The sequence below is a fragment of the Plectropomus leopardus genome, chromosome 8 (assembly GCF_026936395.1).
Source record: "Plectropomus leopardus strain MGB_pleo_1.0 chromosome 8, ASM2693639v1, whole genome shotgun sequence".
NCBI lineage: Eukaryota > Metazoa > Chordata > Actinopteri > Perciformes > Serranidae > Plectropomus > Plectropomus leopardus.
The window spans coordinates 19,564,635-19,684,470 of NC_142183.1; the positions used below are offsets into that span (position 1 = coordinate 19,564,635).

Sequence of the window (119,836 nt, forward strand, 5' to 3'; positions counted from 1 at the left end):
TGCCACTTTAGCATGGCAGCAATTATTTAGTTTGTGTAGTATGCAACCGAAACTGGGAAAAGGATTGCTTGCAACTAGTCAAAAAATGGGAAAAAAAAGAGAGATTGAAAGCATCAGCACAGCAGACAGCTCATAGCATGAAAAGCACAGGTGTAATCAATAACCTTAAATAACCTTTGATTTTATTAGTTACACCTGTGCTTTTTTTGCAATGAGTCAACATGTCTGCTATGGAAAATCCCTGGGACATAAAGCTGCAGTGAATACAATTCTTCACCAGCCCCTGGAGATGGAAAGGCAACATAGAAAAGTCTGCATGTGTCAGAGTAAGTCACTGGTTTTAAAAGGTGGAAAGAAGGTGGCAGGGAGGGGGAGAGAGACAGACTAAAGTGTGTCTGAGTGCCTGAGAGTTAGACGATGTGTCGGGAGGGGATCAAAGAATGACATTGGGGTGAACAGAAAATGTGAAAGGCAGGTGGCAAAGTCTGTGTGAGACAGAGAGAGAAACTGTGAACAAAATACATGAAGTTTCAGAGAGAAAATGTGTGTCCTGGCTGAAGTGGAGCCACAACCAGACAGAGAGATAAAGACAATGAGTGTGTGTGTGCGTGTGTGTGTGCGGTAAAAAGAAGAGTAACAGCGTGGCAGGACATCGACTTCTTTGAAAGCAATTATCCTTGGAGCAGGTGTCGTCAGATTGGTGACAAGATTTGCCAGCCCCTGCCAGCACATCTCAGGAACAGGGGATCAAATCTGTGATCTGGCAATACACTTCAATTTCAGGCCCCAATAAATAAAATAATACTACTACCACAAAATATGAATAAGGCGGCCAGTATCAGGAGAAATAGGAGCAGGTGGTGAAGTGCCCTCCGGTCATCCAGAAGGAAAGCAGGAGAGCAGAAAGCTTTCCAAGCAGCAGTCAAGACAAGGTGAAAGATGGAAACCCCACAGTGAATGAACCGTGAATCTGTAGAGTAGGCCTTGTTAAAGGGAAGTCATGTTAAGATTTATAACTCTCCAAGTCTAAAAAAAAAAGAGACTGGTGATAGCACAGACATATACCATAGGCTACAATATATAGCCTGCATGTATTTTCTATGAGATGTTTAAAAAAGTTCAGTAATTTTGAATTGTGGGACTAGACTGTAATGGTAGATATTTCTTTTGAATGGAGCAAGTAGTTTATTAAACAGTTCAGGGCAGAGGTGTGGATGCAAGGAAAATGACTTAGACTAAAATCAGACTTGAGATTTGATGCAAATTTGCAAATTTGATGAGTTAAGAATCGACTTGACAAAATCAAAAAAGACTTGCAACTTGACTTGCACTTTAACACCGGTGAGTTGTGACTACACTTGAACTTGAGCCTTGTGATTTGAAAATACTTGATTCTTTCACCTAAACCCAAAGATTAAAAGTCATGTGTGCCATGAATCAGTTAATTCCCCAACACTTCCTCAGTCATCTATAATTAACACTATTTATTCTCAGGAAGTTGACACCTAGTTTCCTCGATCCACTTTGAACCAATTTGACAGCACCTTAATTAAGTTTCAAAACAACCATGAAGAACTAACATTATGTTACTGAGCAGCAATTAGGAAAAAAAGTCCTACCAAAGACATTTGTTTGTGTAGCAACAAAAACTATGCTGTTGTCAACAAAAACTGATTTGCAGGGTATATTTATATAGTGCATGCTAATGTTACATTAGATAAGACCAGAAAGTCTTTATTGTCCCTACTGTTGGTTTGCAACAGTAGTCAACTCACCAATTCACACCATACCAAATAAATAACAAAAATAACGTGGGTACAATAAGTTCAATGTTAACGCTACTTTTTTATGATTAAGTTCAGTTGCACTTGTTTAAACAAATATATTTACACATTTTATCAAGTATTCATGAATTTTGTACAGTAGCCTACAGTGTCACAGTGAAATTCAGCTTGTGTCTTATGTAAATAAATTAAATAAAAGATAAGTTAAATAGGCATTAATCTGAACTAACCCTTTAAAAGACCAAGCCATAGATAATGGCTCCACTTCACTTTCTGAAATGGCTGTGTGACCTCAAGGTAAAGTGTTTAAAATATTCTTAATATAGGCCAGCATACACTTAAACTGATTTACCAGTTGGTCTTTTTTTTAGGTATTAAAAACAATTGACTGGCCACTGCCCTCTCCACAGCAGGACATTGCTTAGCTTCTTTGGTGGTACTCCTGCATGCTTCTCCAAACAGGGTGCGTGCAGACTGCCACCTGCTGCATGCACACGGACCATGGCAGAGCACCTCATACAACATCACTTCAGAACAGTCCCAGTAGGCTCAGTCTGTATACACTATAGCCTGTATATAAAGAATATATCTTATATATCTGTATATCTTTATATTCAGTCTGTGGTACACACCAGCATGCTCCAGAACAGAGGCCGAATCAGCCCACATGAAATCACCTGTGCAGGTATTCCCTAAAAGTGTGACTGTTGCTTTAAGAGATTTTTTTTTTTTTTTTTTTAGTTTTCGGGTTGTTTGAAGCTTTGCTAACGTTGCTTTAGTCAAGCAAGTTTGCTTTCCATCTGCAGTGTGTCTGCTGGAGCTGGTCTGTGCAGGAAGTGTTTAGGTAGCCCAGTGTTTAACCTGGCTGGTGTCACTGGTTTTTCTGCAGCAGTGAAGGTGAAGTGGCGACTGAAACGTGACATGGACGCGAGGGAATCTTCACGAGGAAAACAAACATGGCGTCACAGACTGTCAGATGATGGTGAGTCCAAAACACAGAAACTTTAACTGGAAGATAAGCAGGCTACATGAATTCATAACAGACAGGGCTTTTTGTTAAGCGTTGTTTAGTGTTTTTCCTTTCTTTTTTCTTTTTTTTTTTGCTATAACATCACAGCTGAATTTACTTTCACATAGCGAGAGACGGTTTTTAAAACTGTAAAATGAAAATAAAAACGACTTTTTTTGCAACAATTTATTTTTATTAACAGATGTTCAAATTATAGTACAATTACAGTTTCATATCAGATTACCATTTGTGCATTTGAAAATAATTAGTTTAAAAAGGAAAAGAAAAAATTAAAGAAAATAGGCAAGACAAAAGAAAAACTAACAAACAAAAAACACCACCAAAAAGAAGAACATTAACTTCAGGGACATTTGGAAACAGAAGGCTATTAACTTTTTTTTATTTATTTATTTAATGTGATAATTTCTGGTGGTGATTTAGTTTTAAGCAACTCTGTTTATATTCAAATGTTGCTCATAGCCTCACATGATATCACATTATTCAAGTGTTTCATAAGTTCAGTCTTTATCCAAAATGTTGCAATGCTTTTTAAAAGGTGGGGGTGATGAGGGAAACTTAAATAATATCTAGAGTAGGCTGTATTTATGTTTCATAGTCAGTCACTTTTGTAAAGTCCAACACTTTCTCATGCCAACTGGTCAAATATCGCTGCTTGGCCAGCGCCTTTCACATCTGTGCTAGTTATCGTCCTGTTGTTTGTTGTCTGTTGTTGACGTTTTGGGAGGGCATGTCAGTTTTCTCCTGCATCTCCATGCATTGTGTCTCTTCAAAATGCATTTCCATTTTCACAGGAAATGTGCAGTTTCTGCCTGTCAGATATTTCAAAATAAACTTTTAGTGTTGGTAAAACACCTCTTATTTATATTTATTTACTGCATCAACGCAATCACGTGGTTAGATTTGAAAAAAGAATAAAAAGAAAAACCATCATGGTTTGGCTCAACGTTCATATTGGAAGCGAACAGCGAGTTTCTCGGACCAGCCCACCATATAGGCACTTTCCAGCTCCTTATATTACTTTGTTACCTGCAGCCTTTCATATCATACCGCTCTGCAACAGGTGCTGTCCATCGGGCCGGCGGCGTGTTATACCGCCGCAAAAAGTTGAAAGTTGGCTTGTTGAAAGGTGGCTTTTTGTGCTCATGCCCGATGCTGAAATCACTGACCAAGCAGCAGCAGTATTTGACAAGTTGGTAATGAGAGTGAGTTGTTGTTATAAGTGTTTGAACTTTGTTAAATATTTCACCATTAAGTTTCTAATTTTTGAAAACATTCAGTTCAGATCCTGTAATGGCAGAATGAAGTCAATTAATATCAAGCATATGGGTTAGTTGTGCAGCCTACAGAAATGAAAATAATACGAATGAATGCGTTTTCATAGAAGATTTTGATTTTGTGCGTTTTTCTTGCAAAATGCATCTTGTAAGCTGTTCCACACAAAACGGTGTGCTTCTTAGGAGATAGATAGGATCAATACTTGAAAAGTGGTTGAATATATCAGTGTTATAAGATCAATAACTAATTAGGTATGGAGCAGCACATCCCAGCCTTTATATGCAAGCAGTGTGTCCTTAACATGCCCATAGGAATAATACGTAAGTGGAAAACCATTAAATGTATTTTGATTAGGTTTCATGCACCCTGAGGGTATAAAACAACCTCAAAATGAATTAGTTCATACATTTAATCTAAATTAAAAGATCAACCATACCTGGAACATTTAACCTGTTAAACCCTTAAAAGAAGGTCTCCTGGCTACCATGACCATCTTCACCAAATATTTCATCTTTCATTATTAGAAATACTCGGAATAAGCAAGAGAATATTATCAGCCTCTGTAGATGAGAGGCTGCATCCTCTGTAGATCAGAGATACGCGCCATGCTGTACCGCACATCAATAGAGCTGACGTTCATATCCAATAGTAGATCAGAACTGCTGCGACAGTGGGAGGAGATGGAGACAGATTGCATCGTTCCCTCTCCCAGCTCCTTATCACAACAGCCACACTTATCTACTCCCAGTGCAATGATGTTATTAGAAGCCTGAGTGAGCGGCAGGAAGGGAGACTGGAAAAATGACTGGAAATGCAGAAAAAGAAAACTACAAGAGCTGAAAAGATAAAAGTTTCGAGCCAAAGTCATGAATCAGGGATTAAGTGCTGACGGTGGGAGAGAATACAGTAAACCATTGTTACTACAAATAAAGCACATGCAGGATACTATTCTCCAGGAATTGACTGTATTGTCAGTTTGTCAGCGCCAACAATAGCATTTCTGTGAAGTACCTTGGAGACAAAAGGGGGACATACTGAAAATCCCACCAGCATAATTGCAAATGTGCCTTAGGGGGTCATGACCCCGTGCCCTTGCGTTCACCTTTGTTCTTTCTAACATGTTCCCTCAATAGTCCATTAGCCCATCTAGAAGAAAGTCATTGAAAGCACACGTATAACAAATCTTAAACAAAGAGTCTGAGGCTTAGACAAGGCTGTATCCATGGAGACAACGTGTGGTTGGGGGGTGAATCTGTGGGGGACAGTCGGCGAGGTTGATTGATTAGCACTTGCAAATCAGCTGATTTCTGTCTGTTGCTGCTGTGACAGGTTAGACGCAGCGCTGAGGGATTCTGGGCCTGCGAACAGTCAGGGTTAGAAATGAATTGTTTTGTCTCCCTGCCTCTGTGGCTGGAGGATTCCAAAATCTACCAGCCACTCAACAGAGAACTTTTTTTTTGGCTTGTTCGTGAAGCAAATTTAGCAGCCTCTTGCATATTTTAACTGCACTTGGCTGGTGGCTGGTGCTAATTTCCAATCCTGGTTCAGCGTCTGCCCAGTTGGCAGGGGTTACCACAGTGGCAGCTGTTTAACTGTCCTTACAAACTCACACCGTCACCAAAATGCCAGACTTGTTAATAACCATTATGTAGAAATTAGCTGTTTGCTGCTAATAGTTAGCCTTGTCACTGTGTGTGTGAACTCTCACCAACCGTCCCCAAGCGGAGCTCATACTGCCACCGTAGTATTCTCCTCGTGCTTCGGAGGTCGACGGGGTGCGCTTGTCTCATGATAAGCAGAGAGTGTGGAGAGTGTGCACAGCTCTGCAAGAAATACGATTTTATCCATTTTAAATATTAACGGTGCACACAGCACAACAACCCTGCTGCAGCAACGCATTTGGTCAAACAGAAATGATGTACGTACATGTTTATTTACATACAGAACAGGCAAGTGAGATCTGATCTAATCACGAGTGGTCACTTAAGATGCACATCAAGGCATAACGCAAGGTGTAAACACAAAGACTTGGTGTTGTCTATGTGAAATTGGATATCCCAGGATGCATGTTAATACCCGGGTACTGAGAAAAGTACCAAGTAAGCTAAAGTTAAGTTTGTGCATGTTTGTGTGAAACTGTGTGTATGTGAGAGTGTTAACAGAGGAGCACAACATCCCTGTTGGTGATGCAAATTAAATGAATCCTTTGTGTTTTACAAAGGGAAGCAAAAATAAAGTAAAACAACAGTGGAACTGCACTGCAGCTGCCAAGTCGAATTTAAAGTGTGTGTTTGTGTGTGTGTATTAAAGATGTGTGCACTTGGGGACCGCGTTTACCTCAAACTGCTTTAGTCCTGCTGATGCCGAAGGCTTGTCAGCCATGATTCAGCTTACAACAGATGAGTACGTTTCTGTTTCTCACTGTCAGGTTGTTAACAGAGTAACAATCCCCTTTGCAATATCTTATTAATCCCCACAAATGCATGCACCGTACAGTGTGTCCTGAAGCGGTGTTTGTGTTTCTGTATAGGTCAGAAAGATGAAAAAACTACCTCAAGATTTTTTGCAGATTTATTTCAGATTATAATTATTTGTTGGATCACAGAATAAGAACATCCAAATAACATGCTCACCTACACACATCCTCCCTCTGTTAAATCATTACTGTTGTTTTGCATCATGACTGCAGCAGTTGTTTCCAATTCCTGCTTTGATCAGGGCTGCATTACTGCAATACGTTTTTTGGCACTTATCAAAATGTTTCTGTAACACAGAATAACTTTGGAAACTGATTATTGGCATTGAAAGTGCAGCCAGATTCATAATTTGTCCTCTTATTGTTTGCACAGAGCCAGGTTCTCTTTCTAGTCCAACTTCTAGTCTTTATGCTAATTATGCAATGTTAAATTAACATAGTGGCAGCTACACCACCAAACAAGCATGAAACTGGTATCACTGCTGTAATCTAACTCGCGGCAAGAGAGCATATTTATGTATTTCTCAAAATGCCGCACTAGTAGTTAAGCTTATGAGAAGGTTGGCTTTCTTTATTGAGAGTAGAATAAGGTTTTATAGAAAAAAAAAGAATTCATATTCCTTGATGCAATTTCCAAAAATAGTATTATGTTGGTATCGTTATTCAAACCCAGGCATCATGTTTGCAATAGTTTTCAAAGATTTTGTAAGATACCTAACCCTATTTTTGATAAAGCAGTTTTTTCAGTGTCACACAAGATCAGCTATGAATGAGATTAACAGTATTGAGACTGCCTTTGTATTTTAGCTGCTTGGAATTATGTACAAAAGTGTACATGTTTTTCAAAGCTGCTGCAATGATAAGGTCAACATAGTATTTATTGCTCTATGCTTTGAAATCACTCTGCAGGTTAATAAACAGCATAAATCACCTCAAATCTTTGAGAGTGAATTTGTACTACTTCTACTTCCTATTTGTTAAAAAGCTGACACTAATATACTGTAGTAGTAGTTTATGTTTGTGTTTGCTTTATTAAACTAATATTAGTAGGACAGAGTGAGGGCACAAGTGTGTGTCTGTGTGTGTCTGTGTCAGTGTTGGCTACCTGACTGTGATAATGGCTGTCATAATTTACCGGTAGGTCTTCATAGGATCTGATAGCTGTTTAATCAGCTGTTATATCAACCCCCAGGGGGGTTATGAGCACTTGCAAATTGTTTTTACTCTATGTGTGTGTGTGTGTGTGTGTGTGTGTGTGTGTGTGTATGTGTGTATGCACAGCCTGGGTAACTTTTTATAATGCATGCTAATGACTGCGATATGTTTCTAAATAAGTGCGCACTACCTGTTAACCTTTATGTCCTGCAGTTTATATCATGTCTCAGTTTCTTAATGTCCTGTTAATTAACTTTGGATGCATTTCCTTACATTCGGCTATGTTCCTTCCATTTTCCTGCAAGTGAATGACAGAGTTATTAATTCAATCACTTGAGGCTGTTTTTACGTTACTTATTTAAGACGAGCCATCTGCAGTATAACACATCAGTGAGCCAGAAGGGTTCAGTATTTGATGTTAGGTATTGTGTAATCAAGGTCCATTCTCCACATCCAGTAAGCAATGAAATCTAATTTGCTGTGCTCATTGATCCACTTGTCTCTTCCTGTTAGTATATGTACATGCATGTATATAACATCATTTTGTATGATCATAATCACACCTTTGTCTTCTCTTCTCTTGCCGAGCCTATTGTTATTGTATGCCTGTAGGTTTAGTGTACTCCTGTTAGAAAATACATGTTTATATTATCTGTGTGCACTCTATGCAGTCCTCCCTCTCCCCATCATTTGTGTGTTTATCTCCTTTTTCTTGCCATTTGCACCTCATGAATGCAGTGGCACCACCAAGGGGTGGCAAGATGGGGCCATAGCCACAATCGCTGCTCCCCCTTGTGAAAATAATCGCAAATAATCAGAGGCTTTTGTATGGTGTTTTTAAACATTATTAGGCTTTTTTTCCCCAATTAATAAATTCCAAATTTAAATTAAAGCTGAATATTTGTCTTTTTAAGGAAAAGGACAACCAACCTATCACAAAACATATGTAAATACAGATATATTATACATTAAAAGAGGACCTGTTTAAGCTCATCGCGTCAGTGGCTACTTGCTTGAGCTTCTTTCTACTTAGAACGCACAGAAAAATATAAGTGTTCAAACTTTTATCAATATAGACATGCTACACATCTTAGCTCAGTTACATACTTCAGTTTAATCGTTCAGGTCATTTTACGGAAATCATGAGCACCCAAGAATAATTAATTAATATTTATCGGCAAGGTAAACAAGAGAGATAGAAAAAAAAGTGGTGACTCCCTAACGTGAAATTTGTCCATTTCTCAGTTTGTTTTGTTTCCTTTTGTCCGCAGGGTCCACGATCAAAAGAATTGAAACATTTTTTCATGAAAATGAATCTAAGTTGTGAAAACTGTCTTGTGAAGTCGCTCCTTCTCAGTGCCCGAGGTTGGTTCAGATGCAGTGTCTCAAAATTTGATCTAATGAATGATTTGTTAGTAATATGTTATTCGCAAGCCCTGATACTTACGTATGTGTATAAACAATTTGATGTTGTTTCCAATCTTTTCTTAGCCAGGAAAAAAAAATGTACAAAAGGACGCCCCCATAGACACCCATCCCATAACAATTATATGGTAGCAATCAAGACAATTCACTGTTATGCACAAGCTCCAAACTACCTCAGCGGCACACTGCCAGCGACTGCCAGCATACCTGTGGGAAATATAAATACAGGGAGAGAACAAAAATAAACAAGTGAGTGTTGAAAAGAGTGTTATGGGGCAATATCTAAACAGAGAAAGAGAAAGTAGCTGAGATGGTTACAAATACATTCAGTAGTTCTAATTATTTATTCAATATGCAGGAGTTTGAATTTCTAAATTTCACATATTTTCAGTGTGCGCACAGACAGAGTCACAGAGTCACAGAGCCACAGCAGGTTTTGTGTGTACACTAATGAGCAGTCAACACGCAGCCGCCACAGCACTCTGACTGCAGAGCTGAGCTGACATTTTGTTGTTTTTGTTTTTTAATCAGTTGATAGCGTACCAGTACTTAGCTTTCATATTTCTCCCTTAGGGGTAATAACTCATTAAGGCATGTTACCAGTTGGAAATGCAACTTGTAGTTTATGATGAATGCTGCTTTCTAATGCAGAACAGTTACATCAGTATGCACACTGAAATTATTAAATATTATACACACAGAGACATACTGCAGATGGAGTGTGCAGGTAAATATGTCACAAAATGATAATGACATGCAAAGACACTGACACATGCAAACACATTCATATTTGTGTGTATATAGATATCATTTATAGGAGTGAGCACTTGCAAATACTCCCACTCATTAAACAAAAAAGTATGTGACACACACACACACACACACACACACACACGCACACACACACACACAGGCTACATGTTAATCTTCATTAGAGCTGTGATTAGGAAAAGAGACCTGGGGGTGTTATTGGTTATGCTGATGCTTCTCTCTGATGTATTTCACTTTGTCTCTTTCAAATCAGGCAAGATGGCCCTTTCATCTTCTCTGCTAAACTGTGTCTGCTGCTTGTGTCTCATGTCTAAGTAATACTAAAATCACATTAAACCCAGCTGACATTACATCAGACAGACCAGGGCTCTGAGTTTCACTGTTAGAGTTCGGTGAGGCCCATTCATCTCAGGAAAACGCTTCCTGTTGCATCTTATGCTGATGTACTGCAGACAGCTAAAACTGAAATCAGTATGTTTCTTTACATTGCTGCTCATTACAGCTGTTAATGATACCGGTGAGGTTAGAATCAGGTGGATTACAGGAAGTTTGGTGCATCAGTTTCGGGGCTGATTGCTGTGGATAATATGCAGCCTGTCTGCAGCCTAAGCTGATAGATCTCTCTCAAATGAACATAAATAACTACACGCACACACTTGTGTTTTTACACTTTATGTATAGTTCTTTGCTTTCTTGCAGAGAGTGATATGAGAAGATCCATATGATATATGATACTCATATTAGTATGCCAACTGTGTCACAAACACGAAAACAGCTCGCCAGCTCTGTCCAAACATAAAATAAAACTGCTTACTAGCACCCCTAAAGTTAACTTTTTAACATGTTAGACTATTTCTTTTCTGCTGAGTGTAATAACTTCCGGTTCCCAAAACAGTTTCAACACTCACTGCTCACTAAAAGAGCAGCAGTGACAACACCGGCATATTTCTGAAAAGTCCAGGTATTTTCAACTTGAACTACTTAGAGCAGGAGCACAAAAACGCCGGAGCGCTCTGAAAAAGGACATCAGCCAAGGCGCCTTTTCTCTGGGTGGCCACAAACGCTCTTTGCTCATTCAGAAAAGCTAAAAAAAAAAAAAAGAACCTGGTACTAAGGAAAAAAACATACGTGGATGGGGGCCCTTACACAATTTGAGTTGCAATGGTAGAGTGGTGCTGTTCCCTTGGGCTATCCACTCAGGCTCGTGGACTTTAGGGAACTGAAGAAGAGTTTGGATGCAATGTTAGTACATCCATCATCCAGTTACCTCAGCCCCGCTCCTACTGCTACACAGTTTGCTGATTGCTTGTTTATTCAAAGTTTTTTTTTTAAATGTATTGCATTTTTAAATTGCACCAAATACAATACTGCATGTCTGTCGGTCCCCAGGAATACACCCGCCAAGTGTGAAGCAGATTGGATGAACAGTTCTCGAGATATGCAAAGGACACACATACTGTTTACATGCAAACATACATACAGAGATTCCTTGCTTTAGAGTGAAATTAGAGTGGATGTGTATTTCAAAATAGTTAAACTATTCCAATTCTATAGTAGCGGGTGAATTAATGACCTTTTTTCCCAAAGTGCTTCAGTCCTGCCTTTAGGTTACACGGTGAGGATTATTGTGGTCAGGAGTGGCTGTACTCTATATGCGCTTTCTTTTGCAAAGCAGTGAGGACACTAAATATCTAACTGTTGTCAGTTTCATAGTTGGTGTTTTTTCAGTTACTCCTTCTGGATGTTGAAGAAAATGTTGAGTCTTTTTAATGAGAAAGGGTTGGAAAAAAATGAAATAATGTATTTGTGAGTGAAGTTTTAATCATGTTTTGGTTATCCATGTCTGTCTATGGAGGCACTGTCTCAAAGGAAGCGTGCGTTTGGCTCACAGGGTACCCATGGAGATTTGGGCAACATATTTAATTTGGTGCAGACATGTGTTTTAATGGTCTGGCAGGCTTACTCATCTATTATCAAGTTCATGAGAATCCCATATGCATAATAAAGCACATAGAGTAACTATGGCCACCAGTTTTACTGCACATGGTGATTTCCCCCCCTTGTTAATCTCACTCTCTCTCGCTCGCTCTCATCGGGCTGCCTCACCATCTATAAACATGTTTTCAATATGAGCACACTCTTGCTTTGTTTATACACCCCTACCCAATTTCCCATCCATATTTGATCACTCTTCATGCTTAAATGATAAAGGTAATTGTGGCTGCCAGCTATCTTTGGCCGCGGTTCAGCAGCACAACTAGAGCTGCCTGTGGTAAACACTTCTCGACCAATCAGAAATGTGATTTAAAGCATGTTCTTCCCATTGTTGCTGGGTCATTTTTGCTCTGTTGGCTTTTGAAGTTTGCCTCATCATATTATGTTTGTAGAAAATGAAATTCTGAGGGAAATATGTTCATATGCGCATTTCTTACAAATTCCCCAGATATCAAGGTCTCTTCAGGATGTAGTTCAAGGCCTACTGTACTGTACATCCCTGTATATGCTCGCTGATTATAAAAAGGGTAGCAGACAGGCAGTCGCAGTTGCTCCCAATGTTGCTATGTTACCGTGTGTGCTGGTCATGTTTGCATGCATCAGTGTATCCACATGGGGTTGTGGATTCAACAGGGTGGAATACAGTAAAACGTGTTGAAATGATAGGTCTTAATTTATTAGAATCTGCTCACATTAGTCTATTAATGCATTTTCTTTAATGGCATTTCATATCTATCCATGTTGATGTATGCTTTTCATTTGTTTAATTTAGCATGGTTTGATGTTTGATTTGAAAAATTGTTAAAAAAGCTCACACTCTGAATTAAAGCAAATCAAAAAGAATGTCTTTAATGTCAATGAATGCCATGCACTTATAATTTTGATTAAGCTTAAATAGATGATGTGAGCTAAATAAAGAGATATTAAAATACAATAATGAATAAAACATAATGGCTTAATTCTTTTTCTATTTGCTGGACTAAATTAAAAAGAAATCAAGGATCAAGTGTAATTGGCACACAAAGATTCACTAAAGATTTTATCATTACATGCTCACTGTATCATTAGGAAACTCAAGCAGATAATCAGTTACCAATGAAAACATGTATGATCGAGTCTTACGCCAAGAAGAGCCTCAGTGCTTTTCACGATCAATATTCACCTTGAGCTCTGTGGTTGGAACAAATCTGATTTATGCTGACCTAAAGAGTGATGGAAGAAGTATTCAGATCCTTTACTAAAGTAAACTTACAATTACAGCACTGTTAATATACTCAACAACAAGTAAAAGTCCTGCATTCAAAGCCTTATATAAAAGTGTGTCAGTATTATCAGTTTTAAGTATGTAAAGTATAAAAGGTAAATGTACACACACTGCAGTAAAATATTCCAGTGTTTTAGTATTTTACATAATGTTTTTGTTGTGTCATTAGTGAATTTGTTGCATTTTACATAGATGTTGAAGGTTGACTTAGTTTTCTCCTTTATTAGGTAGTTTAATCTACAGTAATGTGTCATATTCTATAAGATCATCAGATGTTTGTAGCATCACTTTCCTGTGAGAACGATGTTTTCTTACCAACTGTACTTTTTCTAAACCAAACAATGATGTTCTTTTAATAAACTCTACCATTGACTTTTGTTGCCTAAACCTAAAGAAATAAACCTGGAACAGTGTTTTACAGGCATGAGAATATTTTGAAAAAGACTATTTGCATATGAAGAGCAGATTTCCTGTAAAAATGTAATTGTATTTTGAAAAGACACAATGCATGTAACAAGTGTAATTTTACATTGTGTCCCTCAACCTCCCAAACTGATACAGGAGGGTACCTGGCGTGTCTTATTTTGATGTGTAGGTCCAGTGATAAAGTGACCATATTTGAAGAATTGGGATGAGAACAAGTTGTCTGCATGGTTTTCACTGTATAAGAAAATAGTAAAAAAAAAAAGAAAAAGTACTCTGAAAAGTAACTAGAGCTGTCAGACGCATTTAGTGGAGTAAAAAGTATATCTCTCTGAGATGTAGTAGAGTAGAAATAAAAATTGTATAAAACAGACTCATCTATATTATAAGTACCTTGAATTACCTAAATACAGTGAAAAAGTAAATGTACTTAGGTACTTTCCACCACTGTACTCACGTGTTTGTCCTCTGCAGGTAGTAACATTGAAAGTTTTTTGTTTATTTGAAATTTACTAATGGATTTGATCCACTGAATGCTGTGAGGTGAAGATGTATATAGAAACTGAGGTGCAGTGCGGTTCTGTAAAAGCAGTGTTTTGTTGTCTGTGAAGTGAAACACAGGCAAGACTGCTTTCAGGGACAATTTACTTGCCATTATGTTTGTTACCTCGCACCACTTTAGTCTTTTTTCCCCAAAACACAAACACATGAAAAAGGTAGAATCATTTAGAGACATTTTTTTTCCTCCTTTTGATACCTTTATTTCTTTGGAGTGCATTGTATTTGCCATTAAAGTGTCAGAAAGAGTGTCAGAAATAGAAAAATGGGATGGTTTTTTAATGATAAGGTGCAAGGGTTGTGCAACTCGATTATTGCACTTATATATAGTGCCATTTATCAGCGTGGAAGGCTGTGATGGGGTTCCAGGATTCTTGGCCTCTGATGTGTTTCCTGTCTCACTTATTTAGATGGTTTCCCAATGACTCTCTCTCAGAGTGATGGTGCTACATAACCACTGCAGCCACTTGACTCTTGTCCATTTTCACCTGTGATGTTCTTGAGTGCCAACACAGGCTAGAAACTGACACGTCTCTTTCTAAAGGGCTGTTTGTGTTTATTTTCCCATGGGAAGGTTTGTACTTTTTCACTAGTTAATTAAAATTGGCTGCTCTTGAAAAGAGGAGAGAGAGAAGGACAAGAGTGTGTGTGTGTGTGTGTGTGTGTGTGTGTGTGTGTGTGTGTGTGTGTGTGTGTGTGTGTGTGTGTGTGCGTGCGTGCGTGTGTGTGCGCGCATGCGCCTGTGTGCGCGTGGAAAAGAGGGAAGGACAGGGTGTGAGCGGCTGCGAGTCATAAGTCTGTGATGAGCGCTAATGAAAAATAATTCTGGCTGAAAATAAGATTGAATGGGAAATCAGACACTACCAGCCCCGTCTTATCCTCTCCCTCTTTTGTCATTCCTCCCTCGTTCTCCTCTCACTCCCCTTCCTCCCATTATCATGACGTCCTTCCAGTCCTGTCTTCCTCTCTCTCTTGTTCTCTTTCAAGGCCAGAGACAGATAAAGGGCAAAGTAGAGGCAAGCAACAAATGAGGGTTTCCCAATCCCCCCGAATGTGCTATTACATTTATCAGTCCTGGAGACCAAGTTTGACGAATTTAATTAGCTGTGAGGAAAGACCTTTTCATTTCTCCGTATAACTACCTTGAAAACATTTTTTCTCTGTTTGCAAAAGGAGCAGCACTCATCTTCCTCCTTTGATGTATTTTAAAATCTTCTCTGTCTAAATGGAACATCTACATTGTTGCAATATTGTGTAAAGGAACAAGTGATAATTCAAAATGAAAACGTAATGTGCGTTAATGACTCTCAGGAGTGGAGGGATAGTGTGGGAAATAAGTGACTTTGCTATCCCCACATTTTAACACTTAAATGCCATTAACATCTAATGTACAGCAGACACTTTGTATGTTTTTGGCAGTGGTCAGGTATAATTCCGAAAGCAGTTTTACAGCTTTCATATTCATTATTTTGGCTTATTATTGCTCTTTTTGAATGCTGCACGAATGAGTCCTACAACCTGGAAATGCATCGTTGCTCTCCTGGATCCCTTGTATTGAAGTCAATGGCTTTTTTGAATGGATTTTTGGTTAGATTTGGTTTGTTATACAACATAAAATACTTAAGTAAATACTCACTTGAGAATTTTTAAGCTTGTACATGTCTCACAAAGGATGGTTGCTAAAAGTGGCTAAATGAGACTACAGAACATCATCATGCCAAAAACGGCTTTACAACCATGTGGAGTCGATAAGTCATGTGACCATTGTGTAGTTGGTTTGTAGCCTTATGTTAGTGTTTTGTTTCTGGCGACTGCATTTCTGCTTCAAGGATCATAGAAGTGGTGTTAATTTTTGAAGATTGTCAGGCTGAACAAAACATTTAAGTATCATAAATGCGTGTTTGCCACAGAGCTTCTTTACTGCAATAATTCAATGGAATACAATGGAAAAAGCTCATTGGTTTTTTGGATGAGGGAACCAGGGTGATGTTAACCTCATCTTCAGCCTACAAACAAAAAAACGTAATTCCTGCAGCTCTCTATTTCCTTACTAACAACTGTGACTCTGGTAGCAAGAAGCATTGGACATCAATCTACCAGCTACACATGATCGATTTTGTGTGTGTGTGTGTGTGTGTGTGTGTGTGTGTGTGTGTGTGTAATCTGTCCTTTTTCAGGTCTCCAAAGAAATAGGGAAATTGACTTGATTTTCTGTGTGTGTGTGTGTGTGTGTGTGTGAGTGTGAGCGAGTAAATGGGTAAATTGATCAATTAGCCCAATTAGTTTTCTCAGTTGTGTTATTTCTTAAACAGTAGTAGAAGCAGCTTGTATTATGGCGAACACAGACCTCCACCAAAGACAACAGTTAAGTCTTTTATGATATGCAAATCCACAAGTGTAACAACTATAAATATCCTATTTGGGACATACTCTTAATACTTAATATGTAACTGTAAGGCTGTATATTACATATAAATTCAAATACTAAGACTAAAATAACATCATGAACATGGCAGCTTGTTGTTACAAACAGTTACGGAAAGCAGTAAGTTCACAAGGAAGAAATTCTCACTTGAATCAAACATTAATATCTCTGGTGGAGTTTATTGTTGTATTGAGTTTATTATTTGCATCTGGATATGAGTAAATCATACATGATTCCATGTAACAAATAAATTGAATTGTGATATGTATGTATTGAAGTTTCCTTAGCCAGAGAAAAAAGTGCGGTCACATTATGACGATATTACAGTTATACAGGTTCTCCTGTAAAACCTCGGCCCTCAAGTGCTCCATAACAACACGTTTCTGCGTAAAGTTGGAGAATGTGCATGTGTAGGCAGCCCCAGAGGATTACTGGTATCAGTGAATGTCGATTGCGATCATCAGATTTTAAGATTGGCTGTGTTTTGTTAGTATTAACTGTTGCGGTAAGTGAGTGACATCAGTACACGACGGATTGACGAAAGTTACATAATGTAATGTTGAAACACGCCAAGGAGTGTGACAAAATGTCGGTATTGGATGAGCTGGGAATGGGAAGTGTGCAGCGTTAACAAAAGTGAAAAGACACCGTGATTCTAATCTGAACATGAGGCCAGGAGTTTTTCTGTAATCTTGTCGACATACTGACAGACAAGCCATCTCTGTGGGGGTAGTGATGGTAATCAAGCTAACATTATATATCAGAAAGGTTCATGTTATGTATATCGTGTGTGCCAACAGACTGGATCTTCTTGCAAAAAGCAGAGAAAGAGAAGAAAAAGTCACAGGGATGCATCTGGAAACTGATTGATGTCCACATCACATGCCAGTCTACATGATGGAGCGGTGAGTGATTAATGGCCTGTCTAAATGATTTTGGAAGCATAACAAAACTTTTGAAACTTTTCAACACATCAGATGGTTTTGCTCAGTTAAAATGGGTGTTTGTGTATACTATATACCTGCTATTACATGACCATACTTCCATATTTGGCCACATGATAAGAAGTGAGCAAATGTAATATGCAGATAGAGGGAAAGGCAGGTGCGTGGACTTTATGTCAGAAAACTTCTGTTTCAAAGGTCAAAGGTCAAAGGACAGAAGTGACAGTACCGGCTCAATATGTTTGTTTTTAGCTTTTTGCAATTAGGTGCCTTTTGCCATGTAATGTAACAAAACATTATTGGGTTGTATTCCATTTTCAATCAAGTAAAGTGCAAATTTTATTACATTTCCAGGTGTTATTACATTGTCAAGAAGTTATTACATAATTGGGTGCTACGACCTTGTCTAAAGCCTGCAGTCCCTGTGCAAAGAATTACACTCTGGATGACACATGTGGCTGTTCTCCTGCTGTATTTCCAGGAGAGGCTAACTCAGGTTGGGTAGTTCCCAGTGTTTTAAGTACATAGAGATAAGAGACAATTCATTATTTTTTATGTATTTTGTGATTATGTATCACTTGGTTTACCTGTTTACACCATGAATCCAATTCAAGGCAGATCCGATAAGTGAAGTTTAATTTTCACACATGCTTCCTTCTAGCTTTTGATTGAGATCATAAAGATAACGGACATCTGTTGATCCTCCTGCCAGATTAGGTCCTTTTTATATGCCCCGGGGCTTTTTATGTAACTTCAAACTGCAGCGAGTTAATTTCTGTGCTGTGTAGAGCGAGAAACGAGATGTAGAGGATTAGCGATTGTATTCACTCTGTGTCTTGTCCCTATGTTGGGCCCGGCTGAGACACTGAGTAATATAATGTGTGAGCTTGACGTAGAGGACACAAAAGAGGAAGTGGTAAAAGAGTTTAATTTCCAGCTCGGCAGGGGCAGCCCAAGTTAATTAAAGTTTGCGTCTTGTTTAACACGGTTTAAATAATTTATTAAGACCATTAGCGAGAGAGAAAAAAAGGAAGAGGAGGGGTGGAAGAAAAAACTACTCTTTCATTTTATCATCCTGGGAGTCGTTTGTTTTCTTTTTCATTGCTGACAATCAAGAACAAAGCCTGTAAATGGAATAAGGATCAAGTGAGGGATCCTCTGAACTCACAGCCAAATTTAATAACGCTTTGGGGTTGGTGCACGATCAATTTGTCTTTAGCAGATACTGGGGAACCTACTCATTTAGTTTGAGGCTCAGTGCTGTATTTCATATGGAAATATACCTTTAATCACGAAAAGAGCTGTTTTATTTTGACATTTGTTACCAGTACTTCAGTATGTAAATTATAGTTTTTGCTCCAAATTATTTATAGGTGCATGATTCAAATAACTTTTTATAAGTTAAGTTGAATATGTTTTTGCTTTAACTTATCATTATGAAGTGAATTGATTGCACAATATAATGGCTATAAAGTAATAACACTATCAGCGTAAAAGGTAGCCTGTAAAGGAGGATAGTGGTTTTGTTTTTCTCATAGACTGTATGAAAATAATGTACTTAGTCACTGTGTTGTTACCTAATCGGTTTGTAAAGTCACGTTTTGAAGCCTCAAGTTTTGTATTTTTGGCGTAGACTTTTGGAGCCATAAATGACTAAATCTGGACAAGAGGGTAGACCTGACTCATAGACTGTGGTGATGCCTTGCAGACAGCCTGTCAGTCAAAGTGTTTAGTTCTTAGTTATATGTAACGTGATAAAGTTCTCCGTACCCGGCTGTAAAAATGTTTAGTTCTGCTGTCAATTGTTTTGCCTTGGCTAGTGCACGTAAATTATTGGATTCATTAGGCTGATTTATCTAATGCTGATAATATGTTGAATTAATGTTTGTGTTTATTTTTAGACACGTTAATATAAATAAATAAAAAAATAAAAAATTGCAGTAACTCTTAGGACCCCTTTGGGGTTGCAGACCCCCTTTTGAAGACCCAGGTCGTAGAAGTCAGTGGCTGCAGCTTGCATAGCAGACATTGCATGGCAACTTGCCGCAGGCAACATTTCAACACTGCTTGATGTGTTTTGGCATAACTGTGGAAAAAATGCAGTGTATCCTGTGTTGTTGGTAGTTGTGAGGTTTTAAATGTGACCTGAAATTGTTCTAAATGTCTTATTAATTACGGAGTGAATCTTTTGCGCTTTAAAAAGGCAGGAACAGTGTGTTCTTTGTAAACGCAGCCTGTCTCTTCTCTCAGATCAAAGACAGCCTGCGTGCCTGACTGTGTGTTTTGTTCACACTCTGTTCATCTGAGAACTACGCTTTTCTCTCCTAAAATGTCAGAAGTTTGACGCCCTACGGAGCCAACCTCTACAGTCATTATTACTTAGCTACAGCCTTCTCTGTCAATCAATACAACCTTGGGAATATCACATCCAGTGTGTGGGGTGGGGGGTGGGTGTGTGTGTGTGCACGCAACTTTGTGTGGTTGTCAAACAAATGTATATTTTTTTAACCTTCAGCCGTGTTGCCCTCCTGCTCAGCTCCTTTCACCTCCTGTCTCTCTCTGACAGGGCGTTGCTTGTGCTGACTGTCTGTTGATGGGGGGTGAAAAATTGAATTTGAAGGTTAGTTTGAGGTCAAAATGTGCAATTTGTCACCATTATGTGACACAATCCTGTCAGTTTAAAGAATAGGGCTTTGTTTTGGTGCAATTATGTTTTGTTGTGTAGGAAAAATTGATGTAAGCCCTTGCAGTGGTGTTGGTTATATTTTAGATGCTGTGTGTGTGTGTGTGTGTGTGTGTGTGTGTGTGTGTGTTAGGCTGTATAATAATGGCAGCCATGTTTATTGAAAATATGCTGACTCCCTGGTGATGCTAAGTAACATGGCGAAAATAATTAGTTTGAGCAATAACTGTTCGGAGCCTCACAAACTATCAGACAATACTATACACACACACCCCCCCCACCCCTCCCCACCCCAACCCTTCCTCCTCAGCTGTTCAATTTGCAAATGAGGTGAAGTGTCATTGCAAGATAAGAGACAGTAGGATGCATCCAGTAGAAGACAGACAGTGAGACACTGAGACACACAAGTGACTGCTCTGCACCATGATAGATAAGCCAGGCAATTCTCTGGCAGCTCCTCATATCTCCTCTTATGCTTGATTGTGGGGACAGAATAACCTTTCAGGAACACCCTCCCACCCGCCCCTCCGTCCCCATCTTTATTTTCAGCCTCTGATTTAAACTTGAATATTGAATGTTTCAATACACTGGAGAGGTATCTGGATTTTAATCCTGGGCCTTGGCCCTGCTCTTTGATACTATTCCCAGTCAGCCTTTCTTCTTCTATTGAATTCGCTGTAAATGTTTTAAAACCAAATTGCTAAGAATATGTGAGGCGATCTCGTTGTCAGGAACCTCGGGGAGATGTGATTGTGGCAGTGAGGGGGTGGAAGTGGTGGTGGCGTGACAGTGAGAGACAACAGAAATGAGAAGATGAGTTTTTGTAATTCATCACGGAATACTTTTCTCCCATGAGTAAGTTGGCGCAGTTTGCTCCCCCTCTGTTGCCATATAGAGGAAATAAGATTGAGTGGAGGCAGCAGATGAACTGAGGAAAATAGATTAGATGTGATGTCATGTGGGAAAACACCTCCCTGCTTCCATTACCTCTGAATTAAATGTTAAGTTACTATGTTTCTGGAGATTAACGGTTATCAATTCAATCAACATGGCTTTCATTCTTATTATCTCGTCTGTCTGTACAACAGGGGAGTTTTGCTTCTGTTTGTGCACCAGGCTGTTCTCATGCACTGTTACGCACCAAAATGTGGACATGTCCCACATAATGATGAGCCGGTAATTCTCGCATAAACCATGTATTTTGGGAGGCTGGGATCACATGACAAACTAGCTGACGTTTGTAAAAGGGAAGCTGTCACAGGTGGTCCACATAGGAGGCACTTTGGGCTGGTGGATGCATCACAAGAAACGGGACGTTCCCAAAGAGACAAGTGTTCAAAATCGTGTCAACTTTGACTGAACTTTGAGTTAGGGCTTGGCAATATGACTGAACATGTTATTACCATAAAACTTTTCATTATGATAATTATTTCCCAAACAAGTCAAATCATTATTTCTTTCCAGTTTAAAGGCTGTTTTTTGCTTTACTTTTGGTTTAAACCAGGGTTGTCAAAGTAATTGACAACTGACAATTGATTTTGATTAATTAATCACAGAAAAAATAACGCATTGAAAAAATGTACCCTTTTAATCGCATTCAGTGGTGCCCTTTGACCCCGTGTGTCATGGATGCATTGATGCACATTAACTTATCGATACCACTTTACACTATAGTATAAAGTCTGTCTGTCACTGAGATGAGGAAATACAGAGATGTTTGTTTTACCTAAACTTCGTTGCTTCCAAAACAAAAGCTATCTGATTGTGTCTCTGTGGACAGAATGCCATTAGTTGCTGAGACAATGCATTTTATTTTGAAACATTTAAAGGATGGGGTTGCCAGGTGTGCAGGAGCTTGTATAACTTCATAAATGAGTGGAATATGTGCTTATAAAAATAAAAAATACAGCGCTCATATCAGCAGGCAGCGATATGTCTTAAGGCCCAGTTAAGGCTGGACTATTTTGATGCAGAAAAGATTTACTATAATTATTTATGTTAGAGAAAAGTTATAGTGTTATTCAAATTGCACTAATTTTACTGTAATATGTTTTGTTGGACTGCTAGATTTGAGGTTTATTACTGTAACAAAGAGTATGTGTTTTGTTACTCCTCCTCAAAGTGACCTGTATTTTACATTGTTTTATCTATTTTGCTTTTGGATTGTTAAATGTAGATTGCACTACATTCCTTTTACTTGAGTGGAACAAGCTCTTGCATTAATTTTTTCTTGGAGAGACTTTATATCAGACAATAAAACACAAATTACCAGTTAGGACTAGGCTATTTTCTATTGGGGAATAATGCCCTGCAGTGTATGACAAGTTTTAAAATGTTATTTTCAGTAAATTTGTTGTTATATTAATCGAGTAATAATAAAATAATAGTTAGATCAGTTGATAAAAAAATAATCGTTAGGTGCAACCCTAAAAATTAATTAAATGCAGATGCTGAAAGTTGTTCAAACATCGTAATATTGCCATGGTCATTGAAAGGTGTGTGGTCTCTTCTTCTTTGTCTTATTTTTCGTCTTCCTCTTCTCTTCTTCTTCTTCTTCTTCTTCTGCTTGTACTTGTACTTGTGCTTCTTCTTCTTCTTCTTCTACTTCTTCTTCTTCCACTTCTTCTGGTTAATGTTCGGTGTTAACAGTTGTTTGAGGTACACTTCCACGCCCCTCTATGGGTGAGCTGTTTAATTAAATGGAGGATTTAGAGATCATTTATTACAGCTAGAAAAATTTGATTGAAATAATTATTATTATCACTTTGTTGCCCAGACCTGCTTAAAGTACTTTCAAGGTACGTCCTCACCGTGTTTCTTTTCCTGAACGTAACCATAGTAACTTGCCTAAACATAACCTCTGAAACTATGTTAAGAACCTAACGTCATTTGTAAGGCGCTTCTTTGTCCAAAATCATACAAACTTTTTAGTTTGCATTTTTGTAGGATATTATATGAACCATTATATGAGGATATGTTGTCGTGCACCTCTGTTATTTTCTTCTTTTCCTTATTTCTGTTTTTGTTTTCCTATCCTCCGTTTCTCTCTGTAACCCTGCTTTCACTGCCCGGCTCTGACTGAGTCAAAAGACTCCTATAGATAACAGTATGTGCTTTCTGCTGCGAAACGTAAGTCCCTCATAGGTTGTTATTTTCCCCTGCTCTCGCTCCTTCCAAACCTACCTCCTTGTCTTATGTCAGAGCACAGGTAGTCTGAACCCTCAGATCTCATCCATATTTTACACAAAACATTGCCTTTGTCCACTGCTGTCTTTTTCACTCTCCAAACTCTCCTTTCAGTCTGGGGGCACATTGAGGAGAAAGATGGGGAGAAAGTACAGACCTTATGGCTTGTGAATGTGATGGAAAGAGGAGGCTTAAGCGAGAAGCACAATTGAAGCTGGAGAAAGACGAAAAAGTGATTTAGAAAAGGGGCAGAGGCGGGAGAGCTGAAAGACATGAAAGCTAAATTCAAAGCGTGCGTGTTTCTGTGTGTTTGTCTCTGTGTGTACATGTGTGTAGAGAGAAAAAGCAGACCCCAGTCTTTGGATGAACACCTGAGCCCAATTACTTGCAAAATCTGCTATTTCCTACTTGCCTCTGAGGGGAAACTTGCACACACGCACATCTGTCTTTCTTTCTTTGCTGTCTGAGAGCCTGAAGAGTAGCTGGGAATATCCATAAAATTAAAACTGCATTCCTTTAACTGTAAAAAAACAACAAGAACAGACTGCGTCAAAAGCATTTGAATAAGCTTTGTGTAAGATAACGTGAGGCTATTAGTGTGGCACAATGCTCCTGCACCCTGCTGTGACTGAATTAATGCAACTGATGGTAAAAAGTATGGAGTTTTTTGAACCACAGTGACAGAGAACCTGTAATTAAAAGTCCAATGTGTAGGATTCAGGGGTATTATATGGGCAGAAATGGGATTTACCGATCTTTTCATTAGTTTATACTCACCTAAAAAAAGAATTCATGTTTTCGTTACCTTTTGAATTAGTCGTTTATGTCTACGTTCAGAGCAGTAGCCAAGAAAATACAAACTAAACACTGGCTCAACATATGGCCGTTTGCTAGATGCTACTTTATTGGTTGAGAAAACTCTTGTAATCTAAAAAATGCATTGTTACTAGAGGTGTAATGATGCTTTAACAATGATACGATGTGTGTTACAATACATGGTTGGCGATATGAGCTCATTTACAGCAACGATATGATACAATTCAGTAACTAGAAATCTACAGGGTAACATTTTTTTCCCAAAAATAGAGGAAAAGAAAATGCCATTTTCCATGCAGTGGAAGTGGAGGTTAAACCGTGATACTCTGAAGTACACAGACATCCATTGCAAGGCCTGTATTCAGTGTGTGTGAAATAAATACCTGGATACTGGATAGTAGAGGTCAGGATTCAGCATTTTTTTTGCAAGAGAATTAGAGATAAATCTACATAATAAGTTAAACAACAATTAGCAAATTGCCACTGTATTTGATCTCATATCTGCATATTTTGCAAACAGCAAGCGTTTTATCATGAATGTTTTTACAAAAGCCAAAATGTGTTGAAACCTTGGACTGTGAATGTCCACTAAAAATCTCTTGCTTTCCTTTGACGTTGTGCCTCCCTGCAATGATTCGCCATTGTCTGAAGTGACGGTACTGAGTGCTGATGCAATAGGACTGCCTCAAACTTCCAATAATGGGAGAATGAACCGGACTAATGCTTACAATTATTTACCATTTATAGGTGTGAAAAATACATCCACATAATATTTGACGTGCTAAATACAAGGCGGAAATTCTCAGTATCGATACAATCGATTTATGCCTTGAAAAATTACTTTTACATTGATAAAAGTCACACTAGATGGACAACTTGCCGCATGATGGCAGAAATATAAATTGATGCATCAATACAATGGACGTACCATTAAACCCCTAATTGTTACTGAGCTTTTTTAAATTCCAGAAAGTTGATAGATCTAGGGTTTTCATCTGACATACAGATTTGTTAGCTGGTGTCAGCTTCCGTCTTTGCTCCACTGGTACACCTACAGTACAGAAACACAAACACATACACACACACACACACACACACGCACCATCCTGTTTAACGAGCAGGAACCTCGACCGAGCAGCATGTTGGCAGGATAAACGATGCTGGTGCTTCATGGGGGAAATGTTTACTTTGGTAAAACATGATGAACACAGTGTGCGGATAGTGTGCCGTCCCTCTGCCTCTGACATTCTTCATCATTAACTCTCACACTGTTCTCACAAAAAAAGGTGTACAGTCCCGCTTTCTCCCTGTCTTTTCCTGCCGCTCACATTGTAGATGTCTTCAAATCCATTGCAGTCATACATCCTGACAGCCTTCAGCCCTAAATTCTAAACTGTATCTAGTCAAGGAATACAGCTGTTTCGAAGACGTTATGTGTTCTGCCAGCTTGTTGCTGATACAGAGGCTTCACCCCTTAGCGTCTCCATAGGCCTGGTATTAACATGCGTTTCTGTGATCAGTGATGCCATGTGTCTCCAGCTGACCACGTGTTTTTAGATTCCCTCGCTGCTTATGTCACTTACGCCAGAAGATCAAAGGGTCCCATACACATTTATTACATCCACACTTTAGCTAGTTGTTTGCTATCATTCTTGGTGCAGCTGGAGATAAAGCTGTTAAATGAATTCAAAACATCTCCTTCCATAGAGCAAAGTGATAGATGTTCATGCAACACCCACTGCAACACTGGGTGTTCAACTACAATTTTCACACTTTTGCATCCATTTTCGACACTGAGAGCAACTGACGTTGAACTACCTGAAGTAAGTAGTTTTGTTGCTCAAACCTAAATGCCATCATTACAAAACCTTAACCATGTGTTACAACATGTTTCACCCAGGAGGCCACTGTATGTCAGATTCTAAAGGGTGCCCTGTGCGTCAATATGAGACTCCGAGGGGGCGTGACAAAGCGTCAGTCTTTGACGCTGAGTATGAGAATGGGTTTTCATCTAGCTGCCACCCTAACTACACAGTTTGTCTGCACAGCATTGTTCATGTTAGCTGCTTTGTATAAATGATAAGAAATTTAAAAACATGTAAAGTTGTTAGCACTAACTCCAGGATAATGCTAAGTGTCAAGTGAAAATCTCCATGTCACGTACGGGAATGTAACATGTGATTAACTACAAGAACATGTTTGTCCAAAGAGGATTTAAAGGGTTTATAAAGTTTATTTTAACACATAGCGGAACATGTAGTCCTTTTATTTAAAGCACCCAAAATTTACAGCACATTAATAATTAACAAACTGTAGCTGCAGCATTGTCCTGTATATATGGCGCATTGCATTGAGGCAGAGCACTTAAGTCCTGCTTGCATCAGCTGATTGACATCAGCTGCCTCTTTCATGCTTCACCATCAGCGACTCATACATACATCAGCGTTTATTCATCAGATATTTTGAGAGCTCCCTCAAAGAGCAGCTGTCTTTCTTGCCAAATCTAACTGTGTAAACATTTAGTATACATAGTCTGTTCCAAAAGCATGAATGTCTCTGATTGAGCTATAATCAAACAGTTACAAGACACGGATGCACAGTTAGATTTGTACACTTAAGTTCAGATCAGATGTTTAGATAAGTTTGGCAGAAAAGTCTGTAATCTTTAGCTACACTCTCTTAATCATCCAAGAAGCCAAAAGAGGAGCTCTGCCCCAAACATATACATCTATAAAATACAGGATTCAGGGAAGTTCTTTACATCGTAGCTTAAACCAGACAAATATAGAAATGTTTGAACAAAATACCAGGAGATGAAGTGGTTGACAGAGAGAGCTGCTGCTATCACACCGCTGTTTACAGAAAGATTAGAGGAGTTAAGCTGCAGCCGCACCAAAGAAGCTGAAGTGAACCTTTAAGTCCCGCTCCTGTTAATATGTTTGAATGCTATAGATTTGTCCTAGTCAGCTAATACCAGATGCTGACATGGCACATAATCTTCTGATGCAAGCTGAAGAAGCATCAGCCATCAGCGTTGTGTTGGTTATGTTATGCGAGGTGTTTGGGTGCTCAGGGAAAATGTCCCCTTCATCTCCTCAGGTTTTTCTGATAGTGTGCAGATTCAGAATAATGACCTGTTTTTCTTGAGATGTCCTGTTCAAGAATTAATTCTTGTTCAAGATAGCAAGGCATGAAGTGTTAAAGTCTAAACAACACATGCTCTGAATTTGTCAAATACCGCAGCTTTGTCAGTAGATAATGTCAAAATGCTATACGCTAGGTACCCTCTTGTATCAGTTTTGGAATTTAGGCTCTGTAAATGAATTGTGTCTTTTCAACATAAACTTCTATTTTGACAGGAAAAGTATAGTTTCTGCTCATTGCATGCATACAGTATGTGTCAAAATAAACTTACAGCGTAGGTAAAATACTTTGTTTTAGGTTTGTTTCCTCAAGCTTAGGCAACAAAAGTCCCTGGTTAGGTCTTTAAAAAATCCTGCCATTGTTTGGCTTAAATAAGTACAGCTATTAGTAATGTCTTGTAACATCACATGACATAAATCACTACAGTAGCATGCTCCACATACTAGCAGACTACACTGATATGAAAAATTACTCCATTGACTTTTGGGTTCACATGGGAAACGAACAGCGTGTTCTTGGGTAAACGTCTGGAGATTATTTGACCAATCCACCGCCTCTCCCTCCCACCCTATACAGATTTTCTCATTCTTGCCAGCGCCGTTACAAACGGCTGCTGGCCGGTGTGTTTCATATGCCATGAGGGGTGATTCTGTATGTTGGTATGTGACACTAAAGTCCATTGACGGAGCGGGGGTATTTGACAAGTTGGGTTGTTGTCCACAGTGCCATCATACCATTGCAAATGGTACCTTTGTTCGACAGAGCTGATAAAGCGGTATTCCATGAGTGGGAATGAGAATGGGCTGAGCTGAACCTACAGCACACAGAACATGTTTGTAATGTAATATGCTCCATGGTCTCAGCATGTTCCAGTAGCCCTTCACTCAGTTTCATTAAAATGCCTTGGAGCTACATGGTATGATCATTAGCTGACACTGACAGACAATATTTCACCTCATTTAAATGCTAAGAAAAACTAGACATCTCATTTGAATTTCAGCGGTCACTTCAAGTTATTTTCGCACTCTGCCAGGTAGGCAGTGGAGCATTGGCTGAGGCAGTCGGGCCATTAACTGTGTGTATGTGAAACTGTTATTGAAGCTTGGCATTAATAATGGGGTCCTCTCCTGAAAATAATGGCCCTACAGACTTTTGTCACAGTCTTGATATGTTTAAATTTGACTGTACCAAAAAAATGCATCAAATGTGGAGGTTGAAGTTGAATATTAATTTTAGATTTAAGCCTCTTTGAAGAATGATTTGATTTATTTGTGTATCCATGTATGACTCTTCAGTTATTGCCTTGAGCAAATGATTGACGTGCATGGCTGAGAATTATAGTGCCAGGCTGGACCTGCTTAATGCTCATTAAACAGCTTTAAATTCAAAGTCATAAATGAAAAATAAATTCAAGTTTCACAGAGCCATGCATGCAGTCTTTACATATAAACCATACTGCAGTGAGGTTGGAGATGGAAAAAAAAGCCTCTATTTGTGGTGATAAAAATATTTCTGCTGACGAATAAAATCAGGAGACAGTCATAAGATCAACCTTTTTCATTTTAGAGGGAACTTCTACAATCTAATTTTGTTGAATGATAGTGTTTCATAAGATCCAATTGTGCTGAAGATATTATTCCACTCAACTAGCGAGGGAGCTGGAAACTATTAGAGGAAATGCTCAGTACACACGCACCTGTCAGGAAACAGTCTGTTTGCAGTTCACTTTATAAATTGAAGCCCTCTCATGGGTCAATTTAGGTTAAGTAACTATTTGCGAGCACAGGGCAAAGGTTAGAGAGTCCAGTTTACTTGTTTCCCATTGGGTTTATGTACCAGCTACCAGTGTTATAACATCAGGGCAAGTTGAGTATGATCGTTCAGTTATTGTGAGAAACATAAAAAAACCCAAAACCTCTTTTAGCTAAATGTAGCCCGATGACTACAAGGATCCTTGGTGGTTAAGTAGCTCTGAAGGTACTTATCCGTAGTCAGTTTATTATCAACAGTAGATGGTGGCCAGCCACGCCCCAGTTTGGAGAAGCAGGCAGGAGTATAGCACTGAAGCAAAGCAATGTATTGCTGTGGACGGGGGCAGCAACACAACATATTTTAGCCCTCTAAAAAGCCCATAAAACAATCAACCTTGCCATCAGCCAGCCCTTGAACTGAATTGAAAAATCTGTGCTCTCTTCAAATCCAGACCCCATTGACAAAAACTGTTATTTTACAGAACATAGCTCCTGTGTTCTGTGAGGTATAATTACATGGTTTTGTCAAAGAAGTTTGGCTTTGAGGATAAAAATTTGCTTTCCTAGATTAGTAAAGGACCACCTTACTTTGCTTTACTCTTACTCTGATTGCTTACCCTAATGTTGTTACCCCAACCAATTTCACTCCTCTTGCCTAAACCTAACCAACCCAACAAACAAAGACAACAAGTGTTAGCCAGTTATAGAGAGACTAGTGCAGGTCATTCCTTCGCTATCCTAGGAAATGCAAATTCACTTTGAGGACAGCATAAATACATTTCATTTTCAGTTCATCATTGGAAATGGCTGTCTGAAGCTGTGAAACTATTCTAAATGATCTATTCTATTAACTATTATAAATGTAACATACACTCAAACTGATACTGATTTTTTTTTGTTTAGGTGGGACTTTTTTAAATGGCTAAAATATAATTTAAACTGCTGCGTATATCCACCATGGCTTAGCTTTTGTGGTGAACCGCAATACACTGACTATGGGTACCTCATACAAAATAACCCAAAAAACTATCCCTTTCTTTTTTGTCATTATTGTAATTTAATTGTTATTTATGACATCTATTGCACGTCTGTCTGTCCTGGAAGAGGGATCCCTCCTCAGCCACTCTTCCTGAGGTTTTTACCATTTTTTCCCCCGTTAAGGGTTTTTTGGGGGGAGTTCTTTTGGGACAGAGGGGTGTTGTATGCTGTAAAGCCATCTGAGGCAAACTGTCTTTTGGGATAATGGGCTTTATAAATAACATTGGATTGAAATTGAATTAACAGGTAACTGCAACTGAACTTTTGTTGCATATCATCAATCACCTCTATGTTGCCTGTCTTTCTACTTAAATACCTTAAAATAATTACATTAAACGATTCAGAAAACCAGTTTGAATGGATACTCACCCAGTATTTTCACCATGCTTACTAAGCTTATCAACTGCTGTAACAGTATTACTCTGTCAAATCTTCATGAATTTTCTTGGATCTCCAGGAAAATGAAAATCCATCTTTCTAAAGCCTTATTCTCAACATTGGTGTTTCCTGTCTCAGAGAGGAGAGCTCCACTTGTGCAATTACATTATCACAATGCAGCAAAGTGCAGATTGCAAGCTTTTTGGTTAAGTGGTCCTCTTGCAATTCTCATACTGAAGTGTCACTTGAGTCATTTTCCTAGACCTGACAAAACTCCTCCAGATTCACTGAAGATATTATACAACTGTTTTCACAGGCTGAGTAATACGAACCATGACCACCAACCTGATGTTCATGCGTGAAATCAGGAGGGGAACTCTTGAAAGGATAATACCTGCCTTATTTTATTGTTCTGTCATCTATAAACTGGCAATGTATTGTTAAAAAGATAAAAGTGCATGGCCAATGCATTGATTGGGCTGTTCTCTTTTACAGCACCCCTAGCTGTCATGGGAAAGCACTCACTCCTCACACCACAGCCATGTCTCACTTTCACCTCTTTCTTTAGCAGTGTGAAAAAAGAAAATCTAACCAGCCACTTAATTCTCTCAGGACCCTTTTCAATTTACAGCATGGATTTCCCATGGCTGTCAAAGGCTGGGTGAGACTCAAAAGAAGGGTTTTGGCTAAGAAACCTGAGGTTTAACAAGACAGTTGTGCAGCTTGTGTGGGTTCACCCCAAGGGCTTGAAGCGGCTGTATTGTGGAGTCATTTAGAACTTGGCGTGCTCTATTAAAGTGATACTCAAAATCAATCCTTTTAGGATTAATTGACCCTTTGCTACACCCCGCCCCTTTGTTATTGTCTGTCAAGCTGTTGGAGCTGGCATGGATCCACCGACCACTGTCCAATTGCAGTCCCTGACAAATACTATTAAGAAAAAGTGATTTTAGAGAGAAGCAGACAGAAGAGTCTACAGTATGTTTTTGAAGGATATATCTAGGATGTCCATCTGACTGACGCGACAAAAACAGATTAAAGAGATGAAGATAGAAGATAGAAGCTAAAGCCGAACATACAGATCACAGTATAAAAGTGGACCACAACATCACCTGCTGATTGAGTCAGAAAACACCGAAATTAAAAGGAAACTGCCAATTTTGAACCAGCTCCGTTTCATCCATTGCAGTGTGCGCAAATGAACGATGGAGCCTTGGGGGAAGCCAAACACCAGATTTAAAAAATGTTCCTCATTTTTGAGGTCTCAGGATTTGAAAGTATGAACTAGGCTTCAAACTATGACACTCTCCATTCCCCCTTTAGCGTTAGTTAATAATGTGTCAGTTTCTGCTCGATACATAGTGTCTTTTTAAAATTAGTTTCCTTTTAGACACCAAAACATCTTAGTAGGGTTTAGGGAAAGGTTATGGCTCGTCTTATTATAGGTACATGTGTGATCTAAATTATGTTATTTATGTTACATCAGTTTAGAACCATCAATCCACCCAGATCTCCTCCCAACACACACTTTGCCGCTGTCACCTGACTTTCTCCTTTGCTCTCTTTATAGTTAGTCTGGTCACATAGAGTGTCAATTGTGGAGGTGTCTACCAATTTTCACCCATGTTATAGGCTTTTTTCGGAGGGGGGAGTCGATGTGAGGGTCTAAGGACAGAGGGATGTCGTTTGCTGTAAAGCCCTTTGAGGCAAATTGTGATTTGTGATAATGGGCTTTATAAATAAAATTGACTTGACTTGACTTTAAAGCATAGGGCCCATGACCAAGCCGCCATGTTGGGAGTGAGAATGCCTCGGCTTCTTATAGCATACGCTTATATAGTAAACACACACTCAAGTGTTCCTCTTACTGAAATATTGAAGTGGCACTCAGCTCTCAACTCGAAACAGTGGAGAAAGTGTGGAAAGATGGATCTTTATGATATTGACGTAGGATTTCTTCACAGAATACACCAATAGAATTCTTGATATAATTTTAATGGCCATTGATGAAAGTGATTCATCCAAGGCTGCGTGAGAAAAGTATCAGAATCAGTCTGCTATTTTATTTTTTTATGCCCTGCGATCAGTGTTCATGGTCTACAATGGATTTTTGTTATGTGAGATTTTAATGATGTTGTCAGTCAATCATTTTAACAATAAATATTTTTTTCTTTGAGTTTAGTTAAGTAGTTATTTTTCGTATTTGAATTTTAGGCGATGCACAGCAAACATTGATAGAGGCCTCTCAATCGACATCTCTGTGACTTTAATGTGTTTGTCGCCCATATACATTCAGAGCTCCAGCTGTTTAGCTGTGGGAGCAGCCTCGGTGCCAGTGCTGATCCTCTCAACATAGGCCACTGGTGAGGATAATTGATGGCAGGTATTACTCCAAAGATCCGCTCTGCATGGAGGAGTGAAACTGCATTTCCCGCCTCACATGGGTTGCTTGTTGGAGTCTGTGACAGCTCTCATACCCGGAGTGAAAAAATCAGCCGCGCTCCAAACTGTCAGTGAGTGAAACGCCAATGTGCATTTACTTAAACTGACATTTTAGACTTACCATTTCTTAACTGAATGTCAGCATAGTGAACATCTTAAACATGCAGAATATTTAAATGTATTGAATTTAATCATAGGACTTGTGTCAGTTATCATTTAGTCTTTTGACCTCTGGTCAACCAGAAGTCTGGATGTTACTAAACCGCTTTCTTGTTTATGTTGTTGTAGCAGCATAATCGCTGCCTGGATTATGATCAGAGACTATTTTTCTTCCAGGTAATGAAACAGTACGAAATGCAGGTTCCACGTCCAGTCTGAGGTTTAGGCAACAAAAGAAGTTTTGTTAAGGTTAGGAAAAGAGAATTTTTGGTATGTTAGTTAAAGGTAATTTAAAAATCAATGCTTGAGTCATTATGTGTGCAAACTATTACAAGACTGCCTATTTTAGTGAAAATGTCTCATATATGCCAGTGTTTTTATTTTAAGCCTGATAATGGTAGATCAGAAGTTGCGATATGTCTTTTTGTATGAGATAATTTTTACTTGGATGATAGCTATACTTTCTAAAAGTACATTATCTGCATACTGGTTACTTGTTTCATCTGAAAATTTGACTTAACCGTACTCATTATATTAATCTAAAACATAATTTGCTTTGGTTACATTTCCCTCAAAATCTATTTGCTACATTAGATTAGTTGTGTATATGCATAATTTCTAGGAGTGCTTTGGTGGCAGTATTCACAGGCGCTGAACAAAGTAAAGTCAAATTTACAACAAGCAAGTAACTTTGTCCAAAGGCGTATATCACGTTTCTCCTTTTGTCCTTAAACTGCACATTCAATTTATAACTTTTACTTTTCCTCTTGAATTCTTCCATCTGCTGAATGCGCCTCTTCCAAGGCTGAGTGCAATAACATATGCACGCGCACACACACACACACACACACACACACACACACACACTGCAAAGCTACTGAACAGGAAACACTTGCCATCACTTCCCATAATGACTTAGAGTCATGCGTCAAGGTGGGAATGTATTGAATGCACCGAAGCAAGAAGAAAGCAGTATGGATTTTTTTAATACATTAAGGCATAATATTAGTCATACTTATTAGGTTGTGAATGGATGTATTTGGCAGCCACAGTAGATGTGTTTGGGCTGCATTGGTATTACATACAGTGAGCGTTTATGCTGCACACTCAGTGGGGCACCTGACAGTCTGAGTATGTGTTTGTTTTTAAGTGAAAAATAAATGGAGATGACTGTACACTGTATCGGTAATTTGAACATTTAAAGTAATAGTAAATATAATACTAGTAAATATATTAATGTAAAAAACAGACAGAGGAAGACTTTCGTCTGAGCATTTATTTGCATGAATTTGCATGCTTTTATGCACATCTGTGCATAAAAGCATCAGTGTGGGTCTGTGGATTCAGATACCTGCACACAATTACACACACACACAAACACACACATACACATACAAATACGCACAAAGTGTGTGATATCTTTAATAGCGCCGATTTGGCAGAATACCTCATTAAATACTCTGTCACAAGTCATCTATCAAACCCTGCCAAGCAGACATAATAAAAGTTTTAAACACTTCAGCGCCTCAACCGTTGCCCTGTACCAATAAAATATGCATAGAGTATGTATTGACTCCAATATCTGCCTGTATTTCAGTGTGAGCTATAAAGGATCGTACATGTGGAGTAGGAGAGAGAAAGAGAATGAACAAGAAAACATGCAGAGCAAAGTGAAGAGCAACTCTGTAGGGAAACGTCACAGTCATCTGCTGTCCTCAAGGGACTGCTGTCCCTATTGATGACATTGATCAAGTGACCAATAAAATTACCATGAGGCTGATGATGATGAGGGTGTGAGTGATTGGTTTTCGCGCCCTTCTTCCTCCCACACACATTTTCACTGATTTGGCCGTTGAAGTCAATAGGACAAGAAGTCTGGATGTTCTGTTACCATGTTTACCCCTGACGGGCGGTACCATTGTGTCTCTTTGTAGCACAATACAATCACACAGACGCTGCAGTGAGGTCACATTAAAGTTGAAAAACCCTGATCATTGTTGTTTTTGAACATCTTTTCACCTGAAGAAGCCATCTCACAGCTATATATTTGTCCACCACCCAAATATTTGGATTCATATTAAGATTCTGTCTTTTGTGTCTGTCACATGATTTGAAAACGTCTTGTCTTAGATTAATCCTCAATAAGTGATGTCTCGAAACCTCTGGATTTGCATATTCTGGCTTTCAGAGAATTCAAAAGCGCCTCCAAAATAACAAAACCAGTTTCCATGAAATATACAGTTTTTCTAATCCATACAGGTCATGAAAACAGGGAATGTCAATCTTAAAGTGAAACCATCTATAATCCTATGAAGTATTTTATCTTTTGTGCAGCAAGTGACTGACTCCAGAGCTGATAGGAACTGGGACTGACAAAATGAGCCGAGTGACAAAACGTTTTACAGCAAAGGAATGAATAGAGGACAGCGTGTGAAAAAGAGGGAGACAGATGCAAGTATGAAAAAGAAAAGACGAAAGACACAAGGGCCCATTGGATGATTGATATTTGTCATCCTTGCTACCAGCTGTCATTTCATCTCTGTCATTTGAACTCTCTCTCTGGATCCAAAAATATGTTCATGTACAAAATTTGCATAAGCAAATATGTTTTGCAGGAAATGTAATGCCACCCAGGTTCAATATATTTTTAATCAACACAGGAAAATGTTTGCATTTTTCATACTTGCTGAGGTTTTTGGAAAGATTGGGGTCATGGTTAAATATGGAGGAAGTCAGTGCTGACTCAAAAAACAAGAAGAAGCACCTTAGGTCGTTCAATATTTTACCCAAACCAGCCTCTTCTTAACCTCGACCAGGTGTTTTTGTTTTGTTTTGTTGATGCAAACCCTGCTCTCCAGTGTCCTGTGCTTTGAAACCTTAATATGTGTGCTGTGTTTTTTGTCATAGAGTTACTTGTTTAGGAGTGTTTTGTTTTTACTGTAAAGCTACAGTTTACCCATAAATCAAAAATGTATATTTTTTCTCTTACCTGTTGTGCTATTTATCAGTCTAGACTGTTTTAGTGTGAGTTACAGAGTGTTAATGTATTGGACGTAGAGATGTCTGTCTTCTCTCCAAAATAATGAAACAAGATGGCACTCGGTTTGTGATGCTCAAAGCACAAACAAATACATTTTAAGAACTAAACATTTCTCTGTCCAGAAATCATAAACCGGATACTCAAGATAATTACAGTCCTTGTTGTGTGCAGTTTGATGCCAGAACTATTTTTTTTGTACTAAACAACATGAATCAACAAGCAGAAGAAAGCGTGCATCTACTCGTAGCTCATCTAGCACCACTGAGCGAGCTAACTTTACAGATTAACTGAGAAGGACGCCATTAATGTTAACATGTCTCGCTGTCACCCGCACCGAGCTCTTGTACGGTTGGCGGGTGTAGTTTGGTAGAAAGTACATAGTTTCTACATGTAACTGCTCACAGCAAGTCGGGTTGAGCACCACAAGCCAAGCACCATTTAGTTCCATTATATTGGAGAGAAGGTAGACAGTAGCCGGTAGATCTCTACAGCCAATATCTCCAACGCCAAAAGAATCTAGATTGATAGCACAACATTTTAATGCCTTCCCGACAGTGAAAGCCATGGCTGGAGTCATAATGTTTGAGATACATCCATTCATTCATCCGTCTGTCCATTCATCCCATTCTTTTTGACGCAATATCTCAAGAACACCTTGAGGGAATTTCTTTAAATTTGGCACAGTTGTTTTCTCTGACTTAAAGATGAACTGATTAGATTTTGGTGGTAGATTTTGAATTAATGACACTAATTTTGAAAGATTGAAACTCTGCTGATTGTATAAATCCTCTGTGCTGTCGGAGGTAAAATGTGCATGTGGAATCCACAATTTCACAAACGTGGATGTTGACTGGTGTGTAGAGGCATACAACCACCAGGCAGTCGTTTTGGGGGTGAGCTATCCCTTTAAAGCAGCCCGGTAGATAAATGACAGAGATTGGGCCAGAATAAAGCCGAATAAAGGCCTGTCTGTGGTTAGAATATCAACAGTGCAGGCCTGCTGCCCTCAGCATAGCTGAAGGGGCAGAATTAATGAGGACTGGGTGAACCAGGCCGGCACCATAAAACATCGTAAGGCTTCCTGGACCATGGGCTCTTTCCGATGCCAAGGTTGTGCTGAGGCTTTGAGATGTAGAGCCAGGACTGTGAACCTTCATTTTATGTCTATATTTCCTCCAGTGTAATAGATAGCTGGCATCATTACACTGGCACGTCTGCTGTCTGCTGACACACGAGAGTCGAAACCTCCCAATAGCTTGTTTAACCAACTAGATTGACTCAGCTGCCAGAGGGGCTCATCCGAGAGATGCTGGGTTTTCAGTCAGATGCTGCAAGCAGCTAGCTGGTTGTTGATGCCACAGGTGAGGGAAGACATTGAGTCCTCTCTACGGAGACAGTTGAAATGATGGCTTGGAAGAGAGTGTGCTGTTACAACATAACTTAGCCAAGGTCTATATGAATGGGCAGGATGTGTGTGCATTTTGTAATTGTGTGTTAAGGTCAGATGAATTTACAGCTTGTCCTTTTGTCTGGTCCTTGTGGAGATGTTAAAGGGAATCAGAGATGTCTCTGCAGATCTCAGTGTCTCTGCATGTTTAATTTGTACAGTGAGAGAGGAGTACCTTCATGTTTCGGCTGCCAGAGGGGACTGAAGTGTTTACTTTGATCCTGCTTGACATTTGTTTCATTCAAAGTTGTAATTTAATCAAACCTCCCCATCTCTGTCTACCTGCCTTTCATTTCTGTCTGTGTTTTTTAACCCTTTGAAACCTGAGCAAATTGGTATGATTTGTTTCAAAAACATGGGGAGAAGGCAATTAGCAACTTTACAAGATATGGCTAAACATGAGCCAAAGAATTTGAAAAAGTTATAAGAAAATCACCTGAAAATAAGAAAAAAAAGAGTAAAAATCTAAAACAAACAAGAAAATGTCCTTAAAAAAACGCAGATTTTTAAAAAATATCTATTTTGTTATATTTTTTCTGAAACACAATTTCAAATAAAGAATGATTATAGTGATGATTATAGTTATAAATATATTTATATATATAATATATATATATATATATATATATATAAAATATATTTCCCTTTTTCAGATAATTGTTACCCCTTTCCTGATTTTTTTTTTTTGGGTGGGGGTGGGGGGGTTTAGCTATTTTTAGGTTGTTTTCTTGACACCTTTTACTAATTTATTGCAATGTATTCCATCTGCTCAGGTTTCAAAGGATTGAATAGCTTGTGAAAGACATCTGAACGCAGCACAAGAAAGTCAATGTGTCAAGATGTCAGTCCAGGTTAAAACAGGGTTAAACATACCAGAAGCACAGCAACTCATAGTACTCAATGTGATGCTTGATATGCTAAAAAACCCTAAAATTTAAAGAGGTTGCTATGTTTGTTCTGAAACTGAATTACACAAGACAGAAAATTGCCACTGCGCAGTTCTCTGTTGATTGCAACTTTCAAGAACGCAGCTTTTCTAAACATCCTCAATCAGTGATTTCCCAGCAGGAGTTCTGCCTGTGACAGAAAGCTCCTGCTGTTACACCTGTGATAGGGGTGAGTCCAGACAATCCCAACCCGCAGAGAAACCCTACATTATCCGATATCGATTTACCCTTTAAATAGCCAAATGGGTTATTCCATTCTTTTCAGTGTACTAACATCCGTAAGGGGTCTGATCTGGTCTGCATATCTGCAGTGGCTTATTAGTGTGAAGCAGGAAGATAAATAATGTGACTTGGACAAAAACATAATTTCTACGATACGGGCTCCCCCCCATGAATATTATGCTTCCAACAGTGACACTTTTAATGCAGTACAAGGCTGGTTGGTTGTCAAAAGAAAACAAAAAAGCTTATTGCTGCTCTTAAATCACACACATAGACTTAAAACAGCCCTCTTCCACTTCAAAAGCCTAAAGCTATATAACATAAGAGCTACAATGGCAGATACTTACACAACGCATACACACACACACACACACACACACACACACACACACACAGACGGACAGCCACTTGACATTCACTTGGGACATCATGTTCAGTGGTACACAGTTTGTCCTAGTTCTCATTAATCTCTGCATTAAGTTGGGGTCAGACTTCAGATGGATTAAGGGAGAACTTTAGTTATAATAAATCTCAGCATGTTCTTCCATTCAAGGACACAAGGTCTGAATGTGTGGAGCATACAGATCACTGTGGTATGAAAGCTCAAGGCAGTGTTTTACTAAGTGAACCCACAGTCTTTGAGAGTGGCTTGTACCACCAGTTCTACAGTATCATTAAAATATTCATTTTCATATGTGTAATTAATCCTGCAGGGCTGCTTTGCTGGTTTTTTCATTTGAGTCCTACAACTCTAATATGGGTAAAATGTGAAAATCTGACATTAAAATATTTTATGGGTCCCTTGGTTTCCTAATTTCCCAGAAAAATAATCTTAAAAACATTTCTTGGAAATGACTGTCATTTAGTTGAGCAATTTCAATCCACTAAGAAGTGAAACCCTGAAGCGTATACAGATATACGTAGTTGAACACATAAATCTTTAAAGTTTATAGTTGTGTGCGTTTGTATCTTACAGTTAAGATAATTTAGCTAATATGGAGAATGCATTTTATTTAAGTAGTTTTACATGGGTAATGGCAGCCCAGTCACCAGTAGAAAATGTTGGCATTGTACGTTTCTGCAAAACACATGATACATTTGTATGTTTCATCATCAATGTACCTATCAATGCAGACCAATGCAGAGCATTGTCCGAGACCAACAAACAACAAAACAGGTTATGATTTAGTAACCAACCATTGTTTCTCCAGCAGCTTTTTGAACAACTGATGTTTCCAGCAGCTTTTTAGGCACTAAACATGGGTGTTTTATAGCAACCCAGACATAATTTTTTATCAAGACATGGGTTCTTTTGCTGCTAAAATAGTGGCACCATGAAAGTGGTTGTTTTTTGGCAGTCATTGCTGCTTTTCCAGCTGGGATTTTGCTCCCAAACTATTAATTTTAAGCCAGAATATGATTTTTGTGCCTTAACGTAACCGCATATTAACAGCAACATTAAGTTTAAATCTGTACATGCAAATGTAACATATTTGAGTTTGCGGAAATGTACAGTGCCAACGTTTTAATCAACAAAACTCTAAGGAATTGTCTATTTTGCCAAAAACAAATCTTGTTATTCAGGATAATCTAGAATGTTCTACCCACTTGTAAACACAAGTTAAAACAGTGTGTCATGTGTGATGTGTGTTAATTAGATTTTTTGTGATCTGTGTGTACATGTTGGTTGCATAAATACGAGGATAGATCAAAGCGCTGGGTTAGGACTGGTTATTGTCTGTGGGGGGGTGCAGGAAGTCTCCATCACGACTAATGGGCCTCTGCCTCTAATTACTGGACTACAAGATAGAGTTTACACACATTCAAACACTGTATTATTTTCCTCTTCATATCTAAAGACAGAGAGGTAAAAGGTGTTGTTTTCAGGTTTGTCAAAGAGCAATGACTCAGTGTTTCCTTGGATAAACCTACCACTGAGGTTAGATGTTGGCTACTTTGAGTATTAATTGCTTGTTCTCCGAAGCAATAACAAGATTATGTCAGTACCAGTAATTGGTATAACAGGTGGGCATGTTAACCCCTTCACTCCACAACCTCCAGCTGTCTCCGCTAGATTCTCTCGCTCCTTCTTTTGCTCTCCCACAGTCTCTCTTTCTCTCTACTCTTTGGAAATGAGTTAAAAACAAACAGGCCCAGTCACACTGCAAACAATAAAGGGGGATGTGGTTTGATCTGTAATGATAATAATGATGATGATGATGATGATGATGATGATGATGATTATAATAATTATTATTATTAAAGCTCATATGAAAAACACAACATTCAAGTGACTGCACCTATACAAACAAACTGGAGTGCCATTGGCTCCACAGTCTGAATGAAAACTGTACTGAGCTCAGCTTAGGGTTCTTCAAGGCCTGAATAATACAATTTTCTGAGACAGAAAAAATGTATCAATTATGTGCAGATAGCCTGCACATAATTGATACATAAATTTGTCCGGCACTACACTATCATGGAAGCTTAAGAAGTAGCATCATGCCATCATTATAGGCCACATTAACCCTCTGAAGCAAATGTGATTGATTTCTTTCAAAAACATGGGAAGAGGAAATGAGCACCCTTAGCAGAACCCCTAGTGCAAGAAAATTACCTGAACATCAGACATGCAGGAACATGTTGCAGGGTCATTTGCTCACTGACCCCCATGTTTTCAAAAGTAAGCAAACTGATTTGCTCAGGGTTTGAAGGTTTAAATACTTGTGAAGGCGTCTGATGGCAGCACACGAAAAGCGATGCCAATCCAGGTTTCAAAGGGTTAAGTCTCTGCATGTTGCTTGTTGTTTGATCGGGTCTCTTACCAGATACAAGATAGAAGAAAACTGCTTTGTGTACTTGGTTATCACTGAGAGAGACAATATTTGGCCTCATGTGTTAGTTTGCTTTAAAACCCGTTTTAGAGTTTAAAAAAAAAAGATATTTTTTAACATTCAACAAGGTAAGACTGAAAACTGCCTTTTCTTGATGGGAGAACGTCATGATTTTTGCAGACCAATGTGTAAGTTAAGCTCTTTTTGTGGTGTTGCCACTTACTCGTTTGCTTCCATTTTGTAATAGGCTGTCTCCCTGCGCGCGCACTCTCGGTGCTCTCTAATTAGCGCGCGCACTCTAGTGTAAAGGTGGAGGCTCGGCTGGTCGCTTCCGCGCGGCTCAGGAGAAACTTGTGCGGTTAAAACTTTGACAAACCTCGTTAAATGTCCGCCACATAGCTGGCCACATTTAAAGTATATGCTGCTCAAGAACTCACCCAATGTCTGACGAAGGAGAGGAAACCGACAGCGGCGAGAGAGCCCACCTTTCTGAGTCTCCCTCCCCGCCTGTGTCTGTCTGTCGTCCCCGAGGATCTCCTTCCTCACCGCGGCCCCTGGACATCTTCTCTTCCGCCTCTCCGCTGCTGGGGGACACAGACCCGCCTTACCTCGCCACTCCGGAGTGTATCCACGCCTCACCAGAGAACCGGGAGCCCGGGTTCTCCCCACACTTCACCCCGCCAAAGTTCTGCCAGAGCACCGGGGACACCGGGGGCTCTCCGGTATGTCCGCGGCAGGATGTGCGGATAGATGCGGTGTACGACCGCTGCGATGACTCGTTCCCCAAGTGGAGAGGACGAGGAGCGGCGACCGCTGACCGCTTTCAGCACCGCGGACAGAGAATGCACCGGGCTCCGGAGCCCTCAGACCACGGGAACCACTTCTCTGCTGAGCACATCGACACCGGGTTCAACTCCGAAAGCAGGCAAACGTGAGTCATAATTTTATTTTCAACTTTTGCTCATCTACCCAGAGGCATGATAAATAAGTAAAAGTCATCAGTTTCGTGGCCTTGTGTGGAGTCTCTGTGCCTATTTATAAACTCTGCGTTTTGCAGTTATGCAAAGAGGCTGCTGGGCAATAGTTTAGAAAAGGCTGTTCTGGGTTGAGAGAATTTAATCAACACCAACTAATCCACCTGGGATGTCAACAACCAGAGGACAGGGTTGAAGAGGGCAGAGGAAAGCAGCCAGGATTTTCACTGAGCCAGCTGCATCCACCTGTCTGTGCAGCTTTGGACCAATGATTGACTCTTAGCTGTGCTTTACAGCTCCTTTATGGAACAGCCTTTAGACTGGACTGTAAAATCCAATAGAGCAATATCACCAGAGGGTCATCATGTGAGTTGCTGTCATGCACTGCTTGAATTGCAAACTGATGTTCCTTTCTTACATGGAGCATTTGCAGAGGGTGTATTAAATTTGGTTTAACCGAATCATATTAAAACTTACATGATCTGAGCTTGTGCTTTAATCTAATGTTTTTGAAGGATTTGTGAGTTTGAATGAAGTAGTGGTTTTCCACCACAGCCCTTATGTTGTCCTTGTGTTGAGAGGAAGCATGTTGATTGGTGCACAGATGCATAAGCAGCAGTCAACAGGGATTGTGTGTGTGTGTGTGTGTGTGTGTGTGTGTGTGTGTGTGCGTGCGTGTGTGTGTGTGTTGTGTTAGCCAGAGTACACTGTAAAATCTGACATGTTGATTTTACATTAAAAAGTCTAGAAAACCGATTGCCTTGAAAAATGTAAGTAAATACAACTATAAGTCTTTAAATATATTTACTTTATATCAAATCGTCAAGTTTACTTAAAATTTAGTTACATTTACCTACTGTCGTGAAGTTGTTGGAACTTAAAAATGACAAGTTTAATTAAATCAATCTTTCTAAGTTTTAGCGAATCCAGTAAAGCAAGTTTACTGAGCTATCTCTCTGTATTCTGCTGGTTGCAAACAAGTCAATCATATTGTATTTTCTTAAACATGTTAACAAAACAGAACTTGCAGGTCTCCTAACTTCATCATTGGCAAAATCCTCTTTGTGATGATCAAGTTAAGTCAGACAACTGAGTTTACTGAAATTGCTAACACTCAGAAAGAACAAGGTAATTTCACTTGTCATTTTTAAGTTGCGACAACTTAACAAAATAAAGTAAATACAGCCAAACTTTAAGTAAACCTAATTAGATTTAAAGTAAACATAAATTAAGGTTTGTAGTTCTATTTACTTTACTTTTTCAAGGCAATTAGTTTCCGAGATTATTTTAAGTAAGCTCAACTTGTGATATTTTACAGTGTAAGAGTGAAACAACTGGGCAAAACCATGTGACACTGAGCAGATTACAGAAATTGGCTTGCACAGTACATCCCCACAATGTCACACTCATCACACACACAAAGCGTGCACAGACTCACTCATAAAACCCTGACTGGGTGCCTCTCTGCCATATTGCAAATGGCTGATATGTGCCATATAATTTCCCATAATTGTCCTATATGTTTAAGGACCTCACTCTGAGACAAGTGCTCAAAAGACCATTTGGTCGATGCAGTTCGTTGCTTCTGTGCACAAAACAAAGCACAAATGGGACATAAATGGTGACACTTAATGGATATTCATGTGCTGCCAGCTTAGTTATGACTCTCAGATATTGAGACTGGCAGGCCTCAGTTGGGTCTTTGATCTTTCCTGGTCTGCTCCTTTGAAACACCAGTGTTCAACTTAAAAGGCCCTGCATGGAAAAGAAGCATGTATGCTCTCACAGATGCCTGACAGGGCTAACTGGTGGACACCTTTGTGTGTGTCCGCCTGTGAATAAGAGGGTAAGAGAAGGCGTACATGCCTGTTTCTCATTACCACTGAAATATGGGGAGCAACTCACCTTTGATCTCAAATTTGGTAATTTACTGCTTCAAAGAGTGTCCGTGTGTATCTATTTGATAAAGAGGAGAGATGAGAGGGTAACTCTTCTAAGATATTCTGCTCACATTTGTGTACGGATAAAGCAATATCGCACCTTTTATAAGACTATATATGTCTGGCTTGTTTTAAACCCACTAATAATAACACTTACAGTACTACTGACTGTCAGGCCAAAATAAACCCACATGTTTTAGATGGTTTTACTACAGTGGCCAACAAGGGCATGATGCTACAACAGCCCAAAACATCTCCAGAAGGAGAAACTGGCTGCAGCTTAAGAAATGATGCCGGTTAAAAAACACAAGAATCCAAAACAAATGTACTGCAAATGAAAAAAAAGGTACAGTACAAAGTCAAAACAAATACTTTAGCAAAAATCATGTGCAAATACAGAAATTATGCAAAACACTCAATCCCTGAGAAAAAATGCAACAGAAAAACCCAACATATCCCATCAACACAGAGGAAATTCTCCTGGCCTCTAGGAGGAGAGTGTGTTGATTTTTGAAGTGGGAAGAAAATTGAAGTAATATGATGATTAAGAGTCTTCTCATCATAAAACATGCTTCTTTCGAGCTCAACACAAACAATATAACTCAACAAATCTGTCTTGGTTGGTCTTTTAATTGTTCCAACATTCATTAATTCTGATTTTGTTGAAATAAACCCTTAATTCACCAAGTTATATGCTGGTCCTACCGTTGTTTCCCCCCGCTGTTGCTGTCTGCTGTTGGTTTTTATTAGTCCTGTAACAAACCTCTTCAGATGATCCAGAATGCAGCAGCACGTCTGGTCTTCAACCAGCCCAAAAGAGCACATGTCACCCCGCTGCTAATTTCTCTTCACTGGCTTCCAGTGGCAGCCAGAATCAAATTCAAAGCACTTCTCTTGGCTTACAAAACAATCACAAGAACTGCTCCAGCCTACCTGGAATACCTGATCCAGGTCTACTCTCCTTCTCGCCCACTACGCTCTGCATGCGAAAGACGCCTGGTGCTTCCAGCCCAGCACGGCTCTAAATCTCTAGCCAGACTCTTCTCTTCTGTTGTTCCCAAATGGTGGAACAAACTTCCAAACTCTGTGCGTTCTGCTGAGTCCCTTTCTACTTTTAAGAGACAATTGAAAACTCATTTGTTCCGAGAACACCTAGGCACTTAACCTGACTCTTCTCCGCTTTGCCCTTTGGAGTAAATTAAGTCAGAAGGTCCAAAACCCAGCACCTAATGATTATCTAGCACTGACAAAGTTGTGTGATGTTGTATGTTGACTGTCATCGTAAGTAGTGATACTGAGATTGTTGAATCTCAGATGCTGAGATCGCTACTGGTTATTACTTTGGTTTCCAAAAAAAAAAAAAAGAAGCCGTCTAGTGGCACTTCTTCTGCCACTAGACGGCAATACCTGTGACCAATCACACCTGAAGCACTTTTTGCACTTACTAAGGGTTTTTTCCTTAAGTCTAAATTCTTGCTTGTGTTGTACGTCGCTTTGGATAAAAGCATCTGCTAAATGAAATTGTAGAATTGTAGAGAATTGTAGCATTACTGCCCCCCACTTGCAGTCACAATCTTTCTAAGCTCAGCGGCCTGTTCCACAAGTAGAGACTGACCTCTGGTGGTGTGTGCTCTGCACTACATGCAGTACACAACCTCATTACAGCATCTCTGTATCAGTTTAATAAAAAGAAGAGCATCTGTATTTTTGACAGTATTGAAAATGATACCATCAGGTTCAATATCCTGATAAAACGCAATTCCAGTATGCCGCGCAAGCCTTGAGCCAGATGATTTAGGTTATTTTTGGGTGGGTTACCTATTTCACTTGTAATCAATAATGCTTGTCATTATTATATAACTTAAAAACAGTATCATTAAGAACTCCAGCTTGGCTGGATAAGAGATTTCTAAAACTGTATGTCAGAATATAGCTGGAATCACCAGTGGTGGTGATGCAAGATAGTTTCTCTTGTGTGACAGTTCTGTTGTGAATAGGAGAGGGAGCTGCTCGCTTGGACAGAGACTCTGAGTGATCTGCAGCAGCCTCTGCCTTGGACATAGAATCAAATGAGAGCTGTGTAGACTCAGTAACAGATTGAACTGGTGCAGTGAGTGCAAAATGTTGCCATATAATAATAATGCAGAGTTGCCTCAAACCAGACCATTAACACTAATCAGATTAAAGTGAAACAGATTTTTTGTTAGGTGTTTGTGAACCAAAGCAGGAATCAAAGGTGGTTGGATATTGGACTTATATTCAGCAAGTAGACAGGAAGACGACTGTAGTGGGATGGGAAGATGAACAATGTAGATGTGTTTTCTGTTACGTAAATGGTAGTGGAAACGCTTTACTGTTTACATACTGTAACATGACAGCATGTTCTGCTATAAGGTGGTCTTAGTTACAATGGTGGTAATGTTACAAGTCCTTTAGTCTTATGAACACTATACAATATACAATTACAATCACAAACTATAGGTATATGAGCAGATTATAAACTGTATAAAATAAGGGAAAAAAGTTTGTTTGTAGCCATTGTATTATCACCCACTGGTTTGTGGACCCCTGTTTTGAAGCTTTGAGTTTGATATTTTGGGCATTCTGGCCATCTTGAAATTCGGGGCCAGAAGTGACTACATTTGGAAATGAGGGTGGAGATAACCCTAGCACTCGTCCAGAGGTCCAAGGACTTTATTTTCATTATTTCATTCACTATAGATGGGAGCCCAATGTAAGCAAGAATCATACGATTTTGTTCACTAGCCCCACAACTGTAGTTGATTAAGTTATATTTCTGGTCTTATTAATGTCTAACAACCAAAATCCTTTTCATTTGGAAGTCCCTGAAGCAAAATCTTACCAAATGGTGGTTTGTGACTCAAAGGGAGCTGCGAACCATTACCCTAACACTAGCTGCAAGTTTGGTTAGTATGGTGCATTTATGGTGCATTTACAGTAATTGAAAATAATGTATACCACATACATGTACTTGAAATACTTGAAAAAAATACACTGAAATTGTGCAACTACAGCAACACCTGAGAATCTGGGAGTGGCTCATTGTTACATTAGTGATCCAAGGTTGTGGCTGTGGTAGCGACTTGTCACTGACAGAACCTCACTGTCACTCAAAGTACCCACACCCTTAATTATGCATAACTTTAAGCCTTAAGAACATTTAAACGGGTTAGTTTTATAAAAATACACATAGGCAGGTTGTAGAAATGTTTATTTCTAGTATGAAGTTGGGCATTTTAACATGGTGGTCTATGGGGAATGACTGACTTCTGGAGCAAGCTTCAAGTGGCCAATAGAGGAACTGCAGTTTTTGTTGCATTTGCGTTGGTGTAATTTTTCAGCATCAGAGGTTGCCGCTTAATGTGGACATAAATATACACAATACCTCCTTCACTCACTAATTTTTCTTCTCGTTCATCTTTTTGTCGACCCCTACCATACACAAACACACACACACACACACACACACACACACACACACACACACACACACACACACTTTTCATTCATACATCTCCATTATGTCTGCCTCCTCCTGTCTTTGTGATTGTAATTCAGCGCATAAATGATGCAGGTAAATTCTATTTCACATCAGAAACACAAACAGCCAGAGATGGATGGAGATAAAGATGGTGAGGGATGGAAAATGGTGATTCATTACCTGACTATGAGGTTATCTAAATGGGCTGGCAGCCAGACTGTCCACTCATGTTCGAGGAATCTTCCCAATGCCCACAAATTTATCTGTGTGTGTGTGTGTGTGTGTGTGTGTGTGTGGAGATGGGGGTTGGGAAGGTATGAGGTATACACCCTACAGCATAATGCATGGTAATACATCAACTTAAAGGATGAGCTTAAGAAAAAAATATCATTCCAACACTCAGAGCTCCATTTATTCACTGCATGGCCACTGTGTTGGTTTTCAACATATTTTACAGATGATATATGTTCTGTCCACATTCTATATGAATGCTGATGGTGTCGCACACGTTTGTCCATGGCTGCACCTCATGTCCACATTAGTATTCCTGTGTGTGTTCATGTGTGGTGTACTAGTCTGCGGATGTGCATGTGCGTAAGAGAGAGAGTAAGAGAGAGGGATAGTTTGCCATCTTGATTGGCAGCCTAAGGCATATACAGCTGATTGTGTAAAATGAAAATCAACAGCTGCAGACCTTTTATACCCTTTAATCGCACACTGACACAGTCTCTCTGTATCTTTTTCTCACGCACACACAAACATGCTCACGCTCTCCCACAGCGATTTTCCTTGGTGAGCTCTTTAAATCTTCTCAGTTCCACATCCTTTGACACCCCCAGGGTCTGTTTCCACCATGAACAGGTTCCCATTTTCACTTTTTTCCCCCTCTAAAGTCCAGCCTTCCGTGTACACACACACACACACAATTACAAACCTTAATTTGCAGGTCTTATTGCAAAACTGGACCCGCTGTCGTTTGTAAGGTCAATGCACTATTGTTGCCTGGCTCTGAGACCATAGCAAATAAGGGAAGCACACACAGGAGTTCAACCAAAATAATTTTATCAAACAAATTTAACTTTAAAACCAACAATTAATACTGACTGAAAAACACACTGTTAGATAAAGTAGAATAAAGCAAAAAGAAACTACATAGCAAAGCAAAGGAACTACAAAAGTAACATGAAGGCTGTTTGAATGGAGTGAAGTCTGTCAGCCAGCAGCAGCATCCACGTAATTGTCAGATAACAAACAACTGGGGCTGCCCCTTTGATTGTCAGAGATTCAAATCACCATCTTGAGACTCCTAAGTCGACTGAGATAACTTCAAGTAGAGCAGTCATTTCTTGTTGGGTTTTTTTTGCTAGTCAGTGTGCTGTGCAGTGTATTCTGGGGATGTTTTGGACACCAGATTTTGCTGCAGAGTGAACGCTCTTGACTTTCATGATACTCTTTGGTACAGCCAGTAGCAGGCACACTGCAGCGGCACAGTGAAGGAGTGACCTTGCAATGTTAGGCTCTGAGACAACATTATCTTCCCTCTGTTTAGAAGTGGTGCATTTACAGTTCACAGCTACTTAATATGATACAGCCTCATGGCTTTTGTTTGATATCTACATTTGATCTGTCATTAGCGTCACTAGCTTGTTTGCTATATAAAATGAATGCCGTTGTCACACTGAAAGTCCCACTGAGCCCCGTTCAGACATAAAAACTTTACAACCAATATTTGACAATTTGTTTTTGTTTCTTTTTTCATGTAAACAGCCAAATCTGATTCCACTGACATAACTCTAAGTCAGGTACAGCCCTATAGGAAACAATGTTGGCTTTCCCAGTTGACAAATAATTGTCTGCATGGACAGTAATGTCCACAATGTGATTTTATTTCAGCCTGAATGACATTCATCGGTTCTCTGTCTTATCAATCTTGACTTGACTTGACTTATTTGGATTTATATGAGCCATGTGGTTGTGATGTTGTAAAAGACACTCTCGCCGCTTTAAACCCATTGAAAGCACAAACACAACACAAAGCAACAAATCAACAGACAAAAGCCCTGGAAGAGGCTCGGGGCTGTAACAGCTCTGATTCAGACACCACAAAATGACTTTTGTATGGACAAACACGGTGCACTCAACAAGAATTGTTTAAATTGTCATATTTTGTGAATTAACTATCAAGTCTAAATTAGTTATTTCCCACTGGAGAAACTATTCTGGGTAATCATTTCCCAAAAACAACATTAGTAATTTTCTCTTCCACTTTCCATTTCAGATTTTACCCACATACAGTGTCTCCTCCTCTGCTCCCTCACTGTCACACAGTCTTTCTCCCTCTCGTTTTTTCAGCTTCACATCTTGACATCTTTTTTTCTATATGGGTCAAAGTGTCAGGCCACACAGCAGATTGCAGACGTGGCACATCTTTGTGACTCTAAAACACAATAGGAGAGGAACAACAGTCCCAATGAAATGTGTTTTTCAGTATGATTGCCAGAGTTTCTGTAGTTACATTTGACAAGTTCCTATTGATGAAGGTTATTTTCCCACTTTGTCCTGCTGGGATGTGACAGTATGTCACAGAAAATGGGGCTTCATCTAGGAAGAAAGACATGTTGAATAGAGCAGGAGCTGCATGTTCATGTGTGCATGTGTCCACAGATAACGACAGATTCACCACTGACCAAAGAGTCTCCTTGGATGACCACTGTCACATAGTGTCAATTTGTCATGCTGAAGCCAATTACAGTGACACCTTCATCGCTCTCTTGCCAATCAGAGCTGTTGACCTGAGATGGCCCCACAGTAAGCTTCGACCCTGGTAGCGGTTCATTGATTTGACTGGGGACAGATATATCACAGATGTCTTGGTGGAGTTTCTCTGGGGTTGGTGGAGAAATCTGTGTTAAGCACCTGCTGATTGTGTTTGACCAGTCCATGTGCACGGAGGACGTCCACATGGGTAGACAGTTAAAACTTTGTTTGCCTTGGTACACTAGTACAATAGTCAGCTTGATGTTACTAATAATAGTCTTTTCTTCTTGTCTCCATCATTTGCTTTCATGCCTTCCACATTTCTTTCCCTCTATCACTTCATCATTTGTTCGTTGTTTCTGACCTCCGCTTTCATCATTGCCATTCTTGTTCTTTTGATTGTCCTCACTGTTTGCTCTCCTCTCCACTCTCTTCAGGGTGGAAGCTATGCATCGCCGGCACACCACACTCAGAGAGAAGGGGCGTCGGCAGGCAGTGCGGGGCCCAGCCTACATGTTCAATGAACGCGGTTCAGCCCTCACTCCAGAGGAGGAGCGTTTTCTGGATGCTGCTGAATACGGAAACATTCCTGTGGTCCGAAAAATGCTGGAAGAGTCCAAAACCCTTAACTTCAATTGTGTGGACTACATGGGCCAGAATGCTTTGCAGCTGGCAGTTGGCAATGAGCACCTGGAAGTGACCGAGCTGCTACTAAAGAAGGACGGTTTGGCAAGGATCGGAGATGGCCTACTTTTGGCTATCTCCAAGGGTTATGTCCGGATCGTTGAAGCCATTCTTGCCCACCCTGCTTTTGGCGGAGGTCTCAGACTCACTTTGAGCCCTCTTGAGCAGGAGATGCGTGATGATGACTTTTACGCCTATGATGAGGATGGAACACGTTTTTCGCATGACGTCACGCCAATCATTCTGGCTGCTCACTGCTTGGAGTATGAGATTGTGCACATCCTTTTGACGAAGGGGGCCCGCATAGAAAGGCCACATGACTACTTCTGTAAGTGTTCAGAATGTGTGGAGAAACAGAAGAAAGACTCGTTCAGTCACTCACGCTCCAGGATGAACGCGTACAAAGGCCTGGCGAGTGCAGCTTACCTGTCGCTCAGCAGTGAGGACCCTGTGCTGACCGCCCTCGAGCTCAGCAATGAACTAGCAAGACTGGCCAACATTGAGACAGAGTTTAAGGTAAGATAGTTTTTTTATTTTTTCAACATCAGTTTTTTGTTTAACAGTATTTAATTTTTTTCTATCTTCTCACTTTTTAGAGGTATACAATTCAGGACTGTCAGTTACTGTTCGTAAACATGCTTGCTCGCGAAATGAACATAAAAAGGCATCATCAGATTCACTCTCATTTGGCGTTTTGCCTCGCTTTATTCATTTTTTTCTCGCACTGTGTCTCTTGGATGCATGCTGCTTACAGTCTGGCACCAGGTTGCTACCTTTTATAGAGCCCTACGTCACCTGAGCACTGTGGCGGGACGCGCCGATAAACATCCTGAACACAGGAAATAAGAAGAAAATTTAGAGTGCAGAGTCTCTGCAGAAAATACACCACCACACAGTTCTGATGGGTCATACATAATGATTGAGAGGGATTACTTCTGTCTGAGTTTTTGTTTTTGTGGAAAATTCTAGTATATCTTGAAACATACAAACACAGATGTTTTCATACGGATAGGCAAAGGGTTGACAAAAGATTTAGAAGAGTCGCGGAGAGAAGGTGAGTCACGCGTACACACGCTACATTTAATGTAAAGACTACACATGATTACAGAAGAGGATTAGGGCCACGTGAAAAATTGGAGTTCTGAGTTTAAAGCCAGAATTTTGACATTAAAGTCTTTAATCTGACTATAAGCTCAGAACTCATACGTTTTTCACATGTGGCCCTAATCCTCCTCCATAAATGATTAAACAGCTATACTGTAAATGTAAATTCATCACCTCAAGTATGATTACAGTCCCTGCATTTCCATGTTCCCTGTGACATTTTTCATTTCTTTATTAAAGTTTAGGCAGAATATGGACATAGAGCTGAATAGGAATGTGCAGATTTACCTCTGCCAATGTTTCAGCCCATTCCTGCAGATGATCCAGCGTAGTCACTCTGATATTGAATGGCTTTCCCAGTGCAGTCCCAGCTTTTTAATACTCTTTTGATCTACTCATTACCAGTACAATCACTTCTCAGGCTGTGGTGAAATAAGAACTTTGAAGTTGAACACTGTATTGTTTGATGGAAAAAATGGATGGAAATGGTGGGTTGCCTGGCTCGGGCTGAGTAAAACATGCCCGCATGCTCACACTGTGTGGCAGGTTTGGGCAAGCTTTAAGCAGTGGTTTGAGGTGGAGATGAGTCCCTCCTACTGCGCCAGCTGGTGCACCTGTCGCAAATCAGTTAGTTCAGGATGTTAAGACAAGAAAACACACCAACAAATGAGGGTGACTCTCAGGGAAAAAAGAACACCAACATTTTAGACATACAAATATATAGTTTACTGTCACAAATTGACCAGCAAGGCTGGCCGATACATCAGTAATTATTATTTGTATATTATTAGGGAAAGTTTCTGTTATAAATATATACTGTTTAGCAATATGGCAAATCAGTTAAAAAATGCTGATACAGTTTAATGAGTTGTTCATCACATTACAATTCTGACAGTCAAAAGGCATCTGTATATGGGAATAGGCCTCTTTGGCATTCAGCTAAGTGGCTCAAATAACAAAAAAAACAAGCAAACATGGAAAATAACTTAAAAACCCGACAAGCACAGCATTTTGGTGCAGGTGTCTTCATCAGCATTTTTAGAGAGACCCCCCTCCATTTTGTCTCCAGCTGGCCACAGTGTTTTCTGTTTTCAGTCGGGTAATAATGATATACATTTTGTGAGCAATTTCACTTTGTCTGTTTGCCAGGGAGACCTGTTAAAAAGCCACTTTGTTGGCTCCATGGCATTAGTCATTTTCAACAGTCTTATATTCCACTGTGTGAGGAAAGTGCCCTTTTCTTTCCTTTTTGTACAAAGCCAGCAGAGAGTTTGATTTACGGCAGATCATCGTTTTCTTTCACCTCAAGCCAAATAACATATGGATTTAGCTTGCTGATTAGTTAGTTAAAGGGCAAATATTTATTGTTGGGTTTTTTATATGCGTAGTTTATAGTCCAAATAATATCCACTTTACAGTATACAGTGTATACACATTAGGACCGTGACTCTATTTTAGCAGTTACATGAAAAATGACTCATATTTTTAACTTCATAGTGGACAACATTGTTTAGATGAATTATATTTAAAGTTGAGATCAATAATGTAGAAAACACAATTATCTACTTGAACCACTCAGATTACAGTGGTCTGATAACAATTTCCACTTCTCCGGTTATTTGTCTCCTTTTGTCCGCCCATATGTTGCAGCACCTTTATCCTCCCACTTTCTGTTTATGGATGTCCTTGTTCATCCATTTCTCAATCTTTCTGCACACCTTTGTGTTTGTCAGTCAGCCTTTCAGCTTGTCATTCTGCTCCCAGTCTCCAGACAAGTTAATGAGAGGGGCTCACCTGAGGGACCCGAGTTGTGTTGGAGCTCATCTGTCCTATTAACATCTCATTATCACCCCCCTGTCTTCTCTGTTTATTTGTCTCTCTGCCCCTATTCATATCATCCCCTCATTACGTTAAAATATCAAATGATTTTAAACACTGTGCCAATAGCCTGACACAATCCTGTGTCATATTAGCAAATCAAACACGGAGAATAAAAGATAAGGCACAGATCCCATTTTCTTAATTATGACACCAGTGTTTGGTACTTATGGTCTGACAGAATATTTGGTGAATACAATATTATTACACAGCCAAGAGTTAATTTTAAGAAGTTGAAGATTTTTGTCAGCACAGGAATACATGATGACTGTTAGCCACACCAAGCAACCTCTGGTTTTCTGTTTTTATATATTTTTTTTTCTCCACAACTCCAAGTACCTAATTTCAGTCACTAGTGAATCAGTGACTATGTAGCTTTGCCTCATGTTTTAAGTTTTTAGGTACCTTATTAGAATGAACTCCCATTCCTGCAGCGAGTGGTATCCACCTGCCTGTCACGTACGCCACACATCGACACATTGACTGCCTGCACACGGTGCAAAAGAAGGGGGAGATAGATCACAGTGCGCATTTCAGTAGTCCTTCCAGACTTACTATAAGCTACTTGCATTTCTACTTGGGAGCTCTTTGTACCACTCTGTTGATTGACAGAAAAAGAAAATAACAGAACTGACTTTTTAACATCCTTTTTTCATGCTGTCACTCAGCATTTATGGCCCAAGTTACTCTGCTACCTGGTGGAGATTCTAAATACACTACAAAGCAGTCAAACTAACCTTTTAATAAGCTGCTAACAAATTTAAAAAATAAATAAATAAAATACCAGTCATGTATTGGCTGATATGGCTCACAATAGCTCGAGAATCCACAATATCAGCAAAAAACAATGTTTGGGACTTCTCTAGCCTCCACTGTATTTTGAGATTTATGCAATATAGCATACTAATGCTGCATCTCGGCTGCATGGAACGACATGGTTCTACTCAACTCAACAAGATCTTTTTTATTTTTCCATCAATATCATTTTTGGGTAGTACCTGGCACTATTTTTTGGCTTCGCCTTGGTCAAAGTTCCAAGCAAGCTGAGCTGATATTAAAAGGTGGGGGTAAAACACTGTAGACCACGGACTGCTCAGAGAAAATCGACACAGGACATCTTTCACAAAACCACCATTTTAAATAGCTAAGCTACTTTAAATAGCAACATTTTTTTAATTCACTCACCCTAGATATTTTTTATTTTTAAATTTTTTTAAGGCATGCTGTAAAACTACACTGTACACACAACTGATGAAGCGCAGTCAGACCTCTGTTTGGCAACAGATAAAAAGATTCAGCGAGTGCCACGCTGAATATAATGCCACGCCAGTCTGACCTGGTGACCGGCTGAGAGTCCTGCCTACACTAAAGGGTACTTTTAGCTGTGAAAAACAAAATAGATGAAGGGATCTGGTACCAAAAGTAAGTTGAGCAGTTGTCTAGCATTAGAATGCAGTATGGGACACAGCTTTTGTATCCACTTGTGATTACAAAAGGTAAACACATGTATACACAGCAAACAACACTTTTTCACCCACTGGCACTCTGATGCATCCCGTCAGCGTGCAGAGATCAGAGTGCTGCTGGTGTTACACGTTGGATGCTTATGTGGGAACTGCTAAAGGCATATCAGGACCTCCTTAACAGCCTCACATTTATCTCCCAACATCTTACTTTTTAAGACAACCCATCAATTTTTCATAAGAGCCTCTGGACACACACACACACACACACACACACACACACACACACACACACACACACACACACACACACACACACACACACACACACACACACACACACACACCCTTGGGAGAGTCAGACAGGCAGAGGGATAGAGAGAGAGAGTGAGGCAGAGGAGGTTATCGTTTGATTTTGCGAAAACACATTTTACTCTGTTCTTGTGTCATACCAATTTCGGTTTAATTTAAATTAAGACACATAGCCACAGACAAAGTGAAAAACAGCCAAACCGATGGTAGTCAATGTCCACTGAAGTGCAGACAAATCGCTCTTTCCCTCCCCTCTTCTCATCCCTCTATCTCACATCTCCCTCCCTTCCTCTCTCCACCCCCCCCCCAGTTCACTCATCTGTGACCATTCGCACTTTGCCTCAGATTCCTCTGTCCCCATCTTCAATCTCTCAACATCGTTCCCTTTCCTTTATCTCAAGCCCCCAAGGCACAAACTACATACCCTGAATTGTGATTGGATTTTCACATATATTGCATGCGTGTTTTGTTTGTGTGTGTGTGTGTTTTCTTGATGTTTCTTAAGAAGTCTTATGATTGATTATGAAAACATTTTTGTACATGCACTACCCCGAAGCTTGCTTCTCCCCGCATGAAAACAGATATGAGATTGTTATTGATTTCTTTCACTTAGCAGCCTTAAAGGTGAAATACACCAAATCCCAACCCTCTCCTTCATGTCCCCAGAATAGATGCTTGCTGCCATTTCTTTTTGCCCAGAATTTAGTTTTTAATTTGCAGATAGCGATGAGCCTTTTGACCAGTCTTATCTAACACACTGTTCAATTTGGTTATGTATTTTTCTATGATAAGCCCAAGCCTTAAGAGCCGGATTTTAAAATGCATGATATTTTTCCAAGCTGCTAGCATTTAAGAGTATGGACACGCTGTGGCTTCGCAAAACTGATTACACAATTTTATATTCAAGACAGGCACTGTCCAAGTCATATGAGCACAAAACTCCCTTAATAAGAGGGTCAAACACAGGAGGAATGCAAATGACATTCATGGTCAGTGGGTTCACAAAATTACAGTGCACACTTAATCATACCAGCTTAAAGCAAAAGCATGCCCTTAAAGAAAGTGAGAGTAGAACTAATAATTTAAATTGATTGCTGAATTGATGTTTGTGGTTGGGGGCTCCTGTGTTAAAGTTTGGATGAAAGTGGGCATTATCAAGACACTGTAATGGTATGATTGTACACAGAACAAACACGGCGGTGAAGGCATAATGAGAATTACTCCTTAGGGACTCTAAGCCTGCCAGAAGCTCCAGTCTGCTGACTGCTTACCTGCTCGGCCAAATGTTGCAGAAGAGAACGAGCCAGGAGGGCGATGAGAGGTAGTGAAAGAAAGAGGGGTGAGAAGTGAACTATGGGGGCCACAAAACAAAGGGTGAAGGACTTGTAAATAAACAGGAGGAAAGAAGGTTAAAAAGCTTGGCAGGAATAGTGACTTGTAGGAAAGCACTTATTTATCAGCTGAACATCGGTATCCGTTGATATTTCCCTTGTTGACTTTCATATAAGATGTCAAATAAGATGACAATCACCGATAGCAGTCACAAATGTTATTTTTGTTGTTGCAAGACAAGAAATCAGCGCTCAAGAAAAATGGCCACAAACTTAAAGTAATCAGCAGGTACAGCAAGAATTAAATGACGGTTTCGCAAACAGGCTCTGTGAGCTCACTGTTGAGATGGCAAGTAGCAATCAGCATCCTGAGGAAAACAGAAAATGGGTTTGGGATGAACAGAGATCTTTCCTGGGACACCTTTGGGATGAAAAGACACAGTAAACAAATTATTGTTGCATCACATTATTACTTCCCTGGTAATGCCACATTGTGAACAATAAATCTGTGTTAAAATCGGTCAGAGGAGAGCTAGTTAGTTTCAGCTGTTAGAAGCTGGTGGCTACAACCAACAGTTCGCAGAGTTACATGATGATGTGCTCAAGCTCTATTTGTGCCATGTTGACTGCCTAATTACATGTCCAAGTGAGTCTAAATGTCAGTCAGGTAGCTGCTATGATCCTGAAGACGACTGTGTGCAGAAACGTCAATCTTTATAGTTTGAAATATATGCGTCAGCATTACCAGTGTGCGATGTTCCATTGTCTTTTCCTTTTAATTGGTACACAGTTTTAGGCTACTTTGAAAATGCAAATGGACTACACCACCAGCTCTTCCATTACTCTAAGTCCTTGACATTCCTGTGTTGCTTCCCTTCCTGAAAGACAATCACGTTTATTGAATAAATGGATTGGGCTCCTGTGTTCACACCCTCTTTCCTTCTCTTTGCTCTCATCTTTGTGTTGTATTTTCTGAGTCTCCCCATTTGCTTTTTGGCCTTTTTCTGCTGGAGTGGATACCTTTCAGTATTTGGGATTTTATTCAAATTCAATCCATTTCCATTTATTTTAAGTGCAAATTCAAGCTGTGCATTAAAGCAGGGAATACTAATGTACTAAATGAGCATTAAAAGCAGAGCGGATCCCTTATTCAGCTTTTATGGTGTCTAAGTGCATCCTCTTGTGCCTTAGCTGTTGTATCTGATAATGTATGAAATCTGGGAATGTAACAAAGACATTTTCCAACATGACATTACTGCGAGAATTTATAATTTTATGCTGTGATGTTTGTTGTTATGTCATAATTACATTAAATTTGCTTGGTTGTTAAAATAAAACAAGTCAAGTGGACTCCCTCTGTCGGCAAATACCATTTATAAAGAGAATCTCTGAATTCTCTCTGCTGTTTTTTTGGCCACGTCAAAATGATTTATTTCAAAATGGAAAGGTCATGAACCAAATCACCACATCATCCTTTCAGTCTTTTTACCCTCAAGCCATATTGTAATTACAAATGAGGATATATGTATGTGTGAGGCTGACATTTCTCAAGTCATTAACCCCCCAAAAAAGGTGTCCAGACTCATACAGGTGAGGACCCAAACATGCAGACAAGAAAGGCAAAAGAAGCGGTTTCAAGCTTTAACTGTCAATGGTCAAGAGATTTAAAAACAACATGACAACAGGAAACACAAACGTTTAGTTATTTATCATTTATTCAGTTAAATGTCATTTATTTATTATTTGTTACAGTTTGATCGAGGCAAGGGCATGCATCCTTCGAGATTATTCGGACACATAAAAGACAAAAAGACAGCAAAAGAGGCAGCTGAAGACTCGGTCACAGTTTGATGAGTCTTCTATCTCATCTTATATTTATGCGGTTGAAGAACGCTGCTTTGTCTGAAACTAGGTGTTGACCTGATTCACTCAAAGTTGACGTTTAAATCTCATTTTAAAGTCAATTTAATTTTCCCTCCTGTCCTTTTTTCATCTTTACTCTCTCCCTGTCAGAATGACTACCGTAAGCTGTCCATGCAGTGTAAGGACTTTGTGGTGGGTGTGTTGGACCTTTGTCGGAACACAGAGGAGGTGGAGGCCATACTAAACGGTGACGTGGACCAATGCCCTCCAAGCCCCTACAGCCGACCCTGCCTCAGCCGTGTCATACTGGCAATCAAGTACGAAGTCAAGAAGGTAAGATGATTATAAAGCAACCAGTGAATCAATCTTCTAATATAGGACAAGGGGTAATTTTAGTTGCAGTTTTGATGTTGTTTACATACCATGAACCTACAAAACATGCAAACCCCTGTCGTTGCAAAAATCTATTCTTGATAATACACAAGCGCGGTAGAAAGGATTAAGAAATACAGCAGTGGTGTTGTTCAGTAAACAGTAAAAAGTCCCATTCCATTCAAAAATGTTTTTCTGATGATTATTCTCCCTAAAATATCTGCCCTTCACGATACTCACTTGTATCCATGCAAAATTTCTCAGTAGATAGGTGTTTTTCACATTCCTCTACTGAAGAGGGCAATGTCTGTGCGTTTCCCCAAAATCTGAGATTCAAATGTACCCCAGGCTGCTAGATTAGGTACGTCACTGGTACAAAAGCCAATCACTGTCTAATATGGAAAATCAGTATTCAACAGAGGAACAGACGTTTGACACAATTCAAATAAAAAGTCCTCATGTTGAGTAATGAAAAATACTGTATGTGATATAAAAATCAAATAAAAAGACAGATGAATATATCTTTCTGCAAGCTTTGATTAGACATGTGCACAGTAACAATGTGAACACACTGTAACATCGTAACAGATATATATATATATATATATATATATATATATATATATATATATATATATATATATATATATATATATATATATATATATATATATATATATTTTTTAGATTATTTTTGCAGATTTTCCCTTTATAAGGAGCGAGAGAGGGAATGACATGCAGGGTCGAGGGTGGAATCGAACCCGCGGCCACTGCCGTTTAACATGTTTTGTGGAAAAATCATGTTAAACAAAAAATTAATTATGGCACAGTTCTTTCACATACTTTAAAACATGTCTGGGGGGTAAATTTCTGTTACTGACTTGCCATGAATGAAAAAACAACATACTGTAAATTCCTTTTTTGTTTGTTTAGTATGATTTTGCTTGTGTGTTTTACTGCAGTATTTTACATGTAACATGTACATCATCTTTGTGTGTGTATGCGTGTGTGTGCGTGTGTGTGTGTGTGTGTGTGTGTGTAAGTCATCAACTATCTATGAGCCATTTTGTGCCCGTGTACATACAGTATGCTTGGGTATTTCTGTGCCTGTGGCCCCAGAGGGCCCCTTGTAAACGGCAAACTGGCCTCTCTTTCAGAGCTAATCCCTTCTGAGCAGAGGTGTTCTTTCCAAATGTCAAACCAAATACCTTTTCCCCACTTCTCTCCACCGTACTCTCTCTCTCTCACATATACACGTGCTTGTTTGACCTTCATGTGCTGCATGGTTTCTCTAATCAGGTGAATCCCAAGTGAGTGCATGGTGGTGTGTAAGTGTGTGTGTGGGTGTGGGTGTGTGTGTGTTGGGCAGCACACAGCCTGTTCGAGCTGTTTGTATCCTGTACAGGAGAGTGTGACCAATACTCAGGGAGCTAATTACACAGATTGCATGGGGAAAGGGAGGGTGAGGTTGCTATGGAAACCAGGTGAAGCATGACTGTGTTTATTGCATGTGGCTGGACGGAGGAAGGGTTCGTGTCATGGGTCGTTGGGTTGATAGACTGGTCACCGGACACCGGAGGGAAACTATGTTAAATACGATTGAGTGTGCAGGGGTTGTGTGGTTTCCCTCTCAATGTAGAGATGATTGAGTGCACATATACACACGCTGTACATGTGTGCGTTTCGATCGGCGGGTGGAAGCAGAGGATGTCAATCATCAGCTCAGATAAATGCTCCCTGATAGTGACGGCTGAGACTGATTGGTGAAGGGGTGGGAAGGATGGATGGAGGGAGAACACAAAGGGAGGGCAGGTCTGATCTGATGTAACCTGTTGCTCAGATCCTAAATGTGAACAAAATCACCACAGAGTTTGATTGTTACACTAGTTGACCTCAGACTGAGAATCGATTGCTCTGCAGTCCGCATCCTTCCTCCAACTGGAACAAAAACATCCATCCTCTTCTTCCTCAACAGGCTTGTAGAAGCTATCATTAATCTTTTCTTGGAGTGAAGTCAGCAGCAGATGCTGAAATGCCAGACCAAGTTTTATCTAATAGAGCACATAAGCTTCAGTAATTAATGTAAACACTGCTTCTTGTTTGCTGTCTGCTCCCTTTTTGCATTCATTATATTAAAGGAATACCTCACCCCACAAAAGATAATTTGTATATCAGTTACTCACCTTGTGTTATGTAGATTTCATGAAGAAAACTTGGTTTTTCTCACACGCCTCCACAGTGATCGAAGAATCCAAAAACAGATACCATCTTTGAAGAATTTACAGGGCTGTGTTTCACGGCAAAACAACTCCAATTACAAACTCACTCACAATTCATGCAGAATATTCTAGGTGTCATTTTTTCAGTCATATGCTCAGTGTTCCCCAAAGAGACAGCCCTTTTCTTTCTCTTCAAAGCCAGACTCCATAACAAAAACTTTAACTTCACCTCTCTGAACATGTGAACTACTGTTCTACCACTGCCTCAGTCAGTTTGTATGTGTTTATGTTATTGTGTGACTTTGGTGTTTTAAAGGGTTAGTTTGGATCTGTTAGCCTCACCACACCGTGACCTCCAGCATGCACTGGGGTGGTTTGCAGCCAAGTGTGAAGCAGTTGGAATGAGAGTCAGCACCTCCAAATCTGAGGCCATGGTTGTCTGCTGGAAAATAGTGGATTGCCCCCTCTGGGTTGGGAGAGAGTTGCTGCCCCAATCTATTTGTGCCAAACTGTCATGGTGAAGTAGGAGCTGAGCCGGAAAGAAACTCTTTTGATTTACTTGTCCATGTACGTCCCAACGCTCACCTATGGCTATGAGCTTTGGGGAGTGACTAAATGAATAAGACTGTGGATACAAGAAGCCGGTATGAGTTTTCTTGGGGAGGGTGTCTGAGCTCAGCCTTAGAGATACTGTGAAGAGCTCAGACACCTGGGGGAAGCTCGGAGTAGAGCCGCTGCTCCTTCACGTCGAAAGGGGCCAGTTGAGGAGGTTTGGGCATCTGATCAGGATGCTTCCTGGGCACCTTTCATCAGAGGTTTTGCAGGCTAGTCCAACCGGTAGACTCTGGGGCAGACCCAGAACATGCTGGAGGGATTATATATCTCATTTTGCCGAGAATCGCTCAGGATACCCCAGGAGGAGCTGGAAAGTGTTGCAGGGGAGAGAGACATCTGGAATACTTTGCTTAGCCAGCTGCCCCCGTAATCCGGCCTCTGATAAACAGTGGAAAATGGATAGATGGATGGATGCTATTTATCTACCTTTTTTTTCTATGTTATGTGCTAAATATTGAACCCCAAGATAATTGTTTCTGCAGCTGGTCTGTCGAATAAGCGACTGTCTTTGTTTTTGTGACTACTGGGCCGTTTCAGTGTCGGTGCCGTTGTTGTACTGGTGTGATGTTTGCTCAGTGTGCCACTGCTGGAAAGACTTTACAGATCCCTCAAGCAATCCATGAAACAATAAAAATCAAAATGTTTTACAAAGATGAAAAAAGCAAATTAGTGTTTTTTATTTGAGAATCCCCTTACAGATGGTTGTTGATTGCCCTCCCCTTCCTCTCTCCTTCTTTCCTGTCTTTCTCCTTTCCCGCCCTCTTCTCTACATTGATTTAAATGTCTTCTCCCTGTCTCTGTTTTTCTCCAGTTCGTTGCCCATCCCAACTGTCAGCAGCAGCTGCTGACTATCTGGTACGAGAACCTGCCTGGTCTGAGGCAGCAGTCCGTCGGGGTGAAGTGCTGGACAGTGCTGGGGGTCACCATAGGTCTGCCCTTCCTGGCTATTTCCTACTGGATCATGCCATGTAGCAAGGTATGAACACACATGATGCACACACACACACACACACACACACACACACACACACAAACAAGCAAAAGACACTAACTCCTCCCTGCCCCCTCCTGACCTCTAGTTTCTTGTCTACCTTTCATCCCTGATCTGAAACAGAGTTCATTACACACACAGTGACCGGACACACACACAGTTAACCCCGTCTGTGTGTTCTCTGACATCCCTCTGTACCTCAGGTCTTTAGCGGTGTTGTTTTATTTACTATGCCTTCTGATAGTGTTCTTATTTTATAATACAGAATTTATGGCTATGGCAACACAAGTCCAAGCCCGTGAACAGACCAAGACTGCCCAAATAGTCATTACATCCAGGAGAACAAAATTGTTGGATGGATGAAAAATCACTTGCTTTGTTCTTTGATTCTCCTTGTTAACTAAATGTATCCTCTGTTCAAAGGGCATTTTTGGACATCTCAGAGTCAGCTTGTCAGGCTGAGCTCTACATTTACATTATCTCTCTTAGCAGATGCATATGTGGGCAGAAACTGCGGGCGACGGGACACAATTTTGTATTCACAAGTGTTCTGACTCTTGTTTATAGTGCTGTTATTGTATTGACAAATTGCATTGAACAGCAGGTAAACAGTCTATGTCCAGAGCACATTGGCCAAAATTTAATCTCAGAACCCATTATCTATTGTCTGATTGCAAGGTAGTTATATTATTAGCTTTTTGTCTGCATTTATATTCAAATTTCTGTTCATTAGCCAAAACGACTGGTGCACCAAAGAGGAAGGAATTGCTCGGATATGCGCTAGATATACCAGATCAGCCCGAAATATCTTTATATTTACCCCACACATGGTTCGGTGTTTCTAAGCTGTACTTCACCATCCTCAGATGTATTTTGACTGAGCTGTACTTTAAGCTTTTATTAATACCGTAACCATCCCATTAAGTTTTGGTTACAGTGACCATAAGCATGCTAACAATAGCCATGCTAATGTAACATCAACTGCATCAACTGTGATACTCCATCCAAAACACATTTTGGATCAAAAAGTGGCTTGCAGTTTGTGACTTACCCTCTCATGGGACAGTTTTTGTAAGCTTGGACTCTCCTCAGTTACACTTAGCTGCTTCTCCAGAAGAAATGTTGGCATTGTATGTTTCTGCAAATCACAGATACATTACATTTTCATGTGCATCATATCAATGTTTCCAAAGTGACATAGTTCAGATTACATGCATATGAGCTGACTTTGTTATCGTGAGGTGGTGGTGATGGTGGATGCTATGAGATCTTGGCAAGATGACTGCCAAGATGCAGGCCACCAAAATTGGCATTTTAGAGCAAGACATTTGCAGCATTTCCAGCAGTGATCGTGGCACCAAAACCCAATATTTTAGGCTAAAACATGACCTTTTCCTATTGTGCCTAAACATAACCACAGCTTTGCAGAAAAGTAAAGTTTCAACGTATCTGCTACACGATAATGTACAAATGGTCCATATCAGTGGTTTGCGGAAATGTACAATGCCAACATTTATTCTAGCAACTGGGTTGTTACCATTACAACTGGAATGGTTTACAAAGAGAACTCCAAACTCCACAGACAGTTCTCTAGAAACTGCATACTGTAATACACTTCCTCACCATGACTCTGTGTGCTGAAATGTAAAAAACGCAACAAAATGTTCTTCTTTTCCTCACACTTTATCTTGATTAACCATTTGGGCTTATGGAAATCATTAGGATGATTTCTCAGGGGACCATAAGTATGTGGCCAAATCCAATGCAAATCCATCCACTAATTGTCAAGATATTTAACTCTAGACCAAAGCCAGACAGACGAAATCACTGCCGTAGCTGAAAACATAACTGATCTCCGGTTTAAAGAGCAACGTACAATCACCATTTGATTATAGGGCCCTGAGGCACTCTCTCATATTTTGTTAATACTCCATCAAGCAAATTATAATCTGTAAAGAGACAAAATACAACAGAGGCCATACACACACACATGCACGCACACACATACACACATACTCACAAACAGAGAGGAGCTGAGAGACTGACAGAGTGGTTATGCAAATCTGTTCATTAACCTGGATAATCCTTTACCTCATCATCAAGTGGTGTGTGTGTGACTGTGTTAGTGTGTGTGCACTCAGGTGGATTCAGAAAGAGTGCTGAGGACCTCTGAGTGGTTCCTGTTTGGTGTGACTGATGAATTAGTCATTTTGTAGACTTTGAGAAAGCGTGGCTGATGTCAAGTGTGAGTGCAGATGGAGAGCAGTAACGCTGAGAGCGTCTCCACCAGCGAGACGTAGATTCAATCATAGACACTAGCTGGTTCTTATCACTGTTTCATGAAAACAGCTGTGCATGTTAAATGTGCGTGCACGAAAGTATAATATTTGATTATGAACAAAACAACCGACCGATGAGCCTGTGTGTCACAGTCTGACGCAGATAAGCGAGCAGGATATAAGATAGCAAAAAAAATAATAGCAATTAATGTAGTACGAGAAGCACCTAGTAACTGTTCTTTTAATATCATTTGTTATTTCGAAATAAATGTTCTTAAAAGTGCTGTTGCGTACTGAAAAAAGACCTCTGGGATGTGAAAAATGCAGAACTACAGAGAGCGTGATAATAAAAACAATCACTGAGCAGCAAAATGGGTGTTTATGCACACTTACTATCAATGTGATGGTAGCTCAACAGAGACAAAAAGATATTTTAATGGATCTGATAATGAAATAGAAAGAGAATAGCAGAGAAAGCGCTTTGATGTGTTTTGGCTGATTGTATGTCATGTGTACACCTGGCACTAATCATGTAATTTTGCTCTTCTCATCTCAACAATTGCTCATCTCTTACAGCTCATAATGTTTGTCATTTGTGTGGCACCACAACACACCATTATCAGAACCTCAAACATATTACATTTCATATCAGTGGGTTGAGATGAAGAAGATATTAATAAGTTGCTGCTCAAAATAGTAATAAATCTTCAAAGGCAGACAGGGAACACATGGACATAATTGCTATAGAAATCCTCTCAGAGAAACATGAAAGATATACTATAGATGTAATGGAAAACAGATGCATATTTTGATAGTGAATGTTTCTTATTGATTGAAAAGGGTAGACAAATGGGGAAAGCATGCAGAGAGGACGGAAAACTTATTGAAAGATGCTCGCAGCAACACTTTTCAGTCCGCCCTGAGTGACAGGAAAGAGATGAACCACAGAATAAGATAAAAAACAAGGGACAGATTAAAAAAAAAATTGCCTGAGAACGACTGTCAGGTTCCCCTTAGCCTAGAACAAGCGTCATGCTTTAGTCAGAGAATAACTCTTGCTCAATATTTGATTACATTTATGCAGCACAGCAGACAATTTCACTGGAAGGGTCAACTTGTAGTGTTTTATTATTGATAAACTACTCTTGAAAAGCTGTTTATTCCTCTATACAGAATCAAGGAAATGAAAGAAGGAAAATGAAAAAAAGGATGGGTTAAAGGACAGAAGTATGAGAAGGAAGGAAAGTAAATAAGGAAAGGAAAAAATAAACAAGAAAGAAAGGAAACAAGACAAGAAGGACAGACTGGTTTTATTTGGGTTTCTCTCCTGGAACTTGAACCTTTTCTTGGTCTTTCTTTGTTCTTTCTTTTCCAGTCTCTTTGGAAAGTTAAACCCAGTTCGATAGAATATAAAAAGGCCAATAGATATACACGGGACAGAGTCACAGTCCATTCATCACTGATGTAATGAGTGGACATCATTGACCTGCAGTATCTGAACCCCCGTCAATAAGGCTGCAAACACTCTATTAGACATTTTGTGGGAGAGTTGTTGTTGTAATTTTATTCAGTTAAATAGGTGCTTGCACGTTTCATGGCTGACCAGTTAAATTATTTTTACTTGTATATGGGATTGTGTATCTGTGTTAGAGTCACAGAGAGAATGACAATGAGAACACACATTTGAATATGTATAAAAATGTACAAACAATACATCTGTAGTGTGACACTTGGTCTTTGCTGATATCTCGATGATTAATTATTCAGAGTGGATGCCTGTTTGCACACAGTGGATGTTAGGTTTGTTTCTCCCAGGTGAAAATATGTTAGGGAATAATAAAGGACACAGCAACTCCATTTTGAACTTTTGAAATTTCCATTTCTCACCGTATCTCTTTCATTTGGTCTGCGTGCGCATGCTGCCAGCAGCCACCATTTCATGGAAGGAGAGAAGATCAGCTCTTGTCACCATCATGCTGATAAAAAAAGCAACCCATGGGGTTTGCAGTACTCACGCAGCAGTAGGCCTGATCTTGGATGACCATCTCATTTAAGCAGAGGGGTGAAATGGATCAGCCTTATCAGAGCAGAGGCACAGCTGTTCCAGTGGCAGGTGGAGGTTTAGAGGAGTTTTGCAGGGTTAAGATTCGCCAGACAACCTCTTCCAAAAGGGCTTACCAGTGTGTGTGGCTCAGGGACAGCTATTGAATCTGATGTGTCACTGTGCACGCAGAGAGTAGAGATAGCCTGTGGGTAGTTAATATTGAACACAGCAGGTTTAGAGAGTGGCAAATGTTGCTATGTCAAAGTGTGTGTGTGCATGTGCATGGATGTGCATTTATGTGTCTTGGCATATTTTGTGCAATTATAAAAAATGTCCCTGTGTGGTGGCATGTTTAACGCTTGCATTAGGATCTCCCCATATGGTGCATCACCATCAACGCTGCTGATTGTTTGGCATCTCGTTACTCTGGCATTATGTCGCACATTCATGAAGTACAACAGCTGCTGTTTGTCTGCTGAGATGATTGTTTAGTGATGCCGTTCGGATTTTGATCTCTGAGGGCCAAAATCTGAGGAACTCTGCATGAGGCATGAGCACTGATTTATCTAAGTAAATGAAAACTGATCTTTTGCTTGGCTGAAATTTTACTCTTGTGTGTAGTCACTTTTTTTAACTGTTCCAAGAAAATACAACCAGAACATGAATCCTCAACAAATCTGGGCAGTTGTTGTACTGGCAAACACAAATGAACACAGTCACCGTACAAATAAATGGCTCCCTACACATTCCTGCCAATGGTTCCACATTACTCCAACGAGCCACAGGGGGTGGTAATGCGCCAAGAAATACAACAAGGAGAGAGCAATGGCAGAGGAGAAGAAGTCTGCTGGACAGGACAACATGGATATAAACAATGTTGGATTCAAAAATGCTAAGACAAAAAAAAAAAATCAGCTTTGCAAATGATTTATTGAGGAGAAATGCATTCAGCTCATTTGTTAGAGTTCAGTGATTCAAATGATGGGTTTAAACAATAACAAGTATCCGGTGGCCATTATGGAGCTAAATATGTTTGTATTGGTTCTATTATGCACTTGGTGGAAACCAAAACAGAGCTAGAAGTAAAGCAAATATCTTACGCAGTCCAGAAACACAGTGGAATGCAGATATTGCACCATATTTTTGACCCTTAAATATGAAACTTTTCATCCTCATGTTCACCAAATCAACTTTTTAAGGCGATCATATTTGAATTTGAATTAATTCATTTGAAAGTCATGATGTTTATATGCTTTATATGCTTTTACATACAGACCTACACTGTTATTGAAATAATGAGTTTCAAACATTATACACTATAAATATGGAAAACACAATAAATTACATATGCCAGTGCTTTGTTTACAGCTTGTAGTTTTGAACAAATATTACTCATTTCTTTTTAAAGGAATACTATGCAATAATTGTTGCATACCATTTGGAAACACAACATTTAAAATTGGCCCCTCTCCACACTGTTTGTATGTACACTGCAAGGAACATTTTTGTTTGTTGTAATGTAAAAGCTGAAACTTTAGCAAAAACAACAAAGCAGCACTTACTTGTTCCAACAAACACTGAGACGTTGAGGGACCGTTGTATGGACGTCTAATACGGATCATGTCTCGTTATTTTTTAAAAAGTAATTCCAAAATGAAAGTTGTGACGCTGCCTTACTGTCAGCTGGACGCCTCTCCTGAGTGTCCAAGCAACATCACAATACAACGTTAATATGGCCAATTAATATATTAACCATTTACACAGGTGAAAGCCCTGTGCAAATGGCTTTTCCCATTTATCCAACATTACTTTGGACTTTATACTACGTCACCTGACTTGACTGGCAAAAAGCTCTGAAGGCTACTTCTCTAATGTGTGATATGTGATGATTGAGAGGTAATACTTTTGTAAGAGTCCATAAGTTGTGTTTGAGGAAAAACCTGTGCAGCATACCTTAACCTTTATTCATCAGTTGGTCCTTGGTTAGTATGTGAAAACAACAAATACACGAGGGAACATATATATCTTATTATATCCTCCACCTTCTCACTTCCAGCTTGGTCAGATCCTGCGAAGTCCCTTCATGAAGTTCGTGGCCCACGCTGTCTCCTTCACCATCTTCTTGGGTCTGCTGGTTGTCAACGCCTCTGACCGCTTTGAGGGTGTCAAGAACCTGCCCAACGAGACCATCACAGACCACCCGCGACAGGTGTTCAGAGTCAAGACCACCCAGTTCACTTGGACAGAGATGTTGATCATGAAGTGGGTGCTGGGTGAGTCACTTTCTCTTACACTCATTGTGGGCACACACACTGTGGCAGTGTTTGAAACTCTGCACAGTTGGAGCCAATTAAAATGCAAATAGATGTAAGCTAGTCACTGTCGAGGCAGATTCCCCATCATGATAAGAGATAACCTTGATACAGCACAAAAGAGAACCAAGGCAAAATGTTTCATGGTAGATTTTCTTTATAAATTTAGTTTTTAATCAATATGGATGTTCTTTATCAGCATGCGAGTAAAAAGAGTTCATGGCGATGTTTTAAGCAAGGTTTTAAAAGTTTCTGATGCTAATCCAAAGTAGTAAAGTTTGTCTACAACATGACACCTTACCCATAAATCAGGAAAGTTCCTGCAAAGAGTCTCTGAACCCTGTTGCCCAAAGTTGATATGAGACAGAGTTAAAGATTAATGCAGCACCATACCGACCAAATGGATGAAAGCTAAGGCTATGGCAATACAAAAATTCATTCTCTTTTATCTTCCAAAGATCAAATAGAAGTTTCCTGGTTTCCAGCACCGGCCAGACTTGTTGAAGCAGTGTAGTGGCCATGCTGAGTCCTAATGATGAGCTGGAGGGAAACTTGGAGGTTTACTTGAGATGTGGTGCAGAGGAAGTGTCTTGTGTGCTCTATGAAAAGTCGGATGTCATTACTAGTTGTGGATTTATGTCAACAATGTCTCATTTTATGGTCATTTGGGGGTTTTGTTTGATTTTCTTGATTTCTTGGCTTTCAGAGAATGAAACATTTGTTGCCAGTTCAGACAAGAAATACAGTTTTAAAGCTTGGAAAAACATGATGACAAACTAGAAGAGTACATGTGTTACTTGCACTCTGGTCCTACTCAGTGTCTCTCTCCCACCCTCCCTCTATGTATCTCTGAAATGAGGGATGAAAGGCTTGATGTTAAAGTAGCAGGGAAAGGTCTGGGACAGTGAGTTTTCATTTAATTTTGGCAAATAAACAAAGTCTTGGCTTTCAGAATATTAAAACCTGGTTAGCCAGGTAGCCACTGAGCTAGTTTTAAGTGACTTAGTATCACCCATCAAAATATAAAATTAAATGTTTAAATCCAATTATGTTCCAAAACACCAAAAAATATTTTAATGTATGATTTCTACACCAGATGCACTCATAAATCAGTAGCAATTTTTTTTTCTTTTTTTTTTTTTATTAGGATACTGCTCCTTAATGCAGAAATCGCCTGTAAAGATTACAGTAAATGGTCTTAACAGACCTTTTTTTCAACAAAATATGTGAGATTGTTATTTTTTACAAATAAATTACTTCAGTATCTATCAATAAATCAAGTGATGTTTTAAAACACCTTACCTGAAAGCACATTTTTTATCTTTGTCATTTTGACTCAAAATTTTCTCAATTTCCAAAGTATTTCTTGAAAACAGTATTTGGAAAAACCTCTCCAGATAAATATTCTGTGAACATAATCAATAAGATGTATTACAGGGTAATTGTATCTTTAGAAAATAAAATCTGAACAGTATTTCCCCATTTAAACAGTGTTACCCATATTTATTTTCCATTGATAATTCAGATCGTCTGTCCATTCCAGTTGACGAATATATTTGAAAAAATCCTGAGGAAAAGCTGTAAGTCTGTAAGTCGCCCAGGCTTTTTTAAAATAGGGGGTGTGGCTCCTCTGCAGTCCAATTATGTGATGTGGAACACTGTAATTGTCTTAACTCTAATTGTCCAGACATCCCGTCAAATAGTTTGTGCATTTTGGTGGAGTCAGATGACAATTATCATAGATCTAGACATCCTAGAAATGTTATGTCTTGTGGAATGGACAGGGGATTTAAACGGGTTAAACTTTTGTAATATGGACATGCCTCAAATCATTAGCTCAGTTAGATTCTCCACAATTCAATATTACAGTTCAACTCATGGAAACCATGAGTACCAAAGCATAATGTATTCAGATTTACTGGCTTGGTGAGCAAGAGAGACAGAAAAAAAGTGTTGACTCCCTATCTTTGAAGTGATCATAAAGTCAAAATATGTAATCCTTAATTATACATATATTCCTTTAGTGCATAAGGCTCCACTGATTGAAAGAATCAAACGAAGTTTTCACAGAATTAATAATGAATATAAATGAGTTTATTAGACGTGAATATTGTCACATAATGTCCATTGTTAACTTCTTTTGTCAAACAAACTGCAGTTCTTCTGACGTAAAACATATTTTCTTGTCTTCCTTCACCGTGTTGTTGGGCATGCTTGGTTTTGCAACCTCACCAGCTACAAAATAAAAGTGTCCCCAAGCTCTTCTGTGTATTTTTCACCCTGGGACAGTCCCCAAAGTATAGCATACACCACCATTTTAAAGGGCCAGTGGGCTCTGTTATGTATTCCTGCAGCCACTATATGACAAACTTTAGAGGCCTTTTTCTCAGAATCATGGCTGGTGACGGTCATTATGTAATGTGACGCATTTTCCCTGATAGATGGAGTACAAAAAAATACTGATATTATTAGAAAGCCAACACTCTCCTCTTTCCAACCGTGTGTGAGAGTCAAAATGTAAAGAGTCAGGTGGCTGAATTGATAGAGCAGTAACATATTAGGGGGGGGGGGGCGAGAGAGAGAGAAATTGAGAATAGATGAGAGCTGTTGAGGGAGACTGATTAAAAAAAAGGAAGGGGTGGAGTGTATGGCATACAAGAGGACAGGCAAGAAGAAACAGGCAGATAGGCGGAGGTGACACAAAGACAAACTCAACAGATAAATAGCCCATGGCAATATCTGTCAGACCTCTGCTGCTTCCCATCTGCTGATGTTCTTCCCTTCATCCACAAACACACACATGTAACAATGTTATGCGAGTGGTTTGTATATTTTGGTGCACATATGCTTCGGTTTTTATTTGTTTACATGTAATGGTGCCATTATTTGCCCATCCAGGGTAATTTTTGGCAGCAGGTGCTTTGCTGCGTGATTCTCTGTGTGTGCATGTGTGTGTGTGTGTGTGTGTGAAGTGAGTGGGGGCTAAGGTGGAGCAGGGTAATTGTAATTCCAGCAGCATGCTTTGAAGGCCTGGTAATTGTTACAGAGATGATACTGATCAGGGCGCCATTTCAGTAACCAATTTTCTCCTTGTTTTGGCTCCAAATAGAGAATGACAGAGTGGTTGCGTCGGAGGAATTAGGTTTTCCACTGAGTGTGTGTGTGTGTGTGCACCTGAGCTTTGAGTGGGGATGTCTGAATGGTTGAGTATAAAGTATAGGCTTAGTTTTCAACATCTGCGTATGAGCATGTCTGTGCATGTTAAACATCTTCATATTTGTGCCTGTGAGAACCACTTCCAGGGTTCCTATGGTCATAAAATTCCTGGGAAAGTTATGAAATTAGAAGAACTGTTTGACAGGTCTGGAAATTATTTGGAATTACAGAGGTATTTCACAGCTGGAAAGATGGTCTTTTTTATAAAACTAGGTTGTCTTTGCAGTAAAAAAGATTCAGTACTTTTGAAATTGGTAATACATGAAAACAGAGAAAAAGGACTGTAGCATTAGATTTTGCTTAAGAAGTAGAAAACCTACAACTACCAGAATGCACTGCACCACATCAGACCAATAAGTGCTGGATGGCTGATAACAAACAATCTTGTATTAAAGTTAAACAGTTATCTAAAACATGTTTCTTGAAACATTGTAGGCAAGAAATTGGCAACGCCAATTGGTTTATATTATATCCGAGCTGCCTAGTTTTACAGTTGGATCTGAGTTTAGCAGAGAGGGGCGGGACTCTTTTTCCATCCACTTCTATATTCTTTGTGTTTGTGGTGGTGGTGCAAAAATGTGGAAGTACAATCTGTAGTTTGAATAACAGCTCAAAAGCCAGCTAAAATGGTTCGAGCTGGGAAATGAGCGTGAAGGGTTAGATGGAGGGAACATTACCACAGGTTAGTGACCCACAATGTTTTGATACAAAGCTGGTTGAAAATCAGCAAAGTTTCCCTTTTAACAGAATGTTTTGAAAAAGTTTTGAAAATACATTGTTTTGGCTATGATGTAGAATATGTTGCCAAAAGCTTCTTAACATGTCTAACACTGCTCAAAATTCATCATTTCAGAAGCTAGTGCTTCACTGTGTGACTGTTGAAATGTCACTAGTAACACATTGAACACCCAGAACACACCGGCATCGGGTCTTGTCAAGGTGCGTCACCTTTGGGGGGAAAGAAATGCACTGTCAAAAAGTAGAGGAACAAACAATAGCTGATAAGCTATTGTTTAACCAAGTCTTAAGCACATAAGATACTGAATGTTCGCTGTCAGTGCTGTAAACTGCAGTATGATGCCAGTGATGGTAACAATCAAATATACATATTTGATCGGATCACCAGGTGTTGTGAACCAAATATCTATAATATCTGCCCACTTCATTTACTGGGACATGATGTAATCAACCGTACTTTATTAGAGTATCACATTTCCTTAGGTTCAGGCAAGGCTGCCAAATATGTACTAGACATGTCCATAAAACAAAGCTTTGTATACAGGAAATAAATGCATACAAAATTGTCAAAATTATATTGTAAACATGCATCAAATTGCATCTACAGGATCTTTTTGGTTTTCAAATAGTGGTGCAGCCTTGACGTTTTGTGAAGGTCTGGTCTGTTGGTAATGGGCATATGCAACTAGTTGGTAGGTGAATGTCCAGTGACCAAGTAAAGCTAGCAAGTGCTATCAGTTTGCATATTTGCAAATGCCTGAAAGTGTTTGCAATCCTTTCAAACCAAGGAAAGGGTGGTCATTATTTTGAAAAGTTAAGTCATTGGTAAAAAGTTTGAAAACCCTGCTCCGCATTTGTATCTTGTTTCTATTTCCCATCTCTCTACAGCGTGTTTATTTGTGTCATCCTTCAGGTATGATTTGGTCAGAGTGTAAGGAGATCTGGACCGATGGGCCCAGGGAGTACATCATGCACCTGTGGAATGTTCTGGACTTTGGCATGTTGTCCATCTTTGTGGCATCCTTCACGGCACGCTTCATGGCGTTCCTGAAGGCGTCCAAAGCCCAGCAGTACGTTGACATGCACGTACCAGATGAAGACCTCAGCAATGCCTCACTGCCTGACGAAATTGCCTACTTCACTTTTGGTAAGCGTTTAATATGAGAAAAGATTTTGAAGATATGTAGGAATTCATTGTCTCGTTTACACATTTCTTTGATTAGTTTTGGACAGAGTCTTACTTCTTGTATGAGGCACTTTTTCTTTTTGTTCCTTTAGTCTTTTTGATCTCCACTAATCATAACTTTTCAATTATTTTGGTGTTTAATCTGAAAAAAAAATTTTTGTTTCTGCTCCACAAAATGTCAAACTGCCTCACTTCTTATCTACCATACAATTTTTTCCCAGGAACGGCCAATTTGCACCTCGCATGATAAAATGTAAAAGCTTTTATGAGGTGCTTGAATCATTGTTGTGCTGCATCAGATAATGATGAGAAGCCGCAAATCAGATGAGTGTTTGTGTAAAAATGTCATGAATAACTTCAAACTGGAGCTGGGACACGAGATGAGTGTTTTTGTCATTTAAATACAAATGATGATTGATCACACTTTCAGTGACTTTACATGCTAAACACAAATACATGCACAGGTTTAAATGAATGTATAAGCATTAAGTGTATCCACAGGCAGAATTAAACTTCATAGAGGAACAAACGCAGCAAACACTTATTTTGTAAATTTGAAAACACATTAAAGCTCAGAATGACAAGATGGAAATTAGATTTCAAAACCCGCCTCACACAATTATTAATATCTACCTTCCTGACTGTGTCTGCCTTTGTCGGTAATAAACATTTGCCTGTGCTTGGGTCTGAGTGTCCACTTGATATTCAGTAAATTGAGCTCATCAGGAAAACTCCAAGACCACAGAAAATATAAAGTTTTGGTTACAAAACTCTTGTACAACATCTAATCCTGCCGCAGGCTACTGGACTGTACATTTCTCAGTGGCCAACAAAGGGAACCTTCATCAGTGCTGTCATCTGGTGGTGTGACTCTGCCATGACACATCAGAAATAAAAAGATGAAAATGTATTGTACTGTACTGAAGGTCAGTTAATATCCCCATTAGCTGTTTTCCTCATGTCTCTATATCTGCGATGAGAAGTGCACACGTGTTTGATACATTTACTGCGTGTCCAAGGTAGTCAGTGTCTGAGAGAAAAATAGTGAAAAAAGTCTTCCTTTTACTTTGTTTTTCTCAGTTTGTGGTCCTCTCAATATTCATCCCTTTTGTATCTCTTTTTTCCATCCAGCTCAATGATGTCTTACTGTACTTTTTTTGCTGCCCCTCCCTGCTGTCCGCTCTCTCTGTCCTTATTTCTCCTTGGACACACTATCCCTTTATCCCCTCTCTGTGTCATCCACTCGTCTCATACTTGCTGCCTTCCCTCCTGACTCAGCCTCCTCTCTTCTCACTTAATCCCCCCTCTTACTGTACCTTCTCCTCTATCAAAGCATATGTTCCTGAAAGCCAAGATTAGAAACATCTCTTGCACACAGTTACTGTACATCCAACTGTAGCCAAAAGTTTGCTCTGCACCTTCCCAGAAAAAAATTGAAGAACAGATATGTGTGGCTGACAGCTGAGTTGGACAAGACATCAGAGAAACGCAGAACTGCCACAACAGGATTTGACAATGATATTGATGAAAGTAATAATAATTATATATCTGACTTATATAGTGTTTTTTAACGTCCTCAAAGATGCTTTACATACTGTAGGATATACTAGGATATACTGTATGTTAAAAAAAACCAAAAAGCAGTAAACTCTTTAATAAAAACAAAAATAACTGAAAAATTGGAATAGATGGAGGGGGTGGCAACTGGAAGTGCCCTGCCACGCCAATATTGGCTCTTGATTCTGGGAATTTGCATCAGGTTGGCATCAGCTGACCAGAGACATCGTGAGGGGGCGTGCTGCTTAAGGAGGTCAGAGACATAGGGGAGGCGTCTGGTTGTTAAGGGCCTTGTAGGTGGTGAGTAGGATATTGAAGTTTAACTTGTGTTTAACCGAGAGCCAGTGGAGGTCGTAGTGGACTGGGCTGAAGTGGTTGCACGAGTAGTGGTAAGTAGGCGGGCAGCAGAGCTCTGTAAATTTTGGAGTTAATTAATGATGAGTTTGTGGTTCCATAGAGGAAACTGTTGCAGTAGTAAAGCCTGAGTGTTACAAGTGCGTAGATGAGTGTTTCTGCAGCAGGAGGTGACGATGAGGGTCAGAGGCTGGCATGGTGATGAACATGGAAGAGGACTGTGTTGGTGACATGGTTGTCATGGGGAAGGAACAAGAGGCTCAAAGATAACTCCACAGCGATACACTACCACTGGCACAGTGGAAAATACTATAACCATAAGGCACCGTAAGACCAGTTGTTTCAATCTGAAACAATATATATAAATTCTAAATCCATAAATGCAGCTGTAGATAATTATGGTTGCTTATAGATGTCATGTCAATGTCTGTGACATTAATTATGGAGCTATACTTGCATACCTGGTGTGTAAGGTTTTATTCAGTGTGAAAATGTGAGTTGCTGGTAAAATGTAAACCTGGGGCCTTTTTTATTGTCCACATTGGCAAATAACCAGCTTCTTTCAAAATCAAACAATTACACAAAGATCTCTGGTTTGACTCAGTCTAAGCGGTGGGCTTCTGCATTGTTTTGGTTAAATAGGAAAGACGCTGTGACAGTCAGATCTCTTTATGGGTGACGTCTACTTATTTTAACAAACAAATGGGGAAATTGAACCTCATTTTTTCTCCAGATTATTCAGGGTGTTTGCCTTCATTACAGTATAGCTTGAGAGTGAGAAATGGGAGACAGAGAATTGAGATGACATGCAGCAAAGGGCAGCATGTTGGAATCGAACCTGGGCAGCTGTAAAGGACTCAGCTTATATGGGGCACATGCTCCACCTGTTGAACTAGAAGTTGCCTCACCTCCTGTTTTTGTCCGACTGCCCGCTAGAGCTACTCTCCCACTGGAGAATAATACAAAAAGGGGACAGGGCAAGATGGAAAAGGAATTTATTGAATAAGACATGAAGAAAAATGGGCTTTGACTTCTGGGGTTTAGAGGTTCTCCCATTTAAAAACATACAAATAGAGTTTGTGTAATTATTGTATGAAAACAGAAATAGCACTGGCACTTTGTTAAGTTAGGGCAATCAATCATCTTCAGTCAGGAAGTCCCCTAACTAAATAAATAAGTGAAGTCTTATGAGTGCAGGTGGTATTTCGCTTTTCCTATTTTCGTCTCTGCCATGCACCTTTTGTCGCTGTCAAATATATTTTTGGAGTAGTGCGCACAGCTGTTTTTTCTACATAAGTATTGTATAACAACAAAATATAGAGGTACATCTGACCCTGTTACATCTGCAGTAGCTCATTCAGATGATACAGTAACAGCCACTGGTCTTTTCTGTCTCCTCCAGCCAGGAACAAGTGGCGCCCCTCAGACCCCCAGATCATTTCAGAAGGCCTGTACGCCATCGCTGTGGTGCTGAGCTTCTCACGCATCGCCTACATCCTGCCAGCCAACGAGAGCTTCGGCCCCCTGCAGATCTCTCTGGGGCGCACAGTCAAGGATATCTTCAAGTTTATGGTCATCTTCATCATGGTGTTTGTGGCCTTCATGATTGGCATGTTCAACCTGTACTCGTACTACCTGGGAGCCAAGTATAATCCTGCCTTCACCACGTGAGTAATGCCTGGCTGAGAGAGTGACTGTGATTAAATGGTGCTTATGTTTAAAGGTGCTATGCAGGAATTGTTGGTTACTGTGTTGCCAGTGAAAGAGAAAGCCAACACAAATTCATGGAACAAGGTTTGTCCACTAGGCGTTTTGCCTCGATATATTTGCGTTTTCTTGGCGCTGTGGCTGCAGCAGTAAGAGAGGAAAATTAGAAGGTAAACACAAAGGGCAGAGTCTCTGCAGAAAAATACCCTGCCAAACTCTTCTAGGTAGAATTGAAATAAATTACTTCAGTATGAGTCTATATATTGTTTTTTAGGGAAATCCTGCACAGTATACCTTTGAACATGTAAGTGTTTACATCTTAATGTGAGCATCTTTTTTAGATTCTCTTACAAACTTCCACAAATGCTTTCACTATGTAGCTACATGATGGAGACATTATGTTGGATCATAAGTTATTACAAAAAAGAGAAATAATTCATGTCAAAAGTATCTGATTTGCTTCCCTTGGTAATGTAATTGAGAGATAAGGCCATAGAAGATGGAAATCCCCAGATAGCAGAAATGGTCACATGTCCTTGATGAGACTCTTTGTTGGGTTCATTATATCCATGGTGCTTTATCAGAGGCGAGATCGAAGTATGATCTCCCTTCAGACTAAATGCAGGCAAGCGGGCTATTTGATGAAATTGAATAAGGAGAATGGTGAATGGGATGGCTCACTCACTAAGATCAATAACAATCACTGGTGTATTGTGGTTTTATCTCACAGCTTTAACAAACTTATAGTAGGAAATGGGGCTTTTCCCCAACACAGCAAGGTCACAAAGTGCTTAACAGGAGTAAAGCTGTTAAAAATTAGACCATTAAAACAGGTAATAGAAGAGTAAAAAGAAACAAAAAACAAAACAATCAACAACAGACAAAAATTTCCAAACTGGACAGCACACGTTGAGACAAAGGCCAGTTTGACTCAGTCAGTCTTAAGCTGCTTTTGAAATGTGTCACTAGAGACTGCAGAATTGATGTCTATTACCCCAGAAATGAGTCCTACAACCTGGAAATGAGTTAGCATTTCAGGACTCCTGGTATCCTCGCCTGAGGTCAATGGTTTTTTTGAATGGGTTTTTGGTTAGACACCTGAAATAAGGTCTGTGGTTAACACAAGATGAAGAGACTTTCACATTTTGTTCTACAATGCAAAACACATCAGTAATTATCCCACTCGACAACTTTTAGGCTTTAAGTGTCTTTAAAAAGATGGTAGCAAAGAAGTGGCTTGCTGAGACTACAAAATATCATCATGCTGCGCCATATTGACAGCTGTACAGCCTCATTGTGGTGGCGACATGACTACGGTGTAGTTAGTTTACAGCCTAATATGAACTTTTTACTTCTGGCAATTTTAATTGAGGCTTCTAAACTCCTATAAGTTATTTTGTGGAGATTATGTTACAGAACAAAATTTGTAAGTATTGTAAGTGTTTGTCAGCCATAGAGCTTATTTTCTGTTATAATCCAATGGAAGAATCCCACAGGCTTTTTGACAAGGGAACCAGTGCGATGCTAACTTCCACGTCGGCCTACAGAAAATTTCATTCCTGGGAGTGTTCCCAGTGTTGGAGCCACCTCTTCAAGGCACAATCACCTTTTGTTTTCAATCGAGCACAGTAAGCCTTAGATAGAAGTCCCCAGTGACCTACTGGTGATAAGAATGGAGCGGGTCAGCAATGTAGGTGCCTGACCCTGCAGCGCTCTATATGTGAAAACAAGAACCTTAAAATGAATCCTGAACTTGATGGGAAACTAATGTAAAGAATTAAAGATAGGCGTGATGTGAGTTATCCGGGTCAGCAGCCTTGCAGCAGTGTTCATTTGTAGACGGTAAGGGACAGCTTGCTGAGGAAGGTGAAAAGGGAATTACAGTAGTCTAGCATGGAAGATATAAAAGCCTGAATGGTCATCTCGAGCTCAGGTTGCGGTGCAACAGACCTGAGTTTGGCAGTGTTTCTTAAATGGTAGAAACATGTACAGGTCATGTTTTGATATTTTGATCAAAGTACATAGGCTGATCAAATATAGATTACTAAGGTTAGACTGTACAGCTGAAGAAAGGAACCCAGTACACTCTGTTGCACTGTAGAATAAAGATCTACTCTGCTGTATTACTCATACACACACAACTGTTTTGGACAAAAATTTTCGTGAAAGTAAAATTGAGATGGCAAATGTTAGTGAGAGGTGTCAGCTGCAGCAAATTCTGTCTTAGCTGTGGGAAAAGTGCATCAATACTGGTGTAATTGTAACTTCTATCTAATGTAATTTAAATGCCTAGTGTTTGTTAAAAAAGAATAACTTTTACATGACATGCTGTTAATGATGAGTCAAAACATCTCGGCCTATTGACTTTTTAAAATCTATTTAAGTCTAAATCAATATGGATGTGGAGGTAACAAGAAAGGAAAATAAGCTTTTTGACAGTGTCTCTCAAGTTTTTGATTCCAGTCCACATTATTAAAGTTTCTCAAAGAGCTTTCCCATCGTTCAGTAAAGTGCCGGGTTAGTCAGTGAATTTGGACCTAAAGTAAAATTTTACACACCAAGAACGTGGTTGACAGTGATATGATGGAGCCCATTGTACCAAATGAACCCGTCAAGAATGAGCTCAGTTTTTCTCAGTCTATCTTTGTACAATATCGACTTGCCATAGATACATAAATTTTGCTCGGATACAACCAAAGAAATGCCACAGAGGAGATTTAGCATATTTAGTATTATTGATCAAAATCAGTACTTTTGGTCAGTCCGCATTTTGATGTATGAGAGGCAGCGAATGGCTAATGTGGTTTGCAGTGAAATACAACAGAAAGCTGGATGTAAACACGCAGGCGCCGCCCAGCGTGAATTCAGGTCTGTCTGCGTCTTTGCGTTGACTTTGAAAGTAAACACACCACGCAAAGCACTCACATCGCGTCCAGTGTGAACGCATGGTTATGAAGTGTATTTCACACATCACACAAATTTTTTTAACACTGGAGTCTGAACATCCACAAGGTTGTCATCTTACAATATCTTAACCTTCATATACCCTTCATTTACACACGCCTGCTGCAGACAGTGAAGGACTCCAGAAAAATATGTAAAGGATGACCATGGATGAATCATACAGCTTCATACAGTTATAATTATTCATGATGATATTCACATACTTTAATATTTCATATTTTATATATTTTATTCTGGCAGAATTTATCATGATGACCAACCAATTATTTCTCAGATTTTGTTTGGTTGGTCCCAAATTATGTGTAAAAATGCAGGAAATCGTAAATTTTTTTCTCGGTGTGGACCCAGAGACCCCCCCCACCCCACAATTTTAGGTGTCTCCCCACCAGTTCTCTAACCAAAGTTACGCCCTTGAAAGCATTCCCCTTCTCTCCTTACTGGCATCAAGCAATGCCACCCAAGCACAGCTGTTAAATGGGGGAAAACAAAATCCAGAGTCCTTGTTCTAGCTTCTGCGGTCTGAGTTAGACAGATCAATAGGGACTATTGTTGGATTTGATAATTGAAAATCATCCAACTGAAAAGGACGAGATAACAACCCTCACTGCTCTAAATGCACTTAACCTGCTAAAGTGCTGCATTTAATGTAATTATCAGGGTCATTATTTGCAAATGGTCAATTGGACATTTTAACTGAGGAGTCAATTTGCACGTAAAGGCTGCAGTATTCCAAACAGACTATACAACGCCTTAAAATATGCCCTTTCACTTTAAATTAACCATCCACATCAGCAACGAGAAATTCAAAGTTTATTCTATCAATTTTACTGTCACATTTTTACTGACATCTTCTTTTGTCTTACATCAACCCGTCCAACAAGTCCTGCAACACATCAGTCTGAATTTCAATGCTTCTGCCTCCTTCACTCATTTTATCTCATGCACGTGTGTGCGTGCTCATTCTTTCACATCAGCTACAGACAGAGTGACGGTGGATCTTTCACTGTCATTGTCTGGTACTTGTTGGAAAGTTATCCGTCTTTGGCTGCTGACAGAATCTTTCAGCAAGTCTGTTTATCATCATTCATCTCAAAATGAAAACTCTCTCTGAGGTCTCGCGCTGTCACATATCATTACTCATTTTCTCAGAGGAAGACATCTCCAGATTTGAACAGATGACATTACACCATTTCTGTGCAATCCAATAGAGCAAAGCATTGCTTTACAAGTTGGTCTGTTATCATGTTGTCGTATGCTGTTATTTTTTTTTACTAACCAGAGTGAATAAAGTCTATATTATTGCACTTTGGTACATTCGTCAGAGCCTGGACTAAAGAAGTCATATGTAGCACCGTCTTTTTGCAAATGTGGTAATGCATCATCCCACTAGGTCAGAGAAATACCCAGGTTTAAATCTGTACATTTAGTGGAGCATGATGTTTATGCTCTTTTGCATAATTTGCAGTTTTTCATATCAGTAAATAACACAGTGTGTGTCTTGAATTCTTGCCTTCAGCTAATTTTGTATTAACAGGCTTTCCAACCATGGCAAACTGCTTCCAGGTGGCGACATCTGTCTCCTCATAAGCATAAACCTTGTGCAGTTGGCTTATTTGTTGTTGCTTGTTTTGGAGTAGTCCCAGTAAACCACACAGCAGTTTGATGCACTGCAGTTTGCATGCATAAGGACCAATGTCTGCCCTTTTCAGTGTTTTGGGTCTAGTTATTTGTCTTTGAGCTAAGCTTCCCTCCACTAATGAACCAAGCATAAAAGATGAAATAATAAGAAGTTAGAATGAACTGGGAACATTGTCACCCCTTTGTAGTTTCAAGTTGTTTTGGCAAACCATACAGTGTTCATGATCCAGCTTCTCTAGCAGAGTTGCCATGCCAGACTGCTCGCCTATCCATCTGTCTGTGTGTCTGTTTTTCTTATCTGGTTATACACCTGTCTCTCCACCTGCCTAAACTTGGCTCTATATGTCCACTTGATCCAGTGGCCTTTCTCTTTAATACATGTGCAACTAAGCTCAGTCTAGAAACACTATCCATTTACACACTCACGTAGCATCACCAGGTCAGAAAGATATGAATTTACCACCAAAAAGTAGGGTTCAGATACATATCAGGTGAAATGACATCAAACAGCAACCAATCTGTGTTATATTTGTGAAGTCTCAGTTGTTATTTAAATGCAACAAATGTCTGACTGCAATTAAGCTGCATTCATAGCAAATCAGATGTTCAGGTGAAAATGCCAATCCCCCATTCTTCTAAATATGTGAAGTGCCTCTAGACTGTGATGAAGTAGTTGTATGGGATGCCAAAAAAATGCAGTCGCCCACAGCAAAAAGTTGCAACACAATAAACTGCTGGAGAAATGTGAACCAGCATCACACTGCAATGACCATACACATAACAAACAATCAGAGGATATGTGCAGTGCACAGGAACAAGTAATACAGTCTCTTTATCGTTGAATATTGTAGTTAGTAAAAGAAATAAAGTATGTATTAACAAGTTGTGTGTACTATCCTCCAAAGAAGAATGATCGCTTTGTTTGTGTGTGTGTGCATGTGTCTTTTTTCCCAGCTGGCCTCCAACATCATGAGATGTTGATATTTGGGTTATGCCATCAGGCTACCAGAATTCAGTGTAATGCCAATGTCAATTTGATATAGTATACTGACAACAAATAAGGTTCAGATTTTGTTGGTTTTAAGTTGTGTTGGTAAGTACCAAAAATCCAATGTTTTGTAAACGTCTCATGACAACATCATCTCGACGTAGAATAACAACATTTAGTGGTTAAGTATGGCAAATAAAACTCAACATATGCCAAACGTCACAAGGCTATGTCCACACAATGTGCAATTATAACGTTAGACATTTAAAATATCATCATCACGATTTTCATTCCAGCCAAAAATAAACATTTGTCCATCGTCTTTCTGACATCATATTGACGTTCGGTGCCAGCTGGGTTGTAGCAGGAAAGATACTGCAGTGATGATAATCAACAGGAATTCTACATACCTATTTAGCCAATATAAGCAAAACTCACCGAAGACAAATACTCAGGTGCTGAGATGGGGAGACCGGCTTTTTATTGTTCATTTCCACACTCCACTCCCCTCACAAAAGGACACACTGCTGCTCGACCCTGCAGCTAATTGCCACAATGCTTGAGTTGGTGTGAATGCAGAAAGTCACACATTCCTATCACCTGTCCAAGCTTATGACCTGCTGAATATTCACCTTAGAAAGAATCACTGATCATAAAAAAATGTGTGATCAGACTTCTGGTGCGAGGACTCTACTTTCCCATGCCGACTTACCCTGCACCTCTGTGCTGTGCATATACAGAAGCTCCTCTGCTGAGCTGCAGCGCTGGGGTCTTAGAGGCTGTGAGTTCTGCTTGGCTGCCCACATGACGCCAAAGATCCAGGCAACGAGATGAGCCGGCAGACAGAGCAGCGGCGTGAGACAAGAGTTAACTGACAGACAGGCAGACAGACAGGTAGAGAGGAACACTAATGGAGTCAAAGTGGATGGAAAGATTGTGGCCACAACCCGTGAGTCAGACATATTGCAGACTTCTCAAAAAGCAAAGGACAAGTTCAGAAAAGGTCTTGTGCCTTATCATCACCATTACACAGTCATTCTCATCATAAGCATACGATGCAGCTCTGTGCATTGCCCTTTTATCCCTTACCCTCTCTGCTACAGAGATCAAGGCTGATATTAAAATCCAGCATGATAAAAATAGAAACTATTTCATCTTAACAACCTCTGACTGTATTTCTTTTCTTGTTTGGCCTTTTTTTTTTGTAAGAATATGTCCCTGCGTCTAAATGAGCCACAGCAGTGATCCTCTGACAGTTTTCAGTTGCCTACTCTGGCTATATGAGCTGCATAAAGATGATTTTAAAATGACACAAACCCCCCTGAAATTCTGTTGCTGTTGTCAGTCTCACCACCAGGGGTCAGTTTGGCTCTAAATCTCACCTGCATGTTGTGGTTGACAAAGCTGAAGCTGAGTGTGGACTTGTCAGAGAGATAGTACTGAATTGATTTCTGTACTGTGTCTACTTTTTTGTTGTGTGAATCTATATGCATGTAAATCCAATAAGTTGTCTACAAATGTCTCATAGACTTTGCTTTCTGTCCATTGTGATGCATCATTGTGTCTCTTTTCTGTCTGTCCATGTTTATTTTTCTGTTTCACTCAGTTCAGTAGTAGGTGCGATTGCAGTTTACTTGGTATAGTGTTGCCTTTGCTGTGTGCAATTTTTTCCCATCTCTCTCTTTTCTCTCTGTCGCAAAGCAGAGAACATGTGCCGGTATGGTTGTGAGTGTGTGTGCTCATGCTCAGCTCTGTGTGTGTGTGGGCTGCCTGACTTTAGCTATCCGACAGGGCACTGTTCTCCACTGATGGAGGGCAGAAGAAAGGGCTGGTCTGTAAGCTCTGATACAGGAAGATGAGGAGGGAGCCAGGTGTAGGTAGTAATGATACCCCAGGAGGGGCCCTTGTGCTGGGGGAAAGAGGGAGGGAGGGAGGGATGTGATGGGAGTAGGGTGGGGTGTGATTTTTAAAAAAAAAAATTAGGCAGAGGATCTCACTCTCACACATATGTTGACTCACCCGCACAAGGTGCAAAAACTCACACACACATACACGCACAGCTGGATAGGGCTTAATGAATAGTGGGCAGTAATAGCCACACATACCCTTTCCCCAGAGGCACGAAAACTCAGACAGCTATCTGAGTCACACACTTAAAAAAACACCACATTTCCTTTTGTTGAGTGCCCACACATTAACGTGCAAAAACACTCTAGCAGGGCACACACAAGGGACACACACATTCACACATTCTCTCTCTTGCTGTATGTTTTTGCGTGTGCTGAAGGTGCTTACAAACATTTATGTACACACACAGGCGAACGAGGATGCTGATTTAGACAGCGGTGGTGGCGCAGCTAATCTATGTTCTAGTCAGCCATGCATGAAAATAGTGCACAGACACATGGACAGACAGACAGAGAGGGAGGGGACAGGGGAGGTGAAAGCGGAATAAAGGAGAGATGAATGAAATAGCAGCGTGTTTTGAAATAGTCAGAGGAGGACACCATGCATATTTTTAGGGTAGAGTAAAAGAAAAAGACCCAGCGAGGTATCAAGGACCTTGAAAAAAAAATCTCTAATAATTACACTGGCACTGAAGTGAAACATTGGAAATAATGGTGAATAAATGCAGCACAATCAAACAGACAGCTAACGGCACTGCAACAAAGTAAGGAGACAAAGTCCACTGGGAGGAGGAGGAGGAGGAGGAGGAAGAGGAGGAGGGGGGATGAAAAGAGAACCACAGGGAGAGATGTATATGCAGAGGAGGGTGTTTTTGGCTTGGCTGTTTGTTCAGGCAAAATGTGGGAGAGCAGCCAGGATGCATAGACAAAGGAGGAAAAAGAAAGGAGAGAGGATGAGAGAAGGTCAAGCAGACAGACGGACGCACAGCCACACGGGCTCAGCACAAATTTAGGCTGCACGCATTTTAACAGTGACTGTTTGAGAAGGTGGGAGGAAATCAGAGCTCATATACAGATTCTGTCAGCTGCTCTTGTTCCCAGCAGTTAATTATTGTTGCCTGTTCATTTAACTGCTGCTTATGTTTCATAATGATGTGTTTTATTTTATGTCAGTAAGTTCCTTTGGCAACACTGACCTTCATTTCATACCAGTGAAAGATTCATGCATTTGTATTGAACTGAAAGACACAACATGAACGCTAAGCCAATACTGGCTAGACAGGAGGCATATCAGATAAAAATCTAAGGATAAAGCCATGTAATGCAGTGTGCATGGAGAGAGACGGGGAGAGAGGGCAGGGATGCAAGCTGCGACAAAAAATGCAGAGGGGTATGGATAATACACATAGAAATTGTGTTGTTTTTGTAGAAGTTTGTAGGAGTTTTTGATTCTGCAGTGTTGGATAGAGTTGGAAGATGGTGGTGAGACTGGGGTCATGGTAAGAGAGGCGGGGTCTAAAAGGAAGGTAAGAGGAGGCTGATAGAGCCGAGAATGAAAAAGATGTTTGAGACGGAGTCGGGGTGAGCGAAAAAGAGAGGATTTATTAGTTCTGTAGGCAAAGGCAGTACAGTCGTGTTCAGCCTTTACCAGTCAAGCATATCTGAATGTCAAAATGAGGTGAGGAGACACTTACAATTAAGGCAAAATAGACAGAGAGAAGAGGCAGACAAAATAACAGCAAAAGAAAGCATTAATGTGGTGTCACCGCTGTGTCAAGGATCCGACCAGTAGCTTTAGGGTTTGTGGCAATATCTTGTATGTTTCAATAAATTATTCCATTATCGTGACAGATGACACAAGCATTCAATTTCCGTCTTGGTGAGATTTGAGGTCATTCCTTTCAAATATCACAGAGACCATCATTTGACACTAAATCATTCTGCTGAAATTGATTCCTTTAGTTGAGTTAAGAGGCAACAGCGCGCGGACATCACTTCACATATGGTCATGAAAACACTTAAGTACTGTTCATAAGGCTGTCACGCAAAGAATTAATTAGACAAAAACAGGCTTCTAATTTCTGGTCTCGGACCGTCAATTTTGTCAGGTGACAAGTGTCATTAGCTTATTTTATCAGCTGTAACTTGCGAGCTAATAAAGCTAACATTAGCTCCATTTGAAAGCCCTGTCTGTGGCTACATTTTTAATATTTCCAGCCAACTCCTCATTGAAGAGGTATAAAATAGACACACGAAGGCTGAAGCTGCATGTTCAAGACAAAAAGTTAGTCCTCTCAACAGCTGGGGTTACATCCAAAATACATCTTTATGAAATAAAGAAATAGTGATAAAGACAGAAAGTAAGTCCAGGTATTATATAGGGCTGCCCCTTGAAAGTCAGAGATTTGAATCATCAGTTGGAGACCCCTTAATTGACTAAGATTGCTTCAAGTCGAGCAGTGTTTTCTTTTGTTTTTTGTATTCAGTTTGCTGTGTAGTGTACCTCTTAGGACGTTTTGGTCTGCAGATTTGCTGTTGAGTAATTGCTCTTTACTTTTACGCTACTCTTTGGTACAAGAAGAGGCAGACATGCAGGCAGCAGCACGGAGGGAGAGAGAGGCTGCACCCTGAGGTGAAGAAGTGCTGAGTTTACAGTTCACAGCAACTTAATATGATACAGTCTTTTGCTTTTGTTTAAACTCTAGCGTGCATAAAAAAATGTTGCTGCACATTTGCAGTCTGTCATTAGTGACGATAGCTTGTTTACTATGTTACATGAATGCCACCGTCACAATGAACGTCCTGCCGAGCCCCCTTTTTACATGAAAAAAAAAAAGAATCATTGAATATTTGTACTGAACTGCTGAATCTGATTCAGTAATTTGAGTCGGGTACAGCCCTAGTATTATAAGCATCCAACAATCATTCGCTGTCTCTGTTATATGGCAGCTAATCTCCTCTGCTCAGATGGTAAGCAGCTTCCAAATCTCATTGTTTTTCCAGCATGCAGCAACTTTTGGTTGTTGCTCTTCGTCATCGTGTTAACCGCTGCTTTTCAAATTTTCCATGGTGGGTCGCATACATAACACGCCGTCAAATCGTCACACCCATCCTGGCCACTGTCCCATTTTCCTGGCCATCATGTTTATAAAAAGACTATTTCAGCACTGCTACTACCTCCTGTGGCGGCTTAAAAGAGAGACCACTCCACCCCCCCTCCATGCCAAGATCACATGTTATATACAGATCAGTGAGGTGGCATAATGGCAGCATATTCACCCCTTGAACAGACAGTGTAAAAGGGGCTTTATAGACAGGAAACTATCACATCTACACTCAATATAAAATCACCAATTAACCTAATCTATATGATTTTAGATTGTGTGAAGAAGCCTGTGAGAGAATCCCCAAATTCCATATAGGAGGGTACAGGTGCCCAATATTATAAGTATAATAAGGATTAGTGTAAAATCAGATTATTTCTTTCTAAATAAGCCTGAGTTGTTTAGTTGACATACTTGAGAAGAGATAAAGTTTAAATCTATTCTTAATTGTTTGTATTTTAAAAGTATGTTTCCCATTTAATATCGGTGGTAAGGAGTTTGGCTGAGGTTGCTGAAGCATAAACTTCCTCAAATCCTTGTGTTCTTTGTTTTGGAGAAACTTAAGACATTGAAGAATTGTCAATTAACAGTTTAATTCATAAATTAAAATCCAGTTCCCAGCTGTTTTCCTGGAGGACTCTTCAATGCAACTGGCTAACATCACACATAATAGTAGCCAAAATCAGCTCAACACAGTGGTTTGTGCTGCGGATTTTGAAAAGTTCAAGCAAATTTTTTACTTGCTGACTTGAAAAGATGAAGACAACATAGACTCACTGAGACAGAAAAACAGACAGCAAGGGAGCAGGCAAATTAAAAAAACAAGTTGATGTCGTCCTTGATTCACTATCAAAACACTCTTAATTGCTCGTCTTGTGGTGTTGTATTCCCTGCTTAATAAGATTTCTCTCACAACTTGCCTGAAGACACATACCAAAACAGCATCCTTTTGCATTGCTTTCTTTTCGCCTCATTTTGTGTCCCGCCGCCTGTCACACAAATCTACACACACTCATAAACAGGCACATTCGTGAGACACGCACATCAGTTTTTGTTTAGCTCCCCCCCTTTCTCTCTCCCTCTTTTTTCTCTCTCGATCAAACACACACACACACACACACACACACACACACAGGCAGCAGGCAAGCATTTCAGGGGAGCATTCATTCATTCATTAAAATCTGAGGTGGGCAAGGCCCAGCCCCTGCTGTCGCCATGGTGACAGCTCCTTTGGTGCGACAGATAGAAAGTTAAACTCAATTTAATATTTAAAGATGTTTCGTCTATAGTTGCCTGTCTGTCTGACTACTTGTCTGTCAGCAGGAGAGGAGACGAGAAGGAGAAGTTTAATATCTTGCTAATGACTGAAGGGCAGAGCGAGAGCGGCAGAGCAGGAGGCTGGGGGCAGCCGTTCACAAAGTCTGCATTTACATTTACATTCGGCCATTGTGAGAATATTGCTGCAGATTAAACAAAGAAGAGACATATTTTAGAGAGGGGAAATGATGAAAAAAGGAAAGTAAAAGTCTTACAAATAGATTGAGTGACAGAAATAGCTGAAAGCTGTTGGGATGAAAGATGGAAAGGGGTGCGAGAGGGAGGGAGGGTGATGCTTAGAAAGATATAAAAGCAATGGAAATAGGAATATAATGAGAAAATGGGTGAGAGAGATAGAGAAAAGGAACGAGAGGCAGAGATGATAGCGAGAGAGAGAGAGGGAGCCAAGACCACAGAGATTAACTTAAAGTGTAACGCAAGAGAGACAGAGAGCACGTCTCTGGGGGAAGAGGTTGATTTGGGCCTGTCGGTGATTTGGTTTGGACTTTGCCTGCAGAGCTGAGGTGACTCACCAGTCCCCCGCACATACAGACGCACACAATTATGCATGTAGCATGAGTGTATAGAGTTGTGTGTGGTAGAGAGAGAGAGAGTAACAGTAAGATCTTTACTGTCAGTGTCCTGCAAGGGTAAGCGTTCATGCGTGTGTGTGCGTGCGTGTGAGGCCGTCATGCTGCATGCAGCCCATTGGGAGCTGTCACTCTTAATAATAGATAATAACACACTATCTGTCTCTGTCTCCAGATGCCCACTGTCCCTGCTGATTCACTGCCTGTTGTGCAATGATGTTATAAAACACACACACACGCACACACAAACACACAAAAGTTTGAAATGAAATCATCTCATTTTTACGTTGTTAAAAAATCCTCCATCATCCTTCGCATCGAGCACCTCATAAATCTTAGTTACGGCTTATTGCATAATACACACATGACCAGTACCTGAGCTGACATTAGCAACAGACAAATTCATTTTATCAGTGTTGGTGATCTCCCAGGAAACATTTTAGATTTTTCTTAATTGCACTTCCTCCCAGAGAGGCATCTCGCACAGATCAAATAAGCAGAAAACAAGCTGAGCAAAACAAATGATGGTGCAAAACAGCACCGGCTGCTGCGTGCGTCAACATTATCCAGCGGGGAGGAAGACCCTGTGCTCTCATACTTGAACGGTTCATTTGCAAAAACAGATACTTTTGTAATTTGTTTTCCTTAATTGTGTTTGTTTGTTTCTTAGTTTGCACTCCAATCAAACGTGTTTATTTAATAAAAAATGGCCTTTATCTATTTTTTTAAATACATTTCTATCCATACTCTATCTATGTATGTTGAAAAGACGTGAGAGGTGTAATGTATGTAGCTATATTAGTGCATGGGTGTCTCATATGGTGCTTTAGGGAGGGCTTCGCTTCCAGTAATGCCGCCAACACTTGAATGTCACATACACATTTTTGGAACTTTATATTTAACGACCAATCTGCCCAAGCGAACAGATGAACAGTGTGTATAAATAGCCAGCAACGTGGTGAGTGTGTACTTTTAATTGTGTGAGTACATTTGTCGCTGCCAGTGTCTGGTTTAATGGCACATTAATGTTGCCTGGAACTAAGCCCTTCATCATTATCTACACTCACTTTTTTTGGGGAGGAAACATAAAAATGTAAATCGAGCAAGCATTTCACACGGGTGGGAAGGAGAGCCAGGAGGCAGAATAATTTGATTAAAAAGATAATTTGGATAAAATGTAATAGAGACCAGATAATTGTCCCCTTTTTTAATTTATTTTTATATTTCAAAGCCTAGAGAATGCATCTTGTAAGAGAAGCACCAGATAAGTGACAAGGCATTATTTAAAGAGAGGAGGCTTAAAAATAACAGCATCTCAAGGCAAGGCCACCAAAACCACCTTCCTCGGCTCTCCTGATAGGCTGCTGGATGTGTGTGATGTGAATAGTGAGTGAGAAGATGGTATTATCAATACCAGCCTTCAGTTGTTGCTAGTCTCCCCGTCTGTCTGGCGCATAGGTCCCCTGTTACACACACACGCACAAAGAACACCTACTGTTAATGCTTGTAAATGTGTTTCTGTTTACACGTGTCCTCAGTGGCGGATGTCATTGTAATTTGTTGATGCTTATGATGATTTATAACATTGCGAGTCTGGTCTGCACACGGCTCTCACCTCTGACATCACAAGCAAACGTGTAGGTGTCTGAGCTGAAATTGCTGGCAGTGCTAGCCACGCTGTGCAAATGACAGCAACAGAGCTAACAGCTCAAATGGGTCACTGGTGTGACCTGGAGGGGCGACCCAGGGGTGGGCAACCTAATCGCCAGAATACATGATGTCCTTGTATGTTTCTGCAGACCACGAATATGTAATATTTGTATGTTATGTAGCGGATATGTTGAAACGTTCTGGCTTATATTAATCCATTTTGATGTCACAGCTGGAAATGTCCCTCCCTCTCGTTGAAAAAAATACCAGCTCTTGTAGGTCTCAATCAGTGGTCTGCTGCCCCCACCATCCCCTCCTCCAAGTGATAGAAAAGTAAGCTCATATATATGTAATCTGAATTACATCAATGTAGAAATGGAGATATGATACATGTGAAATTTACGAATGTAACATAGTGTAAGAGACTGTGTTAAGAACTGTTTTTGTTAAAGTGTTAAGACTGTCACTGTTCAGAGACAGTTTTCACAGAGGATGACTGTTTGATAAGGCACTGAGATTTCGAGAGGTCAGTGAAGTAAGCATGTGTTGACAGCTTGGATGCTGTGAAGCCTGTCTGTCATGTCAGCTACCTATGACAGTGTGCTGTGGGAGGTAGCTCACCTGTAGCTGGCTGGGAGGGATGTGTTGTTATCATTGCAGGAGGACGGGGAAATTTAGTCTTGGATGCGGGGAGCTAAGTGACTGGTACAGAGCCGAGGAGAGAGAGGCTGTTTTATTGTATCAGCGTTGGTTACAGCTTACTTAAACCTGTGTACAGGGTAAAAATAAAGCTACGACAAAAAACGTCTCACTGCCTGCTCATTGAGGGAGGTTACAATATCTATTGTTTGAAAAAATCAACAATACCAACGTGTTATTCTGGTGACTGGGTTGTGATACACATCTGTGACAATGCTGTCCTATACTGCTCAATATTATGAGAATAAGCAAGAAATATTCATTTATATAGTATTTCCCATATTACCATCTTTTTAAAATGTATTCCTTTATGATGTATTGTTAAAGTGTCAACTGTTTTGTCCCAAAATGATCATTTGAAACATGCTGCCTGACTACATTTTTTACAACAGAGCATGGTTATAATAGGATTTGCAATATCAGGGCAGGCTGCAGATCTTGTGTCGGCGGGTCGGGTTAGGTTGTGGAACAAATTGGTCATACAGTATGTGCAGGTGGCGGGTGGTTGTAGTATTGTACATTGTGGTTGCGGTTTGGGTGCATGTCTTGAAAATCACCCAAAGCAAGCTTTATGCTAATACGTGTGTTTTTTTGTTTTTTTTTGCATATGTAATGTTCAGTGCATATAAAGCTCTTTGCATAACCTCACAAAACCATTTTTGACATGCAGGTTAGCAGTGATCCAAGGCATAGAATCAGAAGGATGTCTGTCATGCTAGCATGTGAGCAGATTATGTTGAAATATGTAGAAATCAATGAAAATGGAATGTAATTTTCATGTGAGAGCATGTTTGTAGTGCGTAGGAAAAATGAAGCATTCAGAGGTTAAAATCTATAAATACATGGCATGTACTGACAATCAAACACGCCATTCAACTTAAGTTGAAGGATGCAAAGAGAATAGTGACTGCAGGTAGACAGCTCAAGGCAAGTCTGGTACAGAGAGTCGTCTGGGAGAAGTGTTTGTAATGAGCAAAAACAATGAACACAATGGTTTTATGTTCAACATGATGCAAGAAAAGACAGTAAAAGGGGTTTGAACGGTTTTTGTGATTACAGAGTTTTATCTGTCTACTTCTACCTGGTGGAAGCACTCAATGTGTTTGTAATGATTTCCTAGAGAGCGATGTATTTTTCAAGGAAGTGTGATGAATAAAGGCACAGCATATTCTTAGATGTTTTGCAGCAGAGTTAAAGAGAGAGAAACAACACACACAGATCTTGTCTTGAAAGTTAAAGAGTGCATTTTTCTTTCTGTCTGAAAGGTCAAAGCTGAAGTAGAAGTAGAAGAGTTTCTGTTTTCATGTGTGAGAGTGAGAGAGAGGAGGGGAGAGTCTGTGCATTTGTGTCTGTCTCTGTCTCTTTATAGATGTGAGGTTTTGTTTTTTCTCTCTGTGCCTTCACTGAGCTCTCTGCTTGCCAATGTAACTGTGTCTCTTTGAAAGACGTTAAATCGGAAGACACCACAGCCTCAGACCTGGAACCTATAGATCTTCCCCTCCAACAGCCTCTTTCCACCTCCATCCCCTCAGGCAATCCAACAGTCGGCTTCTTCCTCCCTACTGAGCCCCCCCCCCCCGTCATCTCAAGCCCCTGCTTGCCACTCATTGAATATTTAACAGCAGACATGTACCTAAATGTCAGTGCTGACAGGTCTTGCAGTTTTATGCAGTTTAACCTCGGGTCAGGGTCAGAGGATGAGCAGAGATTTGACTGTAGGTCTCAGAAAAAAAGCACACGACATGATGAGTAGACTTCCATTTGCCGTAATTAATTATCAGCAGGAAAACAAGAACGATACATATTTTGACCACCGCTACTGTCTGGTGTCTGGGGTTGGGTGAGGATTAAAGGGTATCGACTGAATCGTCGGCACTACTGAGTTGACCCCGTCTCACTTCCAGTTCTTCATGTATAATACTGAAGTTTAGGGCTACCAAACAAACGTTGGTATTTGACTAGTTTGGAGTGAGATTGTGTTGAATCACTGAATCCCCCTAAATAAATTGGTGCCAAATTTTTGTCCCTCAAAGCACACCTGGGTGAGAGAGGGTGCCGCATTGTGGCTGTGATGGAGCTGCTGCTGATTGTAGCCACTCTAGACAAAAGAAGATGGAACAAAACCGTGTCACAGTCCGTTTTGTATCTAAATGTTTTCTCTGTCGAATAGTGTTTCCCTCCTGTTAATGTGTAGCACCCCCCTCTGGGGTTAGGGTGGGAACTAAGAGTTCGAGTAAGGTTTAGGTAGAGGGAAACACATAACGATTGGGAAACAGACTTGGACACAATGTCTTGTAGTGGTGCCACATGGAAAAATTCCTTTCATCAAAACCCTAAGCGTATCAGATATGTTTTTTTATTCACATGCAACAGATAAGCTTTCAAACTATGCAGCTGTCTGCACCGGCTCCATACAGACTTGCATCTGCAACCTGAAGCATTTATTTTCGCATCAAGTCTATTTTTCCAGCAGTACTTGTAAAAATGCAAGGTTGATGCCCAGTAAAAGGCACTGAATAAAAATATTTCTCTACATTTTGGAACAGAGCTAGAGAGCAACACACTTCCATAGACTGCTAATATTTGCCCAGCAGCTGGAAGTTTGGACTTGTATTTTACAAATGAAATTACATTGCTCATTAAGAGAGGGTAAAATACCAAAATATGGTACTAGAGATGTATGTATGGAATTATGTCTGTATATGTATATATGTACAGTATATACAGTATGTGTATGTATATATATAGTATCAGCATGTTGGCTGATTCTGATATTTAATTTTAAAGCCAGTATCGGCTACCCATGACTTGCTGATATTATCATGCATCCTTGAAAGGTATCATTGGGTACCTGTTCCGCATTCCAGGTACCAGCACTGGTGTCACATAGGTTTAAATGTGAACAGTACCCAGCCTTTGTGTTGTCTTTAAACTGACCAGTCTCAGAAATGTAATTTTCATTGACGTTCAAATTAAACTGAAGAACTTGGCCACCGTGAAAAATCTTGAATGTCTTTTTAGAGTTTAATGATCCCTGGCTTTAAATATTTCTTCATTTATCTTAATAGTTACAGCCTTGACACCCCCCAAAAAATACCACATACGTGTTCATTTTAAGTCATGGAGTGGAGAAATAAACTTTTACTGTCTCATCATTAACTGCAGTGACGTTCCAGTATCTATTTTGTGTAAAGGGCAACACACGACCAGGCTGCAGGCTTAATGAACTGACTTCTATAAACCAAATGATCTCTCAAATGCTGAAGTTGAGTCATTTCCTGCTTTTTCGCTTTTGCAGAAGTCAAACATGTTTTTATGCGCGTGTATGTGTAGTGCATGTGTGTGTTTGTATGTGTAGGTGTTTGAGTGTGTGTGTGTGAGAGAGAGGGATACATGGGATAATGTGTTCAGATTGGACATGACTCATCAGTTATTTCATCAGTGCCACCTCATAAACCCCACAACATTAAAATGCATTTTGTGTGTATGTGTGTGTATGTGTGTGTGTGTGTGTGTGTGTGTGTGTGTGTACGTGTGAGAGAGCAATTAGCTGCTAACACTGGGTTTTTATGTGTATATGTCATGTACTGTTTTCTCACTCCACATCTTCTGTCTCTCCTTGCAGGGTGGAGGAGAGTTTTAAGACTCTGTTCTGGTCGATCTTCGGGCTGTCTGAAGTTATCTCAGTGGTGCTGAAGTACGACCATAAGTTCATAGAGAACATCGGCTATGTGCTGTACGGAGTCTATAATGTCACGATGGTGGTCGTTCTTCTTAACATGCTCATCGCCATGATCAACAGCTCGTACCAGGAGATAGAGGTATATAACAAAAGCTAGTCAGTCAATACAGAAAAGGTCTGATACCGTCAACAAGTCAATAAGGATCATTGTTTGATCTCCTCGGAGCCTGCAGCGCAATTAGAGAGTGAGTTGAAATCACTATGAGACTTAAAAAATCAATACAAGAGCAACAAACAAAAACAGAATACAAAATATGAATCTTGCTTAGAAGTTGTCACAAAAACTGATCCAAGAAGTCCAAGAAGTAGAAGTAAATAAATGACTAGTTTTTATGGACTGATGGGATTTTGTAAAGCCTCTTTCATACATTTCTCCCAGTGAATTACTGACACAACCTTTAAGGCGCTGCAAGAGATTTTCACTATTCACACACTGAAGAACCTTTCCATCTTGCACCTTTATACACATATCCTGATAATGCCAGAATAAACGGGGCATGGGACAGTCCAGAAGAAGGCAGTCATGCAACACTGGATGCCATGAAATTTTTTTTTAAAAAGATATCTCTTATATTCAGGAAATGGTGGGTGAGGAGCTGTTTTTGTGTGGTGCCAAAAGAAACAGAAGAATTTGTATTGCTTGCTAGTTATCAAATCACCCATGAAAGTATGGGTGTGACTGCTAAACTGTAAACATATTGCAGGTTCAAATAAGTCATCCGCAGAGTGTTGTGATAGGTTTGCTCACGCCATGTGAAAGCTTTTTTGTCAGACAGACATAATCCATTACATATTTATCCCAAAGTCCTGCAGGGATCTGATTTTCAAGACCCACTGTCAACCCGGCACCACAACATGCAATTACACGCCTGCACTCAACCAGTCGACACAAGATGAGCGGCCCCACCCTAATCAACAAATCCCATAATAACCACTTGCTGTAAATAAAATCAGTGAAAGTAAAAAAAAGATAATTCAAATTAATCATAAAATAACAAATAATAATAAATTAATTATTTAAAAAATGTATGAATTCATAAAACACTCTTCTTCTGTCTCTGGTGCAATGTTCAGCAAGTCTATATATTTCATAAACGGGTTCCAGATTTAGAACCGTACCTGGAAATAAAAATAAAAATACAACCCATGAATTGACTTTTTTGAAGGGTAACTTTTTGCGAGTACCTGTGGGTACCCAACTCAGTGACTCTTTCCCCTTCAGTGCTGCTGCTGCTGCTCTTAATTCACAACACAGCTTTACCGACATTTCCCCTGGATGTTACCAGGTCTTGAGGTGGGGAACTGGGGCTACAGATTTCCCTGAATATTGGTGCCTGCTCCCATTCACACGTTTCTGAACATTTCAGGGATAGACAGACTGCATGTGTGAAAGAGGCTAAAGTCTTCATCCATCGCCAGCTCTGTCTGTCTTTCTGTCCGTCTCTGCAGGAGGACGCCGATGTGGAGTGGAAGTTTGCCCGAGCCAAGCTGTGGCTCTCCTACTTTGATGAGGGCCGCACCCTGCCCGCCCCCTTCAACCTGGTTCCCAGCCCAAAGTCCTTCTATTACTTGGTCCTCCGCATCAAGTCCTGCCTGATACGCCTCTGCAAGGCCAACAGCCGTCGCCATAACAACGAGCTGGAGCTGGGCATGCTCAACTCCCAGGCCAAGGTTAGTGTCAGGAAGTCTGATTCCTAATCTCATGATGAATTACAGACACAAACTAAATAATGTGTTGCTATTTTGGATATGTTATCCAACAACTAATGAGCTGCTATTATTTTTTCCTCGTGAAGATTCGTTAATTAATAATTTCTCAACCAAACCGCAGTAGCCACTAAATAATGGACTGTTTCTCTTCATATCCATATTATTATCTTTTCTAAGTGCTATGATTCAACTAGCCCTACCTTGTTTTCAGGAACTATGGTGGGAGCCAATAATTACAAGCTAATTACTAACACAATGCAGCTTGTTTTTCTTGCCTCTCATTCAGCATGTTATTACTAGCTGGGAAATGATATTATGAAGTCACAGTTTACACAGAAAAATTATATTACAAATAGCAATTTAAGTTCAGATCAATTCATCTAATATTTACTTTCTTTGCGTTTGTGCATTTTGCTGCATTTGCTGACATACTGTTTACCATACCGATTACTGTCCATCCAGATATTCCTCTTTTGCTCCTCCTCAGCTAAATAACATGTTTTGTTTTCCATGTGGCTTCAGTTAAACTGTTGAAATTGGAAAAAGGGCAAAAGACAAGCTTACTAATTGCCGTATACAGTACATAGGCCTGGGTCAACTGTTTGTAGCATGACCGTCAATTACTGAATCTTCAGCATTTAGAATATAAACAGTGTGCTCAGTTGGCCTTGTCATGAACAGCCAGGAAATGCATGATATTCCCACTGCACACCTGGGGATGCAACTTTAGCTTTGTTCATTCTCCCCCTCTCAAGAATTGTCCATCTAAATAAAATCACCGTAATCAAAAGAAAGTCTTGCATGGAGAAAATAGCATAGGCCATTTAACAGAGAATCAATCTTAGCGCTGGCCTTATCCACAGGCATTTCCTCTGTCTGATTCCACGGCTCAAATGGCTCACCTCAGCGCCTCGGCTGAGCTATTAGTCAGGCCATTGAATCTTCCTGCGTCTGCTCAAATGCCTGTGCAGGTTTCAGATGGGGACAAGATGGGTTACACCCCGCTGCCTCTGTGAGCTCCTGAACTTCCCTGCAGCTCTGACACTTTAAGCGCAGAGCCAAGCAGGTGCAGCGAGCAATCGATGCGGAAGCTCACACTCGAACACAATGCAGCATCAAGAATGTCAAGTGAGATTCGGAAAAGACAGCGTGGTCTTTCTGAGTCAGTTGTTTTTTCCTCTCTGTCTTTTGGTCCATGTTTCTTATGAGGGATATCAGCGGTTTGAGAGTGATATGCTAAATAAAAACTAATGGTGTTGGCTTAAAAGCAGCATGTGTGTAGAAAGATAACGAAGTCGTGGTTTGTGAAATAGAAAGAAAAGCTGACTGAGCCTCTCGTGATATATATTTTTAATGAACATTTGTATATGGGTTTCATAAAAAAGTAATGGGTTCACATATTTGTTCAGTATTTGCACAGTGAGTGTGCATGTGTGTGTATGTGTATGTGAAGATGTCTTTTATATATTCATTATTTCACATATATCAATTTCAGACTAGATCACAGAGTATGTAGCAAAGTCAGTCTGGCTTTGGTAAACCTCTGCATAAAAGACGTATTCATCCTCACATCCACATGAAGCTGAAGCAGTATGTGCCATCTGGTTGTGTGGTTCAGTAAATCAGTGCAGACATAAAAATGTTAATTTGCCTTTTTATTGCAAATAATTCAGAAGGTATTCTCTGTTCTACAAAGTCGTTAAAAAATGATTCCTTTTGATCTCAGAGGATGAGTTGCAAGATGAAAAAAAAACCCATATAAAATCGATGAAAGCACAAATGAGTGTAGCTCTGAATGGTCTCTTCAATGGATGACTGTAGTTTGTATCTTTTCCACATAATTGATTCTCTGTCAATACATATTGTGGGATGGTAGAGATGTATCTGTAGTAATGTTTTTTATTTATAATTTATAGCATTTTTTAATTAATCTGTTCTTAATTTTAGTGCAAACACATTCGGTATTTTATTTATTTATCACACACACACAGATGAACAGACTTTTTCCCATTAACTTACATTGTAAAGGAGTCATTTATAAATTAGTGAATGATTTTTTCAGAGCATCACAACCTCTACAAATCGACTTGTTTCATTATTGGCATTTAATTCGGTCTGATAGCAGCTGGAAAGTCTAGAGGAGCTGCGCGCCTTAATCATTTTATCCCCAGCGGATGTCTCCAGTGCACTTGTTCTATGGGCCACACAGTGCGGAAGCAGTGCTGACCATCCTGGTAACTTTAGGGCCCTACCTCCAACACTGTATCCAGGCGTCTTTATATATCCATGCACTTGGATTTTGGTGCTCAAAGCACCAATGAAAAGAATTAAAAACTCAAAAGCAGTGTCTCTCTCCAGAAATCATGACCCAGTTACTGAGGGTAATCTACAGACCTCGTTGGAACTACTTTCTTCCTACCAAACAACATCCACTAATCGTATCACTGCACAGTAGTAGTTTGTTAGAAAGAATATCGTTTCTGTATAAAACTTCAGACAACAAGGTCTGTGGATTGTCTTGAGTAATTGGGTCATGATTTCTGGAAAGTAACATTAATATTGAGTTTTTCAAATGTATTTTTTATTTATTTATTTTTTTTGGTGCTTTGAGCACCACAAGCCAAGTGCCATCTAGATCCAATATATCGGAGAGAAGGCAGACATCTCTACAGCCAATATCTCCAACACCTGGAAACTGACATAAAATAATCTGATAAAATGCAATATAGCTAAGAGATAAAATATGTTGTTTGATTTTGGGATGAACCGTCCCTTTAAACTTTTATATTATCCACCCTTTATGTTGAAAGAACTCCATGCCTCTGCAACTTTAGAGCATATAAAGTAGCAGCTAGTTGCGTGTGTCCCCACTTGAGTTAAAACTCCTTCTGACACAGCAGCGCTGAAATGACACACAAGCTACAAAGCAAGGTCATGGACGTGGAAGGCATCTAGAAGTGAGTTAATATAGAGTCACTCTGGTCAAGTGATGCCATAAAGTCTCTTGGCCCTCTCTTTGAAGACATCTGTGAGCACCAGATACAAAGCCCTGCCTTTCATTGTTGTTTTATTTTGGCACTGTGTTGCCTCCTCTAACACCCTTTCCAAGTGCTTTCATTATAGAGGACCAGTCAACCATGAAATGTGACGTTAACACTGAGCTGCTGTCTGTATCTCACCGCTACAACAGGACGAACACCTCAGGACTTATCCACGCCAGGGAGAGGAGTTCATCCCCAAAAAATCTCGAAAACACCCGACCAGATACCAGGTAAGACAGAAAGGAAAGGATGAGACAAAGCAGAACCGGAGAATCTCAGGAAAGAATGTGTGAAAGGGAAAAGATTGAATAAAATGAGAGAGAGTGAAATATTCAAGTTGAGAAATAAAGAACAAAACTAAAGCAAATATGCAGAGAGCGGGTAAGCTGAGGGTTGATAACAGATGTGAGGGAGGTAAAGAGACTTACATGAAAAAAATGCAAGCAAGAATGAAAGAGGTTGAAAGATGAGCTAAAGACGAGAGAAAGAATATGGATTGAAATTTGTTTGGATGAAAGGACATCAACTGAAAGGAGGGCAGGATTGAACAAGTGATTGCGAGTGAAAGAGGAAGAGGAGGGGTGGCAAAAAGAGAAAGAGAGCAACAGAGCAAGGCTGAGAATGCCTCTAATGAGCTGTTTGAGGGAGATCGAAAGCAGGCACTCAGTAAATGAGCTCAAAGTATCACGCTGAGGAGAGAAGAGATGCTCTCCTCCTGAGTCTGCCCTTCACCTTTTCCCTGAGGGGAATCTGACTTCCTTCACTGGTCCACCACGCTTTTCTCTCAGCCCTCCCAGTTTGTTGGGGTTTTTCTTTTCAATATCCGAGATCCAAGATCACTCACACACCAAGCATTGATGTGTCACTTAATTAGACTTTTGTATGTGTGCAGTATGTGCGGTGACACATACAGACTCACATTCACAGTGTCTACATGCAGAGATTGACTGCTCGAGTCTTGGCAGCAGCTGCAGGACATCCCTATTGGCTACAGATCAATACTCATACATTTCACACACTGTCTCCGAGACACAATGCTGTTCTCTGCTACTGTCTGCAGGATTTTTTTTTGTGTGTGTGTGTGTGTGTGTACATAGGCACGCCCGCACAAATGTGGTTGCTATGCTATGGGTTGTCACATCACCTCATCACCTTCCCTCTATCTAATCTCGTCCATTCTTCTGCTCCACATAGAATATCATGAAGCGCCTCATCAAGCGGTATGTGCTGAAGGCTCAAGTGGACAGAGAGAGCGATGAAGTCAATGAAGGTAAAAAATAACCCTCTTCATTAAGGCATACTCTCGCTGTGTCATTATTTGCTCAGGGCTTGTGTGTGCTTGAGTGTGTGGACTGTCAGGACCCTGACACACCAAGCTGACAGTTGGCTGCTGGTCAAATCAGGCTCTTGGCGAGCATTTTCTCGTCCCACCTTTTGCGGTGTGTCCAGAATTGTTGGCTCTAGTGGTGAGGATTTTTGTTTTGGCCTATTCAGCCCGTCGTTGAATGAAATCACTTTGACTGGCAGTTCAACTCCAGTTCAGTCCACGAGAAGAGACACTAAGGGGAAGGAAGCAAACAGAAGTCTGAAGTCAAGAGGGACTGAGATCAAAACAAACTTGTTATATAAGTTGCGTTTATTTTTTAGCCATTGAGCTCGTTAGCTGAAATGGTTCGTAATTGTTTGTATTATTGTTCATCCTCAAGCCAAGAGAAATGATTTAAAAATCCATGATGTTATCACAATGTTAAGTCTATGGTGGGCCAGCAGGAAAACACTATTGCGCAGTGGGCCATATACGCCAAAGTAAACCCGGGAGCTAGAAACTTTTTTGGCGTATGTGCAATTCCAGTGGAATGAATGGGTGCCATCTTAGTATACTGTATCCAGTTGTTAATATACATCTGTGATACATACTGCCATCACCTGCTGTTATGGAGAGTTATTTCCTCTCATGCAGATTTAAAAAAAGTGCTGTTTCGCCATTGGCTGTAGTCTTTGTTTCTTGTTCAGGTGCGGCTTTTTTAGGCAACGTGAAGCAATGCTTCAGCCTTTATCGCCAATAGTTTGGTGTGTCTCGGCCATTAGTGAGGAAGAAAAGGTAGGAGCGCCTGCGTGTGAGAGAATAAGTCCATGAAATGAGGTCATGTTGCTTATCATCGTATTGTATGGCTGCACACACGTGTCAGTTCGAGCACAGTCTCGTGGCCTTGTAGACGAGTGCTTACCTGCACACTCGTCTGCATTCGCTCGCGCTCACGCGCCCTGATTGTTGTGTCCGTGTGTGACTGTGTTGCAGGCGAGCTGAAGGAGATCAAGCAAGACATTTCCAGTCTCCGTTACGAGCTCCTGGAGGAGAAGTCCCAGGCCGCCGGAGAACTGGCTCTGCTCATCCAACAACTCGGCGACAAGTTTGGCAAGAACACCATGAGACACTGACAGGACTCACAAGAAGGAGAGAGAAAGATGTGAACGCGGGGGGAATCAGGGGGAGGTTGGGGCAGAGAGCAGGGTTATTTTTAAGACTTAGATAGAGGAAATTGGAAAAAAAAAAGGAAGAGAGGGGAAGCAGAATGTTTATGAGATGGACAGGGGCGAAAAGCCTGAGCGAGGCAAACTGGGTGCAGAGCAACTTAAAACAAAAAGGAAGCATTTTGTATATGCAATGACCAATTAGTGAGGAATGTGAGAGGAAGATAGCTGCGACTGCAAGTGAACGTGAGGTCAGAGGGTCGGAGGGGAAGTAAACTCAGGCGGAGGGGCTTTGTCTTGACAGTTGAATTCTAATTAAGGGCGACGTCTTGAGGGAGTGAGAGGAAGACAGCGGCTCGCAGGCTGGGCGGGAGCTAGAGGGAGACGAATGAGGAGGCGAACACAAGCACCATGAGATAAGAAGAGGCACCACAGGGCAGAAGACTGAGGCAGCGCAGTGCTAAGGGCCCCCACATCCGCTGCCAAGAGATATCAGTGCATCATCAAGTCGGAGGTGAGAAAGAGAGGGAAACCCAGAGAAGGGATGACACAGAGAGAGTGAGTGGGGGGGGGGGGCAAGAAATAAGGATATGTGAAAAAAACTGCCACTGTTATTTTACACCAGAAAGGCTTTGCTTCTACGTCTTCACTTTGTCAGGACGAGCATAGCAACGCCTGTCGAGATTACTGTACACCCCTTTATACACCAGGCTATCTAATTAATGCATTTCCATCCACAATGCACAATTTATGATCAGGAGTCTGATGATTCAGGAAAAAGCGGTGAAACGGTGTAGGATTTATGCACTCATACGAAAGTCATTTAATCTCGCTCCAAAAATGTAAAATCATTCTATTCTAATGTTAGTCAGAGACCTTTGTATGTCCACATAACACATGTTGTATAGATATTTATTATTGCAGCTCCAGATGTTATGTTAGTAGAAAGTGATTTGTATAGTAAAAAAAAAAAAGGCAAAAGTGGCGATAACTCTGGACAGCATGTCTTTTTCCTCACTCAAAATAATTCCAAATGCAATGTTATAATTTCACCTCACCTCTTCCACTTTGTTTAAAGCTGAGTTAGGGTTAGTCTCACACATAGTCAAATAACTTCAACCCAATAAAAAAAAAGTTAACTATGACCTAGAAAACTGTTGTAAAACTTCTCCTTTTCATTGTGCCTTTGCAGCACAAAGTGTCTCTATTTTCTAAGATAGTAACCAAAAAGCGACATGACCTCGAGCAGTTGTGTTTGCAGCTGTTAAAAGCAGGAGGTCAGTGCTTATGAGGAGCACATGAAGGCAGAAAAACTCTGTCTGATCGCTTTAGGGTAACCAGACGTTTGTGAGATGAGAAAATGTGGGAGTTAAAAGAGTTATGGGATTTTAGACTTCTGGAACAACAGTGCAATCATTTGGCTGTAAATCACTGGGATTGTGCTGCAGATGCTGTGAGGAGTAATTTTATGGTTTTGTTTTTCTTTTGGAGACTTATTTGACACACTGCTGCACTCGCTAACTGGCTGTGTTAGACTTCGCCAGTGATTCAACTGACATGGGAATGAGTAGGTCATAGTTGAATTGTTGCTTTAATTAATATATGGAGAAAATGTGATCCCAATAATATTGCAAAATTATATATTTTTTATTATTATTGTGAAGTGGAAAGCTATGTCTACAACAGACTACAGATGTTGATACAGGTAGGGTGCTAAATATTATGTTGACTTGTGTTACCAGCCATAGTATCTGTCCCTCATGTCACAGCTGCCTGTTTTTGAAAGTAGTTTCATGCAGTTTCTTCACACTACACATGTCTGCATGTATTTGTTGCCATGTAAATACTTCAAAAATTAGACAGATTTGGTATTTTACATTTAATCAATAGATTGAATAGGCTCCTCCAAAGATTCTGCAGTGTAGCCAGACAATTCAGCCCCATGGCCAGTATAAAATGTTGACATTGTACGTTTCTGCAAACCCCGGAAACGTTTGGAACAAATGTTATTTGTATGACATGTAGAGCTGTTTATGTAGCAACAAAAGCAGGTGTTTTTAATAAAGATTTGTGACCTTTCCAGCGCGTTTGTAGCTCCAAAAGCAGCCATCTTCGGTTATGTCCACCCGTGTTGTAGCGACTAAAGCAGGTGTTTTTTAACGACTGATTGGGGCCTTTTCAGCCATGTTTATAGCGACAAAAGTGGATGTTTTTAACAAAAATTAAGGACATTTCCAACCATGTTGGAATTCTATGCTGAAGTGAGATTAAAGTATCCAAAATATAGCCATTGCCATCTTGCAAGGGTGAAGTCATTCAGAGCCGGAGACTGTGTAGTAGAGATATCCAGGGTGGGAGAGTTCTCGCTGAAACACCCTTCTGACCAATCGTGAGCAGGTCCATTTAATGCGAGTGCATGGATTGGTTTTCACAGCTGTCAATCATGGCAGAAAAGCCCCCTTTTTTATAGTTTAATAACTCATTAAAATCGAACCTATCGTAAAAACAAACACCAGGGTGATAAGAGCTACAATAAGTGACAGTAACCATCTTTGGGAAAAATGTATTTGGCGCGTACTTTGAGTTTTTAGTTTGGCCTATGACCATTCACTTACATGGAGGGGTGGGATTTAGGACCTATACTGCAGTTAGTCACCAGGGGGCGAGATTGAAAAGCTATACTTTAGGCAAGCTGTCATGTTGTCCATCTTTATATACAGTCTATGACAGTGCCAAAAGCTGGCACTTGTAATGACATATGGGACATTTTTTTGTTGTTGTTTTTGGGGTTTCTTTTTAAGAAAAAAAGCAGTCCTAACCCAAACTGAATTGGTTAACCTGACAACACATTAACCACAGTGTTGTCACAACATAAAACTGAAAACTGAAATGTAAAGAAACATACATTTTCAACATTGCTACATTTGAATTGTACAAATGTAACATATTCATACTTTGTAGAAACATATAATGCCAACAATATATCTGGCGACTGGGCTGTTTGACTGGAATACATCATACAATCCTTTCCACCTCTTTCAAAACAAATTAGGTAGCATCAAAAGTAAAATATTATCAAGCTAAAACACCACCGTTTTATTCTTCCGTTATTATGCTATCAGATGTCACTAGCCCAATAGGGTTGGATCAGTAGGGTATAACTGTCATTATACATCACTTGTATTGTTGGGAAAAACAAATCAGACCTTGTTCATGATAAATCATTACAGTACAACTTCAGCTTGCAGGACTGTGAGAACTATTACCATAAAAAATATATCTATATTTGAATGCTTACAGGTAGTTTTTAATGCTTCTAAGATTAAAAGCCTAAGCTCACTAGTAGGTGCAGTAACTCTCAGCACACTTCTTAGCACCGTTAAAATTTGGTGGTACTTTTTTTTTTATCAGAAGGCATTAAACATAATTGCAAATGTTTTTAGTTATTTAGGTTTTTCAACCTATAGTGACTGAATTTCATTTCAGATTTACAAATGTTGTTTAGAGTCCAGTTATTTTTTGAATAAGTAGTGTTACTTGTGTCTTTATTTATTTTTACTGTATGTGGCGGAGAGCGAAAGAGCAGCTAACTATTTTCTGTGTGCAGAAAACGACTAATGATTACAAGACTCCCAGAGAAGGTTTTATGATTCCCACCACCTCAAAAACAAAAACTACCCAAAATACTGTATTTTTAACTTGTACGCAAGAACTACTGATTAAAGCAAAATCTTGTACTGTATATTGTCATATTTTTGATCCTTGAATTAAAGAGAGTAAGCTGTAAACTGGTTGTTTAATCATTGAATCACTCTGTGTGTTTGTGCTAATAGGTGCAGTTCGATGATATTTAATGAGTCTAAGTATTCAGTGTTCGTCCCCAACGGTAGCCCTCAGTCGACGACAGGCGCTGGAGCAAAACCAAACATGTGGCTGCAGTATTGCTCTGCACTCTGACGATGGTATGCACAGACACACACACACACACACACAGACAAAGACACAGACACGCGTACACATATACACATCCAGACCAAATGCTCTTGAAACAAACATTCTGCCACTCTGCCGTAAAAGCATTATATGAGGTTACTGCAGACTCAACATACAGTGCGTTTTAGAGTGCCATTGACTCAAGAGGGTCCTAAAAGCCAAAGTACAGCTCTGTGACTGGGAAATTGTTTTCCCTGTAAGTGTGTGTGTGTGTGTGCAGCTGAGTCATGCACCTGTGTGTGTTGACCTTGGCATGTCAGAGACATCCTGAGAGCTGCCCTCTGAGGCAGCATTGTAAACACTGTACGCCGACATATGTCCAGATGTTTATCAGACCTCACTTAGTCCTTACCATTTATCCGACATTCTCTCTCTGCATTGTTTCAGGCTGTCACTGAAAAACTTACTTTTATTGTCTAGTCTGCCATTATACATCAGGCCAAGGAATCCTGTAAAGTTGTCACTAAAACTTCCCTTACATGGTCATCTTTCAGGCTATATATGACAACAGACGCCACATTGTGGAGGTCTTTGCTTTCAGTGCAGTTTCTTTATGTGAAAGATTTATTGAAGCAACCAACCCAAACGCCAGAAAAAATGTTTGAATTGTACTTTTCTTTAAACCTCAGATGTAACATTTGCACGTTATTATGTCATTAATATGATGAAACTTTACATTTCAACAACAATGTGGTTAGGTTTAGGCATAAGGCCAAAACATTATGGTTAGGAACCACATTTTTTCCTAAAACCATACTGTTTTGGCTTAAAGTACCTGGTTTGTACAGCACAGTACCAGCTAGAAAAGCAACAATGTCTTGTTTTGAAAAATGCTTCTCATGCTACAATTGTGGGAGGAGAAGCAGCAATGTCTCTATAAAAAAGCATCTGTTTTTTGTGTCACTTTTCCAGTTGGAAAAACGATGATGTCTCAGTAAGAACCAACCACTTTTTGCGTCACTTCTAAGCAGGAAAAGTAGTAATTTCTCAAACATCAACCACTTTTTGTGGCACTATCCTGGCAAAGAAAGCATCAGTAACTGTAAAAAGGTTTATGCAGAAGGTTTAGTTTCCAGAGCGGATATATTTGATGGAAAACAGTTTTTCTTTTATTTTTTTTCTTAGCGTTTCTTAAACCCCTAGTAGGCAAATTGATACAGTCAGGTTACAGCTATAGATGGATGTTAGTTTTGTGGACTTTAATCGTGTACTTTTAAACTGTGAAGACCTTGCTTTTCTTCTCCTTTGAGAATGTTGAAGATGTAGGTGGTGAAGGAAATATGTTTTTACTTTAGGTTTGGCCTTCATCAGCGAGTCACGCTCTGTTTTGAATGCAGTGTTCACTCATGAAATGTGTCAGTTCAAAATAAAGTTCTCGATTCTGCACTTAAGTTGCGGTTCACGAAGAAGACTTCTCAACAGTGACCATGCACAGAATTTCATAAGTCTATAAACTCATCTTTTACATTCTCATGCAGTGTTTCAGGTTGTAAGGTATATTTTTAGATGAAATGGCACCAGGCGCAGCTTTAAGGGAAAACTTTATAGGAACCACAATTACAGGCTTGGGTACACTCAGAAGAGCATCCTTTCTTTCCTCATCACGTTGTTGAGTCTGTTTTATAATCTTTGTCACATCCTCTCCCTCTGTTTCCTCTGCTCTTCCTCTCTCCTCCCCATCACTCACTGCTGCAGCATATATACAGGCCAGTAAAGCAGAAATGCCAAAACACTGTCTCAAAAGAAAGAAGACTGAATCCAACCCGCGAAATGCTGTACAGCACACATAAACAGCAGCCGAGACCCTTCCTGGACTATCTCCATAGCAACAAAGTCAGTCCGAGGGAGATGTGCTTTTGGAAGTTCGCAGGAAATTCTATTATCTGATTTCCTTCAGTGCTCTCCCGCAGACTTTTGATATGAGTTTTTGCCTTAAGGGTGTTACACAATAACACGCTCTGTCAATGTTTCCGTGTGTTTGTGTGCGTGTGTGTTGGACACGTGTTTGCATTTTCCCAGTTTGAATCAGGAGATCAAATTTTATGGATCAGGTCATGCTCCTTTGTGTATGACCTATGAGCAGATATTGGCCTGTGTGGAAACCTTGAAGACTTTGTGTGTGTGTGTGTGTGTGTGTGTGTGTGTGTGTGTGTGTGTGTGTGTGTGTGTGTGCGTGTGCGTGATTTGTCCCAGAGGCCCAAGGCAAGGAAGTGTTTCCAGCCCTCTCTCTTGTCCTCTCCTCCTCCTCTTCATCCACCCTCTTTCTCCTCATCACTCTTGCCTCCTCCATCTGTCTTTCTCTGTTTCTGTCTCTCCTGGCAGAGCAGTGAGCGATCTGACCTCCTGTCTCTGAGAGACAGGGATTCCAGGGATTTGAGGAGAGATTAGACCCCCTCTCCATTCACCTCCCGCCTACTGCCTGGAAGCCCCCTCAGGAGACGAACTTAACAGCAAGCACACATATTAAATTTTTTTTTTTTTTTAAACACGCTCTCTTACTCATATAAAACATACAAACATAGCAGCTTACCCTTCCTTGAATATCCTTAGAAGCTTGAACACACACGTAGGTGGGCTCAAACACCCTCTATGCCAGAAATCTGCACACATTACGCACTCACTGAGGCGTGAATACTCACATATGCGTGCACGTTCACACACCAGATTGTCTGTCATAAGCGCTCGCATTTAAATGGTGAATGCTAACTTGTTTGTACACAAACAAATAAAAGCTCACGCACATATTTATTGATGCATTAACACAGACGGGGGTGGGGGGGGGCTAAAGTCAGAAGTCTCTCGACGGCTCTAACCTTTGCAGAAGAGTATTTGTCACTCATTAGTTTTGCGCTTACACGCAGACACAGCTCCTATAGTGGCATCAATCACCCCCTTGAGCCATCTCATCACAGTATCTCGTTAGAAGAAAACCCTCTGGAGATGACCTCATCAGGACAAACCTCAAGGAAAACTGCAGAGCATAAAGCTTTCACAGTCTCGCAATCACAGGTACAAGATAGATTTATTAGTCCTTTTTTTAGTAGTTTATAAAAAAATGAAATTAAAATGAGTCCCTAAATCCTTCTTCATCTTTTGGCATTGAAGGAGGAGTTTATGAGTCTCAGCCTGGGGAAAGAAGCTGCTCCATAGTCTGGTGTCACAGCAGCTGATACTTCTGTATCTTTTCCCAGATGGCAGCAAGGTGAACAGGCTGTGGCTGGGGACAGGCATACATCATTGAGAATAAAACCTTTATAACAGTCAAGAATATCATCTAACCTGCCATTTTTACTTCTCTGACATGACAGCCTATAAATTAATTGTAAATCCATAGTGCTGAGATTTTCTTGAGTCCCCATCATCAGTAAAACGTCAATATCTAATTTCTAGAGCAGTCAGAGGGCTGATGGAGTAGTAAGGTGCAATATCGGGGGCTTTCTAAAGAAAAGACCCATTGAGTGTTTACCAATTCGTCAAAGCCACAGCACACCGGTTCAAGATGGATGGAGAGATTGATATGACAACTCCCTGACAAGCCCTCCAGGTGGCTCAGCCAGCCCTCGAGGCTGCACTGAGAAATGAGAGCATACGCAGCCACAAGGGAACTTATAATAGCAAGTGGAGTGCATGAAACTGCACACACAAGATAAATGTGTCAGGTGGGCATCTGTCTCATGGGGTGTTTTTTTCCCCCATAGAAATCATCGTCATTGTCAGCACCACTTTGATAGCAATGAAAAAACAACATTTCCACATTGAAACAGATGTTGTAGAATAGCTTCAACTCAGCCTGTTGGAGGTTCAGAACTTGAGCAATAAATTATGCATTTATGGGTTGTAGTGTTTTGCAGAGCAATTCATAGGGCCTGATTATTAGGAGGTTTAATGCTTCTTGGTGCACAAGGTAGCATAATCAAGCATGCAGTCTTTGACCTGCTGTTTAACCTAATACAGCAGGCTATTAAACTTGTTTGAATTCCTTTGTGAATACGCCTGCCTGATTTGCAGCACAGTGTCTACCAAGGCTACCTTGGCGGACTTGCAGGAATCTGGTGTTCACTTCCCATGTGAATGTGATGTTTTTTTCTACACTTTACCATGTGCCTCCTTCCCCTAAACCTAACCATCCGTGACTTTGTTGCCTAAACCTAACCACTCATGCTGTGGTTGCATGTGCTGTTGTAGCTTAAACATAACCACATGCTATGTCATTCCACCATGTGCATTTGTTGACATCACAGTAGCGGCATCCCTGAGCGTAAACAACAGATGCAGAGGTATACCTAACTCGTATTATGTAGACACAGAAGTCCACTGAAAAAGCTGCAACATGTGACGAGTTGAAATGAGAACGTGTTGCTTCACCATTGCTGCTGCCATCCCCCCAACCTCAACCCCAACCCCTCACCACCACAGATGGATTGTGATTCTGTGGGAAACACTGAATGCTCATAATAATGTGCATAATAATAGGCTTTGAATCCCAGACAGCATAGCGACAATTTTTGCAATTTGCGCCCCAATTTTTTAAGAAAAGCTGCCATGAAATCAGACATTTCAGGCAGCAACAATCACAAAAACTGCCCGTGAAATCCTGCAGAGACTGATTTAATGGCCTGATAACAGCCAAATTGGGTGGTTTACCATGGAAGCCTATTGAGCAGAAGTGGGCAGTCCTATTTGTAAAAAATGAAGAAAATCTGACAGCAGGAATAATATTTTTTTACAGATATACTTTTGACTCAGTATATCATTATCACTATTGTCATCATCATCAACTTCTGCGTCGTTACACCTTTGCTGCATTGCATTTATCATCTTTATCATCCTTGTCGTCATCCTCCGCTTAGCAGCGTTTGCCTCATTGCTGCAGTACTATCACCACGGTCATCATCCGTGTTCCAATCATGTCCACTTTTGAATCTTTAAGTATCACTGACAGCAGTGAATAATCCACATGATATGCTGTACAGGACCGGCTAGAACATTAACTGGATTGCAAGCACTTTCCCGTTCACTGTGTGTGAGAGCCGTGTGTGAGAATGAGAGAAGAATGAGTGAGACACTGAGAGGAAGTTATGTTTATACCAGCCCCGCCGCTGCTGCCCGTCATATACAGCAACATTTCCCCTCAGTGTATTTATGTACCTACAGCATAGTTTCCCTTTTATGGGCCAGCTATAGCTGTTGCACCACCATTCATCTTCTGACTCACTTTGCCGTTCTCTTGCTTTGTTCTGCTCTGTGTTCTGTTTGTTTTACCTTCACCCTCTGTCACTCCACCCACACTCCCATTTACTGTTTGTTTCAGTGTCTTTTTTTAATCTGCTGTTTGTTTCTGTCTGTCTCAGCAACTACGGTATTTTCTGCTCTGTCACTTACTGTTCCTCTCCGTCATGTTGCTGTTTTCATCCATTTTCTTTTCACGTGATACTGCTCTGTTTCCTCTCTCTCACACCAGTGTTGTCTGAATCACAGGTGGGTGTGACCTCAGTGACCCTGGACAGCAGATGTCACTGAGTAATTAGCCTCTTTCTGTTTTTCGCACCCTCCCGCTCTCATTGTCCGACAGAGCAGGGAACACTGGTTCTGTTACCTTCCACTTGATCTATTTAGTTTCCCTCCAGACTCCTCCTCTCTTCTACCTCCTCCTGCCCTCCATCTCCGTCCATTTCATGTTTTGAGTGTTTAGGGCTTCTGGGATGAGTGTCTGCTCTATCACATGGCCACTGGACCAGAGACCCTCCCCACACTCAGACAAGCACCCATTTACCTAAGGCAACCCCTCCCTTTCCTCTTGGGACCTCCTTCACTGATCCTGAACCCAACATACCCGAAATGATTCACATTTGAAATGCAGATGGAAAAGAAAGAAACAGAAGCTCACTGGGGCTCAGCTTTTCTGCTCCTCTCTCGTGTTTGTTTACTATCCTTAAGATCACACTCTGGAATACCCTGGTGGCCTGTACTGGCTGAGTCTGCTTTTTTTGCTACTGAGCTGAGAGGCCACTTGACCTACACTGAGATCTGAGCCTATGCTGTGTACATAGTGAAATAAAAATGTGTATTTAATCCTTTACTGCAATAATATACAGTAAAATAAATACAGAAGTGTGGACGTAAGTCACGTGACTTTAGTCAGACTCAGGTCACAATTTATGTAATTACTCATCTTGACAAATCAGAAAGGACTTGCAACTCAACTCAAGCCTTTTTCATTTTCATTTAAAATACTTGACATCTTCCCCTAAAAGCTCAAAGATTAAAAGGTATGTTATTATATTGTGTGCCATGAATTTACGAAGTGTAATTCATTTCCTGAATCAGTTAACATTAATTCTGTTTATTCTCAGTACGTCTACACTTATTTCCCCAGATCCATTTTGTTTGAAATGAATCTTGCATCATCCAGTCAGGTTAAAGGAAAGAACCATGAACAAGTTGCCTAATATAACGTTACTGTGCGCCAGCTGGAAGGAGAAAAAAAATATTCCAAAGATCATTTCATCAGTGTACACAAACTATTTGGCCATCAACAAAAAAACACATTGTAGCATGCAAAACATGCAGGTCAAAATTACAGATAGAGACATAACAACTTCCAACTTGTGTTGCACAAACAACCATCAGTCAAGGCTAATATTAACATAGTTTATAAGCTCATCCTTTGCTTACATCAGCTTAACAGCTAGAGTCCAAGTAACATTCTAACAAACTTGTTTTAACAAATCAATACAATTTTTAAAAGATTTTTATTTTTTGTTACTTTTTTTGCCTTATTAAAATGGCATTACATTTGTCAGAGAGCGCATTATGAGTTGTTTAGGATTGAAACTGAATGTTTAGGACTTGGGATTTGTAAGTCTTGACTTAGGACTTGAATCAGGACTTGTGTGGCAAGACGTAATACTAAATTGTGACTTGCAAAACAATTACTTGGTCCCACCTCTGAAAAGAAAAACAACATACATCTGCAAAATGTGTCAAACATGAAAAAAACTTAATCCCCCACATTAGATAATGTAAATGTCACTGTATACTTTGGATAAAAATAAATAAATAAATAATAATTTGGCATGTCAAAACATAATTTGTATGAATTTAGTTTCAGTTGTATAGTAGTAGTTCTGTGTGCATTTGCGTGTTTCAGTGGTTGCATGACAGCTTCCGCTCACTATCCATTCCTCATTTTACTGGGAGGCTAAGAAAATGCCTCTCCTTTAATTCCTCCCTGAGATGAGGAGATGCATTTGATGTTCTGGCAAGATAATCAAGTGACTAATTGTAGAGCGTCTGATTTCTGCCAATGGGGGCGTTTGATGCGCTGGCAGGGAGAAATCCTATTTTGCCGGCTGATTTTTCCATGGAGGTTAAAGAGGAGATGGTTTGAAGAGAATCAACACAATTGCAGAAAAAGAGGTGTGTGTGTGTGTGGGGGGGGTTGTGTGCCACAGTTTTTTGTTTGTTGACGATTAATGTTGGAAATCAGTCGGACAGAAAATGGAAATGTATTGACATTAGAGATAAAGGAGTCCAAGCTGCTTGTGCAGCCATTAGTGATCCCATTGTCTGTGTTGTGTGATTTGTGTGTTTTAAACTGATTGGGGCGTGTGTTAGCTTGTGCAGGAGAGTGTTGTGTGTGTTTATGTTTGACTGCATGTGTTCTCTGTCTTTCGTCTCTGCTTATGTAAGTGTGTGTGCGTGTGTGTAGTCTGTACATGTTAAATGTCCTCTGTGAGTGTGTTTGTGTGTGCACATGCAGAAGCGGTGGTCCCATAATCTGTCTCTCTCAGTTTTTTGTGTGTTTTAGACAGTCTGTCTGGGAGTATTGCTGTTATCAGATGCTACTGTATGTGTATATTTGTGGGAGGTTTTTTGGGTGCATCTGTCTTAGCAAGCAAGAGGGGACGGTTTTATTATTTAGATATATTCATCATTAATGATTTCAGAGCTTTGGTAGTGTTTTGTATGAACCCACCAGCCAATGAAGCAGAGAAAAGCAGAGATGGATAGACTCTATAGACAGTATATTTGGGTGGCTGTTGGACTCCTGCCAGTGCGTCGAATGACTCCACTGCACTGTGGATCTCGTGCTGAGGAAAGCAACAAAACAATATTACTCTTTCATGAAGCAAAAATAAACAAAACTCAGTAGACTTGAGCAATTTGGCTCAAAAGGATTAGTAATAATGGCTGAGGAAAGCACTGCTGTGAGTGCAAATTACCATAGCTTTTGTTTGTGCTCTTTACTTCACCCTCACTTGACATGGCGTAATTTGAGGTGACTGGAACTTAATGGTGTAAAACAGTGGCAGAAGGCTCTTAGGGAAGATTTTCAAAATTTGTATCATTTCCCTGCTGGTAATAATGAAAAATAAGAGTAATGAAATAACCCATGAGCAGAGCCAATTCTGCGGTTAGCTGACAGTGCAGAGGAGTGTGTATCATAGTGTGCTTTATCAGCGTGTGTGTGTAAATGAGAGAAAGAGAGAGTGGCTGGTGTGTGTAGGCTACACATACATAATCCCTGTTGACTTGCATGGCCTGCCATTTTGCTTTGGTTATGTCTCATCAGCAGGAACATTAAGCTTCTTTGAAGCACTTCTCCATCTCCTTTTTTTCATCCTTTAAAATAACATTATTAAACTTTGGGGGGAAAAAAACCCACAACTTTTAGTTTTCTTGTTTATCTACATTTTGAGCTTTCAGTGCTTCATGGATGAGTTGTTTCTTTCCCTCTTTTTTATGGATTAAAAGGATTAAGAAACAGAAAGATGGAGAAAAGGGCGTAGAGAGAAAGAGAGAGAAAAGGAGGAGGAGGGGATAAAACGACATGAAGACAAGGGCGAGAAATGGACCACACCACAGAGAAATGAAAAAGAGACATGAGGGAATTGGGAGGGCAAAGATGACTCAAAAAGCGACACGAAAGGTGACAGTTAAAAAACAAAAAAAACAGCCTGATGTCTTCCAGTTTATGCTGTGTTCCTGTTTGTTATGCAGAGCAGAATTGCTCAGGGCCCTGTGGTCTCTGGGGCCCCCTAGAAATGTTTTTTAATGAACAAGAGACAATAAAGTAAAAATTGAATCTCCTAAACAAACTCTGTAAACATTTCATGCTGTTTTTGACAACAAACAATAAGTTCCGAGACTGTGGAAATGATAAATATTATTATCTTTAATAGATCAACAAAGATGGTTTATTTGTTTACTTGAAAAGAACAAATGCATAAAGCATTGCTTCATATGTAAAATACAAAGTAGATGCATCGCATAAAGGTTTGTAGCTGAGGCTAATTTGCAACCCCTGTCCCTGGTTAGGCTAAGAAACAATATATTACATTAAAAAATGTAATTAAAACAATATTAAATTAAAAATGAAATAAAAGAAATGTATGAGCAATACAGCATGTGGATTTTTTTTCGTTTTCTCTAACTAAAGCGCTCTCCCCATTTTCACTCCATTCCATGATTTCCCATATGTTCAATTTTTTTAAAGTATCAAAATTGACATTTAAAAAAAACAAACTTCTGGTGACGACCTAGGCAGCTGACTATGTTGCCTATAGGACGATTTTTCACTGCCAAGAGATGTACTGTCCCCTACAAAACGAACACAAATGTAATGAACAAGACAAGAGGGTGGGTGGTTGGAGGTCAGTTTAAGAGGACCATTCACAGGGATTGGGGTAATAGACAAATACTCTGTTTAATGTAGTCAATTTAAATATGTTTTTGCTGCTAATAGGTAAAGTAGAAAAGACAAGGTAAAGTCCCCAGTAAAGTCATTATATATGTACATAATGTGTGCTTAAACTTCACAGTACATAAGTTGGTTCAGTGCCATGTGAAGCCACAGTATATTACCCCCCAAACCAAATCCTGCTAAGGCCCCCTGCTAGTCTATGGCCGTCCCTTTGTGTACATGTACATCACAAACACACAGAAGGTGATGCTTGACAGTGTCGAGGAGGGTTGAGTACCTTAATGAAGTCTGTAGTGGTGGAGAATTACAATTCACCACTCCTAAACAAAATTCCATTGCCATGGGTTACAGTTAATAACACCTCATAATGCTGACAATTCAACATATATGTCACGGTATATCACAAGCCTTCTCTTTCTCTCTCCGTCTTTCTTTTTCTTTTATCTAAAGCACATCACCATCCACCAGAAAAGTTTAAGCATTAAACATTTAATTTCCTGTTTTCTGGTGGATTTTGTATGCACTACTTTGTGCCGTCTTTGCACCAATTTATGGTGTAGATGTCTTTCATTTTGTCAAAATAAAAGTCCTCTGTCACTGCTACTGCTACTGGGTGAGTCAGGTCTGCTACCAACATCACTGGAGTTTTACATATTATATCGCTGATCACCACTCAAAGGCACAAAGATTTTGGCAAAATGGGTCAGATTTCTTTTGTTGTATATTTGGATTTGCTTCTCTGTGTGTGTGTGTATGTATGTATGTGTGTGTGTGTGTGTGTGTGTGTGTGTGTTTGTGTGTGTGTGTCTGTGTGTGTGTGTGAGAGAGAGAGAGAGAGAGAGAGAGAGAGAGAGATGGGGATGAGGATAGCAGCAAGCCCATAGCGAAGCAGTGCCACATCCAAAAAAGCAATAATAAACCGTAATCTCCTTAGCTGTCACAATTATTGCTGTCCCTCCACGTATAAACAGGGCTTCAGGCTGTATTTAGATTTCCCATGTGACATGCACATTCCACCAAAACCCTGGTCCACTGTAATCCTCTTTATTGTTAAATACAGTTGATGTGGGACACCAGGACACCGCTAGGTATTTGTCTGGTATTTGTAGATCAGTTTCCCCCAAACTTTTTATTGTCTGTTTGTGTATATGTGAATGTTGGGTCAACTTTTGCAATCTGGGGATGTTATGATGTGTGTGTGTGTGTGTGTGTGTGTGTGTGTGTGTGTGTGTGTGTGTGTGTGTGTGTGTGTGTGTGTGTGTGTGTGTGTGTGTGTGTGTGTGAGTGAGTGTACCCCCCTCTGTC

The 119,836-nt window shown here is 40.0% G+C and overlaps 1 protein-coding gene across 4 annotated transcripts; it reads left to right on the forward strand.

Annotated features, from left to right (window-relative positions):
- The first annotated feature begins 215 nt into the window (after positions 1-215).
- trpc7b (transient receptor potential cation channel, subfamily C, member 7b) lies at positions 216-109,410 on the forward strand. Of its 4 annotated transcripts, XM_088081074.1 has the most exons (14): positions 216-326; positions 2,674-2,766; positions 17,382-17,486; positions 51,223-51,985; positions 59,571-59,753; positions 63,438-63,602; positions 69,997-70,213; positions 75,120-75,353; positions 78,706-78,970; positions 97,493-97,688; positions 99,059-99,280; positions 102,510-102,590; positions 103,555-103,630; positions 104,660-108,625. In XM_088081074.1, the coding sequence occupies exons 3-14, from the start codon at positions 17,464-17,466 to the stop codon at positions 104,797-104,799; spliced, it is 2,565 nt and encodes an 854-aa protein (XP_087937200.1). In that variant the 5' UTR covers positions 216-326; positions 2,674-2,766; positions 17,382-17,463; the 3' UTR covers positions 104,800-108,625. The 4 variants fall into 4 exon arrangements, 3 of the variants coding, with proteins under 3 accessions (XP_087937200.1, XP_087937201.1, XP_087937199.1); XM_088081075.1 differs by lacking the exon at positions 216-326 and having other exon boundaries at positions 2,465-2,766; XR_015777273.1 differs by lacking the exons at positions 216-326; positions 2,674-2,766; positions 17,382-17,486 and adding exons at positions 41,922-42,543; positions 108,666-109,410 and having other exon boundaries at positions 104,660-105,346.
- The last annotated feature ends 10,426 nt before the right edge of the window (positions 109,411-119,836 follow it).

Bases quoted from the DNA above. Each gene is read 5' to 3' on its own strand.
- trpc7b (XM_088081073.1), top strand. From the start codon at position 42,053: ATGTCTGACGAAGGAGAGGAAACCGACAGCGGCGAGAGAGCCCACCTT. The intron at 42,544-51,222 runs GTGAGTCATAAT...CACTCTCTTCAG, and splicing joins AACTCCGAAAGCAGGCAAAC to GGTGGAAGCTATGCATCGCC. The intron at 78,971-97,492 runs GTGAGTAATGCC...CTCTCCTTGCAG, and splicing joins TATAATCCTGCCTTCACCAC to GGTGGAGGAGAGTTTTAAGA.